General features: G+C 51.5%; 4 protein-coding genes across 4 annotated transcripts; 3 read left to right on the top strand and 1 right to left on the bottom strand.

Annotated features, from left to right (window-relative positions):
• Window positions 1-39,729: 39,729 nt before the first annotated feature.
• On the top strand, window positions 39,730-69,116 carry Gpc1 (glypican 1). Its single transcript, XM_038339439.1, has 9 exons — window positions 39,730-40,016; window positions 61,989-62,147; window positions 63,901-64,292; window positions 64,918-65,083; window positions 65,979-66,109; window positions 66,214-66,321; window positions 66,420-66,553; window positions 66,794-66,969; window positions 67,252-69,116. Exons 1-9 carry the CDS (start codon window positions 39,851-39,853, stop codon window positions 67,482-67,484), a joined length of 1,665 nt encoding a protein of 554 aa, XP_038195367.1. The 5' UTR covers window positions 39,730-39,850; the 3' UTR covers window positions 67,485-69,116.
• A 622-nt stretch (window positions 69,117-69,738) lies between these two features.
• Window positions 69,739-114,907, bottom strand: Ankmy1 (ankyrin repeat and MYND domain containing 1). Its single transcript, XM_038340685.1, has 18 exons — window positions 114,711-114,907; window positions 114,139-114,298; window positions 111,437-111,626; window positions 109,070-109,213; window positions 100,621-101,093; window positions 98,606-98,822; window positions 98,290-98,448; window positions 97,035-97,495; window positions 95,929-96,100; window positions 93,521-93,661; window positions 92,734-92,874; window positions 91,601-91,708; window positions 90,612-90,743; window positions 89,345-89,458; window positions 88,870-89,035; window positions 82,428-82,503; window positions 81,497-81,657; window positions 69,739-70,245 (listed from the first exon to the last, which is right to left on the bottom strand). The coding sequence occupies exons 2-18, from the start codon at window positions 114,279-114,281 to the stop codon at window positions 70,100-70,102; spliced, it is 3,144 nt and encodes a 1,047-aa protein (XP_038196613.1). The 5' UTR covers window positions 114,282-114,298; window positions 114,711-114,907; the 3' UTR covers window positions 69,739-70,099.
• Window positions 114,908-120,274: 5,367 nt separating this feature from the next.
• Dusp28 (dual specificity phosphatase 28) lies at window positions 120,275-121,729 on the top strand. The gene is made up of 2 exons (XM_038340686.1): window positions 120,275-120,723; window positions 120,858-121,729. Exons 1-2 carry the CDS (start codon window positions 120,355-120,357, stop codon window positions 120,978-120,980), a joined length of 492 nt encoding a protein of 163 aa, XP_038196614.1. The 5' UTR covers window positions 120,275-120,354; the 3' UTR covers window positions 120,981-121,729.
• A 2,739-nt stretch (window positions 121,730-124,468) lies between these two features.
• On the top strand, window positions 124,469-134,205 carry Rnpepl1 (arginyl aminopeptidase like 1). Its single transcript, XM_038339734.1, has 11 exons — window positions 124,469-124,981; window positions 128,393-128,533; window positions 129,140-129,291; window positions 129,681-129,797; window positions 130,017-130,252; window positions 130,460-130,573; window positions 130,929-131,041; window positions 131,295-131,403; window positions 132,211-132,441; window positions 132,521-132,663; window positions 133,193-134,205. Exons 1-11 carry the CDS (start codon window positions 124,469-124,471, stop codon window positions 133,484-133,486), a joined length of 2,163 nt encoding a protein of 720 aa, XP_038195662.1. The 3' UTR covers window positions 133,487-134,205.
• Window positions 134,206-141,585: the final 7,380 nt, after the last annotated feature.

Here is a 141,585-nt window from a genome sequence, read left to right as displayed (position 1 = left end):
CCCCAGTGAAGACCCCAACTTGTCACTCTCAGCCTAGCAGAAGAGATGCTCAAAGGCCCCTCCTCACATGCCCCTTGTGCACAGAGCTGCCTGCCCCAAAGTCAGGGCACATATTCCTGGATCAGAGCGTACCTTCAGAAGCACACGCTCCAATCCAGAATAAGTCTGATGCACTCCTTACCATTAGGGCTTGGAAATCTGTCCAAGCAGTGAGAGGAGGAACGAACAAAGCAGTTCTTCATTTGCAGAGATCCTACACATATTTCCAGCTGTGGGAGAGAGTCAGGCCTGGACCTGCTAAGCAGCAAACCTTGCTATTCCCTGACCAACTCTCTAGGGACAATCTCGGAGCTTGTGAAGGCACAGGGTAGGAGGGTCTGGGGATAACTTTTCAGAGCCCTGGGTAACAACAACAACAACAACAACAATAATTAATAAGATAGACCTTGCCACTCATCTGAGGGCATCAGACTCTTACCCTAAGCATGAATATTATCAAAGCCATCCTGCCAGACTCTTCCTACCAACTCTTAAAAGGCCCAGTTCTGCTGTGATCCTGAGACCTACTTAGTACAAGGCCAGCTTCCTCCTGCCAGGCACTGCTTCCCACTCCCCAGCAGGACCAGCTGTGTCTATGGGGGAGAGAGAGGCCTGCAGGGGCTCTGGGGAAGGGACAGATGTGCAACAAGAGGGGCATTGTCCACACTCTGATCAGACTCCCAGGAGCTGCAGGGGTGGGAACAGCTAAGGAGGGATCTGATCTGGAGGCTCCCAAAATAGCCAGGGTGCGGCTGGTGGCCGGGCTGGGCAGCTGACTTCACGCCGCAAGCATGCTGGGCAGCCCAGCTGTCTGGGGCCGCACCTGCTTGGCCCGAGCAAAATGTTGCCCTCGGTGGGATGGGATGGACAGCAAGAGGCCTGGCCACCCACAGCCCAGCTCCTGTATAGGTCCCAGAGAGGCCCTCCAGGGACTTGGAGCATCATGCCACTCCCTGATCCTGTCCACTTGGGCCAAATTCACCCTCTTGACAAGCTTGGGTCACCCAAAGAGGTGGGCTGTTATATATAAAGATAGAGAAGCCACCTTCCTCTTGGGACACCTCTATGGGAAAGAATAACCCATCAATCCAAGACAGGGTACCATCTGTTCGCATTAAGTGGGGCAGGGGTCTATGTGACCCTGTCACTGGCTCAGGAGATCCATTAACACTACTGAAAATCACTGAATGACATTTTTGCCTCCTTCCTTGATGATGACTCCTGTGCCCTCTATAAGGGCCTCAGAGCCACTAGGAGTCACTCACCCCAAGCTGCCTCATGAGCTCCCTCCCCTATCCTGGGCTGGGGGATAGGCAAGAAAGTGCTTCGGAGGGGCAGGAAGTAGAATAGGCCTCTGAGACTCAGCTCTACTTCTCAGGGTTCCCCTTGGGGTATCCTAGAGTTACACCTATGTTCTAGAGGTTCTGCCGTGGCCTCCAAATCATTTGCCTGAGGGACAGAGCTGGGCCATCCACAGGAAGGTGATATTCATGGGCCCACCTTGCAAAATGAAGAACTCCGTATCAGGGCCTAGGATTCAGCAGCTGTATCTCACCCTGAGAGAGGACAGCTAAGGGAGGTCAAATAACGACGCAGGTGGCCAGCCTTCCCTTTGGCTTTTGTTGTCAAGCAGATCGTACACAGAGATGACAAAGTTCACGCACCATGAAGACCATCTTAAGAAATTAAATATCTGTCCTACAGCTTGAGAAATATAATCAAATATTATGCGCAAAGGAAGGGGGTTTGGCCAGATTTCTGAAGGACTTTGTACTTTGACGAAGGAAAGTACTTTGCTTCAGACAGGCTCTGGGGTCTTCCTGAGTAAAACACCGGGTTGTAGTACCTCAAACTCCTCCAAATCCACACTGCCTCACACTCACAAGGGCACACATATGCAGGCATAGTCTTCCACACCTACACAGCTTCATACAAGCTCACACTCAGACACAGACACCACTCACCTGGGCAAACTCACTCCCATACACACAGATGCCCAGTTCTGATATCAGAAGGCCAGTGACATCAGGGTCCCTAATCCCATCCCTCAGTTGTCCTTTCTTGGACCTTCTCCGCCCAGTAGGCTATTGCCCCTAGCTGCAGACCCAGTGATACTGGCCTGTCTGGACCCCAGCACCTACTCAGGAAGCCTCAGGACTGGCCTGAGTCCAGAATCTAAGCCTGCTTCCTCCATGGTCCTTTCTGTCTGTGAGGCCCAGTGTTTAGAGGAGCCTAGTGGCCCCAATGGTGCTCTGACCAGTACTGAGCCTAGCCCTCCAAACCTCTCCCACCCTGGAGCCCATCACGCCTGCGTGTGCTGTCCCTGCCTACTGCTGCCTGTCCTCCTGGCTGCATGTGTGATTCTGAGGCCTAGGGCCACCTGGTTGAGAGGCAGTGGTAACTGTTGGGACACCATCCCATAGGCCAACATCTAGAGATGGCCAGAATAAGGGTGTGTCACATGGAGTGCTCTCACAGACCTGCCACCTGCTCTGGCTGTCTTGTAAGGGCAGTCACTGTGGCCCAAAATGTACCCAGAACAACGGTCCTGGTGACCACAGAGGGATGGTACCCTTACTCGAGGGGCTTAGGGAGGCCCCAGCTAGCACACACTCTGCTGCTGCCACCTGAAGAAACCACATTCCTGAGGAGTGACGCAGTCAGTCATGTTACCACAGGCTATCGTTTGGGGAAGCTGGTGGGAAGGGACCCACTCAGGCAGCTTCCAGCCATGCTGCAAAGACTTCTCTGGTAAATTTCCCACCTCTCACATTGACCATGAATGTGAAGAACCTGGGAACACAGAATAAGCCAAGGTCTCAGGGGAGAGAGTATCGGGATCCTGGACCAAGGAAAATCTACAGTCCACGAAATCAAGATGGTGCAGATGATCTGGACCCATGCAGGCTCAGCAGCCCAAAGAGGTAGCGTCTTTGTCCCTGCCCCTGAGCACAGGGGAAGCTGGGCTCCCTGTCAGGGGCCTAGCACCGCAAGGGATACCAGCTCCACCCTAGAGAGAAGCATCCTCCACCAGCACCCAGGGTCTTTAGAGGGAAATAGCAGCTCCTCAGTGCTCCAGGCTTTATTTAAGCTGGGATGTGCTACATTCAGCCAGTTTCTGTAGAGAGCTGGTACTTGCAGAATAGATGCCGAAGCTTGCCTGGATGTAATGGACTATGGCCGTTAGGCTATGATGCTGACACCCAGACGCATCCTACGCCCTCGGCAGCTATGAGTTGATGCCTGTTCCTCCAGTGTTCTTTTTACTTAAGGTTATTGCTACCAGCTCAGCCAACTGACTCAATAGTTTCAGATCCATGAAGTCTACTAGAGCGGCTAATTGTGGCTAGCCCATAATGCCATCCATTTATAGGATGGACCAACAGCTTGGTCTTTAACTACCTGTACCATGTGCGGCTCCATCTGGTCTTGGTGTCCTTTCCAGTTGTTTGAGTTCTGGATGCTGGGACAGAGGTGAGGGCTGTTTGTGTGCTGTCTTGGTGTCCTTTCATCTGCCTGTCTTGAGGGGGAGGGGGGTTGGAATGTATGTATAGACTCAGTGAGGTTGAGCTGTGTATTGGGATCTTTAGGGCTACAAAGCTTCGTAGAACAATTTTCCGAAGTGACTTGATTGGTCTGTACTCAGTGAATGTCAGTCCCTGCCTCTAACACACCATCAGGATTTCTTTTTGCCAGTTGTGTGTCCCTGCTCTGGTAACCAACTGTAGCCTTAAGCACATCTCCCTGACACTGTGAGCCCGGCACCTGTTCTCATGTCTCTGGACAACCGGGTCTCTTCTGGAAGCGCAAGTCCCAGCGACGTGCCTGATGTTCTGTCTGGTCACCTGTTGTTTTGTAAGTGATCTGAGGTGCTCTTTACATATCCAGACTCTGAACCATGTCAGTTCTGATGCTGTGGTTCCCTTCTTATGCTCTGTGCCTTGATGCCATGTCTGCGGGCTTTTCCTCCCTCCCCCCCCCTTCCTCCCTTCCTCCTTCCCTCAGCAAATCCTCATTAAGTATATCACCCCAGTGCAATGCAGGCAGACAGAATGGACATGTGAAACAGCCCCTGCCCTCTTCAGCACCCCATAGGATGGAGGCAGCCCAAGTGTCATGGGGAAACCCAGGATCTGCCCCATGATGGATCCACAGAAGGAGTGAGAGCAGGAAGATGTCACATGGAAAAGTTGGGAGTATTTTACCACAGAACAGCTGCAGGGTGTGTTGACGGGGGACCTCAAGACTCTGTAGTTCCAGATGCCCTTGGTTCTGTGGCACGATCACTCACCCCACCCCCTCAGCTCCTCGGTGAGGGGACTCTAAACTCAGAGCACCCACTTGGCATCAGTTCTTGGAAACAAGAAACAGAGACAGCCCCACGTGTACCTCTTTTTTTGTCAGGCCTCAAAATGCCTCCTGAAGAGAAACTCAAGACTGAGGCTCCACAGCACAAGGTCGGCATGGGAATCTCTGGCCTGCCCTGCGTGCCTCATAGCCCGCCCCCAACTCCTGGACCCAGACACCAATAAGGATAAGAACCAAACATTGCATATCTGGAGGGGCAGACAGCACGTGGGAGCTGGCGTCTGGAGGACTGATACTAATTAGGAGAGAGAGCCAGCCAGGAACCTGAGGGTCTGTAAGCCAGACCTGCAAAACCCGGAACCACTCGTTCCCAGATGCTTCCCTGCCGCATGTCCCCTCGCTGGTGAGTACTCAACGGATTGACCTTGCTCCCATGCCTGGACAGTGGCCCTGACACCTCCACCCTGACAGCAGTAGCTGGGTACACAACCAGAGCCAACACCAAAGGGGTAAGGACTTCTGTGAGGGTTGCTGGGATAGCATCCTCCCAAGGGTTCCCAGGGAAGGCTCCTGGGTCAAAGCTCCTTCTGGGGCAGGCAGATGAGTACGCCAGCTCCTCTCCAACCTTGTCCAAACCTGTCTCCATCAAACTAGATAAATAAGAGGCAATGACAGGGAGGAAATTGTGAAGGGGGAGCTGGAAATGGATCTGTAATTGAGCAGTTAACAGCGTGCTTCTCTGGAGGCTGAGAGATAGGAGGTTACATCCGGGGACAGGGAGAAGGACCCTTCAGTCAGATGTACTGACTGAAGTAACTTGTCCTGGGGAGTTACTGAACTTCCAGTAAGCCTTGGAGATACGAGACTATATCCCAAGCTGGCCTCCAATTTGTTGTGTATCCAAGATTGTCTTGAACTTCTGATCTCCTTGCTTCCACTTCTAAACTTCTGTGATTGCAGACTGTGACACCATGCCTGATGTATGCGGTACTGGAGACTGAACCCAGGCCTCTGTGCCTGTTAAGGAGGTGATTGACCAAATGAGCTATATCCTCAGTCCTGAACCTCTTGCAACATAGCAAGTTCAAGGCCAGCCTGGTATACATGAGATCATCATCAATAGTTTCCATCCTTTTCCCATTCCCAGGTCTCTCCTTGTGTCCCAGAGAGTTGTGGGGGGCATAGAGAAAATTACCATCCCAACACTTCCTGGAGTTTTCCAATCCTGTGGACCTGTCTACGCCAGCCCCATGGATTGAAGGCATAGTCAGAGTCGTTAGTTGACCGAGACCCTCTTCAGAGAGGTGGCCAAGCAGATGTGAGAAAGCACCTACCCTTTACCTGGATACATGTTCAGAAATGACCCTCTGCCCACAAAGATCCCAAAGTCTTGGCTAGTGCGATCCAGTATGATTGAAAACAACACCTGCAATCACATGGCGTTCTTACACCAACATGTCTGTTTCAACTCTGTAACAGGTCCACTCTCCGTCATCGATGCCAGCAGCACCTTTTCCGCCAACACTTAAGTGCTTTTCCTGGGCCAATCCCTCAGTTAACCACAAGGAATATGTCCCCCTGGCCAGAATCCACACCACTGGATCTTTGTTTCTGCCGCCGTTCTACGGACTGAGTTATAACCCAGGCTGCTCTGGGTCTCAGGTGCCATATAGAAGACCATGGGACCTCTCAGCCTCCACAATTTCACAAGCCAAGTCCTTATTTTACACATATGTTTAATTTAATCACGCTGAATTGATTGGTGGTCTCCATAGAAACAGGGTCAATGGGAGTTGCATATTCCTGAGAGTGTGCCCTCCATGTGTGTGGGATCCACATCCATGGAGACAACAAAATGTGAAGCAAAATGTCATTTGTACTGAACTCTTACTGACTTTTTAATTCCCTAAACAGTAGAAGAGAACGGTCGTTTCCATACCTTTACCCTGTGTCAAGTGTTGAGCGTCACCCAGCAAGGATGCAAAGTCTACGGAAAGACGCCCCAGGTTCTGCCCAAATATGCCAGAGGCTTATGGAACTTCAGCATCAGAGGACCTTGGAATCAACGGGGAAATGAATCTTGACACCAGTTCCCTGTGGATACAGAGGGTTTCTGGGTCAAATAAGTTCTATTTCTCGTAACAGCCCTGACTGATATATATAGAGAGACCTGGTCAGTCATCCTCATCAGTTTAGACCATGAAACCAAATATGGACAAGTTCAAGAGAACCAGCATTGCCAGGGCATATATATATCACATATATATCCAATAAAGCATATTAGTATCTGGTGTGCATAAAGAACTGCCACAGCCAAGGAAGAAGCATCTGTCAGTAGTCCCAGCTACCCTCAGGAGCCTGAGGCAGGCAGGATGATCACAAATATCTACACAGAACTTTCAAGTCAACAAAGAACAGTACACCACCCGTGTGTGGGGGAGGGGGTGTGCGCACGCTCGTCCTCCCCTGTCACTCTCCGCCTTCCTTATTCTTTGAGTCAGTCTTTCTCTGAACCTGGAGCTCACTTATTGTCTACGCTGGCTGGTCAGCAAACTCCAGGGATCCACTGCACCCAGTTCCCATGCAGCCGCAGAGATCCAGACTGAGGGCTTCGTGCTTGCACAACAAGCGTTTTGCTCACTGAGCCATCTTCCCAGACCTGAGAACTGATTTCCTTTAATGAGCAAAGAGCTTGAAAAACCACTCACAAAGTGCCAGATGAACACAAAAGTGTTGGTCATTCCAGAAATGAGAATTTAGCCACACCACCAGTAAAATCAAAAGCTCTGATGGTTCTAGGGCTCAAGGGTTGAAGTGGATTGAGGGAGATGCACATTCCCTTAGGAGCGTAAAGTCCGTACGGTTTCTGAGTAGCTGGCTACGCCTTCTGAAGTGGAACGTTCCCATCCTCAAAGCCCCACACATGAGCCCATGTCATGAGCAAGTGTCTGTCAGCCTGAGTCCAGAGGAAAGTTTATTAACAGTGTGCTTTCACGCAACTGAACACAGCAGGAAAGAACAATAAACTTCGATCCCAATGAGCCCATGAACCTCACAAACACGATCAGAGCAAAAGAAGCCAGGATCCATGCTGCAGTTTGACCGATATGACGATGGTCAAAGCTGGGCAGTCTTATCTACAGGGTCAGAACAGTGCTGGTGGATGCCAAAACCCATCTCCTGTCTGGATGGTGGTTTTAGGAGCATGCTCACACTCATCAAGGGTTTAAATGCATCAAGCCGAACAATTAGTTTTGTGAATTCAATCTATACTTTTTTAAATCTAACAAAATGTCAATGGAGTAGAAAACACGCGCATGGTCATGCATGTGCTCTCTTCCAAGTATGGCAGCAGCATGTGCAATGCAGTTCTGAGTCCATAATGCAGACCAGAGACAGGTGACTTCCCCTGCGCTAGCTGTTACCACTCCCTCTGCTTCCGAGCCTCATGTATCTGTTTCCAATATTCATCGACTCACCACCTCAGGTTCCTGAGAGACCAGAGAACTAAAGGGCTCAAGAGAGTCTTAGCATGCCATATTTAGCTTTGGAAACACACGATTTATAGTCCCCCTGAAAAGTCAGATACCGAAAATAAACTTTGTTCCAAGGCTGACTCTGACTTTTGGCTCTCTGCTTTAGGGCATAAGAAGTTGAGTTATGCCTAAGATCAGGTCAATTTCTATGCAACAAAACCACCATCACACCATCCAGCTGCTTTCTGCAGCTCCCCCATAGGGGACTCCCAGAGCCGACAGGGGAGCCGGCCCTGGGTTAGAAGTTGAAAGGTACCAAAGTGAAGTCTCCTATGGGTCTCACCAGGTTGGGTACCTGGGCAGGTTCCATCGTGGGGTCAACCAGCTTCTGGCTCTCCCAACCATGTCCTTTCTCCACAGATCACCTTGGCAGTCCTCAAGGCTGCACTTGAGAACCATAGAAGGTCATGCCCTAGGCCAGAGGCTCGTCTTATCTTGTGCCTAGTCTCCACTGCACTCCCAACATAGAGCTCAGCCCTCTATGGGTGTTAAGGAGCCCCCTCGTCTCAGACCCAGCACCCTGCTTACAACATACCCACAGGTAAATCCTATGCTAGTAATTAAAGTCCCTGAGGTCCAGCATGGATAACGCCCTCAAATGCTGCCTCCCACCTGGGATCTGCATCCATGCACCTGGGAGGCTACCCTTACCTACTGCAGAGTGGACCAGCAAGCTTCCACTGGCTGCTCAGTGAGTGAGTTACTAGTGATGTGCTGGTGAACACCTCCCTCTCAGTGAGGGCCAGGCTGAACTTGCAGCGACTGCTAATCTCCATGGTAGGGACCATCTCTCCACAGTGGCAGATTTTAAAGCATCCTGCGGAACAGCAAGAGATATGCATCTGTACACTCTGGAGCCTGCAAAGGCTTAGTTAGCATCCACAGAGGTCACTACTGATGCTGATGATAAAAAGTCAGTAGCATGCTGCCTTCTGCAGCTGCTGCTTCTCCAGGTCCACGCTAATGCATAAGGTCTCTTCTGCTGCAAACCTTTTCGTTTCAGCCTCCTATGAGATGATGCTACTATTTAGCACATACATATCTGCATGAGCACACACTAGGGCTCCCAGAGAGAGCCATGTTGTCTCAGTGTTTCCAGCCACAACTGCACTTGGGTACCCCACTGCCATCCATCCTGGCTTCCCAGCCTTCTCTGCATAAGTCGGAACTATAAGAGTTTGGAAAGAAATAGGAGTTTTGAAACCTACCCCTGAAAACTTAGCATTGAGTATACTTAGCTGTTTTTCTAACTTAATCGGTCTTTCACATCTGTGTTCTCAGTCCCTGATCACTGAAGCACACTTTTGTACAGTTCCACACCACAAATATAAACACATGATACGTACGCACGATGGCTAGAACCATAGCATGTTACTTCCGAGAACGACACAGAAGGTTTCTAAGCTTTACCATGCTCAGAACTGTCAAATCTTGTGCAGTCACAATAGACATGTAGATGTCGTCCCTGGATTTGAGGAGACTACTTGGGTTTCAGGAATGTCTAAATGTTGACTAATAGCTCCTGAGTTATTAACCCTGCATCAGGAGAGCGCTGACTCATTCCCTTTACAGTAGCTGAGTCATGAAAGCTCCCGTGGCTACGCAGTAGATCTGAAAATGACTCATATACTGCCAAGTCATGATGTCCCCAACCCCAGAACCTCAGAGCTGGAAGTTCCAGAAGTCATAGACACTGGAGAGAGCCATCCAGGAGTCTTCAGCTTAGAGTGGCCCTATTCCTGAAACTATGGCCTTCAGGAACACTGTGGGTCTGGAAAGACTTGGGGATATCCTGGCTCCTCTCCAGCCTTCAGGGCCTGGGGCATTGTGCTTACTGTAATTGTACAAGCAGAGATTCTATCAGGTCAGAAAAGGATGGGATATTGGGAAAGACATAGCCAGAGGTCCCCGGGGGCGGCTGAGGAACATCACAGTACTCACCCAGCAGTAGCCAACTGACATATACCCTACCTGGGTTACCTGGACGCCTCCTTGAAAGCCACAGTCAGCTGACCTCTCTTTGAAGACTCCTACCCCAGCACACAGGCAGGAACTCCCCAGAGTTCTCCTCAGCCACCAGAAGACATGTGCAAAGGCAGCCATACCTGTAGACCTTCTCCAAACACCACACCCTAGCCAGGACCAACAAAGCTGATCCGGGACAACACCTAATAAGTTGAGGCTTCCTGCCTCCTCAGCAGTACGGGAGGCTAAGGCTCACAGAGGCACCCACCACCAGATGATCTCACAGGAATATCAGTTATGGAGTCAACAATTACCATTGCCTGGCCCAATTCAGAGCGAAGTGTTCATAGGGCCTGCACAGAGCCTTAGAAAAGGACACTGGGGGACTCCCCATACAATGGGAAGCAGAAAGAGAGTCAGGTACATAAGGCAGGACCCATGGTATCCAAGTGGCCACCAAGCCTCAAGTTTGAGAAAGAACTTCAGAGATCAGGCCTCCCTGACTCTGGTCACTAAAATTTCAAGGCTGCAAACAGGCTAGGACCACTTCAGGGCACACACTGGTGATCAGAGCTGGGGTATGGGCCAAGCTGGAGGTCAGACTGGGCCACTGGAGAATAGACTGGAGCTGGATAAGAAGAGGGCAATACAACCGTGACTCTTATTCAGCTTTCTGGCCCTGGCAGGTCCTGGTGGGACATATAGAGATGGCCCAGGGATAGGAGGCTTGGGATGATTCTTTAGGTGGCCCTGAGGGCTTTTAGAGTGAGACTCCGGGGACCACAAGTATGTGGAGCTGGCAAAAGAATTCCTTAGTACCAGGCTGATCCTATGGCCCTGGGACCAATGAGAGGGGCAAGGCACAGATAGAAAGAGATCCTTTAATAGTTAAGGCTACCTGGGGCCAGACTGGGCCACCTTCAGGCCATGGACAATAGAGCAGCAAAAGCCTCATAGTACTGCGTGAGTTGGCCAGGAATGGGGTTTCTCAGGTCTCTGGGAGTTCCAAGCTCCCTAACCAGACTTATCAAAGTCCCTCAGCCCAGTTTGATGCCTCCCTCAAAGGCTGGTAGATCAGGTACCCTAGATCATAGATGGGAGACAGATCAGAAGTGAACAGCTGACCCTGTGTATCCCACATTGAATGGCAAGTGATCACAAGGGACGGTGAGGCACGGCAGGTCCTGCTTTCATCTCTGATGCCCTTATCTGTGGTATCAAGCTGAGTTATGCAAGAGGACAAGCCAAGACTTGTTTTCTGGGAGAAGCTCTGGTCAGCCCCAGAGATGCTTCCCAAGTACATCCAAACCTGGTCCCGTTTCATAGTAAAGAAAGAGCCCACAATCTGGGGCCATAGCATGCCAGAGAAACTCTACCAGGAGGATGAAACCATCCTCCTCCAGTGTCCAGGACAAACCTGAACTCTGGGGGGACCTCCAGAAGCTTCATCTGGCTGCAGCAATCCCAAGAAACCTATGTAGTATCCAGACCTTTGCTCACAGCCTTTGTCTGACCAGAAGCCATGGCTGAGTTAGTCACCTTCAGACAGTGTCTATGAAATGAGAAACTGATGTGTACATAGTAGAAAGAGTACAACGTTCGATCACATGGCCTTCCAGCTTTAGGTATCAAAGGGAAGCTGGTGTCTTATACACAACACAATTGAACCTGGTATTTGGTCATGGATGGCAACAAACCTGAGTGTCTGAGAGCTACAGAGCAAGAGGCCTCCATCTCTGAATCCTAGCAGACATAAAACGTTGACTATTCCTGGGTAGACCAGTTGTCCTGTCCAAGTCAGGAGAGATTCCATCAAGGGGTAAGCTTGTAAGAACCCTGAACCACACTTACAAGACCAGACATTCTCCACTATGTAGGGTAAGACCAGCTGGACACTACCAAGATCCAGGTCCCAAGAGAGCTGAAGAACCCTGTGCTGGGTCTGGTGGCTTCATGAAGGCTCAGAGGCCACTCCCTCACCCCACAGTTGACTTCCTGTGCCTTACAGTGAACACAGGAAATGACTCTCATGGTTTTCCTTACATTAGAGCCACTTGGGTAAGTCTTTCACATATGAAAACACACCCTAAAGCCCAACTCCTGATGCCCCTGAGGAGGCATCTCAGAATGAGGGGCGCAAAGAGGCTGGGCTCTATCCCCAAGGTACCTGGGAAGGAAACTGTAAAAAATCAACATAGAGCCGCCTCATTAAGACAGAAGAAAGGCCCTTTCCAAAGACTTCCAGCTTTTGTTTGTTTGTTTCAAGACAGGGTTTCTCTGTAGCTTTGGAGCCTGTCCTGGAACTATCTCTTGTAGATAGTTCCTCGAACTCACAGAGATCCTCCTGCCTCTGCCTCCCAAGTACTGGGATTAAAGGTGTGTGCCACCACTGCCCGGCTGACTTCCAGCCTTTTCAAGCTGCTTTCCTCCTGCAATGTAGAGGTATGAACCGTGTGTGTGTGTGTGTGTGTGTGTGTGTGTGTGTGTGTGTGTGTGTCGGGGGCGTATCTACTAGCCTAGGCCCAGGGACCTCTGCCCTCTTGGGCATCTGTCTTACCCTGGGATTCAGACCTCTCAGCAGAACCACTTATATGAGGGCCACAATGCTGAGGTACAATTCGTCTCCTGCACAAAACATCCAGCTGTGCTGCCCCCAACAGCTGTGCTTTCCCACAAACTGCTTGATGGATCTGCAGAGAAGGAGCCCAGCCAAGAATAAGGTTTGTCCCAGGGAGGGGCCTCAGGCCAGGAATCAAGGACTCCTACCCCTGCTGTCCACATATGGCTTCCCTTATCCTACCTCAGTTTCCCTATCTGGGAACTGGAAGCCGTAGAAAGAAAAGAAGATTCTGAATGGGAAAAGGAACCTGGCCTTCAGGACAAGCAGGTAAGTTGGGCTGGACCCCGCAACTGCCCTCAGGACAGTCAGGTGCCCTTGTCGCTGCCCTCAGGGACCCACAGCTGAGAAGGTGGGGGCATGCTACCTGCCCAGACAAAGCCCAGCCTGGGAGGTTAGAGGACAAAGACATCAAAGGGGACAGGCTGGGGCTTGGCCAGCTTCTCTCTAATGTCTTCTTATGAAGCAATAAGGTGCTAGTCCAGAGGGGGAGGGATAGACCACAGACAGAAAGCAGTCTCCCAAGCAGGGTCCTAGTCAAGATCCATCTGGGCCCAGGGAAGGTTCAAAGACTACCCCCAAGAGGACCTTGGGGTCCTCTCCTAGAGGCAAGGATGCACCCGCTGCTGTCGGGGTGGGGCAGCACACATCTGTGGGGAGTAGCCAGAGGGAAACCACTGGTATGACCTGTGCTTCATCTCACTGTAGCTGAACTCAGTCTCAGGGGGTCCCATGTGTGCAGACCATACTTCCCAGTGCCAACCCTAATCTACACGTCATAGCTATAGATCCACCTATCTGCGCTTAGTTGACAGAACCCTCAGACCTAGGAGACCCCACCCGCCACTCTGAGGTTGTGGATGAGGGTCTGAGGTTGGATAAGCCCTTGGCCGTATGACCAAGTGCAGAGCCCGGCCCTGTGAGTCTAGCACCTGACTCGCTGGCTGGCAGGCAGGCGTCATGGGCTTCCTTTGCCTCCCTCAGGAGGACTGTAGAGAGACCAGTGAGAGGAAGCCTTGGATAGTGGACAGAGTAACCAGCACCTCCTCTGAGCCTTCACAGTTCCTTCCTGAGCGCCAGCAGGTGGCAGGCCTGTCAGTTAATGGGGGTCTGCTTGGAGAGCTAGACAGGGTCTCTGACGGTGATCCCAGGGCTCCACCCAGAAGCAAGAAGCCATCTGTCAGTAGCCTTCCTGGTAGCAACTGCTGTACAGACAAAACACAACCCACAACACCCACGAATGGGAAGGTCAGAGTCATAGGACAGGGACAGACAGACCGACAACAGAATGATAGAGACACAGAGGTAGCTTTAAAAGCAGGAAAGGCCAGAAAATGGAGTCTCCTAGAGCCACAAGAGAGGCCAGGTAAGATCCCCTCCACACACAAACACAGTATCTCCACGTAAAGGCTCCGCCCCTAAGAACTGTTGGAGAACAGACTTGTGTCAACTTAGGCCACTGATTTGGGGGTGCCTATTACAGCAACACTATAAACTTAAAACAGCCTAAGATCTCCCCATGTTCAGGAAGCATGGCCAGTTCTCACAAAGGAAGCCAGCATGATGGGAGCAGAGAGCTACCTCCATAGCCCACTAATCTCACGCTCCCGGGAAGAGTGAAGGACAGGCCTGCTCTTCAACAGTGGGAGACTGAGAAAATCTGAAATGCACACCATAGTCAGCTGGATGCTAACCCTGCTTGTTAGCATTTAAACTGCAAGAATCAATGAGATATTCTCTATTGTTTTAATTTTCAGTAAATTATTACGGGGAAAATGTAATACAGGATTTGAGGTCTCCTACCTCATACTAAAGGATCCCATAAAGTTCTTCCTGGACCCAGGGTGTTACCAGGAAACTGGCCAGGGTTCTCTAGGTGGAAAAACTCACAAATAAACAAAGGACAGCTTCATCAGTATAGAAGGTTCTGGGCCCTTGAGGGGCAAGAATAAGAAGGGTTTCACTAACAGCCTAACTAACTAGAAGCTTCTAGCTCTGGGCCCTGAAAAATACAGGCACATGGCTTCTGACACGAAAGGCCAGAGACTTACCCATCTAGGTTCTCAGATCTATTGCTCTAGACCTTGACTGTCGGTGACCCTTCACTCAGCAGCCAGTAGTCCGTGGCTTAGAGCCGTGGCTGTAGCAGCAGGTGACGGTGACAGCCAGTGATACCAAGCCCTGAGACACCCAGCTCTTGACAGCATCCGGTACAGTAGTACTCGGGTATTGGGTGCTAGACTCCCTGCCCCTTAGGATGTAGCAGTCCCCTGTCTCTCTTCCAGTGACCAGGGCCAACAGTTTCTCAACTTGATTCTTTCTCGTTCCTTCTGGCACCGTCTTTCCTCATCTCCTCTTTGTTGCCTCAGGAATTTCTGAAGCTACTTTTTGCTGCCACCGTTACGGCATCACTACCAATAATAGAGCTGCTATGTGCAAGAGTGGCCATCGTCCCAATCTGCTCTCCCCATGACAAAAGTGACCTTCAGGCAAGAAAAGCCACTTACTGGTAGTCTTTAATTGGGCTCAATGTTACAACATCTGGGCACAGTAGGGGAGGGTATCTCCAAACATACTTGAAAAGTAAGCCAAACAGCCTACTTCTAAAGCCAAAAGGGGACGTGGCATGGGTATGACACGCCAGTGAGGCACCAAAATGCGCCAGCAGTCATGGTACAGCACCCAGTTCTACAAACCACAAGCCTCACATCAGGACCCATCAAAGATCCCCACATACACTATACACAAGCTTTCTACTGAACCCCATAGGGTAAGTGTTCCCCACCCTTGGCCTGAGTGAGATAGTCGCAGGGTCACCTAGAGTCCCTCAAGGCTTGTATTGGAGTGATGTCTTCAGAGACAGGTGAGGTTGTCCAGAGCCAGGGGGACTAGAGCAAGGCCTTCTGAATGTGTTCCGTATTGGCAGAGGGGCCATGAGTGTCTGCAGCTGCTGTAATTCCAGGTGGGTTCTCAGAATGCCCAAAGTGGGCTGCCGTGAAGACAGTCCAGCCAAATTTGAGGAAATTAGCATATGGGAAGGTCTGTCATTCAAGGGATCAGAAACCCACCGCTGAGTGGTACTCTCTCCTTCACACCATGGAAGGGTGTTTGCGATGGGGGTGTAACAAAAGCTTAACCCCAAACTAACATTCTCAGCGCCACTTGCCAGCACTTAACCCTCATCAAACGCCCTTAGGAAGAGTGCGGCTGCTCTGATCTGCCTCAAAGGCACTCCCCAGATGACTCAGGCTCGCCAGCCTGTGGGTTTATGTCCTGCGTGTTAAGAAGACCAGCAGTATGTGCTGAGCTGTGTTTACTTTTGCCCAATTTTGAAAGGCTTTGTGGAAATATCATTTACATACCATGGCGTTCTCACGCTTACCGCATCCCACCTAATGATTTTAGCATATTTACCGAGTTGCACAACCACAACCCTAATCTTGACTTTAAAACACCTTCGTCATCAAAGGAAATCCTTCTTCCGTTGGCAGTCACCTCCTTCCCACCTGATCCTAGATGCCCCTTGATCAACTGCCTCCAGCCATGTTCCAGGCATTCCATACAAGTCGAGACCTGTACAACATGGTCTCTGTTGGGTGGCTGGTTTGGTTAGAACCATCACAATGCCCCATGTATGGGTCCCTCATTGCAGAGTATCGCCAGTTCACACTGCAGCGCATGGGTAGATTCTGATTGTTCAGGGACCAGCAGGTGATGGACACCGAGTTGCTTTTATGTTGGCTTTTGTAAACAATGTTGCGTTTGTAGACACGGCTTTGAGCGGCTCTGAGCTTCTGTAGCTCTGAGGCACACCCCTGCAGGAGTGCTGAGACACTGTTTGCTGTGCTTGGCTTTGAGAGATCTGTCAGGGCATTTTCCAGCCCAGAAACACGAGTTCACATGCCCCAGGCAGTATTTCTGGACGTCACAGGTATCTGCCTTTAAGCAGATGTGGAGTCAGGGTTATCTCACTGGCCCCTGAAGTCTCTGCAAGAGGAAGTGCCTACAGGAGCTGGTGTAAAGTCAGAAACAGCCACGGGGAAATCACCAACAGAAATCTAAGGACCAGGAGCACTTGCGGTACTACGGGGCCAGGCGCCGAGACAAATCAAACCTCAGGTAACCCTAACCCTCACAGCCCTTGCACAAGGCCGTCGTCCAGCACTCCTCATCCACCTACACACACTCAGCTGTGGGAAACAGGAAAGCAAATAAAGAACTTACCTGGGGCCACTCCGCAAGCAGGCTCATCAGTGCCTGACTGTGGGCCAAGGCGGCAGAGAGCATCAAAGGTTGCTCTTATACACGGGAAGATGGTGCCTACAACAATAGAATCCAGGGAAGAGGGGAGAGAGGGGGATGCTCAGGACCAGGTACAGCAAGGTGGAGGAAAGTACCAAACTAACAGGGAACTTGACTTACAGGAAGTGCATACTGGATCCTGGACACTAGAGTCCAGTCGACATAGATATGTATCCTCGCCAATGACTGTAATTCACAGACGGTCAGAATCTAGTGGCGACCTAGCCCGTCCTCAGCACCCTGCTCCCCAAAAGTCATGTTCCCAGTAAAGGAAACAGTATCACCCATAAACACCTTTTCTTTTGACATTAGAAATCAGCCCCAGGTCCTCACGCATGCTAGGCAAGCAGTCTCACTGAACTACATCCCCCAGCCCAGCCTCAGATTTCTTCTTAATATATTCTGTGTTAGAGGACAAACAAAATTCAAATCCTAAGCACTACACATGCTTAACCACTCAAGAACTTAAACACAGTTTCCAAACCATTCATACTGATAAAACTACTAGGAGATAAACTTCAATGAAAGCAAGACATTAGAAGAAAAACCACCACGGCCACGGCAAGAGTGACGGGCGAGGCACATTCAACCCAGGAGTGAAACTGACAGAGATGTGGCCAGCGTTGTGGTACCCAGGATGTCAGATAGGCCCACGTCTAGAAGCCGTGTGAGTAGTAAGAGTTGGGGAAAGGTGAGAATGGCTAGATATGCTGATTTCATCTTCTCTGTAGTGAGGATATTATTTCAAAATTCCTAAGTTGAGTAAAGAAGAGATAATATTTAGTAGCCACAAAATGCTCAGTAAGAATTCTAATACTGGGCTGGGGATGTAGCTAAGTTAGCTAAGGGCTTGTTGAGAGTGGAGGAAGTCCTGGCTTCTAGCCCCAGCACTTCTACACTGGATGTGATGGCACAGGCCTGTAATTCCAGCACTCAAGAGGTAGAGGCAGAAGGACCAGAAATTCCAAGTCATTCTCACATATATAGTAAGATCAAAGCCAGATGGGGATATCCGAGGTCCTGTCTCAGAAAGAGAAAGAAAGAAAGAAAGAAAGAAAGAAAGAAAGAAAGAAAGAAAGAAAGAAAGAAAGGAAGGAACAAACAAACAAAAACAAACAAACAAAAAACCCTATAAGGCCGTAGAGATGGTTCAGTGGTTAAGAGACTGATCTCCCTAAAGGACACAGGTTTGAATCCCAGCACCAACTTGGCAACTCACAACCATCTGTAACTCTAACCCCAGGGATCTAATTCCCACTTCTGGACTCAGTAGGCACCAAGGAATGGGGCATGCACATGCTGAATAAAAATAAGCAAGCAGAACACCCATACACCCAAAATTTAAATTTAAATTTAAAGAGAACTGTGGTGATAATTATAGCTGCATAGTAGAAGAGAAAGGAAGGAGGAAGAAGAAAAGGTAAAATGGTCTATTTTCACCATTGCTACTAGTAGCAAATCTGTAGATAGTTGGGGCAGATTCTGACATGATGGGCACCTGTCAAGAAAGGCTTGATGGAATGAGGCATTCCTTCTCACTGAAAGATAGAAGGTTATGGAAACCTTACCCATGGCATAAAGATGCCACAGCCCAACCCAATGTGCAGCGCTATGCTTCACAGGAAATCCTAACTTCAAGTCCCTCAAAACAAAAGTTAAACCTGGCTAGAAACGCAAGAGAAAGCAAAAAGAAAAACTACAAAAATAAGGCCCGCGTACTTGAAGCCAGGGCTCTGCTCAAGTTTAGCCACTTGGTGCCACACACAGTGTGACAACACACAGTGAGATGTCATCTCTTCAGAAAATAAGAGAAGTCAGATTTGCTGGTGCACATGGTTAATCCCAGCACTCTGGAGGCAGAGGCAGATGGATCTCCGTGAGTTCAAGGCCAGCCTGGTCTACAGAGCGAGTTCCACCACAGCTAGAGCTACACAGAGAAACCTTGCTTCAAAGGCTGGGAGTGGGGGTGGGGGTGGGGAGGCTCTTTTATCTATTGAGGAGTTGGCAGGTGCGGTGAATAGGAAAAAGAGACATTAAAACTGAAAATGAAGAAACAGTATCAGCACCATTTTCAGACCACACGACTGCAGCTGGGGAATGCCGTGGGCCAGAGCAGAACGTGTGTGGTGACCGGATACGGAAAGAGCATAACGGAAATCTGCACCTTGCTTAAGGACAGGCGGGAGTGAGTTGCAGGAGATAAGAGGAAGCCACGTCTCTATTTGAAACAGCAGTAAAACTGTAAAGTCCCAAGGAATAAAAGTGAACAAGAAATGTAAAATCACAGCATGAAGGGAATTGTAAAATACCTCTGCAAGACAGATTATTTTGAACTAATTGAAAAGGCAAGCTAGGCTTGACTGTCTTTGCCTGTAATCCCAGCACTTGGGAGCTCGAGGCAGGAGGATCTTGAATTCAAGGTTACCCCTGGCTACATAGCCTTTACAAAGCCAGCCTGTGCTGCCTGAGACCTTCTTGAAGGGGTTGGGGAGTGGGAGATTAGTCCCTAATTGACAGCTATTAGACCCCTCCCCGATTATCAACCAAGACTGCCCTCACCCCAGCCTCACTGCACTGAAAACCCCATGATCTTCTTGAGGAAGCTGCATCAAGACTACAGCTGCTTGCTGCCAAAGTGATACTTGAAACGGCTTACCCTGGTAAAATCTACATGACTCTGTAGCTAGCTTTACCCAGGGAAGAAGGTAGCATTTCTCCCAGAGGCCCAACGAAAATCTGTGACCGTGTAAACACAGCCCCTTGTTTGCACGAAGTTCTGTAGAGATCAACACAAACACCATTACCATAGCCCTATTCTGACTACACGCACAGGCTGGCCTCACCTTGAGAAATAGCCTAGAGACACACCCAGACCACCCCATTCTAGACCTCTCAAGTGGTCTGTTAGTTCTCACTTTCGGTCTTCACCAATAGTAGAGTGGACAGGGCTGGTAACAGGAAGAGGAGCTACATCAGAACGGTCACAGAGGAGACAGCAGCAGTCGCCACAAGCCTCAGAGAACGGCACAGTCAGAAACACAGGAAGTCGGAGCAGTGGGGCCAGTGGTGGCTGCGGATGAAAGACTGTGGACCGTGGTGCCTGTGTTTGTCCTAGGGAACTTGTTTGATCGAAGGACCAAGGGTCTAAGATAACCAACTCCTAAAAGTTATGCCACTGTGCGGTGTTTAGTCTCCATTGTCAGTTTGACACAACATAAAAAAACCTGGAAAGAGAATCTCCCCCAAGGCACCGTCTAGATCAGGTTGACCTGTGGGCATGTCTGTGGGGGATTGTCTTGATGGCCTTAATTGATGTGGGAAAACCAAGCCTAAAAGTGGACAGAACCATTCCTGGGTTTTGGACTCTGAACTGTCTGAGTAAAATTAGTTAGCTGAGGGCATGCAGGTGTCTTAGGGTTTCTATTGCTGTGAAGAGACACCGTTACCATGGAAACGCTTATAAAAGAAAACATTTAACCTAGGTGGTAGCTTACAGTTTCAGATGTTGAGCCCATTATCATCATGGCAGGGAGCATGACAGCCTGTAGGCAGACATGGTACTGGCTACATCAGAAAGAGGACTGAGACACTAAGTGGTGTCTTGAGCATAGGAGACCCCAAAACCTGTCTCCTCAGTGACACACTTCTTCTAAGAGGCACACCTACTCCCACAAGGCCACACCGCCTAATAGTGCTGCTCCCTCTGGGGGCCTTTTTCTTTCCAACTACCACAGCCGGTGTGCAAGCATTGCTCTCTGATTTTGGCTGTGTACAGGACTCACTGCTTCAAGCTCCTGTTGCTTCAATTTCCCCACAACAATGGACCTCAACCTGGAACGGAGCCCAGATAAACCCTTTCTCCCTTAAGTTGCTCTCTGTCAGGGTGTTTTATTGTGGCAACAGAAATGGGGGTAGAACGCTTGTCACTACAGGCCTGGCCAACACTTGCAGGCTCTGCCTGCTGCCCTGCCGCTCTGCGGAATTCCACTCCCTGCTGACAGACACTCAAGATTATGATAGCTGATGGTTATCCCTCAGCAACAAGCCTCCAGCCTGTTGCCTGGAGCCCTATGTCTCTGGATTCTAAAGCCTGAAGCAATAGAGCTCTACCATTCAAGGTTTGGAGTTCAAAGTCTCTGGGTTTGCTATTCCAGTACCTAAATTAAGACTTGGTCACAAGGTGCAGGACTGCCAGCCCTGGGACAGCCTCTCCTCCCCTCCTCGTGATTTCTATCTGAGTGGGACAAAAGCATCCAGGCCAACTGAGTGGAAACAAAATCCCACACATAGTCAAAGAACCACCAGCATGCTTGTATGCCTGGATCCTGGAGTGAGACAATTCCATATGGGATCACACCTGGAACCATAGCCACGTGGCCCAAATCCCCAGCTCAGTGGGACCTTTGCCACTGTCGGAGTGGAAAAAGGCATAGGAGAAAATAACCCCCAACAGGGAGAACAAGCTTTTAGAACTGATAGTGCACCTAGGGCTTGGGGGAGATTTAGCTTAGTTAGTCAGAACTCAAAGGTGACAGGGAAGACAGAAGACACGGGATCCCCTTTGGCAAAGCTGCAAGGCAAGAACATGGAATGCTTCTAGTTTACCAAACTTGTAAGGACTGGGATGAATTGGAACAGATGGCAGGGATGTCAGCCTTCCCATGGTCAAAGCTCACCCATGGTCATAAACCCCCATAGTCACAGCAGCCCCATGGTCACAGCCCCCATAGTCACAAACCCCGTGGTCACAGCCACCCATGATCACGAGCCCAAGGGCAGCCTTACTCAGGGCACGTGAGTGTTAGATCCCCTCTCCATGGAGATCCATGCCTGAGAGAAGATAGTAGGGCCCTGAGACTGTACCAAGGCTGCTGCTAGAGACTTTACTACATAATGCTGGGTCCTGGACACCATGAGATGCAGTCTCATGTCTTTGACTTCTGGGCTCATGAAGACCTAGCCCTAGGACAGCCCTAATCATCAGCATGAGAAATCTGCCCTTGTTTGAATGAAAATGACCCCATAGGCTCACAGGGAGTGGTACTATTAGGAGGTGTGGCCTTGCTGGAGGAAGTGTGTCCCTGGGGGTGGGATTTGAGGTTGGTTTCAAATGATCAAGACAGGCCCAGTGTCTCTCTCTTCCTGCTGTCTGCCAATCCAGATGTAGAACAATCAGCTACCTCTCCAACACCATGAATGGCAACTCCATGCCACCATGCTTGCCACCATGACAATAGTGGAGTAAACCTCAGATCTGTAAACCAGCTCCAAGGAAATGTTTATCTTTGTAAGAGTCACCACGGTCTCAGCATCTTTTCGCAGCAACAGAAAACCTGAGACAGCCCTCGAATGTCACGACATCCGTTGTGCTGTCTGCAGGCCCACAACCAACACTATCGTCATATGTCTGATACACCTCCAAGCTGGCTACTCCATTTTGAGGTCCATGCCTCCCTAGGGTCTCCACTGCACCTCGACAGCAAGCCCTGGGGAAGCTCATGGGGCTTGGTGGGTCCTTCTCAGCCCTTGCTCAGCTCAATTGCTACCCTAGCCCTTGCCTTTCCTAGGACTGAAAGTCGTCCTGACTAGGAAATCATATATGCAGAGGCTGCTTAGTCCTGCCCCAGTCTCAGGCAACCAGGAGGAACAGTGTATGAGGCTTTACCCCCAGACAGCACCCCCAGAATCATTCTGAACAGACCCTACATAAAACAATGTCCTAACTATATATATAGGCACTTCAAGGGGATCCCTGCCCTTCTCATCCTTATCCTGCTCGGATTATGGCTCTGGACACCAGGCAGAGGCAGGCCAGCTGCCTGCCTGCTCTGGTGCACACACGGTCATCCCCTCCCACTAGGTCTCAGGCTAGGGCGGGGACAAGGAGCAGGTGGAAAAGGACAAGGCAGGGGCTCTTTGGGGGCTCTGCAGCTGCTCTCCGTTTCTAAACAGTACAGTCGACTCCACGGGGCTCAGGAATCCAGGCCAGTGCAGGGCTGGGCAGTTTTACAAGCAACTTCAGAAGAACTTGTCCCACACCCTCGAGGCCCACGCCTCGCAGACACTGGCTATGCCTGCCCGAGCCTTCAGATCTGAAGGAAGTAGCATAGGGTGAGGAATAGCCAGGCCTGCAGCATGGTCAGGGTGGAAAAGAAACACTGATCCACATGGACCTCTCCCAGGCCATGCCTGTGTCCTCAAGATGCTGCCACGGCCTCAGATCCACCACAAGGAGTCTGACCCTCCTTGTGCCCCAGCGTCTTAGAGAGCCCCAGACATTTAACCGCTGAAGGCCCGGCCTTGATCTCAACACAGCTGCACTCATGGAGAGGGTTTTATGAACATCTAAATGTCCTCAGGCAAGAAATGCTACAGAGAGGAGGGTAGCAAGAAAGTCCTGGTGTTCTGCCCAGGGCCACAGTGTGTTAACGCCAGGGCCCAGGCCTGGACTCTCCCTCCCAAAGCTAAGCCTGTCTTCAGGGCTGTCAGCACCCACCTCAGATTTCGGGCAGAATCAGAAATCCCTTTAGAGTTTAGGAAAAAAAAAATCTTAGGGCTTTTTTTTTTTTTTCAAATAGTTTGGGCTTGGCAAGTCTTGAGTTGTACTTTGCCAAGCCCTCCGCCCTCCTATAATTTAAAGGAGGAAAAAGCAAAAGAGACAAAACCACTCTGCATTCCGAGGGAGCCGCGGTCTGCTGTTGCTACTGCCACAGTCCTCAGACTTATCCAAGCAGAGAGGCCTCTCCCCAACTCTGTGTAGTTACAGTTTAGGTTAGGTTAGGTAGCTTAGTTTAGTTATGATGTGTTAGTTTAGTTTAGTTGTTTACTCTATACCCGTCAATGAAGTGGTCTCTAACGGGAGTTCGAGCCCTCCCAGCTCAGGCCACTGTGGCCAGGTGAGGCCTGAAGACTTCCTGACTGTCAGGCCACGAAGTCAGCATGTGGGGACCATTGGGAACAGGGGTAGAGAAACGGCTATAGCAGTTCTTGAAAGGAGGCCCAAGCTCTAAGACCTGTCATCCACCTTGTTCAGTCATTAGCACACCTTCTCCTGGACCCCTCAGCATCCCCCTGGAGGGAGGGGACACGTAAGCAGATGCCGCCCTGGGGCCCACAGGAAGGGGCTGGGAACAGAGCAGACCTTGGGGCATGGAGAATATATGGCCTGAGACTGGATGTGTCAGGGAAAGGCAGTCAGGAAACCAGGAGGGCAGGAAGAAGAAGGGTAACTTCTCCCGAGATGATGACCAGAGTCTTGAGCACATCTTGACAGCAGGAATCCAGGAGGGCAGAGACCGGGCTAGGCTTTGGGGACCAGCAGAGTCCTGGGGTCACTTCCTGCTCCCCAACCCACCTGGGGCTGGGCATGCTCTGGTGTGACTGCAGTGGGGGATGGTCAAGACCCTGGGCCATCTGCAGATGGGCACCACGCCCTGTGCTGCCGCTGAGCCACAGGCCCATGTGTAATGACAAGGCCGGCTGGCTTGTCCCTAGGGCTCAGAGCCAAGCATCAACAATTCTGAGCAGAGGTTTTGCTCTTTCTGAAAGTCCTGGGGATGGGAGTCTCCTCTCCGCTCTGCTCCCAGTACGCATTCAGTTTCCCAGATCGACCAAGAAGCTATGCACAGGAGCATGCAGAGCTCAGAGCCAGTGTACAGAAGCACACCGGGCCATGGGGAATTAAAGCCTGCACCCAACCTTCACCCGGGTCTCTGTTCCCAGCCCTCAGGCAGCCCTTATGCCGACATCTCTGAGTACAGAGTGCCAAGGTTTAAAAAGATATGGTTAGGGCTAAGGAGACGACTCGGGAAAGTGTTTGCCATGCAACCATGAAGACTTGAGTTCAACACCCAGGACCCAAGAAAATTAAGGGGCACAAAGGCATGGATCTGTAAACACTGGAGAGGCATGGAGCAGGATCCTTGGTGCTTGCGGGTTAGCCAGCCTTTTTCAAAACTACTATTCCTATATTTCTTGACTTGGTTCTTATTTGTTTTCTTTTTTGTCATTGTGAAAGATGCCTGGAACAACTTAGAGGAAGAACTATGTATTTGGGCTCACAGGTTTGGGCTTCAAGTATCTGATTGCTTGGCTCTGCTGTTTCTGGGCGGGGTGAGACAGAGCAACAGGGCACGGGGGCATGGAGAAGCAGAGCTTCTCACACCATGGTGGGCAGGAAGCAGAGGTCAGGCAAGGGAGGGTTTGAGGTGCATCTTCCCAGGGCAAGCTCCTGGTGACCTATTTCTCCAAGTAAGTCCTGCAGTGGGGGATGGTCTCAGCTTCCCACCATCTCCCAATAAGGTCATCACATTGGGAACATATCCATTGGTGAGGTCAGAGCCCTCATGGTCCAGCCATGTCCCAAAGCTTAGTTCTGAGCACGGCTACCCTGGGAACCGGGTTTCAACAAGGGAGCCATTCAGAAAACACTTCCTATCCAAACCACAAGAGTAGTAACGAGTACAATCAAGGTAATCACTCTGTGTGTATATGTGTGCATGTGTACACGTGTGTATGTGTGTGTGCGTGTGTTCTTGTGTGAGGTATACATGTCTGTGTGTGTGTGTGTTTGTGGAAATCAGAGGACACCTCCGCTGTCATTCCTCAGGAATGCCATCCACCTATTCTGAGACACTTCTCTTTGGTTTAGAGCTCATTCATTAGACCAGTTGTGCACCAAAGAACTGCCTGTCTCTGCTTCCCCACTGTTGGGATTACAAACATGTCTTACCATGCCCTGCTTTTTTATCGTAAGTTCTGGAGGTTGCAAAGCAAGCACTTTCCCGACTGACCCACCTTCCCATCCTGAAATAGTATAATTTCATAAAAATGAAAAAGCATAAGTATTTTTAAATTAAAAGCGCACTACAGTAGCTAGGACAAATACACAGGATCAAGACAGTTAAAATCCCAGTGTGGACAGGGGCGGGACTCATGTCCCACCCTGTCTGAGGAGCTCTTGACCCTGGATGGCTGCTGGAGGACGGGGAGTTACTTTTGTTTAGGAAGGCTGCCGGGTCCAGTAGATGGTCCGACACACCCATGCACACTCAGACAGCACTACAAGGACTCAGTGGGTTTTAGGGGGAAAAAAAAGGATTACTTGAAGTTGTGATCGAAAGTGGCGTGGAGGTCTGGTGAGAGTAACCAAAGAGTGGGGGTGGATTTGATTAAAATGCGTGTTTGCATCTGAGTATATGCATGTATGGAAGTCTCAAATAATAATTTAAAAATGATTTAAAAAATAAAAAAAAATATTTTTGAAGTTCAAGGTAGCATCAGCGTAGATGTTATGTTACCTAGAAACAGGAAAGTACAGCTGAAAAAAAAAATGATTGGCCTGTTCAGTGACGCTGTGAGGCGCAAGGCCCGTTCAGCAGTCAGCAGCTGCCACACCCAGCAACGCCGCTCTTAAAAGACGGGGCGCAGGATGCCATTCCGTTCACAAGTTCACGATTGTTTATGACAGTTAACTTCTTAAAAGCGACAACCAAGAAAAATGTTAGCAGATCTATATAATTAAAACTGTGAGACCCTGTTTAAGAAGCAATCCAATAAACAAACCAAAGGGAAAAAGTTGACATGCACAGTAAATTCTGGGATGCAGACTCTATTTCAGTTCTCCCAGCAACAATCTATAAATTCAGGGAGATTTCCGTCTGTGTTTATGAAATCGACAGGCTGAGTTCAAGCTTCATGTGGAAAACATTTGAAAGAAAAGCCAAGGCATTTGCGAAGTATGAAATACATATCCTGTAAAACGCGTTAATAAAAAAAAAGTGTAGCCTTGGCCCCCATACACGCACAAGATCCAAACACGGCATCTAGCCGTGGAACACAGTGTCACAGTGTGCGAATGGTGAACCGAACACCTACTAGCCTTTCACAGGAGTGCAGTCACCAAGGGACGAGACCATCCATCAGGGCAAATTCTCATGGTCTGATCCTGGAGATGCCCCCACAGAACTCCGAGGTCACCTCTGCTAACTCTCCGCCCAGCCAGCCAACAATAGAGCTGGAGCACCACACAGGTCCTGAGTTCACCATCTCCATCACACAGCTCCTGAGTTCACCATCTCCACCACACGGCTCCTGAGTTCACCATCTCCACCACACAGGTCCCGAGTACACCATCTCCACCACACGGCTCCTGATTTCACCATATCCACCACACAGGTCCTGGGTTCACCACCTCCACCACACAGTTCTTGAGGGCCAGCCATTTCCCCATTGTTTTTGGAGAGTTTTAGTCACATGGTGTGATTTTTTTTTTTTTTTGGTTTTTCGAGACAGGGTTTCCCTGTAGTTTCTAGAGCCTGTCCTGGAACAAGCTCTTGTAGACCAGGCTGGCCTCGAACTCAGAGATCCACCTGCCTCTGCCTCCCAAGTGCTAGGATTAAAGGCATGCGCCACCACCGCCCGACACATGGTGTGATTTTGAAGTTACTAGAAATCTGAACTTGGCCAGAGTCATTTTCATAATAAATATCTTGTTATTTTGTATTAGGGCGGCTTTCCAAATCTTTCGGGGGGAGGAGAATTTGGGTTGTGTGTGGCATACCATATGTTAACAATAATTCTATTTATGACTGATAGTATCATAAAAGATAAACCAGATTTCTCAGATTGTCATGTGATCTATGCATTTTACCACATCCAAGAAGTCCATCTGATTTAACATCTTTTAAATTGCTATTATTATTATTAATGTCTCTGTGTGTGTGTGTGCGTGTGTGTGTCCATAGCCTCAGTGCCATCCATGGTGGGTTTGTGGAGGTTAGAGGACAATAATTTGGGGAGCCAGTCATTTCCTTCCACCTTGCTTTCTAGAGATTAAACCCTGGTCAGCAGACGAAGTTGAGCTATCTTGCTAGCCCAACATTTCTATTTTTATGGTCAGAAAGTATACTCTTTGGAGATGTTCCAGGAACCCAGAGTTAGCACAAGGATAAAAGGACTTAATTTAGAATTTGGTCTGGGGAAGCTATCAAAAACGTACAAGTGTTGAAAACACTTCGCTAAGGCCCCAGGCCACTGCCAGGCAAACCAGCATGGCAGCATGCAACGTTACATGGTGCTTGTGGAGCAGCTGCAAAGAGCTTACAGCTTTTATACTTTCCTTAACTAAGCCAAGGACAAATAGAACAGCAAAGGACAACATAAACCACGAAAACTGATAAAATATAAAATCTTCGTTGCCTAGGCCAATGGCTTAAAAGATAAAACAAACAAAAAATGAACACCCTCCTATTCAAGATTAAACTAAAACTCCAAAAGCCTTTGTCCTCTTAGCAGTGAAAACGCCACTCCAACTTTCGATCAGCCCATCATTGAATTATATTTTTAATCATAAATAAATGCTGTCCATCTCTGTATAGTGACCACAAATACAATTCCTCCTCCGTATACCTTCAATTTGCTCTGCACAGGGTGTTTGTTCGCTTGCTTAGTTTTGAGTCAGTCTCACTGTAGTCCCAGCTATCCTCCTGCCTCAGCCCAAAAACACTGGGATTACAACTCTGCATCACCACCATTCCCAATTTTATTCAATCATGTATGATTTTCTTGTCTTTTTTCTTTTGTGTCTTATAATAAATTGATTTAAGACAAAAGTACTTTCTTTTTCTATTAAAACAGGTCTTATAGCCTTTTCCTTATTAAAATCCCATCCTTTCTTTTATATGAAACATATTTTATATTAAACATATGTTTTATTAAACATGCAGTCATACCGCCTCCATCCATGGTTTTGCTTTCCCTTTTTTTCAACTACTGAGAGACAACCACGACCAAAAAATATTAAACTATACAACAACAAATATATATGTAAGCAATCATAGTCTTAAATTTCATAATGTTTTGAATAACAGGAAGAAATCGGAGGCCATCTCCTTGTGTCCACCCAGAATGGAAGTCTTTTCTGGTCCTGTGTTTCCACGCAGTATATACCACTCCCCTGCCAGTCACACAGCGACCTTCTCAGCTGATGCTCCACTGTGGCAGCGTGGAGAGAGACCATACCCACAAAACTTTCACTACAGTGTATTCTTACACCTTTTCCACTTTGCTGATAGTGATTGTTAATCTCTTGCCATGCCTGATTTGTAAACCAATCGCAGGTTTGTCAGTATAGGGAAGCTAGCACACACAAGGACTGGGGCTTCTGTGGAGGCCGGCACCGGGAGCCCTTCGAGTGTTTCCCCAGGTGATGAGGGGGACAACTGTGACCATTCTTCTCGTCCCTGTTATTTCGTTTGTTCTACCTCCATATATTAATAAGAATTTTAAACCAACAGTAGCCTTAATTTTTAGTCAAAATTGAGAAGAAGATTGACCTCTGGGCATGCTTTTGGGGGCATCTTAACTGTGTTAACTGAGGTGGGGAGATGGGCCCACTGTGGGTGGGAGTCCCCAGCTGGGATTTAGGTTGTATGAGTGGAGAAAGGGCGCAGAGAGAGAGTTTGTGTTCATCTCTCTCTCTTCTCACTCTCTCTCCTCTCTCTCTCCCTCTCAATCTCTCTTCTCTCCCCTCTCACCTCTCCTCTTCTCTCTCCTCTCTCTCTCCCTCTCAATCTCTCTCCTCTCTCTCCTTTCTCACCTCTCTTCTCTCTTCTCTCCTATCTCTCTCTCCTCTCTCTCCTCTCTTCTCTCCTATCTCTCTCTCCTCTCTCTTCTCTCTTCTCTCCTATCTCTCTATCTCTCTCCCCTCTCACCTCTCTCCTCTCTCTCCCCTCGCCCTCCTCTTCTCTCCCTCTCCCCCTCCCCATCCCCCTTCCCTTCCCTCCCTCCCTCCATCCCTCCCTCCCCCCCCTCTCTCTCTCGTTCTCTCCCCCTCCATCCCCACCCCCACCCCAATGGTGGATGTGATCAGACTACTGCCTCTGGCTCCACCTTCCTTGACTCCCCCCACCACAATGGACTGTACCTTGAACAGGAAACCAAAATAAACCTTTTCTAACATAAGTTGCTTTTGTAAGAGTGTATTACCAAAGCAATAGGAAAAGATGCTAAGACAGTGTGGAGCCCAAATATCACTAGTTTCTATTTAGCAAGAAGCTGAGAAGTCAAAATTTAAAGTCATCAAACATTCGGACAGATACTTTACCACAGAGGACAAACCATCTTGCATAACACCTAAGTTTCATGGCTTCTGAACAAGCCCAAATTCAATTATTCTGTTTTATGTATTGTATGTGTTTGGCTGTTTTTCCTGGACGTGTATCTGTGCGCCACATGCTTGTAGTGTTCATTGCAGTGTCCATGGGGTATGGAACTAGCTCTTGTAGACCAGGCTGGCCTCAACTCACAAAGAGCCTCTGCCTCCCGGGTGCTGGGATTCAGGGTGTGCGTCACCACCACCCAGCAAAGCTGTATCTTCTAACAACAGCAGCCAGTGCTCTTAACCACTGAGCCATCTCTCCAGCCCTTCTTTGAACCAGCTGAAGTTGTATTTAGCTTGTATTTGCAAGTCAAGCAAGGGTGGACTCTTGGAGGCCTGGCTGCCCAATGATTCCCTCCAGGCTCCTATCCAGTGTGCGTTGTGACCTGATATGGCCACAATGTATGATCTAAGTCACTAGTGCAGGCCTAACACAATGCCACACACTGGGTAATCTATAAAGTACAGAAGCATTTCTCAATCCAGGAAGCCCAAGATTAAGAGGCCCCAGCCTTCCATGATAGCACCTCGAACACTGTGTCATCTAGTGAGACACCTACTATATCCTCACACCGCTGAGAAAGACAGCAGCTCCACTCCCACAAGACATTTACATAATGGCACTAATGCCACCACTAAGCCCCAGTCCCAACACTGCTGCCCTGGAGACTGAGTTTCCACATGAGTTTGGAGAGGGATTTAAACCACAAGGTCTCTATGGCAACACGGCAGTGCTTTGGGTGTATGGAAGGTCAACCGAGCAGTAGTGGGCTGCAGATTGGAAACTGAGCCAGTGCCTGTCCCCGTCCAGAAGCTTGGCAAGTTTCACCTGAGCTCAGTGGTTCTCTGTCCCTCTCTCTCCCAGTGAACATCCTAAAAGGACCCTCGGTGCCTCACACACACAGTGTGAAACCCAAGGCTTCTGAGGGTTGAGGAAGGAGGGTGGCCCTAGACAAGCACTGGTACCAATAAAGCCAATGCAGACCGAGGTTAAACTGAGGCCAGCTGCCAATGGTGCCTGTCATGGAGAGAGCTGGTTTCCCAGCATGATGAGGACTGATGCTCTGTCCCAGTATTCACAAAAAGGAAGAGGATTGCTCTCTAACGGTGCAGACAATCCCAGCACTCTGGAGAATGGGGCAGAAGGGTTGCAAGTTCAAGGCTGCCTCAAAACAAAACGGGAGAAGGGGCTGTGAATACATGGCTCACTGATGGAGCTCTTGATAAACCCTAGCATGTAAAAAGCCCTGAATTCAGCCTTCAGACAAAGGAGTTTTGTTGCAGATTGATTGACAAGACTCTTGCTGTCCCCCTCTTCCTTTCCATAGTGAAGAAGCTAGTTGGTTGTAACCAGGTCTTGGTGGACTAGTCAGAGACAGGGCATTGGTGGTTGACTCCAGTCTGTCCTGCAGCTATCGAAAACACCCCTTGTTTTAATTGAGGTTCCAGAGGCCTGTTCTGCCCCTCAGATTCTGCCCAGGAGAGATTTGTGGCACTGAAGGACTTTGGGGGGGGGGGGACATTTGAGGTCAGGTCTTCAGGCTCTCCACTTTCATGCTAAAAAACAGCTCACCTCAGTTTCTAGTAACAAGGAAGTCAAAGTCACCAGGGCATAGCTCTGGTCCTCCAACCCCTAGCATATTCTAACTCTGGCATCCCAGGCTGGAGTCACTTTAGAAAGATGACAGTGTCAACCCTGCACGGAGCTGGCTCCACACCAGGCTGCCTGAGGCTATACTCCACCAACTTACCCCCTCAGGAACACCCTGTTCTCTTGGGCTTTACTGAACTCAGAGACACATAACAAAACCACCATAGAACCATTTATATCATTGTGGGAAAAAAAATACCTTTCCAGTTCCTCTGTCCTTTCTACAGTTGACTTTTCACCTTTGGTTATAAAGACTCTTTATGTTTTCTAAAAAGCTACATCCCTTGCAGGGGTGACTTACAGGACTTTCCCACATCTCTCGGCTGCCCTTCTGCTTTCCTGATAATATTTCCTTGGTGCACAGTTTTTCATTTCGATGAAGTCAGATTTATCTGCTTTTTAAATCTTGTTGCCTGCCAAACAGCCAGGAATCCTCCTCTAAATCCAAAACCACAAAGGTTTTTCATCTAGGATTTTCTTCTAAGAGTTTTATAATTTTAGCTTATTGAGGCTTTTGATCCATTTCGAGTTCATCTTTGTCTGAGGTGGGATGGAAGAGTCTAAACTCCAGGTATCTGGACTCATTTGCTAAAGACACTCGTCTTCCTCCCCCTAACAGTCTTGGTATTCTTGTCTATGGCAACTGACCACAGAAGGGCAGGCTTTCCGTCTGAGCCCTCAGTCCCATTGGCTTGTTTGTCTGTTTTGATTACCAAAGCTTGGCAGTGAGTTTTTAACGTGAGTCTCCAGCTTTAATCCGATTCAGAGAACAGCCTACGCCTAGCCTGATGACATAACAGGCCAGCATTTCCACCAACCTCTCCGGCCTCCAGTCCATCTTAAGAAGAAAAGTGCTTAGGTATGAGGCCCTTGGAAAGAGTGAGGCTGTCACACCTGCTTCTACAGAGACACTTTGGCAGACAATCCCTAAAGGGCAGGGGTTAAGGGCCAGGCCAGCTAGCAATGCCACCAGCCACCTCTAAGAAGGGCACCCCACTTCCTGGCCCACCCTCTCCTCCACAAGGGTGGTTTGATTCAAGGCTAGGGCGTGCAACTGGATGTGGCTAGCTGGCTAGCTAACTCTTCATCGTGTCAAGGTCAGAGGCTGTGGATACCAGCTTCTTGAACTGTAATCATTGGTTGGGGTTTCTTTCAGTATTATTCCCCTCTCCTTCTCCTGAATTGACCAGGGGCTATACACAGCACCAGGGCTGAAATCCTCTTCTACATCCAGTTGCACCTGGTTAGGTAAGACCATCTCTCTGTCCCATCTGGGGACCTGGAATAGACCTGTATCCCTTCCTCCACTGAGCATCACAGCCTGGCTTCCCTCAGTTAGGCACACATCCCTGTTCGGGGACTCCCAGAGAGGTGCAGATCCTGCTGTTTCCCCTCTCAGGATCGTGAAGCTGTACACCCAACTCGTGCAGGTCCACTGCCCTTGGCTCTTGCCCTCCAGAGACCATCTGGCAAAATTACCTTTATAGAGGGGAACGCATATGGCATACGGGGTTGCAGTTTGCCCACTGAGCTTGTGCAACTTGCAATGCTTCCCCATAACGAGACTCTTCCTCGGGAGCCCCTCTTGTGCCCACAGTATAGACCTCAGTCTTACCCAATACAAACCTGGGTCCTTTGTTGAGGAATATTAGTTGAAGACGTGTTACATTTGTTTATGCCATGGAATATTTGTATAATGATACAAAGATGTGTGACATTCTCTTTCTCTTAGGTTGCATTTGTTTGACTCTGTGAATTTGTGTTGCTTTGCCTGTCTAAAACACCTAATTGGTCCAGTAAACAACTGAACGGCCAATAGTGAGGCAGGAGAAATGATAGGCAGGGTTGGCAGGCAGAGAGAATAAATAGAAGGAGAAATCCAGGAAGAGAGGATTAAGGAGGGAAAAAAAGGAAGATTTCAGGGGCCAGCCACCTAGCCAGTCAGGGAGTAAGAAGAAGAGAAATGTAAAAGCCCAGAGGCAAAAAGTAGATTGGATAATTTAAGTTAAGAAAAGCTGGCAAGAAACAAACCAAACTAAGACAGGGCATTTATAAGTAAGAATAAGCTTCCATGTATTTATTTGGGAGCTGTGTGGTGGGCCCCCAAAGAGCCCTAAGAGTTAAAATAAAAACTACCGTCCTCCTCAGCCAAGTGTCCAGCTGCCTCTCTCGCCTGCTGCTGCCATCAAGGCCACACGGGTGACCTCTTAGCCCCAGGTGGAGGTGGACGGTACCCTGCCAAGTCACTGCCCCTTGTCCAGCTCAGCTCTGAGGAGCTCACCCTCGCAATAATCCTGAGAACAACAGCTGGGAGCCTTCTAGTAGCCTCACCAGGGGCAGCAACGTCCGGAACAACCATGAAGAAGGCAGGGTCCTCCTCCACACTGCACAGAGTGTTTGCGTCTCTGCAGAGCTGCCACATATAGCAACTACCTTAGCGTCCTGCCTCTGAGTTGGGTCATATCTGTGGATGTATACCAAAGCCAGATAGTGACTTGTCCAAATGATGCCACAGGGAAGTTTCTATTAGACCCATGTTGGTAAATGGCCTTGCCCAGAGTAGGCTGGGAGTGCATGTGAATGCCAACAGGACCTTCGAGACACTGGCCCTGACCTGCATACCCTGAACCAATACGGCCAGACTTGCTAAGCTGCACTTCAAACAACAATGGAACTCCCAAATAGTTAGGAAGTAGGTATTCCATATGATAGTGGGCTTCTTCCTAAAACATGTGGAAGTTCACCGTGGTGGGTGTGGGTGGTCGTGCCAGGCCTAGCCCACCAGGCAGCACTCATCGACACAGCTACTAACCAGGTATGTTCAATTGCACACCTTTAATCCCAGCACTAAGGATGTAGAGACAGGTGAATCTCTGAGTTCTAGGCCATCCTGGTCTACAGAGATAGTCCCTACGACTACACAGAGAAACCCTGCCTCAAAACAAAACAAATATTGGCCTTACTCTGTAAGCGGCTGTTTGGAGAACTGAATAAGCCCTGCGTCTAGGTCGGCTTAAGAGCCATGCTCTTCACACAAGGGGATGGAGTCTAGAGACAAGAAGGCCTCTGTGCCTCTTGAGGTTTCAGGAGCTGTATCTTCATGGTTACAAAACCCTTTGCTTCCAAACCTCTGGAGCTGGAAGCACCTAAGAAGCCTATCCCGGGGGAGAAGATGGGATCTGAGAGTGACAGGTGGAACATTTGGCTCAGTTAAAAATGCCCTTCCAGAGACGTGAACAAGGCTCATGTGGCTGCTGTCACATGCACTCGGGGCTCTGAGCTCTGCAGGCAGAATCCCCGCAGGCTTCTGATTGAAGTTGGCTTTACAAAAAGAACAACCAGGCTGCATGGAATGCAGAACAGACCAGAAGCTGGTAGCTGTCTAAGTAGAAGAGTTTCCGGGCAGGCAGGCAGATGTCACGCAAAAGCCAAAGGGGAGCAGGTGAGTCCCGGAGGAGAGCCCAGCTCCTGTTGTCCAGAGCCTTGAGATTATCAGCACACCGGTCTCTCTGCCCCTATCAGTCATGTGGAGAGTTTTGCCCAAACACATCAGACCTGGCTGAGTGCTCATGCCCAAGTTTCCTCTCTCCTCAGTGACCTGTCCCAGAGTCAGGACAGCAAAGCAGGAAAACAGCTCCAAGGAAGGCAAGGGCAGTGGAGCCCAGAGTTGAGTATCTGGGCTTATCTCCTGCTAGGGCACTCAGACAGAGACAAAAACGGGCTTCTGCAGGGGCATAGCTGCAGCCCGTATGGGTGGCCCAACCTCGTCTGAGCAGGCCTCCTTTCAGCTGGCCTGAGTACGGAGACATGCCCAGACTTCCGGCTGATCAAAGGGACCTGGGATTCAGCAGAGCCGAACGGCTGCCAACGTGCTGCCTTGATGTGGGGTGCCCGCAGGCAGGGGTTTGGGGCAGGCAGGGGGTGAGCACAGGTAGGACCACCCTTGAGCAGACTGCGCCAGTGCTGTCTCCAACCAGCACCCTATGCCCACTCCTGCAGCCCCCAAGTACTAGTAGCAAGAGCAGCTCTGGAACTCAGACTTGAGGTTCAGCACCTCTGTACCAGCCACGTGATCCAGGAGTAGGAAAACTTTGAAGGGACTTATTTAGGGTCTGAATAAAGGGGAAACAGCACCCTACTTCCTAGAACCCCCACAGGGGTGATCTCTCTTGATCTGAGCCCTGTGTGAAACCCCAGATGTCATCCCGACCTAGTGCAGTAACTTCCCCCAGACAGGGAGAGGAGAAACAGGAGCACTGCAGTGCTCTGGACAGCAAAAGGTGAGGGGGTGACATCTCTCCTGGCTCTGCAGATCCACTCAGGGTCCTGCTTCCTTCTGGCAGGGACTCTGATGCCAATGGCCAAAATATGCCTGGATCCCCTGAGCTGCACCATGCTGCCAGTCGCTCCTGGAGGCCACAATTCTCTCACCAGACCCCTGACTGTGTCTGTTTCTTTCCTCACCCTGCTGCCCAGGGTGGGGTCCTTACAGAGAAGTGGGCCCCCTAGGTTTTCCATATTCCCCAGGTACCGTGCCACCTCCTAAAAGGTCAAAGTGCCATCACCTGTCACCTGCCCCCAGTCCATGCCTCTGACCCCTGCTGCCTGCTGGCGCCACTTTGCACCTGTTAACAGATGGGGGCTTGGACTGCCGTCTCTTTGGAAGCTGCTTTTGGAGCCGCTGAAAGATGAACACAAAGCACTGCGGGAGGCAGTGCTAAATCACAGGGAAAATGTGGAGGCCAGCAGGCCTCCTAGGAACCAGCAGGCCTCCAATTAGACCCCATGTCCCTCTGAGAAGTCAGGGCTCAATGCTCCCACCCCCAGATCCCTTCAGGACTCTCAAGGAAGCCGGGATCTTGGGGACAAGCACTCTGTTGCCCCTCTCTCCTCAGCTCCACGCTCTGTGACAACGGAAATACAGGTCCTGGCTTCATCCGGCTTGGAGGAATGCAGTTTCCCCCTTTTAATTGGCTTTCCACCCTTTCATTTCTGTTTTCTGTCTCACATCCATACCCTACTTTGGGCAGGCAAGGACCCAAGGCATCCCTGAGTGCTCTGTCTACAGTGGCCTCGGCACCCAACCTTCCAAAATCTCACTGTAGCCCCATTCCCAACCGCCACAGGAGGAAGCTCCAACCAAGCGAAAGCCTGTATTTGGCATCCAATGCCCTAGGGGTACTTGTGCCAAGCTATGCCATGACCTACCTAAGGGACAGCTAAGTTGCTGCCTGTGTCGTGGTATATGTAGCTACATCTCTGCAGCCAGGAACCCAGGGGCAAGTAAGGCAGGGTCTGGTGGGTGCAGCTCTCATCTCAGGGATAATGAGGTTCCAGGGGGCACTGCTTTAGGATGCAAGAGCTTTCTCAGCAATCATTACTCTAAATTGTAACCACTCCTCCTCGGAAGGTTGCGGGGCATCAAGGAAGGAGGCTGCATGGGTGAGGACAGCTGAACAGAAGAGGCACTGGGCAGGGCAGAGTGGGGGCAGGCAGCATCTTCTGTGTTCCTCCAGAGGCCTTGTCACCTTGATGGCAGCTGGGCAGCTTCAGCAGAGCTCCCTCTGCCATGAAGTCCCCTTAGCTCCTGGACAACCACTCCCTCCTCGGCCTCGGGGTTTTTTTTCTTTCTTTCTTTTTTCTTATCACCAAGGCTCTGACAGGTCCTGACTACCTAAAGCTGAGAGGGCTAGATTGCCTGTGTCCCTCCCTGTCCCTTGGCTTAAACTCCGTCCTGGAAATGGGCTGAGAAGCTAACAGACCCTCCCAGAATTTCCCAGAAAGGATGGACGACCTCTGTGAACTCTGAAGACAGCACCCAGCAATGGGGCAGCTTGCTTCCTGCACATTCCGTATACCCCAAATATCACGGTAAGAACTTCTGCCACCCCCAGAGAAGGATGCTATGCTGTGGGTGGGGTCTACTAAAGCAGCTGGTAAGTGGTGGGTCCCATTGGGTACCAGGCCCGTTTCCTTTTATCCAAGGCTGAGGCAAGTGAGTTAGCTCAGACACCACCTAAGTAGGTAGCTTCCTGCCACGCTTTAGTCAAGTGTCCTGATCAGCAAAAGTAGGAACAGAAACTTAACTTTGGTGTGGCATACACATCCAAGGGCCCCTCCCTGGGAGCAACAAGGCCACTGCCATTCCAGGTACCCTACCCTGCAAGGGAGGGAGGCTGCTGGGGACCTGGCAGCCCTTACATGCTGCCCTCTGGCTTCCTCAGGGAGGAGCATCCCTCTGGAGGAAGGCCTTGGCTGCCAGTACTGCAAGCTGAGGGAAGGTGCTATGCTACACTTTTGCAGGTAGAATGATAAGGATGTCCCTAGAAGAGGGGGCCACCCTATACGGGGTACCAGCTGAGTCGGGATCACATGCAATGGTGACCAGCGACAGGTCACACAGGGGCCTGTATTGAGCCTCAGTCAGGTTTAATGCTGAGCCAATTCCCAGGCCACCAAGGAGGCTACCCCTTCATCCGCAGGCTTGTGGTGGAAGGCCAGACCACATGGAAACCACATAAAGCAAGCAAGAGCCTGGGTCAGGTACAAGTGCCCTATTAAAGGTGGTAGGGGACCCAAGCTGGCCTTGGCATGCAGTGTGCAGGGGTGGGTGAGACAGGAAAGGTGTTCCAGTGCAGGGCTGGGACAAGATCTGCTCTCTTGGACTAGGTCTCCATTGCTGCTCTCAAGCAATGACTATATACATGGATGATGGGGTAACTTCACTAGGAGTTAGGGCAGAAAACCCAGTCTCCTGAAATCGACAGACCAACAGTTTAGGAACCTTGATGGAAGGGCCATCCTGAGGTGATTAGGGGTGTTGTCACAAAACCCATAGGGCGCAGGTGAATCCAAGCACCCCACACTCTTTTTTCCCATAGGGGTTATCTTACAACTCTTAACCAAGTGAGCCACTTCGTTTGCTTTCTTCCCATTTTCAGATTAGGTCTCTGGATTCATAGTCTGAGCTCAGTTATGACGTCCTCTGAGCCCTTTACCCACAGGGTAGAAGGGAGAAAGGGAGGGACAGTGCCACCAGCAGCAGCCAAGCAAAAAACTCTGAACCCAGCACCAGCAGCCCCCAGGTGGGATGCCAGGCACCCTCCCATCCTCCCCCATCATCCCTGAAGCTCTACTCAGCAGCTCACAGTCCACCACAACATGTCTGGGGTTGAGTTGCCCTACATAGTCTCCTCACTCCACTCCTCATTCCAGAGGTCACCTGCCACCCTGCATCCAAGTCCACAGACCTGCCTCTGCCCCGTTGCTTTTGTCGCCCGAGCACCCAAGGAGTCACGAAGAGCAGACCGAAACACCCGCTGACAATCTGCAGCAATTAAGTCATCTGAGCTGGTGAAGGCTAGTTTTTTTGGGCCAGTTTCCCGCGCTCAGCCCCCTCACCCTCCTCCAAAACACATCAGATGAGAACTGGAGCCGTGCCGGAGCGGCCAGAAAGGGCGTAGGGAGGTAGGAGCTGTTGTGGGGGTGCAGGTAGGCAAGGAAGCAAGGGACCAAAACAGAGAGGGGGAAGCGATGAGAGAGAAAGCCACGGACAGTGAAGGATGGAGAGGAGCAAAGGGGTGCTGAATTCGGCAAGGGGCGGGGAAGCCCCTGATTGGCCGTGGGAGGACGTGATGTCACGTCCGGCGAGGGAAGCCCTGCCTCAGCGATCCCCCCCCCGCCCCGCCCCCGCCCCCACAGGTGGTGCCTCCGCCCTTAGTGCTGGGCTTGGGGGGGCACCTTTGGGGACCCCGGACTCAGCTTCGCGTTACCGGCAACCCCTAGTCCCCGTTCCCACCAAGCAACCGAACGCATCGCATGGACTGGAAGGGCCTGCATGCCTCCCCCTCCCTAGACCGAAGGAGCGCCCGGTGCGCCCAGATCGTGCCCCCAGCCGCGCCCCGCCCCGCCCCGCCCCGCCCGGGCGCTCCCCTCTTCCCGCCCGCGCTCCCCGCCCCTCCCTGCCCCTCTCCGCGGCCGCCGTGGGGCCGGGCGGGCGGCGGGGGAGGCGCCGAGCCGGGGTTGCGCGTTCGCTCGCCGCGCTCTGGGCGGCCCGACTGAGCGACTGGACCTCGCGCCTCGCGCCCCGCGCCGCAGTCGCAGCCGGCTTTTGTTGTCTCCGCCTCCTCGGCAGTCGCCGCCGCCGCCTCTGGACCACGAGCCGCCGCGCGCGCCGGGACCTTGGCTCTGCCCTTCGCAGACTGGGCTGAGCGGAGCCGGCCGGGAGCAAGGGAGGCGCGCGCGGGCGGCCAGGGAGTCCCGGGCCCCCCGCCATGGAGCTCCGGGCCCGAGGCTGGTGGCTGCTGTGCGCGACCGCCGCGCTGGTCGCCTGCGCCCGCGGGGACCCCGCCAGCAAGAGCCGGAGCTGCAGCGAAGTCCGCCAGATCTACGGGGCCAAAGGCTTTAGCTTGAGCGACGTGCCCCAGGCAGAGATCTCGGGTGAGTAAGGGCGCGGCGGCGTCTGGGGGCTCCGGACCCCAACACTCAAGAGGAGATCTGCTCTGGGTCCCTGGACCCGTGCGCTGCAGCTGGCCCCGGGCGCCAGAACCCGCCACCTAGACTTGGAGTGGCCTCCTGCGCCTCTGCTGCTCCAAACCCCACGGCCCTCGCCTCTTGAGCTCCGATCCGCTCTGTTGCTTCCCAGTTCCCAGTCGCTACGCGCTGGAGTCCCTTTCCCGTAGCGCTGTTCCGACCCGGCTAGGGCCGAGTGGACCCCAGCGCGGTGCACTCTCTTCGGGTCAGGGTTGGAGCTGGGCGTCTTTAGCCCCTGGCTTGGCCCAGTGTGCCGGCGGGGCGACAATCCCAGCTCCGGGGGCAGCGTGCCTGCCGCCCTTGTGGCGGAGCAAGCGGTAGCTGTGGGGCGGTCTGTCGGGGCACAGCTCCCGGTGGTAGCCGGCTAGGAACTTCTCTATGCGGACATCTCCCAGAGGCGTCCAGGTTCTACTTAGGAATTCTCGCGGGTCCACGGCAGGAGCAGCCTAAGTGGAATTTCTGGGAGAAGATCCTATCTTTCAAGCCTGAATTGCAAGGAAATGTGAGCCCACTGGCGACCCCAGAGCTCGCGGGGATTCCTACCCAGGAACTTGTGCCCGCCAGCGCCCCGGCCCTAGCGCACTCGTGGTCGGGCCGGGTACTTGGGGCCGCCTGGAGCTGGGAGCCCAGCTGCAGGTGGTCGGCGTCTTGGATCCCGCCCAGGGGCCTTGTCATCTCTTTGTAAGAAGAGCGGCCCTCCTGGCGGCGGCCTCGGCCCTGCAGCTGCTGAGAGCAGCTCTTCCCCTCCCTTCCCTTCCCTTCCCTGCTGCCTTAGGAGCTCTGGGAACCGAATCTTTATGAGCTTGGAGCGCCCTATGCAGTGTCCTAAGGACCTCCCCAGCCCCAGGCTTCACCCTGAAATGTGTGTGGAGCTTCCCGGGATGGGCGCAACATCGGGGCTTTGATGAGCAGGGAAATCCTGCTGTAGGGTTCTTCTGAAACTGAAGGGGCTTAAAGGCTAGCGGCCAAACTCAAGTAGTACCATAGGCATTCTGAATGAGGAAAATCGGAGTGTCAACCAGAGAGCATGGCCTGTGGCCTTACCTTGCTTGAGAGTGGTAGTAACTTACAGCCAGGCCCTGGGGGGAGACAGAACCCACCGATACCTTGCTTGGCCCGAGTCTCTTGGCTAGCTCCCACTCAAACACCCTCAGTGCAGGCCTTTCTACGCCTCTCTCTGCAGACAGCCCTGCCATTTCAAGGCCACACCTCCTGCACTTCTCTGGGCACTGGGTGCCTGGCAGCAAAAGGTGCTAGTATAATTTAGTTGACGGCCAGCTCACTTTCTCCCCTCCTCCAAACACACATAAATAGGAACTTTTACCAGGGCATCCTTGCCTGTCTCTGATCCCTGCCAGCCTCCAGCTCCTCACACACAGCAGTCTGACACGTTCCAGCCTACAGCTCCCCATGGCATGGCCAGGCCCACCAATCTTAATGCTTTCTTGGGGGAACCTTCTTGAACATGTACCCAACCCCAGCTTCTGTGCCCATGTAGACAGGAACTGGCAGTATGGGCAGTGACAAGGGCACTGAGAGGACAAAATAAAGAGGCAGAGGTATGGCCCTTCCAGGGAGTCTGGGTCTTACTATCCTGGGGTTGGTGAATGTGGGGATTAGGAACTCAAAAAACAAGCAAAATGTGTTGATGTCTGTCTCGGCTGTGGGTGCTGGCCATCCAACTGGCGTATACAATTACCCTGCAGAATTACAACAGTTGTACCAGTTGGGGCCCGGTGTTTGTTGAGGTTCACCCCACTTATTGGCATGCAAGGCTGGGGACTGTGTTCTTCCACCGTCCCTTAGAACTGGTGCCGCGCTCCCCTGGAACCCCTTGGGCTGTACCTCACAGCCCGCAGAATGGGAGAGGGAGTACCCACAAGTCCCAGGGCCCTGGAGTGAGTATTAGCACATGGACTGAGAGAAGCGGGGTGGCCTCCAGGATAGCGGGAACCCAAGGGGCAGCCAAGCTCAGGGTACTGTCTGGCTCTGTACCACCAGACCTGGACGCCAGGGACCAGGCGCCCTCTTGTGGCCCCTGGTGGCACAGTCCTCCCCAGAGCTCTAAATCCTCTTTGAGCCCTTTCCTGCAGTCCCCAGTCTAGACTTCCAAAGAGCATGCTCCTCTAAGGAGCATGGGGATCCCCCCAGGAGATAGATACCTGCTGAGGTTCTACTGGGGTCAGTGGGTAATTGGGAGAAGAGAGGAAGATTAGTCCCTGGGCACAGGGGTGTCCTTTCGTACCCCTGTCTTCGGGACCAGAAATAGCAGTGGATAACAGGAGATTTCACTCTTATCAAACAGCACCCTATCAGAGGGAATGGTCCCCACTTAAGGAACTGTTTAGTTTTCTGGGTGGCCTGGCCAGGGAGCAGTGATGACAGCTGTCCCATTCCATAGATGAGATGCAGCCAGGGGAGACAGCCACTATGGTGATGTCCTCCCTCTATGCCGGGGCCCTGCAGGGGAGCGAGGTCTGGGTGAAGTTGCCAGGAGCCCATTGCCGAGTCACAGCCGTGGTCAAGCAAGCCTCTCTTGGCTGGCAGGACTGTTCCGGGACATGAGTATTACCAAGTGTGCCCCGTATGGTTAGTATTATACCAGGGTATCCACTTTGGCCTCTAGGGTCAGGGACCACCCCTACCTGGTCTCCGTTGTCTCCACAAAGCCCATCCAGGCCACTGGCCCCAAGTAGATTCTCAGTGAACAACCGCAGAGGGACAAATGCTTCTCCATGCTGCACTGGACAGAGAAGGCCTCAGCAGAGCACACGCAGCCCTCCTTAAGGTCTCCAGCCTGGGCAGAAGTGGGGATGGGGCATCAGAAGAACTGACAAGCTTCTCCTGTGCCCCAAAGTCACACTGTGCCTGCTTGCCTGCCTGCCAGCAGGAGTGGGCACCTCACACCCGATACACACTGAGCATCCTCTAAACCCCCAACAGCACTTAGTTCTCTTAGGGCTCTGGCTTTCTGTACAGCAGCAAGTTGAGCATCCGAGGTCCTGTATCTGCTGACCCTTTCCACCTCTTGGAAAGAGTTGTCTGACTTGCTCCAGAACCCAACAGAATATCTCCCTTACTTGAGGTCTATGACTCTAAGAAGTCACTGGTGCACCCCCACTCTGGACCAGAAGTTTCTGTGTGCACTATTCTGCCCAGTACTTTGTGGCCCAGTATGAACCCCAAGGTGGTCCACATCCCCTGATGTGCTGCTAGGAGCTTGGCTTTCATCATCCCCAGCACCACGGCCGGGCTTCTGTGTGCCCAAGGGAGCCATGATCCAGCAGGGCCGCATGCGTGATGCAATGGCCTGGGTCCTTGCTGTAGTGCCGAGGCTCCCGTGCTGGACAGGCCGTCCTGCTTCTCCATGGAAACACCTTCTCCCTGTCTCCAGAGTCTCTCTGTAGAGTCAGCACACACTGCGCAGGTGATGGCGCCCATCAGCTGAGAGTGCTCATTGTGAGATAGGCTCTGAAGATGTATTTTCACGACCATTCCATGAACACTTCATGAGTGGGCCCATGTGAACCACTGGAAAGAACAGGGCATCCAAGCCAGAGAAGCCACATTCCTTTCTTACGGTGCTGCCTGGCTAATCCCGAAGTCTGCTGGAAGCTATACCTCAGTAAAGCCAGAGCAGACCTCCTTTGCCTAGGCTCTGTGTTCTGGGAGTCCCATGCTCTCTCAGCTTAGAGACCTGGAGTAGAATTTTGCAATGCAAGCCTGGTGGACCTTACAGCTGCTTTCTGTACTCGGATTCTCTGCCTTTAACTCCTGGACACAGGGTAAATCAAGGAGTATGGCAAGTGAGTCTACCAATGATAGTGGCCCCAGGCTACTGCTAGTGCAAGCTTCTAATGACAGGCCTGCCCTGACCCTGGAAGCCCCCAGCCCACCCTCAAAGCATTAAGGATATACTGGCATGCATGAAAGCGGCAGGAATGAGCTTTAGAAACAAGTAGGTTTAGTCACTGTATGAACACAGCTTTTCTTACACCAATGTTTCCAGTAACATAGCTGTCATCTGGGGAGTAAGAGATGGGCAAGGAAAGATGGAGTCTTCCTTCAGCCAGACTGTCCTTTTCAGGCTGGATCCAGGGTTATTTGGGTGTCTTTCCTATGTCAAAAGCTAGGCTGAGCCTCCCCTCCCCCCAAGTTAGAGTCTCTCTCCAGTCCTGACCTAACCTGGCTATGGGCCCAGTCATCTGGTGTAGGATGTTCTTTATCTTTAGTGACTCGCAAGTTGGTGCCTCTACCCAAAGCCCAAGCCCCTCGCTGACATCCTGCAGGTAGCCTTCCCTGGTGGTATTTGAGAGAAGGCCTGGGCAGGCACCTGTGCTACTTGAAGTCTCCTGCGTGGGAGTGTTGAGGCACTGTCCCCTAGGTTGGGTTGATAAGCCCTTGGGCTTAGCCCCACCTATGCCCTGATCCTGCAAAGAGGCTGTTGTTGCAGGTGAGAGCGCAGGGCGGCCAGGGGTGAGCTGAGGGTGCCTGGACCTCTTAGATGTTCTCCATCATCACCTAAGTCAGGGAAACTCTGGAGTGTGAAAGGAGCCTGATGACCCCCGCTTAGGGACCAACCAGCCTTACCACCTCCTCTGCTTATGCCTTCAGCGTTATCACCCGCTGCCTGCTCATTCCCCTGGCATATGACCACTACCCCCTAGGCCAGTCCCTCCTGTGCCCACCTAGGGGCACTTCTGCCACTGTTGTCTGCAGGGACGTACGTTCCTGCTTGAAATCTCGCCCAAGCGGGTCGTAGGTCCATTTGTGTGGTGGATACCTCTACGTTCTCCCTGAGTGCCGAGCCAACAACCAGCCCTGGAAATTGTCAGCATTTCCATTTCCCAGAGCCGCAGTCCCAAAGCACAACAAACAGATGAACCTGCAGACAGTTTACTGCCTCATGGTTGGGGATACTGGGAGCCTGAGACTCAGGCACCAGGTAGGGTCTTAGCTTTCTGCATCTGTGGGAAAATAGGAGCCCAGCCTCTCCCAGCATCCTGGCATATAATGGTGCCCCTGGCTTACAAACCATACCTTCTTCTTAACATAGCTTCTCCCATGTGTCTATCTCTAAACTCCTTCATATAAGAACGCCAGTCGTCTTGAGTTAGGGCACAGCACCCTCATATGCTTAGTCGTTAATATCTGCAGTGACCTCATACCCAAATAAAATTCCCTTCTTGAGTTTGGGTGGGGGAGTCATACTTCCCACATCCAGGTTTGGGGGACTCAGTTCAGCAAGGAATGATACCATGGTACCTGTGTCTCATTCTCAGCACTTGGGCATTCCTGGGCTCTGTCTCAGAGCCATGGCTCTCCTCAGCTCCTCGTCCTGCCTACCTAGAACCTTCTCAACAGAGCTTCCTCTCCCCCTGGCTGCCCCTGCCTTCCTGAAGGGCCTGCCTTCCATGTCACGTGCCAGGCCGGGGTTCTCTGATATTCTAGGTCTGACAATGCTCTCTCAATGGCCAGAACTATAACTGCTAACCCAGTGGCGTGTCTCTGTGGAATGTCGCAGACCCTGGGTGGGTGGGTAATGAAGTTGTGGCCTGAAGACCCTAGCTGGCTGGCAATCCGTGTACCTCAGACAGTCCACCTGTGAGCAGAAAACTCAAGTCACGTGGGAGATGCAACCCTTGAGCATCTTCTCAGAGGACCACAGAGGAGCACGGGGCAGGACAGGCTGGCTTTGGTGGAGAGACCCGCAGCATGCCAAGCGGGCCGCCTCCCCTGGGGCGAGGGCCAGCCAAACAGGCTGCTGCTCATTTGTGCAGAAGTCTCCCTAGATTCTGAGGACTTGGCCAGGTGACAGGGCAGCCCCTGGGGGCTCCGTCAATCTTGCTTCCTGGCCATCTGCCCAGCCTCCACCCCCACACACACCCTGGGAAGCCAGGGCCATGACAGAGAGGAAAAGAGAGACAGAGCCCAAGCCCTCTGTGGACTGAACCTAGCAGCCAATGCCAGAAGGTCATCCCTGTTGTGTCTTCTTGCGGGCACTCCAGGTGGATGAAGCAAACTCAGTTGGCTCCTGGCCAATGCAAGGGCCTGTGTTTAGGTGGCTCAGAAAGGAGCCCCTGCAAGATGCCCAAGGGATAAAAGCTCCCAAGCTCCTGGTGGACTGAGCCTTGATTAGCATGCACATGGGAAACTGAGTCCCAGAGATGGAGCACAGGGCAGAGCCTCACTGGAGGTTTGCTGCATTAACCAGCTCCCATTCTGAGTGTCACTGTCCCAGCCCAGACTTGACAAGTGCCTCTCTCTCTCTCTCTCTCTCTCTCTCTCTCTCTCTCTCTGTGTGTGTGTGTGTGTGTGTGTGTGTGTATGTGTGTACACACCAGCTGATGGTGCTAACCTGGGCACTTAACTGTGAATGAAAGACCTTCAAGCGGGCCCATCTCAGAGGTGCTAAAGGTAGTACCCAAGCTGCAAGGGTGAGATTATATGGTGGGGATCTGGTTCTCAAACCTAAGACTCCCTGGTAGTGCCCAAGCTGTAAGGGTGAGATTATATGGCGGGGATCTGGTTCTCAAGCCTAAGACTCCCTCAGGTACAAGGTACAAGAGGACTACAGCATCCTAAGCCAGCACTGGGAGGATCAGGTTCCAAGGGTGTGGGTCCTCAGGAGCCATGTGAGGACACATCTTCTTGGCTAGCTGCCTGAGAGGACAGATGCACAAGCTGGGCCCATCCTCAGCTGGCCACACCCAAGTAGATCTCTTAAGGTCAGAGCTGGCCCTTCACTGGTCACAGATGCCTGAGCCAAGCCAGCCTGCCTCCTACGGAGGGACAGTGGAAAGCTGGCCAGGCTGGAAGGCACGAGGCTATTTTCCCTTCAGTCCCTGACTCAACATGTTTAAGTTCTGGTGAGAAATTTAGCTGGGGCTTCCAGGGCCTGTCAAATCCAGTGATGGCCAGACTACAGCATTGTGGACCTGAACTTCAGCCACACCCACCGGCCTGTAGTGAGGACGGTGTGTTTGAGTTGCAACACCAATAAATGTGAGACCAGAGGTAGCTGATTAGGCCTTGACTAGCTGGCCCACCTCCCCATGAGCTGCCCTGGCTCACGATAGCCTCGGAAACACCTTCAGAAGTATCTCTAACCACCAAGGACAGCTGTGGATCACACCCCGGGCTATGATTTGTGAGTGGCCATCCTTCCTGGTGTCTGGGGCGTCTTCATTGTCTGTGGCTCTCTCTGGTGCTCTGAGACCATCCGCATGGTGAACTGTCATGGCATCTGAGTGTTTCCTCAAGCATGTTGGTCACAAGTGTCCACCAGAGGCTCTGGGGGCTTCAGGGAATACATCCCACCCACCTGTGACCATCTGCCAGTCTCTGGGGAAAAAGCTGATGCCACTTGCTGCCAGAGTTGGCTCAGGCGCTTACACGTCTGCGGTTGTCATGGAGCTCGGGACACACTGGACCACACAGACATCTAAAAGGATGAAGCTCTTAGTAATTCACTGTATATCTCACTGAGTCACCAAAACTCCTAGTAGTGTGCCATTTCTAACCTCTGCCTCTCCCCTACTCTAGTTGGATTGGTACCCAGGACTCTTTGCACATCCTGGTATCTTAGGACTCCGGGTTGGCACATCTCATCCGGTATGTTTGCACAAAGGGCTCCAAGCCAGTGGCCATAAGTTACATCCTCTGGGCACACTATGCCGTGAGTGAGGTGGTTACTCCTAACCAGATCCACTGCATGGAACTTTGGCAGTGCACCGTCCCTAGCAGTTAGTGGGTGCCGTTTTTAGCGGGTTCCCCCAGGAGTTCGCGTCTTCCGTAAACATCAGCCGCCCTGGGAGAAGCACTTGAGTGGGAGCTATAGGCCCGCCACAGTCAGGGGAACTTTGCATGGAAAGAGGAAATGGAGCTGAATCCGGAAGGGTGACAAATAGGCAGGGCAGAGTAGTGCGAGCCAGGGGTCCTTACAGGAACACCAATGGAACTCAGAGCTCAGGTAGGTGGGTAAGGAGACTGCCCCCCAACCAGGCTGCAGCATGTCCTTCTTAGGAACAGTAGGACCTGGGGCCTGGCCAGTGTAGAAACTACCAGTATTGTCTTTTCCATTTACTTTCATAGCAGATTACTGGGAACATGGCACCACCATAAGTGGAAACTCCAGGGGGCATTAAACCAGCCACCAAGTCTCACAACACAGTGTATTCATGGGAAACAATGTACCACTGCATTCTGTAATGTTCTGATAAATGCTCATTGAGTCTTGTCAGAAATAGAGGCTGACTCCTCGGGTCAGAGAAAAGCTCCAAATGGCCTCCGTAGCTCTCTCATTTTATGCTTCAAAACTAAACTCAGAGCCGGGCCGTGGTGGCGCACGCCTTTAATCCCAGCACTCGGGAGGCAGAGGCAGGCGGATCTCTGAGTTCGAGGCCAGCCTGGTCTACAAGAGCTAGATCCAGGACAGGCTCTAGAAACTACAGGGAAACCCTGTCTTGAAAAACAAAAAACAAAAAAACTAAACTCAGTCCCGAAGAGTTGACAGCCTCCGCCAGGTGGCACTGGGTCCAGAATGGAGCCCAAGTCCAGCTAGGTGGCAAGCCTGGTGAGGCAGGTCTAATCTGTGACCAGGAGAGCCTGCCACTTCAAGAGCTGGGCTGGGAAGTGAGTATGATAACGAGTCTGGACAGTGATGAGGTTTGGGGGGGGGTTCACAAGGCCTTCTGAAATGGCAGGGTCGCTGCTGGAGCACCTACTGTGGGCTGGATGCTGTTCTTGGTACTGAATCGTGGCGGCAGACTAGCATCCTCAGGCTGTGCAGCTGATAGGGTCAGCAAAGGCAAGCAGATGTCCATTTGCCCCCCCCCCTCTAAGCGTAGCCTTGCTTGAGCCATGACCAACTGTTGCTCAGCTCATTTAAAAGTATGAAAGTGCCTGTCTGTGGGGTGCAGGGAGACCACCGTGATGGCTCAGCAGGCAACAGCATTTTCTGCACAAACCTTAAGACCTGGCTGATCCCCAGAACCCATGTCAAAGTGAAAGGAGAAGACTGGCTGCACAGAGTCATCCTCTGACCTCCGCATGGAGCATCATGACACACACCCCACACATATACGTTACATGGGCACATAATACACACACAACAGTAATAAGTCCAGGGAGGACTACAGGTGTGGCTCGGTGATGGAACTCTCTGGTTTAGCACATGCAAGGCCCTGAGTTCTGTCGCCTGTACCAGGGTGGAGGGGGTGCTGGGAAATGAGGAGGGCATCAGAATATCATTGCCATGGCTGACAGCCACACACCTGCCTGAGTGACCCAACCCTAGGATGCACAGGACAGGCCCAGGGCTCCCAGACCACTGTTCTCTATGCAGCTTCTGGGCTTTTCCTGACAGATCATCAAAGTAGCTTGAGACTCTCTGGCCACTTTTATCCAGTCAGAGTATAGCAGTCCCAGCCTTCTGTGTCAGTTGGGGGAACTCTTGCCTTTGGCTGGGCACTTAGAGCTTTGCATTTCCCTGAAGAGCCAGCCTCTGTTTGCCCCCAAAAGTTACCAGGATTTATAGCCAAGATCATCGGAATAGCAAAGTCTAGCCTGCTATTGGGAGAACCAGAGAAAAGTCGAAGGGACTGGAAGAAGCTAAGTACCCAGGCCTTCAACAGGGTGAGAGGTGAGGATGGGGATCATTCATTGTTACAGCACGGCTGAAACTCTTGGCAAGAGCCTGCCACTGGTGACCATTCCAGTTTTCCTGGATGTGGAGCCACAGAGAAAGGTCTAGTCACAGGGCTAGGACTGGATAAAGTGAGAGGCCTATATTAGTTACTTTGTTGCTGCTGCAGCAAAATGCCTAACAAGCCAATTTAAGGAAAGAAAGAGTGTATTTTGGCTTACAGTTCAGGGTTGTAGCCCATCAGGACTGGGACAATGACAGTGGGGGGAGCTTGAGACAGCTGCTCACAGTATCCACAGTCAAGAAGCAGATCGTAAATTCTAGTACTCGGCTTGTTTTCTCCCTTTGTTGGTGTTGTTGTTGTTTTCTTGTAACACCGGTAATCTGTCTTAGGTTGTTGCTGTGATTAAACACTGTGACCATAAACAGGCTGGGAAGGAGAAAGTTTGTTCCTGCTTACAAGCCACCGATCATACTCTTGCAGAGACAAGTCAGGACTAGAACTCAAACAGGGCAGGAACCTGGAGGCAGAAGCTGATGCAGAGGTCATGGAGGGGTGCTGCTTACTGGCTTGCTCCTCAGGACTTGCTCGGCCTGCTTTCTTACAGCTCAGAGATGGCACCACCTCCAATGATCCAGATTCTCCTCATCAATCACTTATTGAATAAGAATGAGTGAACCAGGCGGTGGTGGCACACACCTTTAATCCCAGCACTCGGGAGGCAGAGACAGGCAGATCTCTTCAACTGAGGTCCACCTTTCCCAAATGACTCTTATCTTGTGCCATACTGGCATAAAACCATCCAGGACGGGATTGGGCCGACAGCTCATGTACGCTCGCTAAGGGCTCTAACCACTGAATCACATCCCCAACCCTTTTTCCCCTTTTTATTCAGTCTAAGACCACGGCCCAAGAGACGGTACTGCCCATATGTCGAGTGGGTCTTCTTCCACTTCAACACAATCTAGACATACCCAGAAGTTTATCTTCTAGATAATTCTAAGTCCTGTCAAATTGATACACTAACCAACACAGGGTGGTGGTTATAGCAGTGGCGGAGAGTGTAGTACCTCTCTCTAAAGCAGGACAAGACTGGAAGTCAGCTCTGTGAACCCAGTGTGGGATGCCTTAGCCTGGACTTCATCACTGGAGTAGAACTCCCTGAGCTGCCCCGGAAGACACCATCCATTCTGGGTGTCGGGATGCACCCAAGTTCTGTACCCAGACCTCCAGAGCTTCTGTTTGGCAGAGTGGCCAGTCTGGGGTCAGTGTAGTGGCATCTGAGCCATGCAGAATGGAGAGAGGAAGGCGTGTGGGTGGATGCTCTTGGGCTGTTTCTGTTGTGTGAATGGCACAGTGACACTGGGCTCCGAAGGAATGTTTGGCTGGCCTGTTGGAGAAAACCACACCCTCAGCTGAGAACCACCTCTTAAGGACAGTGACCTCTTCCGTGGCTATTATCAACGCACTGTGACACACCCACAAAGAACTCAGTCCTGGTCCATTGGATCTAGCTAGTCTACCCTGCTCAAGAACTATCTCTGTGCTCCCTTGGCTGTGTGACTTTGGGCTGACTGTTGTACCTCTGTGTGTGTTCTGTGCCCCTCCTGGAGAACAGGGAGGCCCATTCCTCTCCAGTACTGTTTGTTTTCTCCGGACAGGCTATGAGTGAGGGAACCTCAATAGAGAGAGTGGGCCAGCATCTAGGGAGGCTAAGGAGCCTTGGGGCAGGGAGGTCCTGGATACAGGGGAGAGATCCTAGCCAGCATCCCACAGTGCTCCTTCCTGAAACCATGTAAGCCACTCAGCTGCTTCTCACTGGTCCTGTCATGGGAATCCAGAAATTACAAAGAGAGCAGTGTCCCCAGAATACAGCAGCAGAGGGGACAGGGCTGCGTGAATGGCAGGCCAGCAAGTAGAAGCTGACTTTTAGGAAGGAAGCCAAGGAGGGGCCCCTGGGAACATCGGTCTCAGGAAAGGCAGGAGGGAACAGGAGAGTGACAAGGGACCAGCCTCTTGTCAGGCCTGTGCAGGTAGCAGCCAGCAGGGAGGACCTCTCTGTAGCTGATCCCATGGCCCTGACACAGCTCTGATGTTCCCTTGGGGAAGTGCTGACTCCTTCCTTCAACTATCTACCTCCAGGGAGCCAAGCTGCCTGTCCTGAGCTCCACCCCTACAGGGCAGTGTCACTGGGGCCCTATGTCCCTCTGCCTGCCAGCAGTCACTGACAAGAGCCTGGGCATAGGCAACATGGGGCCAAGACACCAGCCCAAAAGACAGTTGTGTGAGCATCACTGAGAAGTGAGTTGAGGAGGCAGAGTGATCCCATGATGCCACTTGCTTCTCGAGCCCAGAGGGAGTCTGACCTTTGGAGAGTAGGGACTGTGCAAATGGCAAAGACAAGACTTTGCTGCGGAGGGGTTCCAGAAGAGATTGGTGGGTCTGGGAGGGACTTTTCTGGAGTGACTTGAGAGATTGTCACCAGTGGCAGGATAGGTAGCCCTCCCTTATATCCTGAGACCTCAGAAAGATTGGTCAGGACCAGACAGGAGCTGTGCCAAACAGTGCACTGGCCACATCTGGCTCCAGGCAAGGCCCATTGTGCCCTGGTTTTGCAGGTAAGGGTTCATCTGTATCCCCTAGAACTGTGCTAGGCTGCATGAGGACCCATAGGTCTCTCTTACCAGCCAAGCCTGGGCCAGGGGAAAGCACAGCATTATGCCCTGGGGTCTGCTGTGGGTAAGGTCACCTCACTGCTGGGGACCTCAGTCATCCCCTCTGGTTGGATGTCCACCAGGGACAGTGGACTTCAGTTAGGCCACACCTCGTGTTCTAGGGTTTCTGTTGCTGCAGTGAAACACCATGACCAAAAAGCAACTTGGAGAGGAAAGGGTTTATTCTGCTGACACTTTTATATCCCTCTTCATCATCTGAAGTCAGGAACTCAAACAGGGCAGGAACCTGGAGGCAGGAGCTGATGCAGAGGTCATGAAGGGATGCCGCTTCCTGGCTTGCACCCCAGTGGCTTGCCCAGCCTACTTTCTTATAATACCCAGAACCAGCAGCCTGGGAGTGGCTCTACCCACAATGGGCCCTCCCGCATTGATCACTGATTAAGAAAATGTTTTACAGCTAAATCTTTTTCTCAATTGAGGCATCCTCTTCTCTGATGACTCTAGCTTGTGTCAAGTTGACAAAAAAACTAACCAATACACCCCACAAAGGACTGCAAGGCACAGCAGTGAAAAGGCAGACTACTTCACTGGGTGGATAGTGCCTGGCTTCCCATCATTACCGACCGACTGAACCTCTGTCCCCATTAAACACTAATCCCCCGTTCTAGTTTTATTTCATCGCTATGGTAAAAAAAAAAAAAAAAAAAAACACCTTGGCAAAAGCAACTTGGGGAAGGAGAGGAAGGAGAGGGTTTGTCTGACAACATTTCCAGGATATAATCCATGATTCTGAAGTAATCAGACATCTGGACACGTCACATCTGCAGTAAAGAGCAGAGAGCAGCAAATGCATCTATGCTGACAGCATGTTTGCTGCCAACTAGCTTACTGCACTCTTACTAAGGTCAGGACCCAGCCTAGGGGATGATGCTGCCCACGGTGGACTGGATCCCATAGACATGCCCACAGGAGAGCATGATCTAAATAATACCTCACTAAGGCCCTCTTCCCAGATGATTCTAGATTGTGTTAAGTTGAAAGTCACGCACTTTCCACTCCTCTCCTTGCTTCTGACATACAGTTTCACTCTGTCTCTAGTGATTTTGACAGCCCTGGGGACCTCACTCGGCTCCTTTCATTGAGCATGGTATCCATCTTATAGTATGTCAGAATTCCCTTCTTGAAACAGAACAGTATTCCATTTTATAGTTGGTTTCTCCACTCAGACATGCTTTTACCTTTTGGCTCTGTGACTGCTGTATCTGTTTGACACAGACACACCACACACACACAAAAAAAAAACCTGAATTCTTCTGAGTCAATTTTTATATGAAAAATGAATGCATTATGTATTGGGATTCCTGTATAACTGGTGGGTGGGTGAGATGGCTCAGAAGTAAAGGGTGCTTGCTGCCAAGCCCGATGACTTGAGCTTGATCCACAGAACCCACATAGTGGAAGGAGGGAACCAGTTCCTGCAAGTTGTCCTCTGACCACACATGGCACCTGTTCACACACACACACACACACGTGCACACACACACACACATGCAAAAATAAAAAAATAAATAAATAAATAAATAAAACTTAACTGACATCCTAGTTCCCTTTACCCCACTCTGATTGTGCTTGCAGAGCAGGGAGGGACCACAACTGGAAGCCACATTCATGCCCTTGTTGAACAAACTGGTGCTGTGTGGGCAGCACAGCCTAGGGAAGCTGCCTCTTCACAGAGCACATTGACTCCTATTGCAGTCTTTGCCTTCCACCCAGGAAATCCCCTGGGATGGGAATCCAGGGAGGCCAACACTGCATTCAACACCGCTCACATGGCCATTCCCAGTCACTGACCTTGGGTGTGTTGATTTGGCTATCTGTATGCCACCACACCAGTGGTAGACAAGTTGTGTAGATAAAAGTGATTCTAACTCTGACCCCTTGTTTGTGTGATACTGATCAGGTGCTAGGAATAAGAGCCTTTATGGATGGAAATTCCTCCTTGTGGTGGTTTGAAACAAAATAGCCCCCAAAAAGAGGGGCACTATTAGGAGGTGTGACTTTGCTGGAAGAAGTGTATCACTGTGGAGACACGCCTTGAGGTCTCATATACTCAAGTCACGCCTAGTTTCTCAGACCACTTCCTGTTACCTGCAAGATGTAGGACTCTCCGCTCCTTTTCTAGCACCATGTCTGCCTACATACTACCATGTCCCACCATGATGAGAATGGACTGGATTTCTAAAACCGTAAGCGAGCCACCCCAGTGAAGTGTTTTCCTTTAGAAGAGTTGCTGCAGTCATGGTGTGTCTGCACAGCAATAGAAGCCCTGACTAAGACATTGCCCTTACAGTGCAAGCTGCTGGCCGACCTGCCTCTTGTACCTTCTTGGAAGAAGTTCTGAGTTGGTTATAGTGGTAGCCTCAGTCCAGAAATGCCCACGCTGGGTAAAGGTGCCCCTACCCCTTGTATTTATAAGTTTTTTAGCATGAGAGCTGATATGCCTGCTCGGTAGAGGTGAAAAAAGGGAAGAGGATGGGAGCAACCTTTGCAGGAAAGCAGGGGATAGGCTTAGGAAGGTGGCTACCAGGCCCATAGGAACAGCTAAGGTGGCTGCCAGTGGTCCCGGGCTCTTGCCCTGGGCTCCATCCTAGCTGGATTGTGGCATGTCTTTGTCACCTCTACCAGTCTGGTATTTACAGCCCTGAGGAGGAGCCTGCTTTCCATCCCTTTATTCCATGTAGACACATCTGAAGCAGGGCCAGTCTGTCTTGTAGGCCTCCTCAGTTGTCCTGTGGCCCGGAAGAGGACTGGTGGGTCAGCTAGATGAGAAAACATTGTAGAGTCCAGGACCACAGGCATGACCTGTCCTTTTCACATGTCTGCTGCCTGAATCCCCACTCTCGACCGCATGGGGATTGACTGTGAACCGGAACAAGGGGCTGAGGTTTGGTGACTTGGTGAAGCATCACCTCGAGCTCTGAGTGGGCTCCGCCCTGCAGCCAGGTCACAAGATTATGGTCTTGGTAGACATAAACACAGGGTCTTCTTCATCTCCGGTGTGTTCCAAGAGAATAACATAAGCCAAGAATACTGAGGCAGGATATTTGGCCCCTGTGGAATCTTTGGCCCTGCTGAGACATCTCCTACCTGGCATTCACTGGTTGGGTGGCCCTAGCAGGGAGTAGGTAGCTTAGGGGGCAGCCATTAGGGTTTCAGGATAGAACCCTTTCTATGCCCTTGATCAAACAGCTGCACCCCCATCAGATTCCTGCATCCCCAGCAGATTCCTGAGACTAGGAAGATTGGCGGGATCTATACATTTCAGGGTGAAAGCGTGAGTAGGTGGCTTTCCCCAACTGGAATGGAAAGCTGGAAAGGGGAGATGATCAACAGAGTGAGAGAGCTGCCCTTGTCCCAGGAGGGCCAGGGCCATAGACAGAGTGGCCTGGGGAGTAATTTGGGGCTAAGTTGGCTGGTTAGAGTGAGAGAAGTCTCCAGGAACTGGGGACAGGGCCAATTGGGGATGGGTCCTCACTGCAGGGGAGATTAGGGAGGACTGGGAGATTTGACCTTTGAGTTCAGACAGCAGAGGAGATGTGGCCTTCTGCTAGAGAGGGACCTCCTCAATGCAGCCAGCTATCACATTCCAGGGGAGAAATCTGACCATCCCTGGACCTCCCTTGCTAACTAGCCCTAGTTTTCCATGAGTATCTGCCCTGCTGGGGCCAATGAGTCAGAGCACCCGCTGCTGCATCCCACCCTCACCCCCGGCCTGGGGCTAGCGGAAGAGGCCTGATCCGTGAGTCCTCGGAAATGCGGGGCATCACCGCAAGCAGGAGGGGGGACCGCAAACGCCTACTGTTTCCAGGGAGACAGGGGCGGCGCTGATGTGCCAGTTGAAGGCTGCGGGAGGAGGCGCGTCCCAGGGAGCCGCCTTCAGCTGTGTGCGCCAGTGAAAACTGCCACTGCTCTGGTGCTCTGGGCTGCAGAGTCCACCGCGCAGGCAGGTGCCCCTAGCCTCATCCTGGCTTTTCCTGCTGAGTCCTGCTGCTCTGGTTGCGGGGCCCCTGCACTGGCGCTCGGAATCGCTCTTGCCATCCGGAGTGCGTCCATAGCTGGAAACACCACTGGAGCGGCCAACCAGGAAGGGGTCTTAAGGCCAGGAGGGTACTTGCTAAATTGGTGCCAGGCTGAGTCTGCTAGCCGCCATCTCAGTCACCATCCCCATTTGCCTCTTCCTCCCGCACGCTTTCACCTCTCATCTTCAGTTCCACTACAGCCTTTCTATGTCTCATCTCCTTCCCATCAAGATCTCTGTCACCAGCCCCAATTTCCATTCATGTCTCTCCAACTCCTCACCTTCGTCCCATCCCCATCTCCCTGAAGTTGTCCTGCACCGTCCTGGCTACCCCTCCCTAGCCCATCCCTCGCTCTGCACCCCCACGGGGCTGCCGCAGCCCCCTTCCTGCAGCAAACCCCCCCTTCCTCTGCTGAACCCATCCCCCTGCAGCCTTAGCACACCCCTTCCTCCTCCCATATCTGCCTCGCCCACTGCGGCAAGCCCCTTCCCCGCCAATCACATCGCCCTCTCTCCCCTCCCTCCATCTCCTGCTTGCCGCAGCCCTCCTCCAAGTGCCCCCTCTGCCTGCCGCAGCGCTCAGCACTACCCGCGCACTAGCCGCACCCACTGCAGCAGCGCCCCCTCCTCACTGCGGCCGCCAGCACCAGCGCTGTCTGCAGAACCTGCTTGCCAGCTCCAGCTGCGCAGAACCATCTCCATTATGGAGGAGGCAGAGGTGGGAGCTGCAGGTGTCGCCTTGCCCAGGCTTTGTTCGCCTGGGCATCGCCTGATGCTGGAGAGACAGCTGGCAGGAGCCCTTGCCTGCCCGGAGATGACCCCTCCCACCGAGCCTATAGAAGTACCAGCAGCCGATGCCCCCTCAGTTAGGGGGACCCTTGCGTGATGGAGAATCTTCTTGGTGATGTTGTGATCTGGGTGAAATTGAGGCAGGGGTGTGGGGGTCCTAGTGGCATCCAGGAGGGTGGGAGTATTGGAAGTGAAAGCAAAGGGTTGTACTTGATGCTTTTCCAACTTCAGAGATGGGGTTGAAATGCCCTCCTTCAGGTGTGACCCTCAGGGGCTAGCCAGGTCCAGGTTTGTTGAGGAACAGAAGCAACAGTGAAGGCCCCCTGGATCCTGGGGGGGGGCGGGTAGTCCCTCAGGAAACTGAGCCATTTGCTCCTGGTTGCTTCTCTGCCACCAGAGAGAGACCCTCAGCCTCCGGAGCTGGAAAGAACCCAGGAAGGAGCACAGGGGTCTGGTTTACTTTTCCTGCCCTATCAGTCAACAGAAAAGCTTGTTCTAGGAGCCAGCACTGGGTAGGGGAGGGTAGCCTGTGCGTCTGTCTTTCTTGGCTGTGGCAGCTGTGGTGTTGAGAGCTATCTGTCCTCTTGTGTGTTCCTACACTGCCCCAAGCCATGCAGGCTGGTTGTTCACATTGAAATGAGAGTATTTCAGAGGTGATAAGGGAAACAGGTTTTCCATTTCTTCAGCATCCTGTGAACAAGGGAAGCTTCTGGAGGGATGGGCTTGAGGAGGTGGCCTGACTCCAGTCTCTTGAGAAGGGTGGAGGGTTTCAGGGCGTTGGGTCCCCCGAGATGTCAGGAGAGGTCAGGTCAGAGAGGTCTGTGGACAGCATCTGACATGCCCTCAGGCTGCTAAGCCCTAGGGTGACTACTGATGACCAAGAAGGGTTCTGTGTCTGTCGGGGAGGAGCAGGAGCTGCAGCTGTCAGCAGGTGGCAGGAGGGTGTGACCCTCCCCCCCAAAGGTAGGAAGCCACAGGCTGTTGTCTGCTCTGGAGAAGAGTGGGGGTGGGGGATACGCAAGCAGCCAGAATCCGGGAGGAGGAAGATAAGAGGTTGTTGCCTATGGGATTGAGGCAATGGGGTGCCATGCTGGGTGTCACTAGAAGCCAAAGGCCCTGGAATGGGGGAGGGAGCTTTGGTTTGGGGGGGTAAGGTTTAGAAAGGAGATTAGGGTGAGGAAAACCTGCTATGAACAAACACCACCCTCCCCCAAATAAAACCTGGGGGCACCAGAGGAGGGGAATGTCCTAAAAACCAAGGAGGGAAGATTCTGGTTGATAGAGATGGGGTGGCAATATTGCTGTCCCCACCCACTTTCCGGACTGGGAAGGAGGGAGCTGCTGGTGGGCTTATCCCTTAAAGTGGAAAAATACCCTTCCCCAGGGATTGAACTGAGAGAAGATCAAGTGCCAGTGCTTTTCTGGAGGTGTGGACAGCTTTGCAGACCCTGCCCTTGCTGTTCCGATACTGAGTGTCTGTCACCTGTGGCCCCAGTCTCAGGGGCTAGGGCTCAGCAGGCAGCCAGAAAGCCTCCTGTCTTTTACCCCCAGCAAGCAGCTCTGCCTTGCACGGGCTTCTGGGCAGCCTGGCCCAGCCTGCCTGGGGCCCTCAGGCCGGTGCCCGGGCTCTGGCTCCGTGTCTTCACTCCCGTGTTTGTCCAAGGAGGGAGGGAGGGACGGGGGCGGTGCTGGGGCAACTGGAACAGCGCTGGTCACCGGGCTGGCTGGGCCAGGTGGCCAGGCAGAGCCGGGGGGCTGCAAGGGGAGGCGATTGAATGGGGAATGTTCATAGTGGCTGGCCAAGAATCTCATGCATCCCACCCACCCAGATCCTGCAATGGATTGGGGCCAGTGCCTGTTTCTTGAGTGTGTGCCTTTATTTCCCTTCTTCCGGTCCCGGCCTAATTCTCCCGTATACATGGTGAGGGGTGGCAGCTGGGTCCACCAAGATGGTGGAGGATGTCAGGAGAGAGGGAACAGTAGGAGGGGCTCACCTCTGTCCTGCTGGTGCTCTCCTGTGCAGCCTTGAATTTTTCGCCTGAAATCTTGGGCCCGAAACATGCCTTTGCCCTTAATGCCCCTGTCACAGCTGACCCAGGATGTCCCCTGCACCCCATACTGACACCTGCAACCTCCACCCCCAGGGAATGTTCCCCATCTCATTACTGGAGTCATGGGTGGATCCTCAGGTAGAAGTGACCACAGCATGTAGCCTTAAAGCCCTACTCAGGGAGAGAAAGAGAGATGTGGGCTATCCCACCTCAGCCAAGCAGGCCATGGCCTGGAGGAGAGCAAGCAGTAGGTCCTGCTCTCAGTCCCGCCCCTTGTAGGGCAGGCAGCATGCTCACTGATGGATAACCTTCTGCCAAGCCCTCCCTACTCTAGAAGAGCAGGAGACCCATGGGGAGGTCCCCATCTCTGCCAGGCTTGTAGCTCCCAGCTCTATGGGCCCCACGCCAGCCCTCTCTTGAGGTTGGTGCTTGGTAACATGTTGCTTCCAGGACCTTCAGCCCCTGTAAGGGGCAGGTACGCTGGGCAGGAGGAGGAAGCAGAGTGGTTGGAGCAGGGGAGCACAGGTAGGGGAATGATGAGAGGGCCAGAGGTGTGTGCCTCCCATCCCTGACTCCCTTCTTTCTTGACTCCCCCAAGAACTCTTGATTCGGAATACAAGTCTGTCTGTTCTTCTACCAGCTGTCAGCCACTGCCCTGCTCTGTGGGCCTTTGGGGACTCTGAGACCAGATGGGACTCCTCAGCTTGTGAGGCAGAAGTCCCCAGAGGGTTCTGGGATGAGGCCCAGCTCCCATACCTCAGTGAGCAGGAGGCGGGACCTCTACGCTAAGATCTCAACCTGAAGCTGAGAGAGCCGAGCTAGATAGAGTTGGACTGCCAGGGCTGAGGGGTAGAAAAGGGGTGGGAGAGCCCTCACCCATCCTGGCTCTTCTTCTGGCCCTCTAGTATCCCCCCCCCCGCAACACCTTCCCCTAGTCCCTCACTTCAAGCTAGCCTTGGAATCTGGGGGTAGGTCTCTTCCATGTCAGATTAAAGTCACAGAGGCCACACAAAGATCCACCCCGCAGCACCGCCGCCACCACCACCCCACCCCCCGTTCAGCACACACAACTGCTTGTACTTATTGAGTACTATAGACAAAGGTGAAATCATTACGGACTCCTTAGAGTGACTTCAACCTCCAAAGCATTCCTGGGGTCTCCACTCCCAGCTGGCTTCAGGTGGGTGAGGGGTCGTAGACAACCCCCAGCACACAATGATCTCCTCCTGAGGTAGCAGGTTCCTGCCCACACACGCTCTTGCTGTCCACTTCCTTCCGGCTCTCCTCGGAGTCCTCCACCTCACCCCCACAGCGTCCAGCAATGTTACATCTTGGCATCGTCAGCATCTCACCGTCCCCACTCCTCTCCCACTTTCCCACCAATCCATCAACAAGGAAAAGGCAAGACAAGCTTTGGCACCCAATGGCCAGCCTTGGCACCTGCTCCAGACTCCGGAGGCTCTGCATCTTACCAGCTTTCTGGTTTCAGCCCTACAGCTGAAATACATCATGCCTGGCTGAGGGAAGCTTCTGCAATCCCTGCTGGCCCCTCCCTCTTCCCAGATTCTCCACTTCAGCTAGGGCAGCAACCTCCACCTCTCCTCTGTCCGACTCAGCCAGTCTCGCGGGGCGTGGGGGGGGGAGGGCTTTCTCAAGCTCAGAGACCTCTAAGGAGGGAGTGGGACAGACTGGGGTCCGTCAGGCCTAATGGGTCTTGAACAACTCAGAGACCCCCCACACACACATGGGGACAAAACCTAATCTCCAAGCCTTGGATTCCCTGTGAAAGGTGTCACTGTAACTTTAACCAGAGGGGTTAACACATCTCGCTGAGGATTTCTTCTGATGCCAGGAGACTCTCTTGTGTATGAAGCTGCCTAGCACATGCTGTAAGGGCTCCGTGGTGGACACTTCACGGCTGACTGTGGGCCCAAAGCAACCCTCTGTCTGCAAGTGGGAATCAGTATTGTCTTGAATGGTGCCACTGCAGTGCCACCAGGAGCTGGCACCTCAGCACAGCAGCCCTGGATAGCTAGTGGTGTTGGGGAGCTCCAGCCAGAACTCTGGGAACTGGGAATGTATCCAGCTGGGTGGGAGCCTTAGGCCAGAACTGGGTGGCCTCTGGGACCCAGTGCCTGCACAGAGAGAGCATGCTTTTCTTCAGCCCAGATTGGTAGCCAGGGTCTGGCAGGATGCTGCCATTGGCCCTGTAGAACCTTCGTCACCGGACACTTCACTGTCTGTCCATCACGTGTGGAACTAGGTAGCCTCTGAGACTGGGAGGGCCAAGAAGAAGCTGGCTTTCTCCCCTCTGCCCCCCGGGCCGAGGCTTCTGACAGGCTTGAAAGCCTCTGCCAGATTTCCAACCGAGGTCAGGCAGACTCTCCCTCTCTGCGCAAGGTCCATGCTGGCTCTTTGTTTGCGAGCCCTAAAATGGCTGTCCTTGTGCACCTGACTTGCTGGGATGTGCCACACAATACACCCCTCTGATGACTCTAGAACGCCTGTGGTACCCCATCCCCGAGTCTTAATGGGTTCCTGGGAGGTCAGGGCCACAGGAGCCCAGCCTTTCCCTACCCTGTCCCTGTCTCTGCCTTGGGCTGCTTCTCCCCGTCACACCATCCTTTCCCTTCCCACAGGTGAACACCTGCGAATCTGCCCCCAGGGCTACACCTGCTGCACCAGTGAGATGGAGGAGAACCTAGCCAACCATAGCCGAATGGAGCTAGAGACTGCCCTCCATGACAGCAGCCGTGCCCTGCAGGCCACGCTGGCCACCCAGCTGCGTGGCATCGACGGTGAGTAGGGGCTGGAGGGTAGGGACTTGTGGGTGCTGGGCAGGACTCCAAGGCCAGGATTTGGATGGCTCATATCAGCAAAAGGACTTCCCTCTTCCTGCAGGGCTTGAATGGAACAGGGAACCCAAGTTGTTGGCAGAGCCCTGGGGAGAATGGGCCTGCCCTTCCGAGGGGAACTGCTGCTCTTGGGGTGTCACTTTGCCCCAAGCGGAGTTCCCTTGAGGACCTACAGAGGGCTGGTCTGCGTCTCACCTGCACTTTTCGGGGTCCCTGTGATAGGCCTCTATCCCAGCTACCATCCCCTAGCCAGGGAGCTCAGACTGGGGGTGTAAAGAGTGCAGGGCCTGCCCTGAGGTGACTGCCTCTTAGCCAGAGTCAAAAGGCTCCTACGTGCTTCAAGAGGCCAGATTGGCTACTGTTTAGCATCATTTATTGATGAACCCCTCATGTGGCCTTGCTGTATATGGGCAAAGAACAGTATCCTAACAGTGATGGCATGCTCAACAGGAACTGTATGGTGCCCTGGGGTCAGAGGAGTCCCCTAAAATGTTAACCTGTAAGCAATGAGGTTTGCTGTCTTCAGAAGGGATACAGGGCCTATGCAAAGCTGTGGATTGCAGACCTCCAGACCCTGAATTTCCAGTAAACAACTTGTTTCCCTCTGCTCTGAGCAGCCTGCAGACCCTGGTGGCAGGGGAGTGGGTTCTGATGAGTCTGCAACTGAAAGATCCCGAGTGCTGGGGCGTGGCCAGAGCCCTCTCTAAGCTGCCCCTGAGCACAATAAAGAGGGCATTCTTGGTACTCTTGTATCAAGGATGTCCCGTGGCCCCATCTGTCTGTCTCTGTCTGTTTCTGTGTTTTTAAATTTTCAGCCTAGTTCCCACAGTGTGTAGCCAGTAGAGCGCAGAACGGAACCAGTGGAGTTTTACAGAGTGGGGCTGGGAAGCAGGAACTATGAAGCTGTAGAGAGAAAGCAGGGACCCTGAGTCTAACCACAGCTGGGGCATAGCTTCGAGGGGTTGGAAATTCCAGCAAATATCCCGGAAACTATCAGAGAGCCCCTAACCGTACTCTGACACTTGTTGCTGGGCCGCCCCTTGTTGCTCGGTATGGAAGGGAGGGGCTTAGCAGTCACAGACCTTAAGTCTCACTTCCAGAGGAGATGCCACTGCCAAGTGGATGCCAGGGTACCACCGCGGACATTTCTCTGAACCTTAGAATCTGGTGCTCATGTTCACGCCTCCCCAGAAAGCATCTGTCTGTGGTGCTGGCTTACTGGAGGGTCTGAGGACTGGGGCTCCTGAAACCTGAGAAGCTGGGGGGGGGCAGGGATTACTGGAGAAGCCCAAGAAGGAGGAGGGCTGCCTAGGGCAACTGGAAGCCTTGGGGGGAGGGGGAAGAGACAGGGCAGCTGGCAGGTAAGCTAGGGTCACTCTGGTTCCCCGACACACCCCTACTATAGCTCCTCCCAGAATCACTGAATCTCAGCATCCGTTGGTTTCTAAGACCCAACTCAAAAATGACCTCTGGAGTCCCAGCTAGAGGCCTATGTCCCTAGAGAGCACAGCCCTGACTTCTGCACCGCTAGTGAGGAGAGAGGTCTCCAAGAAGCTGCAGAACCCTCTGCAGTATGGTGCCCAGCTTTTATAAGCAGGTTCTGGAAAGCAGGGGGTGTTCTGCCAAGCCCGCTAGCAGATTGGCGGCAGAGAAGCGCAGCCGGCCTCAAGGGGTCATGCCTCTCCTCTGTGCACAGACCACTTCCAGCGCCTGCTGAATGACTCTGAGCGTACGCTGCAGGATGCCTTCCCAGGGGCCTTTGGGGACCTGTACACGCAGAACACGCGGGCCTTCCGGGACCTGTATGCCGAGCTGCGCCTCTACTACCGCGGCGCCAACCTGCACCTGGAGGAGACCCTGGCCGAGTTCTGGGCCCGGCTGCTGGAGCGCCTCTTCAAGCAGCTGCACCCGCAGCTGCTGCTGCCAGATGACTACCTGGACTGCCTGGGCAAGCAGGCAGAGGCCCTACGGCCTTTTGGGGATGCCCCGCGGGAATTGCGCCTGCGGGCCACCCGTGCGTTCGTGGCAGCACGCTCCTTCGTGCAGGGCCTGGGTGTGGCCAGTGATGTAGTCCGGAAGGTGGCCCAGGTACACATACTGCCCAAGGGACCCTTGGGAATCCCTCACGCTGCACCCAGGCGCTCGGTGTCCTACACTGCCGGTGCTTTTCCTCTGAGCCTCCGGGCCCTCGGCCTCACAGCTGCAACCTCTTCTCAGTTGCTCACATAGCAGGTCTTCAGATGGGAGTCCACTGTCCATCTGCCGGCCAGTCCTGTGTCCTTAGCCAAATGGTGACGTTGGGCTGCTGGGCTCAGGAAACAGGAAATGAGAAAATGTAGCTGGGCCTTGAGCAAGCTGAAGCCCCGCAGGCCAGCACGGTATCTCATAGAATGGGGCATCGCACAGCAGACCCGTAAGGGGAAGGCACCACTTTAAGCTGCACTGCCCCCATCTCTGCTTGGTCCATCAAGTCGCCTCCCTACCTCTGGGCCTTGGTTTTCTTGTCTGCCGTGAAGCCTAGTGGCAGCAGTGTGCCATCGTGTCCCTTGGACTGTGGACCTGAGATGGCCTAGGCGAAGTCCCATAGCCAGTTAGAGCAGCCCCAGATGTTCTAACTTGTATCTAAGCCCTTTATATTGGTACTTCTTTAGGGGTAGCTGGAGACCAGGTGCACAAGGACTACAGGGAGGCTCAGGGTGCCTTTGTTCTCCAGGTACCTCTAGCCCCAGAATGTTCTCGGGCCGTCATGAAGTTGGTGTACTGTGCTCACTGCCGGGGAGTCCCTGGTGCCCGGCCCTGCCCCGACTATTGCCGAAATGTGCTCAAAGGCTGCCTTGCCAACCAGGCCGACCTGGATGCTGAATGGAGGAACCTCCTGGGTGAGCCCTACCCCCAGGCTGCCTGTCCTGTCCTGTCCTTAGGGCACTTATACAGGGGTCCCTGGGATACAGTAGCCCCTGGTTTAGGCCAAATGAAAGGCATAAGGGCCTAATATGATTGGGGCTGTGGGATTAAGGGACAGGTTCTTTTATTGTCCCAAGGGGTGTGGCTGAATGACTTCCTCAACATGCATATACACCAACACATAGGTGAAATGTGTCAAGCCTATACGTGCATGTACGTACACTGACATGTGCAAGCTTGCATGCATGTGTGCTTCACACAGTAGGCGTTTGTGTGGTGTACACAGGGTCTCCCTGCCAGTCACAGGTGTGCCTACATGTACTGGCATTAAGGTGAGTTGACATACACACATGCCGATACGGTATGAATCGCTGTTGCTGTGAGGCGCATTAGCATGCATACATGTTGGGACCGGTACATAGCTGGCATGAGCTGGTTAGTATGCCGGTCATCATCCATCTGACATGTTACATCTGTGCTGTATGAAAGCATGCACGTGCAGATCCACAGTTCACATGTACGGGAGCTGGTTATGAGGCACATCTACATGCATACATATCAGCTTATGTGGACACACAGTAGGCCGAAAGCTATTCGTGCATGTTCAATACCTGCATGAGCTAACATGGCCATATATGGACATGAACTAGGCCAGCAAGATTACCAGATGTCCTGTGTGTTTGTGGAAACCTATGCACTGTATGTGGGTAGCCACTGTTAATACTCTGAGCTTCACGAGGGTGAGCTGTTCCCAGTCTGAGTGTGAGCTCCTGTGAATCTGCTGATCAGTACCTCTGACTGGTGCTGTCAAGACTGTGTTATTAACGTGCATATGTGATGTGTGTGCATATGCATTAACACCCCTGCCAGACTCCATGGTGCTCATCACTGACAAGTTCTGGGGCCCATCGGGTGCAGAGAATGTCATTGGCAGTGTACACATGTGGCTGGCGGATGCCATCAACGCTCTCCAGGACAACAAGGACACCCTCACAGCCAAGGTGTGTGAGGGCTGGAGGGGGCACTGTGAGCATTGGAGGGTCTGTCCAGATCTGAGCCTGAGAAACCCTGCTGTCCCTCCAGACCGCTTTTGGTATCTCCCCAGGTCATCCAGGGCTGTGGAAACCCCAAGGTCACTGGGTCTGAGGAGAAGCGTCGCCGTGGCAAACTAGCACTGCAAGAGAAGACCCCCACAGGTACTCTGGAAAAGCTGGTAAGTTCCACCATTTCAGTGGCTAGAGCCCTGTATGTGGGAGGGGACATGGGCAATCTGCCCCCTGGCTCTTCACTGGTCTGACTGCCATCCAACAGGTCTCTGAGGCCAAGGCCCAGCTCCGAGACATTCAGGACTTCTGGATCAGCCTCCCAGGGACACTGTGCAGTGAGAAAATGGCCATGAGCCCTGCCAGCGATGACCGCTGCTGGAACGGAATATCCAAGGGCCGGTAGGTATCCACCATTGGCCACGTCCTCACAGACACCCAGAGCATGGGAAGCTGGGCTAGAGGATTACACACCTTCACCAGCTCCCAGCATGAGCACATACCCGCTACCGTGGGGCCTGCATGGGTTCCCACTATGTTGGAGGTTCATTGGCTCTAAGGGTGTGATACACGATACACCATGGTTCAGCTCCTTGGCAAAAGCTAATGTAATGAACTGTGGCCCTGACTTCCCTGCTCTAGGTACCTACCTGAGGTGATGGGGGATGGACTGGCCAACCAGATCAACAACCCTGAAGTGGAAGTGGACATCACCAAGCCTGACATGACCATCCGGCAGCAGATCATGCAGCTCAAGATCATGACCAACCGTCTACGTGGCGCCTACGGTGGCAATGACGTGGACTTCCAGGATGCTAGTAAGGCCCGCCAGGGGTAGGGTGGGTTGGGGCGGGAATCTGCCCTGCTCATAAGAGGAAGGGTACAGTCCTCTCCAGACTCGTCTGCCAGGGACCCTCACAGCCTCTCATCCTCATGAATGCTGTAAGGGTCCCACGTCCCTGTAGCACAACTGAAGTCCAGCCAGGATGTCCATCTGATTGTAATGGTACAGGTGGGAACAGCAGGGGGCAGACCTAGGGACTGAGTCTTCAGGTGCAGCAGGGTAGGAAGAGCCTGCTGCAGCCTCCTATCCTCCCCAGGTGATGATGGCAGTGGCTCAGGCAGTGGTGGCGGCTGCCCAGATGACACCTGTGGCCGGAGGGTCAGCAAGAAGAGCTCCAGCTCCCGGACCCCCTTGACCCATGCTCTCCCCGGCCTGTCAGAACAGGAAGGACAGAAGACCTCAGCCGCCAGCTGCCCAGAGCCCCACAGCTTCTTCCTGCTCTTCCTTGTCACCTTGGTCCTTGCAGCAGCCAGACCCAGGTGGCGGTAACTATCCCCTAGCCCCAAGGACTGTCTTGGCCAAAACATGCAACAGACAATATTTAATTTCCTTGGCCGTCGAGGCCCAGGGCAGGATGAGGAGACAGTAGCTCTGAGTACTGGGGGCAGGGTGCATGGGGTGCTGGCCTCCTGGGTCTGACCGCACCTGTCACCCTAGCTTTTAATTTCGTATCAGGTCAGCTGCAAGCCATTGTCCCCAAAAGCCATGTATTTCAGGGACCTCAGGGGCACCTCTGGCTGCACACTCCTCCCTTACCCTTCTGCACCACCCTGGAAGCTCATGAGGCCAACCAGAAGGGTGGCTGTTAGCTGCAACCCATCGGGGACCTCAAGTGAGCCTGTGCCTTCCTTTCCCTCCTCTTCCCACTGGGGACGCCCCACCAGACCCCAAGGGCCACAGATGTCAGAAATTGAGGCCCATCCCGCAGCTCCCCAGGAAGCCTGCAAGGGCTGCCAGTATGTTGCTGTCCAGGCTCCGGCAGGGCCTTCAAGTTTATGCATGATACCCTCTGCTCAGAAGAAACTCTGCAGCCAGGATTCCCATACACACCAGGCCTGGACCCTGTGCCACTGTGGAGCCCAGTGAATGTGGTCCTCAGAGAAGACCCACTGTGGGTGTCCTTGAGTGTGGTATAGGTGAGGTGGCAGCTGGCATGGCTACACTAGACTCAACTCTGCCACACTGCTTGAGGGTGTATTCTGTTCCCTCACATGGGCTCACAAAGTTTGGCCTTGGGGGGGTGGTCCATGAGGAACCTCACTTCAGGGGAATAGCAAGCCACGTCTAGCCTCCAATCCCACTTATAAAGGTCCCCTGGCCACAGGGATGCTGGGTGGCTGGTGAAACTTCAGCTCAGGGTCAGTGGAACCTGGTACTGCAGGTTGGGAAGATGCCTGGGCCCCTTCCTGACCGAGGCAGCTCTGCAGAAGCTGGGGGAGCATTGACAGTCAAGGGCTTTTACAGACATGCACATTCAGACCCTCGGTGTCCTTGTCCACTGAGCGCTACATCTCAGTCTTCCTTGACGGCACTGGAGAGGCTCAAGGCACCATTTGCATCCTGGTCTCCTCCTGTGGCCTTGAGACCTGGGGGGCACCTAGCTTACTGAGGCTGTCACAGCTCCTTCTTCCCTTCCAGGGCCTTGGGGGTGCTGAGCTGCTATAACCTGGAAGACCTTGGTCCTGACATGCAGAAGGCCTGGAAAAGGCTGCTTGCTTACCACCTTTTTTTTTTTCCTTTTTGTCACTGGGTTAGGGAGGCTACTGCCAGCACCAAGGTCTGCCCGGTAGTCAGGTCCCCTGGCCCAGGATGACAGGATGGGTATTCTCTGCAGTTGGTCCATGGATTTGTTGGTCCTTGCCCCGAGTGTACCCATCCTGCCACAGCTCTGCTACTGCCGCTCGGGCAGGGGTGGCAGGAGCCAGAGCTGGGGCTCCAGGATGCGAGTGCCTACGTGTCAGGACAGCAGCACCCAGGAGGGACAGGACAGCCAGGATGGTGGCCAAGCTACTGTGTCCTTCCTCCACGAGGCTCCGTGTCACTCAGTGCCAGTGGGTAACATGTGTTCTTTGAGTCCTTGTATGAATTAAAGGCTGGAGACCTACAGTGGACAAGACTTCATGTAACTGGTGAGACTGCATTTGTGTCTGTGTGAACGTGGCGTGCACACGGCAGGGCTTGTTGGAAGGGGTTTGAGCACGGGTTACACCTGTAGCGAGGCCCTAGGGTTTCTGTGTGATGGGTGACCACTGAACCTCTCTGAGTCCTGCCTGGGAGGATGCCCACCTGTGCCAACTGAACATGCCAAAGTTCATGGGAGGAAGGGGCTAGGATATCAGCCTGTGCTGGCCCCACCTACCTCCCACGTTAGCCAACGCCCCTCAATGCACGTGTGCCTTACCCATAGAAAAAGGTTCTCATTCCTGCCAGGGTGCCTCTGAGTTACCCAGGAGAACAGGGTAGGAACCAGAAATGTCCTCCCACTCCAGTCTGTTCTAAGCTGTCCTACATCTGCAGACAGACCCTGGATAGCCTAAGGCACCCAGGCCCGTTCACCCTCACTTCAAGGACCCTGTGTGAGCACACAGAGCCAGCCTCCATGGCGAGGAAGCTCACTCAGTAGCGAGACTCCGAAGCCCTGCTCAGCCAGATGTGGCATGTGTACTTTATCTGGAGCTGTGGCCCATGCTGCTGTACAAGTACATTTACAGTGTCACCATTCAATGGGGACATGAAGGAACAGAGCAGAGCCCTAACCCACAAACGCTGCTCGACCACACATCACAAGGAGACACAAACATCTCCCAAAAGGAAGGGTCCTCGGTGAAGCTCCTGTTGCGTATTAGACCCTACCCAAGGGTCCCTGCAGTGTCCAGGCCCAGAGTGGCAGCTGCGTCTTCACTTTCTGCCTCTTTGCAAGTCCTGGGAAGCTCTGATGCCAAGTGGCCCAGATTCTTCCCTGGGAGTGGGAAGGAGTACAATCAGTCCTCTCTCCTCAAGTGGTCAGGATAGACAGCCATGGATTGAGGGCGAGGCTCGGTAGAGCCCTGTGGGGAGAGCTGAATAAGCGGGTGCTCGCTGGTGCCTGCCGATGGAGCACTGTGTCAAACACTCCAGCAGGTTCTCCACTTTGTGGACACTTTGTTCTGCTTGGAATCCTCGAACCAGACACACTTTTTCTTTTTGAGCTGGACATGGGTGGGCACATACACATGCCTTTCGTTCAGTGGGGGCAGGAAGCCCTTCCTCCCTATCAAGAAAAGGAGGACATGTCTGAGATGGGTACACAACACAGGAGTCAGCAGCCAGGCCTGTGCCAGGTCTAGCACCAGATAAATGCCAGGTCAGCACCTTGTACCTAAGTCCTTCCACAGGGCTGCCAAAGAGGCTAGCTAGAGAGTAGTCCCTTCCCTGCCATCATGAGTTCTCAGAGCCTTCCTCATGAGAACTCAGGAAGGCACCAGCATCCTGACTGGCCTAGTGACCGCGGCCAGTTCTCCCACACACCTGCAGGCAATCCTGCAAACCAGCACGGTGCTTTTAGCCCACACATGCGCTCACCCGTACTCGTCCATGCACATGCCCATACATCCCAAGCCATTAGAAGGCAGAGGTTAGAGAGCCAACGCGGTGACCCTGGGTGGGTGAGGGACTAGGACTCCTAGGGCACAGTTGTAGTTGGCCAGCTGCTTCGCCGAAAACCAAGGCTGCCTGGTGAGGAACAGGAGCAGCTGTTGCCCAGCAGGGCTTTCCCTCTGCAAGGAAGCCCGCCTAGATGAAAACTACCCCATGTCCACACAACTCAGGGACAAGTGGATTGCCCTGAAAGTAAGACCTTAGTAACTGAACACTTCCCTTGTACACGTCCCGAAGGGATGAGTGGGAGCACTTATTTCCAGCACAGACCCGCCTCCAAGTGCAGTCTGAAGTAGCACTGGAGCGAGCCAGCCAAGATGGCAGCCCTCGGAATGTGAAGAGCTGATCTAAGCCACCCGCCCAACGGCCCTATCGTGGATTCTGAAGCCAGCATAGGGAACGCAGCAAGACCTATGAAGATGGGACAGAGGGATCCAGCTGTCCATTATATATGAAATTCACCATTGTGGTGGCTTGAATCAGAATGGCACCTACAGACTCATCTGTTGAATGTTTAGTCCCTAGCCAGTGGAGCTGTTTGGGAAGGATTAGGAGGTATAGCCTTGTTAGCAGAGGGTGTGTCACTGGGGACCTCTGAGGTTTGACTCTTTGCTTACTGCTTGTGGATCAGATGTAAGCTCTCAATCACTGCTCCAGCACCATGCCTGCCTGCCTGCCACCATGATCCCTGCCATGATGGTCATGGACTCACACTCTGAAACTCTGAGTCCCCATAAATATTTTTTTCTACAGGTTCCTTTGATCACGGTGTTTTTTCATAACAATAGAAAGGTTACTAAGTCAGCCATTGGGCTGAATGAGAAGGGATTTAAAAATATATCCTATGTGAACAGTAACTAAGATGCCATGGAAGTGTCTCTATCAACCAGACAAAAACAGACTGCCAGTCCGAATCACAAGGTCACCATGTGATCATAAAGAAGGCAGTTCATTCATTGATCAGATATAGCAATTGTAAGTAAATGTGTGCCTAACACTAGTGCACTGAACAAACAAAGCCAACGCTGGCACATCTGAAGGAAATGTAAACAGTAACTTCAGCATCCCATAATATTTGGTGATGAGTATATAATACAGACAGAAAATAACAAGGGAGCAACAAACTTGGAAAAATACTAAAGATAGAGTGGGCTAGCATACACACAGATAATTCCATCCACCACAGAGTGCCTGTGTGTCTCAGGAACATAGGCATCTCCAGGGCAGATCACATGATCAAAATCTTATCAGTATCTTTCCTAACCACAGTGTTATGAAACTAGATAATCAACAATCTGAGGAACTTAGACAAATTCCCACAGGTATGTGGGAATAAATAACATACTCTTCCATAACCAGAAAGTCAAAAAAGAAATTCGAAAGGAAGTTAAAAGCTATCTTGAGGCAAATGGAAATGTGAAAGCACATCAAGACTCATGGAGTGTACCAAAAGCAGTTCTTTTAGAAGTGTCTGCAGTGGCAAACATCCATAGTAGAAAAAGGAACCCAGCCAGCCTAACTTCACTCGAGGGACAAAAAAGGACAAGCTATATATAAAGCAAATAAAATAATCACGATCCAAGCAGAAATCAATGAAATAGAAACTAGAAAAAAGTGATAAAACTGTCAAATCTTTAGCTAAACTAAAAATAATCTCCAAATTATTCATGAAGAGGAGTCATTACAACATGCTATAGGAATAGAAACAATCATAAAAGATTAATAATTTTATACCTACACATTAGAAAACCTGGAAGAAATGGAGAATGTCCTAGAAATATACAACTTATGTAGGCCAAATTGTAAAGAAACAGAGTTTGAACAAACATAACAAACATGAAGATACTAAATCAGCAATAACAGGCAAACCCCACATGAAAGCCCAGGACAAGGGGACTTTGTGGGTGAATTCTACAAAGCATTTAAAGGAGGATTAAATCTCACAGAAAACGGAACAGGAGGTGGTAGGGAGTCTTATAGACTCACTTTACAGGGCAGTGATCTCCCTCACACCAAATTCAGAAAGGGAACAATAAGAAAAACCATATTCCCTGTGAACTTGTCACAATCCGTGTCACCAGTACATTGAAGGAATCATGGAATGTGACCCAGGGCCACCTCCCTGGGCTGCAGAGAGATTCAGCATATACAAATCGATGTGATGCATTAAATAGTCACAGAATAAAGAATAAAAACCACCCAGTAATCACATAGATGTTAAAAAAATAACTTCTGACAAAATTTAACATATTTTTATGGTTAAAGAATAAAATTAGGCTATTATGAGAGACTGTATTTTGGTATGTGATAGAGTATTTTCCTTAATTTGCCAAATATAAATGAACTAAATATTGCAACTATAATTCTTGCTTGATAACTGTTTTGTTGTATGTAATCTTGCTATGTCAAAGTTAAAACCTTCCTTTTTATTTAGACAGAAAAGGGAGGTGATGTGGGATTCCCCTCTGTATGCTGTAAATATGTTTTATTACCATTGATTAATAAAGAAGTTTCTTTGGGCCTATGGCAGGGAAGACTAGAGCAAGGCAGGAATTCCAAGCAGAGATAGAGGAAAAAAGAAGGCAGAGTCAGACGCCATGTAGCCGCTAAAGGAAAAAGACGCCAGCCCTCCAAAACCTTACTGGTAAACCACGACACTCATGGTAAAATATAAAATAATAGAAATGGGTTAATTTAAGATGTAAGAGTTAACAAAAAACCTGAGCTAATAGGCCAAGCAATGTTGCAATTAATATAGTTTTTGTGTCATTATTTCAGGTCTGGGTGGCCAGGAAATGAACAAGTAGCTTCTGTCAACAAGTGTGTGTGTGTGTGTGTGTGTGTGTGTGTGTGTGTCCACACCTAACAGCATACTTGATGAACAAAAAACAAATAAATAAAAATACCTAAAATCTCTTTATCTAAGATGAAGAACAAGGTGAGGATCCCATTTCACCATTTTCACTCAGCTTATTGCCTAGAAGTCCTAGATAGCAAAAGACAAGAAAAAGGATATAAAGGGCCGCGGTTCTGAAATCACATTATCTTCACTGGCAGACAACAACATGTGTATTTCTCTGCAGAATTACGCCGAACTCCGAGAGCTAACAAGAAGTCTCAGCCCAGTACCAAGATGTCGAACTGACATAAAGTCCATGTGTAAAAACAATGAGTCATCTGAAAAGAAACTAAGGGGCCGGGGGTGGTGGTGCATACCTTCAATCCCAGCACTCGGAAGGCTGAGGCAGGAGGATAGAGTTCAAGGTCAGACTAGGCTACATAGCAACACTTTGTCTAGGGATATAGAACAGAAGTAGAGCGCTGGTCTTGCGTATGCAAAGCTCTGTGTTTGCTTCTCAGAGCCAAGAAGAAAAATAGGGTGAATGGGACAGGGAAGGCACGGGAGAAGAAAGGGAGGAGCTAAGGGTACAATCTCATCTGTAATAACATGAAAATTAAAATACATAGAAATAAATATATCTGAGGAGGTAAAAAAACTATAAGCTAGAAATCAGAAAACATTGGCAAATGAGTTTAAAAAGACATAAGTAAATAAAATATACCATGATCTGGACTGAGAAAATTAATACTGCTGGAATGCTTGATACCATCCAAAACAATCTACAGACCAAAAGCCCAATAATATCTTTCATAGGGCGATCCTAAAATTCATAAAAGACCCTGAGAACCAAAGCTATGTCTGAGGAAGAACCAAGACTATGGGGGTGTGGAGGTGTCCCGTTTTCTATTTAAAACTGCCAACAAAACTAATGGAAACAGTAGCAGGAGCTAGGTAAGAACGGACATGGGTAAGAATACAGGAAGCCCAGGAATTAGTGAAAGCACACACATCCAGCTACTCAACAAGACCAGGAGAATACAGTGGAGAAATGATACTCTCCCAAGCAGTGTAGTCTGAAGAGGCTTCCTGGCTTCAGTCGGGAGGAGCCAGGACCTGGGGGAGAACAGGGAAATGGATGTCCTTCCCAGACTTCAAGGGAACAAACTATCAAGGGAAGCCACAGCCCTGGCCTTGGCTACACTGCCTGTAGCACAGACCCTTCTTCTGGCTACCTGTTTCTCCCTCTCCAGAGAACACAGAGGTTCCCAAACTTCTGCACAGAACCCTGGCACCCATGTTCTAGCCTTCCATCTCCATGACGACCCAAGCTACTCTTCGCTGTTGCCATCTGAGACCCTCTCGGGGCCATCCACAGCTCTTTTGCCTTTCCTCCCAAGCCCTGGATGGTCACCTGGCCCTGGACCCTGGCAGCAGTCCACTCTCCCAAAAGGCCAGATGTCGGAAGGAGTTGAGAAGAGGTGCCCATTCTTGCTGGTCTGCAGCCAAACTCTAACTCCATGCCCCAGACTCTGCCCTCTCTTGCTGCCCCCTATTGACTTCCTAGTCTGTATGGAGCCAAACTCCATCTGTGTCCATAGCCTGCCATGTCTTGCCTCCTTCAGAGACCCCTGGGCACATCTTGCCCCTATCCTGCTTACTGGCCAGGTCCATCCCATCCATTACTTCCTGACTCTCCCCCTACAACTCTGTCCTCGTTTCCTGCACTGAGTCTGTGCTCTCTAGAGGTACGATCTGATCACTTGCCATGCCCCACATCTAACCGGGGGCTTGCCTCCTTGCTTTGGCACCGTTCCCTGTGGGCCTTTGAGAGCTCAGGCGGATAGCAAGGTACCTACCCATTCACCCAGACAGAAAGGACAAGGCAGCTGAGTTTAGCCCAAAAGAAAAACCCAGAATTCCAGGTGAGCAATGAGAAGGGGATTCTGGGGGGAACAGAGATGGAGATACTGGGCCCCATAGACATTGGCACCTCGAGGATGGCCTAAGAACCCCCCTGGGAGGCAGCCTCCAGAGAAAGGGCTTCTCTTCCCTCCCAAGGTGCCTGGGCCTCAACAACTCTCATCAGTCTCTGCCCTTTGTCCTCCTCATCCCACCAGCTGATCCCGCATGCTTCGGGAACAGGAGCACACGAGCTGCAGCAGAGTGGCAACCACTTTGGACGTTCGCTATGTTCTTTCCACATTCAAGTTCCCGGCAGCACCTGGCAACCATCGGGACAGCTCAGAGGCAGAGATTCAGCTCTGCTCTGCTAGTGGAATCCTCAACAGCTTCCCTGACTTTGGGGCACCTGATGGAGGCACATGTCCTCTGTACGCAGGCTGGACTCTAAACTGAATCCTGATCCCCTGCTGCTTTGGCCCACTGGGGTCCCCCAGGGAGTGCAGGTCCAGGGCAGCCCTGATTTCCTGAGGGCTGCCTGCATGAGGGGGGTACTTTGGGGAGGTGCCAACGCTAGAACAAGAGAAGGAGCGCATCTCCCAATAGGGACGGAAGTTAGCTTCAAGGTGGAGGCTTGGCAGCTGAGCACCAGCGCATAGGTAAGTAGAGAGTGTCAGAGAGAAAACAGAGCAGCTGTTGGGGTTTGCAGCCTCTCCTTCCCCTACTGTCTCACCCCTACCATAGGACAGCATAGAAGGCTCACCCAGTGGTCTCAATACTATGCAGGAGGCCCCTGAGATAGAAAAGGTGCTGGTAGCAGGAGCCACAGGATGGATTCTGAGATGCTGGGACAAGTGCTTGGGCTATCCCCTAGAGAGGGCTGGGTTAAGGTTCCGGTAGGCAGCAGGTGTATGGTAGAGGAGGCCCCGCCCTCCATCTGGCCATGTGCGGACCTCTCCTACTTCTTCCCTCCATGTTCCAAGTGACCCTGCAGCTCTTACCGCACACCACCTGCCCCAGAATACCCACAATAGCCACAAACAGCACTAGGGCCAGCAGCCCTACTGAGGGTGAGGAGGAAAGAGATTCTGCTTTGAATACCAGCTTTGAGTATCACCTCTCTTCCCTGCAGGCAGAAGCATCAGTGGCATGGGGCATGACCACTTTAGAATTTCTTCCCTTTTCCTCCGTTCCCTGGCCTGAGAGTTCAGGCCTCTGAGTGCTCTGGAGTACAAGCCAGCTGGCTTCATGAGAAAGTTAACTGCTCCCCAGGACTTGCCAAGGCTCTAAGAAGACGGGGAGGGGCTGCTCCTCGAAAGAGCATAGATACAATTCCCTCCTGGATTTCCAGCCCCAGCCCTCCCATAGTATCTCACTTCTTCTGCTTAGAAACAAAGTTCCCTGCTAAGAGGGGCTTTTCTCGAGTTCCAGGACAGCCAGGACTGTTTCACAGAGTAACTCTCTCTAGACCATATGCCCAGGGCCACAAGGCCCCTCCTTGCTTTAATGAGCAACCCCATCCATGTATGCATTGCCCCACCTACCCCCTCTCACTCTCAATCCTTCTTTCCACCAATACACAGCAAGTGTAGCTGGAATGCGGGTTCCTGAGGCAGAGGGACCAGGCCACCATGTCCCATGACCTAAAAGGTGCCGGCTAACAACAGAGTTGATCCAGAAGAGACAATACATCTCTGAGCCTGTGACTAGCAGGAAAGGCTCAGACAAGGACCCAGCGAAAGCCACCCAGTGAAGGTGGACACAGCAGGGAGCCACAAGGGGCAAGCAAGTCTGGGTGGGGCTAAAGACAGGCATTGCTGCAGTGGCAGGGAGACCCCAGGAGGGATTGTTCCAGGAGGGGACAGAGAAACCAGGAACACCGTGCAGGATAATCAGGACAGGAGGGACGGGGCTCCACTGGGCTTTGCTTTTGAGGGCAGGGATAAGCTGACTTCTACAGGTAAGATGTGATGTGAAAGCCGGAGAGGAGCCATCAACGAATCCCATGCAAAGAAAACGACGGAAGTACAGCCTCACATCGAACCTGGAGGTCTCAGTACTTCCAGGTTCCCCACTGTCTTTCACGAAACCAGCCAACTGCAAACTCCCCGCAAGATAATTGAGCTCGATGACTAAATCCACAATCGTATCTGAAAGGGCTTCAGGGAGATGTGAGTGGGATTGTCCGGCAGACAAGAAAAGGTGTCACAGCCCTGCAGGTTGAGGCCACAGGCTTTGGAGTCACCTGCAGTTCAGATGAAAGATATGACTGCCGGTCACCACAGGCCGTCTTAGGGACGACCCAGGACCTTTCAGTTCCAGGCAGAAAGTGAAACCATGGGTCGATGGGTGACATACTAAAATAGCTATGATCAGCAGAAATAAGTCACCCCTATCTACAGCCTCATCAGCCAACAGCTCCCTCAGCCTCAGGGATGGATAGATCTAACCGCTTTCATGTGGTACAGCTCAGGCTGCAAGAAGCCACTTTACAGGGGAGACAGAAAAAGGAGTCGCGATGCCACCAAGTTCCCCACACAAAAGGTGTGAGAAAGAAGATGAAAGGACATAAATTTCACACCAACACGGACAGGTGTCACACACGGTCACTCTGAGGCACCCACCTCTCTTAGACCGACATAACCTCTGAGAGCACACTTCACACCAACACGGACAGATGTTACACACGGTCACTCTGAGGCAATGACCTCTCTTAGACTGACATAACCTCTGAGAGCACACTTCACATCAACACGAACAGGTGTCCACACATGGTCACACTGTGGCGCCCACCTCTCTCAGACTGACATAGCCTCTGAGAGCAGACTTCAGAACACAGGGAAGGCTTCCTGGAAACCAATGGAAGGGATAAAACCCCAATGAGTGTGTGCATGTGTGTGTGACCCTTTGTAGACTGAAGGACAAAATGGCCTGAGTTATAATCTGGCACTCCAACCAGCCTCCACGACTAATTGAGAAATTGTGGAACAAGCGCATTAGAAAGTAAGCTTTAGGCCACTGTCATACTGTTCAAGGCAGAACTCAGCAGAGAGGTGTGTGTGCATGGCATCTTGGAGGGCTGTGTGCAGCCACAGATTAAAATCTAAATATATTCCCCAGGTGTTCAGAATGGACCCTAAGATTAATATGGTTGTCACTATTATCTCCTTTAAAACAATTAGGGGTGGCTGGAAAATTAGCTCAGCAGTTTAAGAGCCAACTTTCTGCTTTTCCAGAGGACTCAGGTTCAACACCCAGCAGCCACAAGGTAGCCCACAACCATCTGCAACTCCAATTCCAGGAGATGGGGTGCCCTCTTCTGGCCTCTTCAGTCATCAGCCAAGCATTTCTATACATAAATTCATTCAGGCAAAGCATTCATATAAGATAAAATGAAAACAATTAGCACATATTTTAGTAAAACATGGTAGGGCTTTCACTTGGAGAAAATGTTGTAGAAAAAAGTACAAATAAAAGGTGTCCATGGCCTTGTTTGGAACAGAGAAATGCCCTTATCTTAGGTATGCATGTGTGTATGTGTCCCTGGCTAGTCCCTGCATCCCTGCACGTCTGGAGACCCTTGCTGGTATCAGGGTAACTGTCATTTGCATTTGCTTGCTCTTGCTTTCCATAAGAAACGTGGAAGCTCCTTCTTTGCTAATGGACTGGAGGGGGATGCTCGTGCACACCGGCTGCTGACATGGGCACCAGCACCCCAACCGGGAAGGCCCACTCTAGAACAAGGAGCTGGGTCACCCATAGTAACAACCCATCGGTGCTAGGGGACAAAGCTCCAGTCCTTGCCTGTCAGGAGTCCCTCTTGGAAAGCTATCTGTGGCTGAGTTCCACAAGGAACAGCTTGTCGTCCTCACCTACATATGTAAGCCTTACCTGCCACCCCTATGAACCTCCCCCTTAGAGTAGAATTCAAAACCCACCCACCAGTATTGCTGTGCAGCTGCCAGGAGACAGGCTGCCCAGCTGGTGTCTTCCCCAATCCTCTCAAGCTCTGTAGCTCCCTTTCCACTTCTCCAGTCCTGTGCTCTCTGCCCCACTTCCTCCCCAGGCACCCCTAGGCCTGTCTACCTTCAGGCAAGTGGCTACAGTCCTCCCTGCCTGCCCTCTTTGTCACCCTGAAAGTGGAACTGGTTCTCCAGGGCAGACTTGCCAGCCTTGGCCACACTGCCTTGCTCTAGTCCTGTCCCTTTACCCTCATCAGTCCCTGTGACTTCCACTGTGGCCGCAGGACAAGCTGAGCGCACATGGCAGACGTGCAACTAATGTACCATGAGAGTACCCTGGACCCCATAGGGAGTGGGAGTCCCTGGAAGGGACCTAGATAGCAGAGAACGGCTCTTCTCTTTGGGACCGGGAGATGCCTCCAACTGGGAGAACCCGTGCCAGCATGAGCCAGGAGCTGTGACTGCCCTGCAGTCAGCTCTCTAGCAGAGTCCCTTACCCCTGATCTGCCAGCCTACCAGCCCTTTGCCTTTCCTGGCGTACTGGGCAAGGCATAGCACAGGCCTTATGAGAGACTGTCAGGGTAGTCATCACCAGCATGGACAGGGATTCTGAGACTTGGTCCAGGACACAGACTTGAGAACACACCATAGGTTACTTTATTGCCAGGTCAGAAAGACAAAGACTGTTGTGACATGCAGCCGCAGTAGCACACTCACTTCTTGAATGAGGCCAGAACAGGGCGCAACCCTGGGCTCCTCCCCAGGCTCAGCACCAAGCGCTGTTCCCTCACTGGGATTCTGCTGCTTTCCACACCGAGTTATCCGCATGGGGCACTGAATGGATAAGAGGAGGCACAGGGAGGGATATGGAGGGCCAACTGCTGGGCCTGAGCAAGAGACTTAAGGGGTAGATGAATCTGGAGTGTCCCTAAGGAGACCAAGCCCAGGTGCAGTGACCACTACACCTTGCTTCCTAGACCAAAATGTTTCTCTCCCTGAGTGGCCCCCACTCTACGGGTTGCCCGTGAGAGAGCCCCCACCTCACTCAGCTACAGTCTGCAATCAACTTCTCTATGCTTTGCCCAGAACTTGTAAGTGCTGCCTGCAACAATAGGAAGGGCTGGCTATGGTCACCTTTCAAAGACACCTCCCTGCAAGATCTGCAAGGCAAAAGCTATTACCAAATTCTGGGTAAATCCCACTGAGGGTACCTGTTACAGGAAATCCTGGTTTTATAGAGGAGTAGCCCAGCCACTTGGCAGGTGCCAAGTCCAGGGCAGTGGATAATGCCCCCTAAAATGCCAGTATTAGAATACAGCCAGACCCCTGTGCCATTCACCACTTTAGTAGAGTCGGGGCGGGGGGAGATTGGAGGGGAAAGGCATAGAGTCAGGGGGGAGGAGGATGGAGGAAAAAAGCATAGAGTCAGGGTGAAGGAGGATGGATGGGGAGGGCATAGATCCAGGGAGTAGGAGGATGGAGGGGAGAACAGAGCCGGGGGGAGGAGCATGGAGGGGAAGGGCATAGATCCAGGGAGTAGGAGGATGGAGGGGAGGACAGAGCCGGGGGGAGGAGCATGGAGGGGAAGGGCATAGAGTCAGGGGGAGGAGGATGGAGGGGAAGGGCATAGATCCAGGGAGGAGGAGGATGGAGGGGAGGACAGAGCCGGGGGGAGGATCAAGGATGCCATTCATAGAAGCAGACACTTGGAACCCATATTGCTACAAATTTTAAGGGTGGGGGGCTGCTATGTGGACACTTTAGAAGCAGCCCCCTATGGTAAGCACCATCTTGTGTTGCATGTGACTAGCAGATGCCCGGTGACAGCAAATCGCCTGGCACCCATCTCTCAGCTCTGCAAGGAAGTTACATGGCCACTTTCCAGGTAGTTGCCATGCACAGAGACATCACCACAGGTGAAGAGCCAGGATGGCTCCCTGCTCTATCCTCCCTTTTCCACCCCTCAAGACACATACACACACACACACACAAAACTACCCATTCAGTCCTGGATGTAAATTCCAGGAAAACATCATGAAAGAGCTTCCAAAGGAAATGGCGATTCTCTTCCTCCACCCACTCCCCAGGCCTACATCTTTGTCCTGGGAGGCAGTAGAAGGCCCCTCCCTCGCCAGCCCATCCCAACATGGCACCCAACTTACTCAAGATCATGACGTCATTGCAGTCCTTTTTATGGAAGTCAGCCCAGGCCTTGGTCTTGCAATACTTGCTGCAGGTCAGGATCCCATAGCAGCGGGGACAGGGTGTGAGGCGGACCCCAATGGAGCGACCACACTGGTAGCAAAACTTGTAAAAGGCAAGGCTGTGACAGAATCCCAGGGTCAGGTCTGTGCCTACACCTGAGCTCCTAAGGTCTACAGTCATGTCCACACATCCCACCAGGCAGAGCAGCTACCACATATAAACAGAAGCCCTGATGTCCCCACCCACAGTAGTCTCCACACGGTTATTCTCAACAGTTAATACACACGGAGCCTTTGGGCCCACCACAGGTTCTGCGATAAAAGCTGTTCAGGCAAAGTCTGTGTATCCAACATGGAGGCTGGAGGCAGCTTACCGGCACAGAATAAAACGGGTTGTAAGTAGTATGGCTGCTATGAATCAGCTACTCAAGGGCAGACCTCAGAGCTCGTGTGTGGGGTAAGACTCAACACCAACCTCCATTTCCAGAGGAGATGCCCCCCACCGCCCTCTCTATCCCTGCCCTGTCCCTCCGGATTGATGGTGCAGATGTTCCCACGAATATGTGCCCCAGAGGGCACACAGCACAGGTGACTACAGAGTCCGTCACACAAACACAAACACCCTGCAAGAGGATGATGGGACTCCTGGAAAAACAGTGCTTGAGCTGGGTTGTGCTCTGCCCCGGGGGGGTGGCCATCCCCGCCCCGAAGATGCAGAGCTTGTGTGTCATCCCCCCCACCCCCCGACAACCAAGTTCACTGAGTGTGCCCTGAGACTTCATCTGTTAGCCTCATTCCGGCTGGAGCCTGTGCCTCTGTGCCGGGCTGCCTGGCCAAGGCTCTGCTACTCAGGACAGAGAGAGAAGGCGGCCCCCAGGGACCCACTCACTGCTGCTTTTCTGTGGCTGGGGTTTTAGGCACGCTGGAGCTCCTCTTCTTCATCCTGTGACTGGTAGACAGCTCCGCTGTGGAGACAGCTGAGTTAGCACCCCGTGGGCAGGGGAGCACGGCAGCTGGGGGAGGGGTCCTCACCCGTGGCCACCACCTGTGCCTCGGAGGGCTTACCTACCTGCAGCCCCTGCCTAGGTCCTACAGTTGCCTTCCACCTCCATTCAAGATCTGCCTTGCTACACCACTAAAGGCTACCAGGCAGCCTTGCCCAGTTCGCAGACTCTGAAGGAGTCACCCTGATGACCTCCCATCTGTCTCTGAAGTCCTGGTTATTTTTCCCTGCTCGTTCTCAGAGGCCAGTTGTTACTTGCTCAGAAACCTGAATTGGTAAGAGTCCACAGTGGTGGCTAATCTTATCAGTTTGTTGATTTAAAATCTCCTAGGAGACAAACCTCTGAGCATGTCGGGGAGGGCATTTTCAGACAGGCTCAACTGACATGGCTCGACCAATCCTGAATATAAGTGGCACCATCCCATGGGACGGGGGCCCAGACTAAATAAAAAGGAGACATGAGCCGAGACCAGCGTTCGTCTCTGCGGCTGGACTGAGGACATAAGGTGACCAGTCACTTCCTGCTTCTGTCAGCACAACTTCCCTCTTGAACTGTAAACCAAAATGAATGCTTTCTCCCTGAAGTGGCACGTGCTGGGTACTTTGCCATGGTAACAAGGAAAGTAACTAATCCAGAAAACCAGTGCCAGGGGCTGAGGCTGTTGCTGTGATGGATCTGGTCCTGTGGAGGAACTGATGTGTGGGAGGAATGTGAGAGAATCTGGAGCAGTGGGGTAGACTAGCCCTAGACTGCGGCAAACCAAGCTCAGTGGGCCTTTCTGGGGGAGTTCGGAAAACCAGAACGGCTAAAGGAATAAAGAACCACAGGCAGTGGGGGCTCAGCTCATGAAGTTTCTGAGAAGATCAGGACTCTTTTGAGACTTGGACTGGAGTTTATTCAGGTTAGACTCTGGCAAAGAATCCACCTTCATTCTACCCATGTCTTCAGAGTGTGGGGGAGGCTGAATCCCTAATGTAGAAATTTCTTTAGCAGATGACAGCATGGCACTCGAGCTGTGGCATGGTCACTGCTCACTGTTCGTATTTGGATCAACAGTGAGAGAGAGCAGCAAGTTTAGTGAGGAAAACAGAGCTAGCATGAGAGAGACAATGTGAGGCGCAGTAGAACCTGAGGTGGGGCTAGCCAAAGTTTTTGGGAGTCCATAGAGTTCTAGCACATCTCCAGATGCGCAGAAATGGAGCTGTAGGATTTGGTGTTCACCTTGTTGAGATTTGGTCTTGCTTTACTCTGGTCTTCTCTTGCTGTCTGCCTTGGTTACTTTTTATACTGCTGTGATCAGACACTGTGGCCAGGAGAAGCTACAGAAGAGTTTATTTGGGACTCAGTTTGAGAGGGCTAGAGTCCGTGCCTGTCATGGCAGAGAGCATAGCATCGGGTGGGCAGGCGTGGTAGCATCAGGCGGGCAGGCGTGGCTGCTGAAGCAGTAGCTGAGAGCTTACATCTTCATCCGCAGACCTGAGACAGAGCTAACTGGGAATGGCACGGACTTTTGAAAACCTGCAAAGCCTGCTGCAGTGCCACACCTCCTCCAGCCAGGCCACACCCACTAATCCTTCCCAAGTGATTTCACCAACTGAGGGCCAAACATTCAAACTCATGAGCCTATGGGGGCCACTGTCATCCACATCACCACACTATCTCTGGTCCTCTCTTCTAGAATGGGGAGGTTCACCCCATGCGCTATGAGATGAGAATGAGGCCATAGGAAAGCCAGTAGAACACTATGATTTCAAGGTGGTGTGTGGCCTGGAGAGAGGGCTCAACAGGCGGACAGCGCTTCCCACCATACCTGACCACCGGCGTTCAATCTCCGCTACCCATGTGGTAAAAGGAGAGGACTGGGAGGACTGATTCTTGATGCTTACATGTTGTCTTGGCCGCTATGTGTGTGCCAAAGCACACATTCACCCACCACACACACACACACACACACACACACACACACACACACACACAACCTAAAGGTAATAAAAATAAAACTAAAGGGTGATGTGCTTAGAGGCCAAGTTTGACAATGAGTGGACTAGCGATCCTTCATCTTGACAGGCAAGCAGCAGAATTTAGCCTTGCCAAAGAGACAGACAGGTTTAGCTGACACAGGAAGGCCACCCTTGATGCAGGCAGGGTCCAGCCCCTAGGCTGTGGGCCATGAATGAGTAAAGAGGAGAAAGCAACTTGGAGCGGCAACATTAACCTCTCTCTACTTCCTGACTTCAGGTGCCACGTGACCAGCTGCTTGCCAGCTCCTGCCGCCAGGCCTCCCCACCATGATGGATTATATTCCCTTCTCAAACTACGAATCAAATTAACGTCTTCCTCCTCGAAGTAGCTCGCTTCAGGATTTCATCACAGCAGTGAGGACAGTAACCGACGGATCTCTTCTCCCCTGCTCCCAGTACTATGCCGCTCCTTGGAAGGTGCAGCCTTGGGAATTCCACTGTCACCACAGGATGACGGTGGCTTGAGCAGGGCTGTTTAATTCTTTGAATTTCTGGTTGGTTGTCTCTGGCTTCCAACAGTGCTTCCTCCTGGCAGAACTTGCTCAAAAGACCGACACAGCCAATCAGGGCTGCCTGCAAGGACAGGCCCAGATCGGTGTTGGCTGCTTGCTCTTTCCAGTCTCCTCTCCCTCCCATGCTCACTGGCTCCTAGTCACAGCTGTCTACCTTGTTCCTCCAGCTGGGTTTCCACTCTTTTCACGGTTGCCCTCAAAACCTTTAGTAGCTCCAAGGACACCAACAGGAAGTCTCAGTTACAACGATGTTACATCCTTGAGAGAGATTTAGGGCGCTCTGTTAAAGGGGCTTTTCCTCTGAGTAATATGAGCTGAGGTCCTGGAGCCAATGGCACATGTGGAGACAATGGCACACATCTCTAAGAGACAGTCCTCATGTTAGGAACTGAGTACCCAGGGCAGAGTAGGAGGTCTTCACAGCTTGCGTCTCCTGGCATGGAATCCTGCCCCACCAACTGGACAAGGTGGTCAGGGTCCCAGGATCTTCATCAACACTGAAATTGAGGCTGTGCCTCTCTCTGTCCACCAAGGGAGATTCAGCGCAACAGCGGAGTCTCTCTTCCCATCACAGGAGGCATGGACTCTGTGTAGAGCCCGGCCTGTGGGGTGAGCAGTTAAAAACGGCATGAAGACTGCTGTCCTCTGTGATTTCCAGAAAGGAAAGGCCTCCTGTTAGGGATTTCTGGAGGAAAAGCTTCCGATTGGGGGTTTCTAGAAGAAAGGCCTCCTGTTGGGGCTTTCTTGGCTATGCCAGCCTGAAGTGAACTCTCTGCTTCCATGAACTGGCAGCATGAAAAGGAAAAGCAGGCCCCAGTTTAGCATTCAATATGAAGGTCTGTTTGCATGGAACTTTGTGGATTTTGTTGACTAATTGTTCCCTTATTCCTTGCACGGTCTTTGAACCACTTGCCGAAACCTTACATAGTGGGGTGTTGCATTTTTGCTTTGTATTGGGGTGTGTTTTGGTGTGTGTATGTGTGTGTCTTAGGTCTGCAGACAATGCCAGGCTACCATGGCAAAGGTGGGTACTAGATCTGTTATTGTATGAGAGCTATACCGATGAGGAAGAGGAGAAGGAGGAACTGTTCCCTTGTGTACAGCCACCATCCTTCTCTTGAAACTTCTCATACTCCATTAAGCAGGTCTGCTAACAGCTCTTGGCTTCTGTTATCTGGGAATGGTTTTGGTTTTGCCTTCTTTCTTTAAGAATAGTTTTGCTAGCTATAAAGAAAACTTCTTAATCAAGAGTAATTTCCGTGGCTCAGTGGTTAAGAGCACGGGCTGCTCTTCAGAGAGCCTGAGTTCAGTTGCCAGCACCTACATGGCAGTTCCAGATCCAAGGGAACTACCAGCACCCTCTTCTGGCCTCTCTGGGCCCTGGGCACACAAGTGGTGCACATGTATACGTGCAGACAAAACAATCACACACATAGAAAAGTTCACGATAGTTTTAAAGCAAAAGAGCAGTGCCTGATGAGAAGTCAACTACTGGTACTCCCTTGTAAGGACCAAACCATCTTTGTTCTTGATGCTCTGATGTCCTCCTGGTCTTCAGGGGTTTCAGACATTTCATTATAAGGTGTCTCTGGATTTCTTTGCACTTTCTTCTAGAATGTACTGATTAGCACTTTTAGTGGCCCTGGGATACCGTAAGCTCACACATCTTTAACTGCCTCCTGCTTCTTTCTCTTCCTCTTCTGGAATCTCAACACGTGTGCTGATGAGCTCACGGGTGCCACACTTCTGTTGAACTTGGTGCCTTTATGTTGGTACCTTCTTCTCTCCTCTTCAGACTGAACTCATCCCTTTATTGTCTTCTGGCTTGATGATTTCTTTTTTAGTTATAGCCGAGACCCTCTAAGAGAATGTTTGACTAGGGGGAGCTAGACTGGTTGTGAACACTAGAATTCCCAACTGGAATTTTTGATAATTTCCACTCTTTACTGATATTCTCTACTCTGCAAGGTGTTGCCAGGGTGCCTTCCTTTACTTCTTTACAATGTGTTTTGGGGTTTTGAACATGTTTATAATGGCGCTGCTATTAAATCTGACATCTGGACCCTCACCAGCAGTGTCTGTGGTTCATGTTAGCAAATGGGTCAGACTCCCTTTCTTTGCATGCGTCTTGTGTTGATCCTAGTGTTGTGCTGGGTCCTAATCCCACACCCAGCCCATGCTTGCTGCTGTTTGCTTGTTTGGTGGTTATCTGGGTTATGAGGTGTCCCCATCCCACACCATGAAGTGCAGCCTAGGGCATGGCCCCAGTCATCCTCTCTGTCTCTGTCCACCAGTGCTGGGCTGGTTACTCCACTGGTTTTAGAAGTGTTCTTGGAACATAAGCGACCTCTCGGAGTGAGTCAGTCACTTTGTGGCTGTTTCAGGGGAAAGTCTCCAAGGCCAGTGCCTGAGCTTATTCTAAACTCTGGATTGCTCCTCTGCCCTCATTTCTCCTGGATCTTTCTAGTGGTAAGTCATCCTGCAGTTCAGCCTGTGGTACCAGTGGACCTACTCCCTCATAGATGCATCTCACTATCGGGCCTGAACTGGTCCATGCTCTATTGAAAATGAGTCCGTTTCTCTGTCAAAGCTTACTGCTTTACAGCATGGTGCCAAGGCTCTGGAAACAGTGGGGGATGGCAAACCTCTCCATGGGTGATAGCCCTACTTTGGGATCTACTCAGGGAGGGAAAGGAGAGATTATATGGTCAGGTCTTCTCAGCCAGCTTCCTCAGCCAGTCCCCCACCTAGGAGCGGTTGTGAGAGATCAGAGGCCCAGAATTCTCAGTGGTATCCTAACAAAGGCAGAACCTGCGCCCTGCAGTAGAGACTGCATATGAATACAGGCATCACCTTCCAGTCACACCGGCCAGAACTCAGCCTCTACATTCTTCGTCTGTGTCCAAATGGGACAGCTGTTTGCGTCAGGACAAGTTGGTAGTGTGGGCAGGGATGAAGGTACAGGAATAGTTGGCGGCTGTGTATGCGTGTGTGTACGTGGACAATAATTAGGTTCTGGCCACAAATGCACTAGAAGGTTTATGGGTGGGACTGTAAGGTGTGGGGGTGGAGCTGGTTGTGTGTATAAAAGAGAGCGGTAGTTCAGTGTGTAAGTGTATAAGCTTGGGTGTATAGATGGCTGCGTGTAAGCGTGGGTGTGTAGCTGGGAACTATTTGTGGAGAACGGGGGTAGGTGGGTGTGAGCATGGGAGATGGGGAGGATGAGTGCATGTAGGGGGGGTTCAGGATATTGGGGTGTGAGTGTGCAGGTGGGTAGGTGGGCGTGTGTGGCAGATATGGTCGTGGGGTAGGAGTAGGCTACTCTGTAGGGGAAAGAGTGGATTATATTTAATTGTGGCTGAATTTGTGGCCATCAGGAAGGTGTACAGGTTGGTATAGGTATGGAGATAAGTGGACCCTACATGTTTTTGAAGCAGGCATTTGTGTGTGTGGATGCAGGGTGTATGGGGGAGGCAGTGGTTCATGTGTGGGAGTCTCATGTGGGAGGACAGGTGTGCTTTGGGGACAATGTGAGTGAAGGCATCTGTGGGCATGAAGGTTACGTGCACGGTGGGTAATCGGGGTGTTGGGAACGAGTAGCGGGCGTGTAGCCGTGTGTGAGAAAGTTGGAACAGGGAGGGCTGCAGTTTGACGTGACTGAGAGTGAAACCCTCGGGGACACCGCCAGTGGGGGAGGTGTGGAAAGGGTGTGGGTGAGCGGATAGAGGCCTGAAGAACGAGAGTGCCGGGGCAAGAACAGAGCTAGGCCGTGCACCCTGACAAGCCTCGCCTACCCCGTTTGCTCAGGTACAGCGCCTTCGTGTCCAGCTGATTCTCTTTGCAAAGGACGGCACGCCTCAACTGCACACCCATATATTCTAGCAGCCTTTTCCGGGCCATGAATATCTCCCGCTCTGCTGGCATCAGAGCATGGAAGGGACAGTGGGCGATCTTCCGGTCCTACGACAGAGCACAGGGTCACTATGGGTCCTTGGGGCTGTCACTTGCCAGCCAAGAACACTCAAGGCTCACCAAGGACTTCAGGCCACCCCCAGCCCAGACTGCAGAGTAACTGAGTGAGCAGGCCACCTCTCCATCCCCGGTAATGTGACTGAGGACACAGAGGGCCACTTGCCCACAAGTGCCCAAAGCACCTGTTTACCATCATGAGGTCGTCTTCCCCAGAAGACCACCTTGGCTGTGGACTCCTAGCTTTGCCCAAGAGAAGCCAAGTCTCAGAGGGGTTGTGCTCAGGAAATGAAGCCACACCTGGTAGAATTTGAAGTAGCCATAGTCCACAGCTGTCCCCACTGCCATCCTGTCACCTTGCACAAGCAACACAGGTTTCAGAACATCTGCCCCGTAGCTAATCAGCCGGTCAATCTGGAAAACGCAGAATCTGTTAAGCACACTGGGCTACTGGAAGGGTGACAGAAGTCACCTGTAACACTGGAGTGTGCAGGGCAATTCCACGTGTGACCATGTCATAATGTGCATGGCTCTCGGGTCACTGGGCAGCTGAAAGACAGCCAAAGGGCACCGCCCAGCCAGAGAGCACAGCTGCCCAGAAGGATCATTGTCCCCTGCTTTTTACAGGGTAGCCATGGCCCATGTGTGTGAGAAAGTCAGAGACAAATACGATAGACAAGATTGACCTAGCCTCATCCCAAGATGCCACTCCCTGGAAGAGAGCCCTCCCTGACTCCATTCATGTAACATCGTGAATGTATAGATGGAATGTGGCACGCACATACAGTGGAGCATCAGTCAGCCTTCAAAAGCTGTGTCCAGCTTACATAAGTGAGAAGCGCCCCCTGTCAGCACACCAGGGCAGGGTGGAAGGGGGGACAACATCTCTGCGTCACCTGTTTCTGAACCACTCCTTAGCCTGTGCATGTTATTATGTGCAGTGCAATGAGTGACCTGAGAGTTGTCAGAGTTCACAACCAAGACTGGAATACAGTAAAACAAGCGCTGATGGCTGCAGTTGGCTGACCAGTGGAATCGGGAGGGTGTGGATTAGGTGTGGACTAGGTATGGCTGTTATTCAATAAATTCCAGCTGGGTGTGGTGGTGGACAGCTGTAATTCCAGCCCTTAGGAGGCTGAGACAAAAGATTACAAATTTGAAACTGGGAGAGGCTACAGAACAAGGAACCCCCCCCCAACACACACACACACACACACACACACACACACACACCAAAGAACACCTAAATAAATACATCCAGGCATTGTGGAAAGATACAAACATCTACTTCCTTAGCATATTTCATTCACACAGGTCACAAACCCTGGGTTCCAGGAAGCCCACAATGCAGAAGCGGACCTGCCAGGTCCAGAGACTGTCAACAGATTAACACCATCTCATTTCCCAAGCACTGTGGGAGGGGGTGCTAGCTGCAGGATGCTGGGTCCTTTAGTCTGTTTTAGCCAAGATGTGATCTTAAGATGACACAGCCTATCCCACCCTGACCCCAGCCAGTACTCACCATCCCCCTACCTCATCCCCTGCATCCTCCCATGCTTCCCCTCACCAGGGCAATCTTGTTCTCGGTGCTCCTCAGTTGCTCATAGGCCAGGTCACATACAACGCATAGGGCAGTGCCCAAGCCTTTGGTCAGAGGCAAGTTGGGGTCAGCTCCCTGGGACAGGAGCTCCTTCACAACCTGGACACACAAACAGACTCCTCAGCGACCATAACTCTGGGTATGATCCACAGGTCCCACCCACAGGGAACATAATGGGTGGGAAGGATCATGGTGAAGCTCCTTAGGGAGAAGTTGCAGTTCTTCCCACGGCCTGGTTATGACATTATCTTGCTCCAATGCAACTGCTCTGATGGGTCCTGCTCGTGTCTCATTTTCTAGCCCAGGGAAGAGCATGGCTCTCGGGCAGGTACGTACCACTGGCCAGGAGCAGCGCATGCTGTCCGGGCCCTTTGCCTGATCCTCCCCAACTCTCCTTTTTCTTTCATAATACTCATCAATATCTAAAACTGTGCTAAATGCTGGTATAGGGCCTGATTCCTCCCCCCCCCCCCCCAGCTATGATGTGTGTCGGGGGATCCTCAAAGCAGAGGCTCTATTCCAAACCTACTGCTCATAGTGGTTCCTTCCTTCCCATTGAAGGTGCTCAGTAAGCAAAAGTTAAATGAAAGCAAGGATGGGTGAGAGGTTGTGTAGGCTGGGGGAGGGCAGGTGAACAAGTAGGTGGACGGGTAGATGGACATCTGGGTAGGTAAGGGAAAGGCTGAGTAGCTATGCGGTTAGATTGGCAGGTGGGTGGCTGGATGGGTCAGTAAGTGGGAGACTGGGGAGATGAACCAACCAGTAGACGGAAAAGTAGAAAATGACACAGCAAACCCAGTGGCTGATTGGAGGAAAGGAGTCAATGGTGGCAGAAAAAGCACAACTGCCTGGTGCACATGTACACAGGAGGTGGGTACATGAGCACCACACACACAAGACAGGCACTGGGTGTACAGGCGTGCGGGAGTCAGGCTCGTGGGTGCGGAGAGGCTCACCAGGTCATTCCCACTGGCAATGGACAGGGAGAGCGGGGAGTGGCCGCTCCACAGCATGTTTGGATTCGCTCTGTGTGAGAGAAGGAGCCGGACTATGTCCCTGGCACACTGTGGGAAGAGAGGCAGAAGCACATGAAGTCAGAGGATTCCCCTACACACCACCAATAACACTATCGCCACCTTTAAAGTCAAGCCAGTCACTCGACTGCTGGCTCCTTGCACCAGCACCACCTAAGCAAAAACTCCAAACAGGGACATGGGACAGGGGAGATGGAGGCTGCTCAGACAGGAATTCATTTACAGGAAGCAAACAGAAAAGGCACTGGGATGATGGAGGGAAGTTCCTTTACCTGGGTTCACTTGGGAGCCTCTCCCCAGTACTGTGGGTTACACAGTGGTCCCTCTATTTCCCCCACCGCAGGGGCTTCTCTCTAGCTGCCCTATACACTTTGCTGACACTATCCCCTCAGCATGTGACAAACCTTAGGAGCTGGGGACCAATCTCCTTCCCCAGCCTGTTTCCCTGCAGCCTTAGTGACTGGCCAATGACATGCCAGAAATCTGTGGAAGGGCTTTTGGGAAAGCTTCTCCATTTCAACAGATAATATGGAGGTGTAACAGCTTGATTACCGCAGCCTCGACGCCCTCCACTATGGACTCTGAACTCCACGCCCTCGCCACTGACGTTTCCACTACCCAATGATAGTGTCATGATAGTGTCTCCTACTTTCCCGGGACTTTTCATTCTGAAATACACACGAGGGGAAAATTGTTTGTTCAGGCCAATACCTCACACTGGCCAGAGCCTTGGTCAGCCTGCCTTCTTGGAATCTCCCTGCCCCTGTTCCCAGAGTTCACAGCTGCCCTCTGGGGTTCTAGAGAGAATGTGCACACACTAATACCCACATGTGTAGATACATGAACATACACACACCAACTTAGAGGTGAAAGCTTATAGACACATACATGCCATATCTGAACACGGCTCTTGCCTGGCCTAACATCCCTCACACAGCACCCCTTGGGGCTCAGGGCTCAAGGCTCAGGGCTCAGTCCCTTCCTTGTCCCCGACCATCACACTCCACACTCTGAGAAGCCAGCCAACCCCACGGCAGGGCCCCATGGCTGTTCACCTTCTTGTTGTCCTCTCGCTCACAGGCCACATGCAGAGCCGTGCGTCCACCCTCCTCCGGGACTAATGTGTGCACGGTGTAGTAGCTTTGGGGTGGGCCTGGCTCATTGTTGAGCTTCAGGCTTGAGGGCGGGAGGTCAACCTGCGGGAGATACGAGGCTTGAGAGAGATCCTGTGTGTCCAAGAGAGCCTGCTGGCAGACTGGAGGTGTGGAGTATCTTCCCACAGAGCCCTCCGCACACCCCTCCAAATCCTCCCAGAGCCACATGACTCCCACAGCGCTCAGAACACCCTCTGGAGGGTTGGACTCACAGGCATGCACCACCAAGTCTGTTTTTGTTGTGGTGGTGGTGGTGATGGTGTCTTTGTTACGTTGCTTTGTGATACCGAGGAAACAGGGCTACCAATTGAGTTCCAGCCCCAGACTCCCCGCCCCCACTTTCTGAGACAGGATCTCCCTATGAATTTACTATGTAGACTAGACTGTGCTGGAACTCACAAAGACCTGCCCACCTCTGCCTCCCGAGTACTGGGAATTAGAGGCATATGCCGCCATGCCTGGCGACATCCCCAGCCCTTTAATCAATCATTTTTGCCTGGAGTCCCCTAAGTGTGTCAAGTTTGCTTCCTCCCATGGCCACTGTTGGGTGCTGACTCACCTGACCTGCCCGCACTAGGAGGGGCCATGGTCAGGAGCACAGTGATCAGAGCATGCATACGGGTGGGTCTCTTTGTCACCCGGCCTCCCCTGTCAGCAGGCAAAGCTGCATATCCAAACAGAACCACACCTTGCCAGCTTTGTAGACGTCGTCCTCGTCAGCCGCCTTGGCATCCACGTCAGTGATGGCGTGGAGCAGCAGCTCCGTGATCTTGACGCCCTCCTCCCCAGGAAGCGAGGCTGCGATGTGGAGCGGGGTCAGAGACTGCAGCTGTGGAGGAAGTGTGGCAGGGGTGAAACCCAGTCTGCAGCCAAGCAGGTGAGGCCCTGGTTTGGGGTTTGTCAGGGTCCTTGCTGCCTGAGCGGAGGAGAGGATGCATACCTTTCTGCAACCATTTCAGATTTCCACAACACCATCTCCTCACCAGACCCATGGGCGCAGGACACAGAGACCCAGGAGGGCAGACATAGACTAATGCCCACGAACAAAGGATGAACTGAATGCTCTCAACATACCACGTAACCCGCAGGCGTCCAGGGTCACAGCTCTGAATGCTTGAAAAATCAACTGGCTTAAACCCAGTTGGTTTTAGGCCATCTCTCTGACACTATCTTCTACGAGTACCACCTCAGTGTCCCTGCCAGGCTCTGGTTCAGACACCAATATCTGACAGCCAGATAGCTCCTAACCACCCTCTCTCCATTGTCTGAAGTTAGTCCCTGACAGACTGTCTCTGAGCTCCAGCAGCTAAAGGTCATGGAGGGTGGGGACTCTGTTCTCAGACTGAATGCCAGCAACTGAGAGGACCCAGCCAGAGAAGTCAGGCTATGGTCAGGAAGACATGTTCCACTTGTCCCCAGTCCAGTTCTCCTCACTCAAATAGGAAGCTGTTCCTGAATAAAAGCGCCTGGAGAGCCTCCTGAAGGCAGGGTGTGGCTAGCCCGGAAAGCAGAAAGAGCCCACAGTGGGTGGATGTGATGAGGCAGGGGAATGTTCAAATGCTGGGAGACATTAGCTCTACATGGCACATGTCCTGTGACTCACTCCTGCAGCTGCTAACTCATGCATAAAAGCTCCAGAGCCCAAGAGCAACATTAGTTTAAGATGTGATACCTTATGTCGGGTGGTGGTGGCGCACACCTTTAATCCCAGTGCTTGGGAGGCAGAGGCAGGCGGATCTCTGTGAGTTCAAGACCTACCTGGTCTACAGAGCTCCAGGACAGGCTCCAAAGTTATAGGGAAACCCTGTGGTGACCCCACACACACACACTCCCACCCCACAAAAAAAGATGTGATAGTTTATGCTGTGGGCTATTTGCTTAATGATGCAAAGATGTGTTACATTCTTCTCTGTCCCATTTGTTTAACTCTGTAAAGCTGTGTTACCTTGCCTGCCTTAAACACCTGATTGGTCTAATAAAGAGCTGAATGGCCAATAGCTAGGTAGAAGAGAAAATAGGCAGGACTGGCATGCAGAAAGAATAAATAGGAGGAAAAATCAATAAAAGAGGATGAGGAGTAAGAAAAGGAGAAGATGAGGCTGCCAGGGCCAGCCACCCAGCCAGTCACAGAGTAAGAAGGAAAGAAAGATACATAGAATAAAGAAAGGTAAAGGCCCAAAGGCAACATGTAGTTAAAGAGAAACAGGGGAATTTAAGTTAGAAAAGCTGGCTAAACACAAGCCACACTAAGGCCGGGCATTCATAAGTAAGAATAAATCTTCGTGTGTTTATTTAGGGGGTGGGTGGTGGGCCCCCAAAGAGTAAAAAAAACCTACAGCCAGCCCTTACCCCTACAGCCAATACCCACAACCGACAGCAACCTCAGCTGTCACATGGTGACCACCGAGACGTGAGCAACGGTTAGGTTCCATCCCTGGTACACATGAGTGAATGCAGCAGTAAATACAGCAGAGAGCACAGTGTCCTGTTGCTGTGGATCCCAGGAGGAGACCACGTCCATGACAGCCAACTGAGGTTCTCAGACTTTTCAGGTGTAGCTACTGAGATGCAGCAATTGGGCAAGAAACAGAACAGACACAACCGAAGGGGAAATCAGATGGTGCCACTGTGAAAGCATCCCAAAAACAACAGGAAAAAAAAATAAAAGCAAGCACGCTGCTCCTCGCTCCCTAGTTAGCAAACAGAGGAGAGCTAGTGGTGAGCCCCAAGACAGCAAAGCAATGAAGGTGGATAAGCCATGGAACGTCGAACACCCCCAAATGGGAAGACCAGCTACAGAAGGAGCCAGGGTCTCTTACAGCAATGCATAATTGGGTCACACTTCTCACGAGATGACAGAAGTTCTGTGCTGATGTGTGCTAAGATGAGGTGCCATTAATAAAATGGTGGAGCCATGGCTCAGGGAACTACCACTAGAAGACCAATGCCTCACACACCAGTGTTTATAGGCAGGATGGATCAGCCCGACTGCTGGCCCCGAGGAGCTGTGGGCTTTTGTGAAGGACCTGCGAGTCTGTAGGGGGGGGGAACGACATCCATCATGCCTCAGAGGCCACTCTGAACCCTGACACCTACCTGTGGAGGATACTGGATATCAGTCCGGGCCCCACTCTCCAACAACAGCCTCACCCCATCCACATCCCCGGCCTTCACGGCGAGAAACAGGGCCTGCATTGGCACTTGACATAGGTTGGGATCAGCTCCTCTACGCAGCAGCAGCATGATGGTCAGCCAGCGGTTTTTACGCCTGTGGGTACCAGAAGGACAGTCTCACAGGATGGAGGGAATGTACAGGGTAGTTGCCACACCTATGATCTGAACAGGATCTTCCACACAAGACACGTGGGGTGCTGACCACATAGAAACATTGTACCCCGGTATCGAGTCTTCCTTGAAAATACCCAACGTCAGTCCTTCCGAGAGCCTGGTCCCCACTCTGGGAGATTCAGAAGTATAACATCAGACCTCCCTGTGTGGGTCACCTGAGTCGACCTCAGCTGTGGTCACACAGGGCTTCGGTCCAGCACAGGTCACTTAATCTCATGAGATGGGAACTGGACTCTGCTGGGATGGGGGCCAGACAGTGAAGCGAACACAAATATACACACATCACACACTGCCCGTGTTGAAAATGCAGCCCCACCACAGTGCCCTAAAAAGCAACTTGGAGAGCAAAGGGTTTATTTTATCTTACACTTCCAGGAAACAGTCCATCACTGAGAGAAGTAAGGACAGGAACTCAAGCAAGGCAGGAGCCTGGAGGCAGGAGCTGATGCAGAGGCCATGGAGGGGAGCTGCTTACTGGCTTGCTCCTCATAACTTGCTCAGCCCGCTTTCTTATACAATCAGGACCACCAGCTCAGGGGTGACACAGCCCACAATGACCTGGGGCCCTTTCACATCAGCCATCAATCAAAAAAAAAAAAAAAAAAAAAGCACCACAGGCTTGCCCCCTGTCCAGTCTGAAGGGACATTTTCTTAGCTGAGGTCCCCTCTTCCCAAATGACTCTAGCTTGTGTCGGGTTGATATAAAACTAGCCATCACTGAGTCCCAGACCATAGGACATGGTCTCTGGAAACAGCTCCTGGTGGTGGTACAGGGCTGTGATGGGTACCCACTGAATGCATGGCTTACCCTGGCAGCGATCCCCTGCCCCCACCACAAAGCATCAGTGACTTACTCAGCCATGGTCTGTGCCATTTTCCTCACAGTCCCTTTGTCTGAGAGGGAGGGGACGTGCAGCAGTGAACTGTAGGCCTGGGCACTCTTCTCCAGGATGTCCTTCGATACGTGGATAGAGTAGTTTCGCAGGCACATGTTGGACTCGAAGTTTGTGTCGAGGCTGTGAACAGTGCTGGCGTCATTTTCTAACGTGTCCTCCGACTCTTTCTCCAGGTCACTGCTGGCGCTCTTCATGGAGAGGGTGTCTCGCTTCTGAACCACACTGCTCCTCCAGCTGATGGAGTCCCGGGATTGTGCGGTACCCGGGATCAGGACATCATCCAGGATGCTTGAGAGGGGCGGGGATGACTTAAAATCCTCTCCGCCTGGGGTGGACATGCCCATATCGTAGAAATAATCCACATTTGACTCTCCAAACAAGAATGAAATTTTGGGGGTGACTGAGGATTTGGGATGTTCCTATGGCAAGCACCAAAAAGGTCTCATTAGAGGAAGGAACTGGCCCGGTGAGAACCCAGGTGGTGGCGCGGGGCCCCTTCTACAGTCTACATACCCTTGTGGGGGGGGGGCAGGGACCACCCTGAGCAGAACCCAGGACTAGAAGTGAGCAGCCGCCGTTCGGGGTTCCACCACCACCTGTGCCTCCTGTACATGATCTGCCTAGAATGAGCATGGCTGTGCAAGCCGAGGATGACTGCTGGGTAGATGACTCACTCTCATCCCTCACACTGAGTCCACACGGGGCTGGGCTGGTACTACGTACTGTATGCTAAGTACAACTGCATCCTGACAGTTCACTTCACTACTTTCTCGCCACTCAAAAGTTATTGTACCCTCGTGTTCCAGGTTAAACTGCGTTTCTGCCCAGTGGTGCTGCTCCCCAATCTCTCTCCTTAGGCACCTGGATTCTCAAAGAGAAGTCCCTAGTTGGGTGACTTCCGCAGCACCAGGGATGTGTTAAGAAATGCAGATTCCCTGGCTCTTCCTTTCCAGCATGTTGCTGGGGAGATCTTGGGACCCCAGGCTGCTGTGCATCTGACTCAAAGGGAGCACACACCCCTTGGTGCATGTGGCATGGCTCAGGATGTCTTCGGGAGTTCCCAGGCTCTCTCTTCTGACCTCTTCCCCGCTAGACTTATCTTTCCATTCACCCTATGTGGGCCTGGTTCTCACATTGGGGAGGTTACTGTGGATATATAGGTAAATGGGATGCACGGCAGATGATGAGGGTGTGGTGGCCGTCGGGGGCTGACCTGGGGAAGGGTCCTCTCGGCAACATTGGGCTGGAAGGATTTGCTGGGGTAGTAGTGGAGGAAGCACATGCTGAGGGCAGTGAGGCCCTCATCCGAGCACTTGTTTACGTCGGCCCCATAATCCAGAAGGAGGTTGACGATGTTACGGTGAGAATGCACCTAGAGAGCGACAGTCAGCCTTGTGAATACGGGAACTGGCCCCCAGCAGGACATGGGGAGGACCACCTGGAATCCATGCTGCCCCTCAGAAGGTTGCATCAGAGTGGACTACAAAAGGGAGCCCACAGGCCCGGGTTCCCGTTGGGAAAGGACTTACCGCGGCAGCAGCAAGCACGGTGTAGCCCTTGGAGTCAGCCACGTCAGCACAAGCGAGGTTGTCCCTCAGGATTCCAAAAATCCAGTTGTAGTCCCCTTCCTCCGCCTTCAGGATCATCTCCCTGGAAATATGCTCCTTGGGGCCACTGGGCCCAAAGGAGCTGCGCTTTCCCTCCAGGATCGCGGCTATGTTCCAGCTAGTGTGAGCACTCTTGTTCCTGGCAACACAACCAGCTTCATTGGTATCCGCCTAGAACCTGGATCACCTGATACTTTCCACAAGAAAGAGCCCAAGGGGGGCTGCCTCCCTCCACCCCTCAGGCTTCCGAGCCCTCAGAACTCCCCTTCCTTCCCCGGGCTCTCTATTCTCTCAGCATCCATCACTCCTCTATCACCCTGAGCCCTAACGGCTGCCTGTCAGTTGTAATCACGATGCCCAGTGAGGGAGACTTGCGATCTAGAGGTAAAGGACTGCAACCTTGTTCATGGCTGGCTCCTTGGACTGCCTACTGTTTTACTGGGAAATAAGCTCTCAACTGCAGGACCCTGAGTGGGCAGCAGGTGGCATATACGTGGCTCCACTGTTGGAGTCGAGCCAAGTTATCCCACCTTCTGCTCATTTGCTTTCTGTTGGAGTAGACAATATCAGTGTCCCATGGCCCAGGTCATCCGTCACACAACACTGAATCTCCCCGGGTACGCAGAATGCCATTCACAATCAACAACCCATGAATTTTATTCACTCAATAGTCGTCGATGTTTGTGAGTTCAGTTGATGGTTACACAATGGATGGGTGGCATTGGTAGATAGATGGCGGGTGGGTGGGTAGATGAATGGACGAGTGAATGGAGTAAATGTGTGTGTGTGTGTGTGTGTGTGTGTGTGTGTGTGTGTGTATGGACATAGTAAGTGGGTAGATGGAAAGGTGCATGGGCGAATACAAGGACAGAATGGGGAGGAAGATGGATATGGGGGAATAAATGGAGTGGGTAAATGGGTGGGTTGAATGAATAGAAGGGTGGGTAGACAGGTGGACAGATGTAAGGGTGGTTTCTCGGGTAAAAGGATGGATGAGTGGGTGGATGTATTAATTGATTGATGGGTCCGTGGAGTGGGGGTATAGGTGGATGAACGGAAGGAAGAATAGATGTATGGGCAGATGGATGGAAAATAGTCATGTGTGCCCGTCAAATGCATTCTAAAATGTTCACTGATATCTGAGGGCAATGTTTAAGGACGTAAGGATAGTAGAAGGTACTTGAATGTTTTAACTTTTAAGGTAAACAGTTTTCCCTGGGTGGGTGCTGACTTTTCCCGGGGTTGTGGGTAGGGAGGGTATCCTCAGAGATGGCAGAGCAATGCCACATTTCATAGCTTTCCTTACAAAGGCCAGAGGTCTAATCAGTTTGCAGATCCCATTCCATCCCCACATCCCACCCTTGGCTTTCTGCCAGACCCATCATTAACAAATGATAGTAATAGCGATCTCTTCTATTACGTTGGTGTGGAGAGTCTTGACTCACAGAGCCTCTAATGGTGAACAGGAATCTGCCCTTAAAGCGCCCAAGCCCTGGCTCACAAAAAAGGGAATGTACGCAGGTCCAAAAGCCAAGGTGTGCCCTCAGGATTCTGCTCAGAAGTTTAGATAATATCCCCTTCAGAGATATGATCCCAGCCTGGGACTACAGCAGCTGCACATGTGTGAGCCATTCCTGGCCATTCCTCTCCCAGAGCGTGTGCAAATGGAAGGCTAGAGACCTTGTTCTCCTACACAAAGATGCCTCAGCGTTCTGCCTGGCTCCCTACCCTCAGGACACCCATCTGGTCTCACAGCACAGCAGGGACTTTGTGAGTCACTGAAGCAAAGGCTGTACGCTCATGATCATCCAACAAGCATGCTGAGAGGTACTTGGGCCCTTAGCAGCGGCTCAGCAAAGGGGAACATCAGAACCCTTCCTAAAAGGGATCCCTGTTCAACGAGAGGACAAGAAGCAGAGAAAGACCAGACAGATCACCTGAACTTGTAAGTTTGCTTCTGGATTTTGACCAACAAAGGAGTCTCATTTGTTATAAGCCAGGGTTCTTCATCTTCAATGAATGGAGGGATCTCATTCAGGAAGATGCGGTCATCCAGCTCCTTGCGCAGGGAACCTGTCATGGGCAGGTGGTCGTTGTCAGTCGAATAGACATGCATCTCAGGAGGCAGCGTTAGGTCATCGTTCAGGAGAAACCGTTTATATTCATAGAAGAAGGGGTCCTGCTCCTCGGGAAGACCCTGCTCCGTCTTCTGCTCATCCGAAAGGCTGATTCTCTGCCTGGAGCTTATGAGGAAGTCTAAGAATTCTGGGTAGTTCATCAAGGAGAAGCTGCCAGGAACCTCTGTCCCCAGCTTGAGGAGGTGCTCACGGAACCACAATCCAACATCCTGGCTGCCGTCGGGGTAGGTCTCAATGCCGGGCCCGAACCGTTGGTCCTCTTTATACAGTCCCTACAAGGGAAGTCACCGGGGCCAGGAGAGACACTCAGTCCAGCTTTCCACTTAGATGCGGTTCCATAAAATCAGCAAAAAAAAAATGTACTCATTCACCACACACACACACACACACACCACACCACACACACACATATACACCACACCATACACATACATACACACCACATACATACACACACCACACCACACCACACACACATACACAACACACCATAAGCACACATACACTCCACACACCACACACACACACACACACACACACACACCACACACACACACACACACACACAAACATTCTGAGGTATGAAACGTGCTGGGCACTAGGACAGAGCAAGACCATGGTGCTCAGAATGCAGGACATGGAGAAGGTGCCATGGTCAAGTTGGAAGACAAAGGGCCAGGCTAGGAGTGGCCTCTCTCCGATGAGGACACAACAGAGGGCTGTAAGCGGAAGCTGTGATGGACAGATACAGGTGTGTTCATTCCCAAGAGACTCCTGCAGGCCTGAAGTTAGCTGCTAGACAGGCCATTTTACCTACAAACCTCTATACTTTAGAGGACAGGGAAACTGCGGCCTGTGATGTTGCGCTCAATGAACATCAAAGCTTAATTATTTATTTATCTCAGATAAGGTCCTTCAGAGAAGCTTATTAGGAACCAGCCCTATCCCATCTGTCACTCTGATTCACTCCAGAGTGGAGAAGAGGAGGAAGGAAGAGGACAGAAAGTAGAAGAGGAGAGGAATTGCTCTTTGCTTCCTACAACCCCAAGGGAGAGTGCAGTTTCTAGGCCGTTCTAAATGCTTCCATCACCACCGGCCTTGGGTATGCAGAGAAGAAAGGATCTCAGACAAGAAAACAGTGAACAGTGGTCTGGCGTAGGGCTCCAAGTCAAGTCTTAGCTTGCCACAAGAATGCCGCTTCTAAAGTCGCATTCAAAGATACCTGGAGGTCACTGGGAGGTCAAAGGTCAACCGAAGTCAATGGCCTAAAATATAGAAATGATGGTACCTGTGCCCTCATCTACCACAAAACAATCTCATCTCGGCTTCCTGGCTTCAGTCTGAGGTGAGCGATGTGAAGGTCTGTAGAGTGGATCATGAGAAAGAGGGGTGCGGTGTCTGAGGGTGGCTTCACTCTACAGGGTGATATGGGGTGACAGACACATTTCCAGAAGGCCGTGGGAAGGGCCAAATGGTGGGGTGGGAGACTCAGACAGAAGTCAGAGGAGGGGTGTGACATAGGAGGAGCCAGGTGGTCTGCGGGCCTGATGGGCCCGTCAGGGAGGCAGCACCCTTATCTGGAAAGTTCAGCTTAGGTAGCAGCTGCAAGAGCAAGCAGAAGAGACATTAGGGAGCCAGGCAAGACAAGGGCCGGAGGGAAAGAGGCATTCCAGGGGGAAAGATGCTGTCACATGCATGTGTGGAGTCCACGGAGTTCTTGATAAGGACCCAGCAGCTCCACTGATAGGAAACCACTCAAAAAAGATAGGCCAAATATCAGCAGAACCCCACGAGTCGGCTCCTCACAACAGAACAAACCTCTGTTCTCAGCTGCTGCCGTGTGAGGCGAGGGGACTGCACATCCAAGACCAAGCCCGATGGCAGAGCTAGCTCAAGGTCAGCCTGAGTGACTCGGTAAGACCCTCTCTCCAAACAAAAGCTAAAAAGGGGGCTGGGATGTAGCTCTCTGGCACAAGAGAGCTTAGTGTTCACATGTCCCAGAGCTGAATTTTAATTGCATTAAAGTGATTCCTCAAAAGACACCCCAGTGCTGAGAGCTATTTTTAAATCACATCACTGATATGATGTGATTTGCTCACATGGCAGAGTGGGCAGAAAGAGCTCTCTTAACTGTAATAACACAACAAATAACCTAATTAATATCACTAGCTAAACATAAACAGACAATTCACCACAAAAGATATACAGGTAACAAATAGGAGTGAGGAGTGATCGCCTGCCATCAAGATGCTCCAAACCCACACGACAAGGAGATGTCTCCTCGTGCCCACAAGAATACTGACGTCTAAAAGACAGACGGACGGACTGTCAAGTGCAGACAGGAACGTGGAGTCACTGACGTGTTTGCTGAGGGCGGAAATGGCATGACCACTTTGCACAGCAGTTGGGAGAGTTCTTAGAAAAATGACTGCACGCTTACCATCGAAACCAGCATTCTCACTCCCGGGTATTGTCCAGGTGAGAATAAACGCAGGCGTGTGTCTGCATGAAGACTGGGAGGCAGCCGCTCTTAGCAGCTACCTCTCAGTTCAACGTCACCAATATTTTGAAGAACTCAAGAGAGCATCTATTGGCGAATTAAAAAAGAAGCAAACAAGCAAACAAAAGCAACATCAAAACCATGAGACAGCCACACGGAGAAATACTCATCTACAATAAAACTAAGTGAACACGGAAACACATGAGTCTCAAAAGAATCATGCCCTAAATAAAAGAAAGCAGACAGGAAGTACTACATAGTATGGTTTTACTTATAAAAATGTAAAAAGTGATGTTCAAAAAAAAAAAACAACAAAAACCTAATGCGTGTGTGTGTGTGTGTGCCAGACAGTAGTGATGCACACCTTTAACCTCAGCCCTGGAGAAGCAGAGGGAGGTGGATCTCTGAGTTTAAGGTCAGCCTGATCTACGAAGAGAGCTACAGGAGAGCCAGAGCTACACAGAGAATTCTTATCTCGAAACACCAAAAACAAACAAACAACAACAAAATGCATCTCCTAATACGCTGTCCAAAAAAAAAAAAAAACCCTGGAAAATATGTGCTTTTAATATCTAAAATTAACATATAATCAAAATAGGAAAATGGAGTTGAAATAATCTAAACTCATTCTTACATTTTTCAACCAAGAACTTATCCCGTCATGTTGGGAGTAGGGGGAGTCCTAAAAGGATAAAGAGTGAAAAACTTATAAACCAATAGTCTGAAAATAAGATGATGTTTTTGGTTTTAAAAATACCCTCTCAAGCCGGGCGGTGGTGGCGCACGCCTTTAATCCCAGCACTCGGGAGGCAGAGGCAGGCGGATCTCTGTGAGTTCGAGACCAGCCTGGTCTACAAGAGCTAGCTCCAGGACAGGCTCTAAAGCCGCAGAGAAACCCTGTCTCGAAAAAACAAAACAAAACAAAATACCCTCTCAATCCAAATGAAAGTCAGAGGCGGGGGAATGCTGGACAGTGGGTCAGCATATCACACATCAGGCAACAGACTTAACCCCAAATGTGTTTCTACTAACTCTAAATTGCCTGGTCAAAGGCAGGGGAGAAACCAATAACTAGACATGTGATGTTAAATTTCCCGGTAGCAGCACTACAAAAAGTCAAAATCTGGGCAAAATTCTATTTCTTTTTCAAGACAGGGACTGATGTATCCCAGGCTGGTCTTGGGCTAAGTAGCCAGGGATGAGCTTCACCTTCTGATCCTCCTGACTCTGCCTCCTGGATCACATGCACTATGACATCTGCTTTCTGTGGTGCCGCTGGTCACACTTGGGAGTTTTGTGAGCCCTATGATACCAAACGGGCTGCATCTCCTGTACTGAGGTGGAATTTATTTTACTATAGTGTTTATATTTAGTTCAACCTTTCCAAAAATATCACTTATAAATACACCTGATGTTCAAAGCTTTTCAGATATTTTGCTTTTTTTTTCCTATTTGTGATCTGGTCTGTGGGAGCTGAGGGTGTAGCTCACATGACAAGCATGTGTAAGGCCCTGGGCTCTGCCCCAGCACTGTCAAAATAAAGAACCTGGTGTGTGTTTCACATTTATAGAACACCTTAGTTTGGAGAGCTGCATCTCAACCATTCAGCAGACACGATCGTGATGGCTTTCGGCCACTGTAGGGGACAAGGCAGATCTAATTGTCCAGTGACCAAAACTAAAGAGAAGAAATATCTAAAATTATTTAAAATTATGGTGACAGATACAACACAGTGAAAATAACGTCCCCAAATCTATATAATCTTATTAACACTAAATTCCTAAATTTGGGTCATGAAATATTGAAGAGGATTTTTGTTTGTTGGGTTTTGGTTTTCTCTCTTTTTCATTTATTTGCTTTTGAGACAGGGTCTCTCTCTCTCTCTCTCTCTCTCTCTCTCTCTCTCTCTCTCTCTCTCTCTCTCTCTCTCTCTCTCTCGCCCTGGCTGTCCTGGTGTTTGTTATATAAACCAGGCTAGCCTCCAATTCATAGATATCCACCTGCCTCTACCTGCCAAGTGCTAGGACCAAGCCTGTCCTGAAGAGATTATTTCTAAAGACGGTGTATCAGTTTATTATAATAAAAGGGTGTAAGACAAATGCCAGGGACATACAATAAATCTCCAATTTTACTCATTAAATAAATAAGACAGTCTCAAAGTATAGTAAGATGAATGTGGCGTTGTAGGAAGTAATTTTAAATTTTCAATTGTGGTGAGACAGCCTCACACTCACCATGTCTGAGAACTGGCGGAGTCAGCAGACAAAAACAAAGCAAAACAAAAAATGTATATTCAACTTAAAATAACACAAACAGCAAAAAACATGTGGCTCTAGAAACACTGTGGTCAACAGCTGCTGAAATGCATTTAGAAGTTAGCCTTGGACCAGCCGGACAGGGAAGGAACCAGCAGAGGACCAAAGTAGACCCTCTGAATGTGGGTGACAGTTGTATGGCTGGGGCAGACTGAGGGGTCACTGGCAGCGGCACCAGGATTTATCCCTACCTTTTGGAACCCATTGTCTTTGGATGGATACCTTGCTCAGCCTAGATATAGAAGGGAGGGCTTTGGACCTTTCCCAAAGCAATGTATCTTTCCCTCTCTTGAGGAGTGGATGGGGTGGGGTGAGGGGTAGGTGGAAAGTAATGGGAGGAGGGGAAAGAGTGGGAACTGGGATTGGTATGCAAAATGGAAAAAAAAGATAGTTTGTCTTCTTTTAAAAAAATAAAGTATAAAAAAAGAAGAAAACAAAACAACAATAACGAAAGTTAGCCTTGAGCTGATGAGAGGTTCAGCAGGTAGAGACTTGCTATGCAAACCTAGTGATCAGAATTCCATTCTCTGAACGCATGTAAACATGAAACCAACTCCACAACGTCTTCCTCTGACTTGCATGTGAATAAACAGATTTAAAAAACAAACTAAGTCAGCCCTGCTGGGCAGACGTGGTGATAAAGGCCTGTCATCTCAGCTGTTCAGGAAGCTGGGCAGGATGACTGCCAAGTCAGGACCTGCCTGGGTACAGAGTGAGTTCAAGGCCAGTCTCAAAAACAAGGAAAAAGAGGACTGAGACTGGGACTCGGCATTAGAGCATTTGCCTTGAGTACACAAGGTCCTAGGTTTGATCTTTAGCACTATAAAAATAAGAACAACAATAACAAGATAAAAAAGAAGACTGACCGTAGTCTAGGTCATAACACAAGTCACAGCCAATTTAAAGAACTGAAATCATACAAATTAAGCAAGCACAGAGGAAATTAGTAGCAAAAAGTCAGCAAAAGCCCAAGTCAGAGCACGAAAAACAATACTCATGACAAAGACCCATGGGTCAGAAAGCAATCAGAGCAGAAGTGAAAATGCACTTTGAATTGAATGGAAATGACAATATGAGGGAATCAAAACTGAGGGACATAGAGCCGGGGTGTACATCTGACAAGCAGGTAAGAAGAGCCTAGAAATCACTGCAGGCAGGGGTGTACGGGGAGGGCGGAGGCAGGGGTGAGCGGAGAAGGCAGAGGCAGGGGTGCACAAGGAGGGCGGAAGCAGGGGTGCACGGGAAGGGTGGAGGCAGGGATGCATGGGGAGGGCAGAGGCAGGGGTGCACGGGGAGGGCGGAGACAGGGGTGTATGGGGAGGGTGGGCAGAAAGAAACTGGTGGTAAAACAGAACCAAGTGGACAAATAAGCTGACCAAAGCTGATTCTCTGAGGGAAACAAATAACAAAATTGATAAACACCTGGCACAGGGTTGGGGGATCATATTTGCTCTTGGTTAGGAAGGAACTAGTCCCACCCATACTGAGGCTCATTGCTATTAGCAAGGATCACTAACAGCACCAAGCATTCACACAGATGCAGACCGGCATCCCATAGTCATTGGTCGGGGACAAAACATTACAGACAGGGAGCATTCAGACACATGGCCTCCAGGCTATACTTAGAAGTTTCCCCAGGAAAATGAAAACCTGAATGTAATGTTTACATGCACACACAAAAACAAACTAAACATGCGTGTACGGCAGCTTCATTCATAATTGCCCCAAACAGGAAACAGCCTAAAGGACTTTCAGTTAAGCTGTGGTTACTTCATACCATGGAGACTTCAGTAACCAAAGAAACAAGGGGAACACTGGGCCATGGGGTTGGATCTGCAATGCAGAGAGGAAGACACTGGACCCAGCTCTGCAGGGCTCCACCTTGTGGCCTTCTCTTGCAAAGGCACAATTACAGGCAGAAGTTAAAGCCATGGCTGGAACTGGAAGGAACAGGGACTACAGAGGCATGGGCAGTGATGTGGGGTAAGGGAGCCATTGGGTACCACAAGCAGACAAATCTACACTTGTTGAAACTTTCAAAACTTTCTACTAATAGAGTGCATATAATTGAGAATTATATTTAATAAATTAAGGGGTGGAAAATCATTTGAACTTTTTTCCTGGGGGAGGGGGAAAGGCAAATTTTAGATAGTACATATAAGGAGGACACATTTTATATATTAAAAATAAAAATTCATGGTATTTTAATAAAAAAGATAAATAACTTGATAACACCCTTCTCGGAAGAGATACATGCATTTTTGCTTTTTTATTTATATCTTTATTACTGATAGTATTACAGTTACTAAAATAAGAAAGCTACTTCTATTTAAGCTTTTCCAGAGCCTAAATATTTTTTTCTCAGTGGCTCTCTGAGACACAGACTACAACTGCACAGAGTAGACTAGGAGGTGAGTGACTAGCCCCCCAGCTGGACAGCCCAGTCACTAGGCCCTAGGCCCCTAGGCAAAACCCCAGAACCCTCCTCCACTCACCTCAGCTGCACTAGCTGGTGAGCGGGAAAGCCTCCTGCAGGTAGGCTGCTCCAACACCCCCCACATTGGACCCTGTAATCTACAAGTCCCACTCTGCCCCCAAACCCACCCATTCCCAGAGACCTTAGCAGCTCCTTGAGACACAGACAGCAACTACAAGGATAGAACCAAGAGGCAAAGATACTATCTGCACCAATTGGTAGAAGAGATGGGTAGGTGCCAATATAAGAATTCATTCAAAAGAGCAATATGACACCACCAGAACCTAGTGGTCCTACAACAGGAAGACATGAACCTCCTAACCCAGAAGAAGCAGAAAATGATCTACTTTATGAAGATGATAGAGACCCTTAAAGAGGAAATGAAAATTTTCTTAAAGAAATGAAGGAAAAGACAAAAAATTGGAAAAAATCAATAACTCTCTTAAAGAAAAAAAGAAAAACAAACAGGTGAAGCAAGCATCTCAAACAGATCAAGACTTGAAAATTGAAACAGAGGCAATAAAAATACACAAACCAAGGGAATTGTGGAAATGGAGGACCTGGGTAAACAAACAGGAACTACACATGCAAGCATAACCAACAGAATACAAGAGATGGAAGACAGAATCTCAATAGTGGAAGATATGGTAGATAATATGTAAGATATATGTAAGATAATAGCTGCACCCACTCCTCACCCAAACACACAAAGGCCCCACCCAACATGAACACCCAACATAAACAACATAAACAGGTAGTGTCACCTCTCACATGAACACACAGAGGCCCACTCCTCACATGTGTGTTCACAGGGTATCCTCTTCCTTCATGAACACATAGTAGCATCTCCTCATGTAAACACATAGTAGCGTCTCCTCATATAAACACATAGTAACCCTGCCCCTCACATGAACACATAGTGGTCCCGTATATCACATGATCACAGGATCTCCTCACCTGAAACAACTTTGTTTTCGTGTACATGGTGCCATAGCCTTCTCGTTGGCTGAGGTAAAACATGCCTGTGAAGCTGGAGCCATCTGGCCATGTGTAGGTGCCCACGCCATGGCAATGGTCCCGGTAAAACTGCCCACGGTAGGTCTATGGAGTGGAAAGGTGAGTGAACCTCCTTTCTGGGAGAAGCCACTTCCGTCTAGAACCCCAACCCTGGCAGGAACTACTAAGCCAGGCCACCACACCTGGTTGGCAGAGAATGAGGACCATGAGGCTGGGATGGGATTCTTGGGTACCTAGACACAAGGCTTCGTTCAGGCCAGGTAGCCAATGTGATGAATGATCTCCGGGCAGTCAGCCCTATGAGTCCACCCTCCCTGCCCTCTGCTCTGGTATCCTTGCAGGAGGGTGTCAGAATTGCCTGTAGTTGTTGCCAGGACAGCACCCACCCTAGGTTTGGCAGAGCTTCCCCCCCCCCCCCGCCCCGCTTAGGAGTCCTGGCCCCATTCTGATGAGCTCTCCATCAGGTAACAGAGGCCAGGCTGGATGGAGGATGCTGGGGGGAGGACTGGATCAGGTAACCCCAGCCTTGGGTACTTACTAAGTTAGAGAAATCCTTGCCAGAGGCAGAGCCACCCTTGGGACAAAGGAGCAGAACAGGAGCCCACGACTCCCCAGATGTCACAAGTAACACCAGACTGAAAGATTCCAGTGCCAGGGCTCTAGACTCCCTGTGGTCTATAACCTCAAAGGGAGTGGCACTCTTAGGAGGTGTGGCTTTGTTGGAGGAAGTGTGTCACTGTGGGTGCGGGCTTTTGGGGTATCTTCTGCTCCAGCTGTGCTCAGTGTAACCCTCAGGCCATTTCCCGCTGTGCCTGCAAGATGTAGGGCTCTTAGCTACTTCTCCAACACCACATCTGCCTGCACGCTGCCATGCTCCTGGCCATGATGATAATGGACTGAACCGCTGAAGCCGTTAAGTGGGCCACCTAATTAAAAGCTTGCCTTTATAAGAGTCACTGTAGTCATGGTGTCTCTTCACAGCAATAAAAACCCTAGGTAGGCTCTTTCTCCAAGTCCTCTACCTGAACACAAATGATAGGAAAACAGAACCACCAGAAGTGTTCATAGCGCGGCATCCCTGGTGACCTGGCCAGGCCTCCAGACACGCTGCATCCCCCGCTTTGCTGCACACTGAAATATTGTCCCCAACCAGTGACACAGAAAGCACAGACAAATTTGGTCAGGGGCCTCGGTTTTGGGTCCTGCCTCCATGAAGTCTTCGCTTAGGTCCTGGACATAGCCTAGCATGGGAGCCAAGGTGCATTTTCAGTTTATAGCTAAGAATATCCTTTGCCATCATTTTAATCTTAGCCAGCAAACAGTTTCAACAAGGTAAAATATGTGAGTTTTCTGCAATAATTTGAAGCTTTGAAACATTGTCCCACCTTGGGAGAGGGGAATCTACTCCTGTTGTTTTGCCAAATTGATATGCTGCCAAGCTGCCTTCTCGATGTTTATATGTATATCCATTGATTAGTGCTGCCCTGAACCTTGGTCAGAGAAGCTTCTTTTTGCAGCGGGAATCAGTCAACGCAAAGATTTGTAACTGGCCAAGGTGCTGAGAATAAGTGATTGATAAGTCCTGGGCCCTAAATGGGACGTCTGTATCTATCTCCCACCCGCGAGGCTCAGGCGACGACGTTGTAGAAGTGGGGAGAGAATGTGCCAGGGAGGAAAACTGTACAGTATTGGTTTCTGGACATGACATGGCGGCCACACCCATGAGCTCACAGCATGTGGCTGCCTGCACAAGGCCTGTGTAAGACTCCACAGTGGATGGGGGGGGCTCATGAGGCCCCACCCCTAGCTGAGGAGCTATTTACTGGCAGCTAATGACTTCTGAGGATGAGAAACCCAGTTTTCTCTGGGGGTGTGCCTGCTGGTAGGTTGCCCATGCTCCACGGGAGGGCCCCCCACCCATGCAAATGTGAGGCACACTAATTGGACTCGGTAAGCTATTTTAAAGAAAGAGAGAGAACGAGGACACTAAGATGGGAAGGGGACATGTTGGGTGGGTTGGAGGGAGTGGATAGTGGCAAGATAAACCTATACATGGGTGAAACTGTTAAAGAATAAATAAAAACATTTTAGATAATAAAACATCCACTCAGAATAAGAACTTACCTTCTTCAGCCACAACTCCCCAAATCCCATGCATGCCCCCCGGGAAACCGTGCCGTGATAGAGAAATGTGCAGAGAACATCTCTGGAATTCTCCTGCAGAAAGCCTGAACCCCATCCTATGGGCCCCTTCGAAGGTTCACGACGCCTGCCCGCAGGAGAGAGGCCTCTGTCAAAGCCGCCTACCTCGCCCGTGGGCCAAGAGAACTCGCCGTATCCAAGCTTCATGTTGAGTCCGAACTCCCCTCTGTAGACACTGCCATCCTGCCACTCCTGCACCCCTTGGACAAGCTGGATGTAGGTCCCCTTCAGGTCCTGCTCTCTCAGGGGGCCTTCAGACTCCTCGTCATCCTCCCTGGGATCCACTGAAGGGTCCCTAGAAAGACAGAGAGCTACAGAAGAGCAACCAGGGACACCCGAAGGGTGACTATGTGCAGAGCTCCGCCCCTCCATCTCCTGTCACTCTCCAGAGGAGCCCAAGGCTCCAAATTTCCCCAAAGGGAAACTGGGCCGTAGACGATGTAGTAATTATGGGGTTCCACAGGAAATGAACTGTGTGGGAAGGGTACAGACTGACAAGAGTAAATATGCCCACCCTAAGATAGGACCAGTCCATCCCTCTAGCTATTTCCAGACAGATTGCCCACAGTACAGTCCTCCCTCTTGAGCTGGCAGTACCACCCCAGTCTGGGCAAAAACCAGACGCTCAAACACACAAGTAGACCCAGGAAAGGTCTGAGAGCAGTTGGAGGGGTAGCAAACTGACAGACAGATGGACAGATGCCAGAGCACAAACTGCAGTAGGGAGAAGTGTGTCCAAGGCAGGTTTGCCCCTCTGGCAAACCTTGTGTTCTGAAGGGATGGGTTGTTACTTAGACAAGGATCCCAGTCCTAAGGCCATGATGCTCCCCCCTCAGCCTCCTCTTGGTTCTCTCGGGATGCTCTGTGCTGACGCTTCTTCTCCAGAGACCAATCCCAATGTCTGGCTGGTGGCTAGATTGGTAGCACACAACATGGGATTCCCTCAGACCCCATGATAATTAACCTCGATTGTCAACTTAACTTCATCTGGAATCAACTAAAACCTAAAGCAGTTGGGCACACCTGTGAAGGACTTTTTGGAGTGGATAATTTGAGGAGAGAGGATTCATGCTGAATCTGGGCCACACTGTCTGGTAGCAGCCAGGACATGGAAAGAGGAAGCTTCTGCTTCTGCTTGTTTTCCCTTGTTCTTGCTGGCAAGTTCATCTGTCCTGCTTGCTGAGGCATTCCTGTTATTAGAGCCTACTTTCTAGGAATTCTAACAAATACCAAAGGCCAGCTGAAACATCCAACCTTGTGGCCTCTACAACTACCATTGTTAATTCTTGGCCATTCTTTGAGGAGACAGAGATTGTTGGAATACTCAGACCACAGCCTGTAAGCCACTTTAATAATCATATGTATATAGTATATGTATGGTACTACTGTACAATATTGTACTATTATACATTACTATGGAATAATCCTTTTGTACACTGTGAAGATTCGTCACTCAGGTTTAATAAAAGCTGACTGGCCAGTAGCCAGGCCAGAACTATAGGTGGGACAATCAAATCAGGAGGATGACAGGAAGAAGAACGAAGTCAGAGGAGATGCCAGCCGCCGAGGAAGTAGGACTTGTAGAAAATGAGGTAACAAGCCATGAGCTGTGTGGCAAAGCATTAAAAAAATATGGGTTAATTTATATGTAAGAGGTAGTAACAAGCCTGAGCTATCGACTGAGCATTTATAATTTATATCAAGTGTTTGAGTGAGCTATTTGGGAAGCGGCTGCCGGTTATTTGGGAAGAGACGGTCGGGACAAGAAACTTCTACCTACAAATGGTGCCCACTGTCCTATAAAGATCCACATAAGACCTGAAAAAGCCTTATTAAGGTTCTAACCACACAAAAACAGAGCCAGATGCAGCTTCCTAGTCTCCTAGTCTCCCAGTCTCACACAGCCACAATGCAGAGACACGTCTCCCGACAGCTGCCTACTAGATGGAGTTGGCCGCCAACTGCCGTGAGCTAAGTGCAGAAGGCAGCATATTTGAGCTCATAAGGACTTACTCCCTAGAACCTTGTGGATGTGAGCTCAGATTGGCAGAGAGCGTAGAGAGAGAAAAACAGAGCTCTGGCCGGGTCCCTCTTTCTCTTGTTGTAAGAACTCTAGTCCTATCATGAGATTTCACCCTCATGACATCATCTGGATTTAACGACCTCCCCAAGTCTAGCCTACAAATATCATCACTTGGGATTAGAGTGTCAACATAGATTTTGAGGTACATGAGCATCCAACCCTAGCCCATAGTAGGGCAAGTACAATGAGTGTAGAGCAGGTGGGGGTTTATTATGGACAAGGCTCTGCCGAGGCTCCTGGCCCAAGCAGCCCCTACTATTATCCACTGAGTAGTGAAGGAGCTGTGCGGGTAACAGGCTGGAGCAGGGCTTCCTTCAGCTGCCTAGAAGCGAATGGAACTATGTGGACAGTTCCAAGAACAGGCATGGGATTCCTGCTACTACTTGCCCACCCTTTTTCCTCTCGGTTTGGTATAACTGAGAGTTTTCTCTCTTCAGAGACTAGGCTGGGGAGGGTAAAGGAACCTTTAACGATGTAGTAGGAGGGTAGTAGTAATGTTGGAGGCAGTAGCACTAACTGGCCTGAAATGCCTTATGTAGGCCAAGCTGGCCTTTAACTGACAGAGATCTGCATGTCACTGTCTCCCCGATGCTGGGATTAAAGTATGGCACTACCACATGAGCCTTCCTTTAGCGATTTTTAAGGCCTGCCCCAATACTGAATTCCAGCTGATGCATGGCCCTGTGGTGCTGATTGCACCTTCCTGCCAGCGGGTCCCCTGCACCTTCTGGTGAAGAAGGTGTAGCTCTTCACAGTCTCCTGACTCTCCGTGTCAGGAGACTGACCACTCCGTCCCTCCAGACCTCTGAAACTGAAAGTTTTCGAGCCTTGGGAGTCCAGAGTGGCAATGGAACGAACGTCGTCCATGTCTGTCCTCTTCAAACCTAGAAGCAAATCTGTGTTCACAATTCGCCCTCGTGACCGAGGACAGTGGCAGCTGGGAGACCCGCCCTCTTTGGAGTCTCCAAGTAGACACCCCTAGCTTCTGAGGGCTCACTGGCTTTCCTGGGGGGGGGGGCGGGGGTTCCCTGGCCTTCTCTTCACCGCAAAGGGCCGTCAGGACCACATGGGATCTAGCCTCGCCTGCTGACCTCTAGACGCACTTGGGAGACCCGGGCTTAGAGGGGATCAAGCACCTCAGAGCACAGCAAGCAGTGTAGACCCACTACTCGAGCGTCACGTTGCCCTGGAGACAGCCACGCCCACGGTGTTCTCCCAGCCCCAGCCAATCGGAGCCAGCCAGGTTGCACTGACCCTCCCACAACTCTTCCGCCCCAGACCCGCCCCTGAACAAACCTCGGCCAATGCACGAGCGGATTTGAGATTACCACGCCTCCTCCAGCCACCGCCAATCCCCGATCAGGCCACGTTGGTTCGGCTACCGCCAATGCTCCAGTCCTTCAGTAAACGCGGCGTGTCAACCCAACACTGCAGGTTAGCCTCAGACCAGAAGCTGCAAGCATTCCCAAGGAGAAAGCTCGGCAATGGCTTGATTAAGGCCATCTTACTGCTAAACCCAAGTGTATGCAGTAGTCGCTCGCAAAGCCCTAGACGGCAGCCTAGTTCTGGCAAAGAGAAAGACCTCCAGAAGAGGGGCTTCTAGAAATGGGTTGCAGAGAGGAAGCTCTGGAGTGCGCGTCCAGAGCCACATTGAGGGGCTGGGTACCAATGTGCCTTGAGTGATGGAAGGAGCTGCAGATGGTGAGGCTGGACCAAAACACAACGTGCTGTATAAAATTTTGTTTATATTCATAAATAAATGCATGGACACTTGGCATACAAAGATCAAAAAGCTATATTTCTATAGTTTGTCATAAACGTTCACCAGGCACAGTGGCACAAGCCCCTCATCCCAGCACTTCTGAGACTGAGGCAGGAAAATCGCTGCAAGTTAGAAGTTAGCCTGGATCACAGAGTGAGAACCTGCATCCACTCAACCTCCCATCCTTCCCAAGTTATTCAAAAATAATGTTTTCATAAAATGTCAACACTCATTAAGAAAACCTAGTTACATTAGCTTTTTAAATGTTGGTGAATTGGTAAACTTAGCAGATTCCACAGATTCGACAGTTGGAAACTGATCTCAGGCCAACTTGCTTTCAGCAAATTAGCGGCTTGCATTGCCAAAATGGGTATCTGCACATGAGGTGCCTACTGAGCCACTGCTGTTGCTATAGAATTCAGTGAATCACTGGCTGGAAATGAGGCTTTTTCTACTAAATCTGTTAAAGACTGAAAAATTAGCAAAGGAAATCACTTCAAATCACATATTAGACCCAAGTTTGATATTTGGAAGCAAAGGTGAGAAAAGTGGAATTCCAAAAGGACTCTCCTTTATTGTCTATAGCACAGTTTTAGGTTCTCACAAAACTGGAAGACAGACAGTACTGGGTCCCACTAATGATGTTTACCCATCACCTAGCCCTAGCTCAAAACTGTCTTGAATATATGGGGCATGTACTAAGTAAAAAAAAAAAAAATCCATTAAGGTGGTGTGTGTGTGTGTGTGTGTGTGTGTGTGTGTGTTCACTCATTTTAGCTCTGTGACTTTAAATAACTTAAGATTCACTAAATGATGGGTAAAATGTCAGCACATATGAAGCCAAGGCAGGCTGTCTGGGTCCACCCCAGCGTTTCTAATTCCATAGATCTTCAGCAAGCCTGGGAACCAGCACCCAGGCAGTTCCCCTATGCTGATGCAGATGCTGGAATGTGGTCCACACTCATTACTAGTGAGTTACATATGAAGGACAGGAGGGGTCTCAAAATCCAGGCTGAAGGCAGAGCAGCAGAACAGTTCTAAACGCATGCTGTTTTGTGTGCCCTCTCAGGGGCTTAAACTTTTTGCCTTCAACCTACAGTAAGAACGTTTAAGACAGCAACACACTATGCCTTTTTATACTATGGCAAAACAAAGCTCAGAAAGATTCATAAAGAGTTCACCCACTGCATGCATACACCCAGTTTTCACGTAGTCCATTCTTTTCTCTATTTTTAATGAAAAGAAAAACCATGCTGGTCATGACCTACGGAACTGATTTGTTAACTCACACTAATGGTCAATCAGCACAATGTGCCAGAGTCAGGGCTCACCTCCAGGAAAGCCCAGCTTCAGAAAGTATAGTCCAGCTACCCAGAGGAGAGAACAGCCCAGAGGTAGACAGACTTGGTAAGCAACTCATGAGCTCAGTAGAGTTGAGCATGAGATATCAGGTCAGAGGTTCTGGAGCCATACCCACCTCCAATACCCTCTAGGGAGACACATGAAGCAATCCCAGAGTAGGACTCCAAGTTTGGTTTGATTCAGTGGTTCCAAACTCCAATGACTCAGTTTCTCCCAGCCACTCTACCTTTACCCAAAGCTGTCTTCCATGCTGGCCACTGGACAGGACAGAAAAACCTTCCAACCCTTCCCCCCCATTCCCATTAGTCCAGTCCCACTCCTGAGGCCATCTGTGGTGTGTAGGCAGACCTTCTCTGTCCTGCTGCTCAGTTCTGTCCCGCCAGCCAGTTCCCCAAATAACCACACACAGACTTATGATTTATAAATGCTCGGCCAATAGCTAGAGCTCGTTACTAACTTGCACTTACAACTTAAATCAACCCATATTTCTTATCTACACTCTACCACATGGCAGTGTCTTTCTTCAGCACATCTTGTTAACCTCCTGCTTCCTCTGCATCAGACTGCCATGAAGACGTCCTCTTCATCCCAGAGCTCTCTTTTTGGTGCTTATTTTGTCTACAAGTCTTGCCTATCCTCTACCTGCCTAGCTATTGGCCATTTAGCCTTTTATTAAACCGATCAGAACGCACCTTGGCAGAGGCACATCCTCACAGCACACAAAAAGATTATTCCAGAACAGTGCTGGTTTGAATAAGAAAGTTGAATGTTTGATAGTCAGTTGACGGAACTATTTGGGAAGGATGAGGAGATGTGGCCTTGTTGGGGAGATGTCAGTGAAGATGGGATCTGCTGTTTCAAAAGCCCTCCACATCCAGTTAGGTTTTTTCCCCCACTTCTCTCTCTCTGCCTGTGATTTTTGTCTCAAAATGCAAGCTCTCGGCTACTGTTTCAGAGCCATGTCTGCCTGCCTGCTCCGTGTTCTCCTCTGTGATGGTCATGGGCTCCTCCATCTTCTGTGACCCTGAGCCCCAAATTAAATGTTTTGTTTTATAAGTTGCCTTGATCATGGTATCTGAGCACAGCAATAGAAAAGTAACTGAGACACCATCACAGAGTGTGAGGCTTTCCTGACACATGGGAGCATCCAGAGCTTGCTCCCGGACCTGGGGATAGAGAAATGTACACCTGAGTGGGTGGTTCCTATAAACTGCGGGAGTAGAGTCAGTAGAAAAAAACAAATAAAAGACGGACACTTAGCTAAAGATTACACAAGGCTGACTGGACAATTAGAACACTGAGACTGGAAAGAGCTAGAAAGATCATTCAATCCAGTTAAATGATTCTGGGCTTCTCCTAACAGCCATTCATCTTGGTCTCATAAAAGCCAGCACTCCTCTGGAACTCGTGAAGCCGGTTCCCCTCCACCAAAGAACCATTTTACTCTCAGACAAATAACGATCTGTGGTTCCTGGTAGTATACCAAGGCACATGCTGGCCTCCAGGCTCCCTCGGTACACTAGTACCTGTTACACATTTCAGAGTCCATGCTGGCATCCTGACTCTTCTCACACTTACCCCAAATTTCTCCTGCTCAGGGGTTCCCTCCCTCCAGCTTCTCATTGTCCTTATAACCCTGCTATTTCCAGCTATGCTCTGTCTTTCGCCCCTTTCTTGGTCTTCTTCTGTTTTCCTCTCTTGTTCTCTCTCTTTCTCTCCTCTCATGGCCAAGTCCAGCCAGCCATATTTTGTCTACTACTTTCTCTCTCTGTCCTGGATTCTTCCAGATGCCTCTGGCTGTATTCTCCCTCGCATCTACAATAAAACCCTTCAGCTGGGCAGTGGTGGCGCATGCCTTTAATCTCAGGCAGGCATGTAGGCGGAAGTTTCTGTCCCGCCTGGTCCAGCAGCCGTTCAGTCCCAAAGAAACTCTCAGAGGCTTATATTAATTATAAACTGTTTGGCCTATTAGCTCAGACTTATTAACTAGCTCTTACAACTTAAATTAACCCATAATTCTTGTCTATGTTTAGCCATGTGACTTGGTACCTTTTCTTAGTGCAGCATTCTCATCTTGCTTACTCTGCATCTGGGTGGTGACTACAGACTGAGCCTTTCCTCTTCCCAGAATTCTCCTAGTCTGGTCACCCTGCCTATTACTCCCTGCCTGGCTACTCTCCAATCAGCATTTTATTAAACCAATATTAAGTGACAAATTTTTACAGGGTACAAGAACATTATCCCACAACACAGGTAGATCTCTGTGAGTTCAAAGCCAACCTGGTCTACAGGGCAAATTCCAGGACAGCTAAGGTTACACAAGGAAACCCTGTCTCAAAAAAAAAAAAAAAAAAAAAAAAAAAAAAAAAAAAAAAAAAAAAAAAAAAAAAACCAGAACAAATAAATAAAAATTAAAAATTAAAACCTTCTGCTTAACCATACCTCAGAGCAGGCACGCCCTTGGTTTATACCCTAACGGTCTGTGACTATTAGGTAAAAGTGTTTGGACTGTATTAACAGACTAGCTGCTTCCAACCCAAAAGCTAAGAAGTGTCTGAAACCTATACCAAATATCCCCATTTTTCTCTACCCCACTTACCTGATGTTTCCACTAATGTATTTGAGAAATGCCTTCCTTTTGTTCTGTAGCTATAAACGCTAGTGAAACTTTCTACATTGGAACAAGCTATTTGAGTCAACTTGAGTCCTCATTGCCAGCCATGGCCGTTCATATTTAACTCATTTCCTTTGAGGTTAACACTGTTTTCTGACCACACATTGTTTTCCTGTCCCAATAAAGCCAAGTCAGCTCCTTCTTTGGGGGGGGGGGTCAAAAAGCTGAGGCAGCTGCTGGTAAGGCCTGCTCTGCACGGGCTGGCAGCGAAGCTGATCTGGCTGCAGATATTTGAGGATTTAGCACAAGAGGAGGACCAAGCTACAGTCGTGAGCTGGGAGTTACCAACACCTAGCAGGAGGGGAGAGAGTAGGCCCATCTTTTTCCTTGTTGCCAAGATCTTTGAAGAAGTATTATTACTGGGTGGTATACGGAGTAATGGAAACTGACTTCAGGGTGCACGGAAATGAAACCAAAAGTTCTCACTGCTATAACAAAATTGAAGCTGAGACGATCTGTTTATGCCTGTGAGTTGATGGTGCCTCAGGAAAAATAATGGCTCGCATAGGCACTAAGTACCTCTGTTTCTAATTTTCAAAACGATTTCGTGATTGCTTGTATATACAAGAGCACTCATGTGCAGGGCAGAGAAAAACTTGCAAGAGTCTGTTCTCTCCTTCCAACTGTGTGGGTCCCGGGAATAGAACTCAGACCAAGCTCAGCAACAGGTACCTTCACCCCCCTGTGCCATCTCCATCTCCACGGCCTCACTAAATGACTCTAAATAAGCTTTGGGAAGTCGCAGCACCTACCAAAACAATTTATGATTAAGTAAAAAAGAAAAAAATACTGGTCTATGAAGACACGAATTCATTTGTTTTACAAAGGAAAAGTTGGGGTTGCCACGGAGCAATTTACTAAAAGCATTTAGCGAAAGGAAATTAAGTTGCAACTGACAAGTAGCCTGCTGTCCTGGGCGGGGCCAGCCCCTAGCACTTACTAAACACGTTTGTCACCTGTTGTTCCCCCCCCACTTTACGTCCACGCCACCTCTTCCTGGCCCCGCCCACTGTCAATTTAGACAACGTCGAGCCGTGGCCAGGAGAGGCTCCGCCCCACGACGCGGTGAGGTCGCCTCCTAGCGGCCACAGCAAGGAGTCCGCAAGCAGCAGCCCTCGGCTGACCCTCGGGTCGCCGGGGTCATGGGCACCTCTGAGACCGCACCGCCGCCGTTCGCGCGCGTCGCCCCCGGGCTCTTCATCGGGAACGCGCGAGCCGCGAGCGCGACGGAGCTGCTGGTGCGCGCGGGCATCACTCTGTGCGTCAACGTCTCCCGCCAGCAGCCCGGTCCGCGCGCGCCCGGAGTGGCCGAGCTGCGCGTGCCCGTGTTCGACGACCCAGCGGAAGACCTGCTGACGCACCTGGAGCCCACCTGTGCCGCCATGGAGGCCGCGGTGCGCGACGGCGGCGCCTGCCTCGTGTACTGCAAGAACGGCCGCAGCCGCTCGGCCGCCGTCTGCACGGCCTATCTCATGCGCCACCGCGGCCACAGCCTGGAGCGCGCCTTCCAGGTGCGGGTCTTCCGGGGCGGCCCCCACATAGAGAGAGGTTCTTCCGGGGCGGGCCCCGCCCACCCTTCACCATGGGGCGGAGCCTCTGCGCCGGGGACTCTCCGTCTCGCTCATCGTAGCTTTCTTGATTGCAGATGGTGAAGAGCGCTCGCCCGGTAGCCGAGCCCAATATGGGTTTCTGGGCTCAGCTGCAGAAGTTTGAACAGAACCTCCAGGCCCAGGCCCTCCTGCCCCGGGAACCCGCTGATCCCGAGTAAGACGCTCCCTTCAGCGGCTGGGTGGCCAGGTGTCTTCACTGCAAGGCGTTCCTTCCCTCTTTTCAATAGGCAGTGGCCTCGGGTTTTGCCCCCTCTTGGTGGCAGTCCAGGAGTGTCTACTGAAGAGGGGGGCTTCATTTATTCATCAGGTTTGGGTCAAATACAAACCAGCGAAGTTTTAGGTAGAGAACTCGCGTTAGGGATCGATGAGTCTGGGGCGCCTACGAGAGTTGATAGGGAGTGACAGATCAGAGTCCTAGCTTGCTGCCTCCTCCCAGGGAATGCCTGGCCTTGCAGGCAGAACTTCTTCTTGCCCCCTGGACTTCTTTCTTGTCCCTTCTTAGGCAGGGGCTTAGAGTCTCCCAGCAGGAGGTCCGGGGCCCACCATCTTTAATCTTACAGCTGCTGTGCGGTGGGAGGAGGGCATCTGCCCACCTCCCCACCGCCTTACTTAACCTGTATCAATGCCTAGCATTGTCAAGCTGCCATTATACGCTGTGAACCATCCTCGCCGACTGGCAGGCAGGCCCGTCAGTTGTCACCTTGCGTTGCTTGCTCGTCTAGTTCAGACACAGCCTCTTAGACACTGTTTCCAGGGCTTAAGAGCCCTGGAAACTTAGTTACGATTTAAAGAAGTAGTGAGGGAAGAGCAAAGAAAAACCTGGGCTAGGTGTGTGAATTACAGATGTGTGGCCACTGGTAAATTTGCCAACAAATATGAATCCCTGAATAAAATCCCAGAGTTGATATTTATGGTTTCCCTTTTCTACTTCTCCCTGCTTATGGTCTCTGGGGCCCGAGTAGTCCGTTTGCATCAGCTTCTTGAAGGTCGTGGTCTGTCTCCCCGTTTTGCCCCTGAAGAGACTAAAGGGTTTGGTCATGTCTGCCTCTATGCAGTGAGACATACTTGGGTCCCCAGGTGGAGGGCTCTCCCTTAGAATGAAGACGTCTCACTTAGCTGAACCCAGGGTTGAGGAGACGTGAGACACACAGTTTATGATCAAGGCACTGGGGTACTAGTAAGCACCGCCTTCCTCACCTGCCCCCACACTTCTGATTTCTGACTGTAATAAACAAATCCTTCAGCGGTTATTGGTTCAAAGTGCTCGCTACACTTTGTAGGGAATACCTAGCCCTAAAGGTGTGATCAGCTGGCATTGTCCATCCCAGGACTGCTGCACAAGCTGGCTCATCTGACCACCGAGCTTCCTCCACCAGGTCGCTTATGTTCATCCCTTAAAGAAGCCACTGCTACTGCCCCCCCCCACTCAGCCATTGAGGTTACAGTGACTTGAAGAGAACAAGGCTCCAGGCCCAGGTCCCCCCACCCCCAGTGTGCGTAGCCAACCCCTGGTTCACAACACCTTCCGAGAGGCCCACAACCCCTGGTTCACAACACCTCCCAAGAGACCACTGCCCTCCGACCAGGGCAGGGCATACTTCCTAACCTTATGACTAGAATCAAGTCACCTAGAGGTGACAAAGATGCAAGGGAATACTGCCCAGGTCAGCTGGGTGGATATCTGTGGAGTGTATCGGGTGCTTTTTTAGTCCATCAGCCCGGTCCTGGGAGCTAGTCAACTGTAGTTTTGGCATGACCCCGCTTTCAAACCTCTGCCCCAGGGAGGACAGGACACCCCCACCCCTCCACGCCTCACCCCCTGCCAAACACTTTTCTGGGGCTTGGGGTATAACACTGACTGAAAACACAAGGGGCACTCTAGGTAGCTTATCAGTGTTAGGGGGACAGGGTCTTTGACTGGACACCATTTGAAGGCTTGGAGTTTGCAGTCTCCTGACTCCACCATGCAAAATGTTCACTTGGTCTCGAAAGAACTGCATTGGCTCCTTATGTAAATACGGGGTGGAGGCACATCCAGCCCCACTCTTAGAAATGGAATAGCTGGGTCAAGGGTGCCCCACATTATCCCTCTGTTTGCAGAATGGAGAATCAGCAGAACCAGACAGATATAACCCCAACCCCTGGGGGTCCAATTTGAGAGACTATGATGGGAGAACCCTACAATCTACATCAAGAAGGACAAAAGGAACCCAGGCCATCAGGATTGAGAATGCCGTCTTGTATAGTCTGTGGGCGGGCCACTGGACACCAGAAAGTGGCAGTAACCTTGACTCCAGGACTCTTCACTCTTTATTTTACTTCATTCTTTATTTTTTAGACAGGATGTCAGTAACCCAAGCTGGCCTCACACACTCCACATAGAGCCAAGGATGACTGTGAACATCCGATGCCTTTGTCTCCCGACTGTTGGAATGCCAAGTGCTTTCCACCGAGCCCAGTCTTTCTCCCTCTCATCCTTGCCTCTGGGTCACAGCATGAGCCTTGGAGTTCTTCCAGAGTCTGAAATGGGGGCTCCATGGATTGCGAGCTAAGAGTGCACATGAAGACATGAGGGGCTACTGCTAAAGGAAGCCACGTTTCAGTGTTTAGGCTGTACCTGTGATCTGTTCGCCACTGAGCTGTGCCTCTCACCCGTGGAAGGAGGGCAGGGCCACTTGATTTACGTCTGGGGAGACTGGACCCAGACAGCTAAGCACTCCCCAGAAGTGACAGCGCAGTCACACCATCATCAGAGCAGGAGACAGATGTGTGTCTCTCCTGAATAGTCTCCTGGGGGAAAAAAGCCCCTCTCCCTAGAATCTATGCCTGCCTCCTGCCGTAGATGGCAGGACACCTCTGTCCACCTTGGTCCTGTACTGGACGGCTCAACCTTTGAGCAGCCTTGCTGCGCTAGCCTAACAAGTTCCTGCAGCCCCCTTAGATTGGAGCTGAGACAGAACTGCGTTCAGCAGTGTTATCTCCACTACACACACACACACACACACACACACACACACACACACCTCTACAGCAATAAAGCCGACCCTAAAACATGGCCAGCGCAACTGACAGCGTTTCTTTACGCTTAATTTGGATCTAAATAGCCACACGTGCATGGGCTCTGTACTTGACAGCCTCGCGTCTTCACGAGCCGCTCTGCACCACCTGGCCACGGTACAGACCAACCGGAGGACTCACAAGGGAATCGCGTCAGCAGAACCACAAGAATCGTTCCCGGAGTAAGAGGACTGACTGCCAAGGTACCGCCGGCGGCCCTGAGAAAGCGACGGTCCCGCCTCCAAGGCTGTCCTCCGAGCCGTAACGAGCGCAGAGCGCAGAGCGCAAGCTGAGGACGCGCAGCCGCCCCGGGTGTTCCAGCCTCGCTCTCCGCACCGCCGCTCGCACCGCTCCGGCGCACAGGCCCCGGGGCCGCACACAGCGCCCCCGGCGGCTGCCGAGCCCAGCCCGAGCGGGGCGGCGCACGGCGCGGGGCCGGGCCGGGCGGCTCCCGGCGCGACTTCCTGTTGTGCCCGCGCCCCGCCGCCGCCGCCACAGCCACGGCCGCCACCGCCGCCCGGGGTACCTTGCCCACTGCCCGCGGCCTGCAGCGGCCGCCGCCCATGGATTTCACCTAGCGCCGGTGGCCATGGCGGCACAGTGCTGCTGCCGCAAGGCGCCCGGTGCCGAAGCGGCACCCGCCCGCCCGCCGCCCGAGCCGCCGCCCGCCCTGGACGTGGCCTCGGCCTCCAGCGCGCAGCTCTTCCGCCTCCGCCACCTGCAGCTCGGCCTGGAGCTGCGGCCCGAGGCGCGTGAGCTGGCCGGCTGCCTGGTGCTGGAGCTGTGCGCGCTGCGGCCCGCGCCCCGCGCGCTCGTGCTCGACGCGCACCCGGCCCTGCGCCTGCACTCGGTCTCGTTCCGCCGCGCCCCTGCCGCCTCCGAGTCGCCCTGCACTTTCGCCTTCCCTGTCCCCGAGTTGGGGCCCCCGCTGCCCGCTTTCGCTGATGCGTCTGACGCGGAGTCCGCCGGCTGCCCTCTGGCCTTCAGGTTGGACCCATTCACCGACTATGGCTCCTCGCTGACCGTCACACTGCCACCCGAACTGCAGGCGCACCAGCCCTTCCAGGTCATCCTGCGGTACACCTCCACAGACGCCCCCGCAGTGAGTCCCGCCCGGGTGGGCGTCAGGCCGGTGTGTGGTCGGCGGGGCTCTGCAGGCACCCCTCGCTTTACTGCTGGGTCAGGTGATGTTAATCTGCACCCTGCTTCTGGGACACCTGCAGGGGAGTGAGGGGCAGCCTGGCCCAGGAGTCCTCTCCAGGTGCCCAGGGTAATTCCCAGATGTTCCCTGCAAGTTCTTGGGACCTTTGAGTGGAGCCCCAGGGCCAGCCCCGGTGGACAGTGGAGCTACTCAATACTCAATAGCCTGTTTCGTGTGTGTGTGTGTGTGTGTGTGTGTGTGTGTGTGTGTGTGTGTGTGTGTGTTTGCTTGAGGGGAGGGGGACTTCCCGTCAGGGGTTACGCCCCTATCTGGGTACAAGAGCAGCTTCTGGTGGGCCCCTGCTAAGATTCCGGTATTGAGGGATCTTATGGGAGTGTCTGATACAGACGGGTCAGCCTATGACCTGGCCCTTCAGATGACTTGAGGACACCCGGCTCTGTTCTCTGCAGGTGGAATGAGAAACAGTAGGTGGCACAGAGGCCTTCCTTTGTAGCCTGTGATGCTTGGGCTTTGGGCTCCCCGAGCTGGGGACATGCTGGGGCAGGTGTGCCCCACCTCCCAGTAGACACATAGGGCTCCACTGAGGCTTTCTGTACAGGGTGCCCACCATCCCGCAGGCCCTGATGGGAAAGCAAAGGGTGTCGGGCAAGGGCCGTGGCAGCACAGTCAGTGGGTTTGCAGCCTGGAGCAGGACCTTTGACTCCAGAGGCACGATGCCTCCCTCCTGCTCCCCGGGCAGTAGAGCTCTCATGTGACATCTGCCATGGCTACATAGCACGCAGGCAGCTCTTCAGAGGGCCCTTGGAAAGCCCATCTGCCAAGAATAAACAGGCCAGTAGCCGCAAAGGAACAAGGTGACGTCTGGGCAGCAAAAGACCAGATGGGATTCACATCTGTGGGCTTCCTGCACCCTTCTCGGGAGTTTTGATTGGCACATGCCACCTCTTCCCAGAGTCCCTGCCATGTGCTGGCACCTGGTCCGCAGGGCTTTGCCCTCTATCTGCCCTGGTCGTGTGGGGCCTCTGCAGGTATTGGTACTGCTTCTTAGCATGTCCGATGAAAACCGAGGGGGCAGGCTGCTTCCTGGCTTCTACCTGTATGAATATGTACCGTGTGTGCTTTCTCTGCCCATTGACAGCAAAAAGGTGGGAGCGGAGCCCTCATTGGGCTGCAGTAGACAGGGCTAGTGGACAAGGGTGGCCTGATGTGTGGGGCTGTGGTTGCTCCAAACAGACACGCGCTGCATGGTCCTCATGGTCCCAGGGCTCCAGAGTGACAAAGCTGACCCACACCCATGGAAGCAGATTGGCCCTTAATCTCAGGCACCTACTGTTTGTTGCACCTGAGCATTGAGCTGCTCAGGGCTTACATCCCTGTCTGCCCCGTGCTTAGTGAGGATGTAGCAGAAGACCCTACTCCAGGGGCGGCAGATTGGAGGTACTGCAGATTCTAGGGCTCCTCTGCACCCCAGCCCTTCTTTCCCACCCCTACAAGAACAGCTTTTTCCCTGCCCTTCAGCATCTGAGTTGGTTGACCCATTCCTTATCCATCAATCAGCTGCTGTGCTCTGGGACCGGAGCCTTCCACCTTTGGGGCGGGGCCCAGTCCATCCCATCCCTCTGGTGTCTGGGAAAGGCAGCCTGCCCACTACATAGGATGAGAAGTAGGCAGAGCCTGGGGGTTCCGTGGAAGAGGAGCGGGTTGTACTCCCCGTGAAGTGTAGCTGGTATAAGGGGAGAAGGTAGAGACTGAAGAGCATTTGGGAGTGTGTTCTCCAAAAGTGAATCAAGAACCTACTCTCAACAGGATCCACTGCAAGGACAATCCTGCATTCAGGTCCCTGGGTCCCAGGCCTCTGGAGGCTACATTTCGGAACTAGTTCCCCAGCAGAAGAGGAAGACATATCTGGAAATTTGCTGTGGGGAGAAGACAGGGATGGGGCAGACAGAAAGACTTTGGAAGAAGTCCATAAATGCTGGCAGAGGCCTGACTACATGGCAAGCAACCTACTCTGACAGGAAGCCTCCTGGGTGTTGAGTCTGTGGGGCAGGCATCCATCTCTAGATCTGTTGGGACAGGGATCTCTCCCAGGTCTAGGATCTGTGGATTAGGCATACTCCCGGGTCTGCGGGGCAAGGCATTACTCCCCAATACTTGGGCCTTTCGGAAAGGCACATCTAGGGTCTATATGAAGACAGTACCCAGATCCTAGGGTCTGTGGCAGTTTCCACTGCCACCACCCCCAGTCTGGAGTCTGTGGGCAAGCACTTACCTTCGTCCCCAGCTCTAGAGTAGGCAGTCAAGGCCCCCGGCCTGGGGTCTGTGGGGACAGGCATTTCACTCAGCTCTGGGGTCTGAAAGCAGGCATTTCTTTCTGGGTCTGGGATGGATGACTCCCCCACACACAAGGTCTGTGGAACAAGCAGCCCCACCACCATCCCTCATCTGGGGTCTGGGAGCTGTCAGCCCCGCTGACTCTTGGCTCTGTTTCCCATAATGACAGGCAGCCTTGGCGGAATACTTGTCTATTCGTGGAGAAGTGTTGGGGGTGTTTCCTATCTGTGATTCCTGAGAGACCCACATGCCCTTGATCACCAGAACGAAAAATTCACTTTGTTTCAACATTCCTGCTGTCCTAGGAGAGGGTAGCGTGGGGCAGACACTGCTTTGTAGCTGGAACTCCTCAGTGGGGGCGGGACCTGGTCTGGACATCTGAAGATTCAGAATGTCTCAACAGGCATGGCTGGGAAGGAGGTTGGCTAGGCCAGGGACCTTGATGGTGAGAGGGCAGGCAGAGTGGGTGGCAGCAGTTACTGGGGATTGCTCTTTGCCGCAGCCCTCTCCCTGGGCACTGACCTCGGAGGCCTTTCTCTTAACGTTCCTGTCATATCAGAGCTCCATATCTAGCCTCCACGCTGGCCCCACAGGTTGGCCAGCACTGGGGCTGACCCCTCTATGCCCATGTAAGGAAGCATGTTTCCCATGTTTCCCTGTTCCTAAGATCAGATTAGCTACCATCCTGTGGGAATTTGAACCCAGGCGTTTTGACTGTTCCTCAGTTCCCCTTTGGAAGTTCAGCTAATACCATGGTGGGCATTTTCCTCTTTTCTCAGGCAGTGCTGGGAGATACCATGGGCCAGCTCCAGACATGTGGCCTCCTGTCTGGAACAAGGCTGCTTGGTGTGTCTGGCACACACAAACTGGGTTGACAGTTCCTGCCAGGGGAGGGGAGGAGGGGAGTGTGCCAGGAGGGCAGGTGAAGGCTGCAGGAGCAGCTGTGGGCCTGCAGCGAAAACAGCGAGAGCCCTGGACCAGGTGACAGCGTGTGCTTATGTTTCACCTTGCCCGCAGATCTGGTGGCTGGACCCAGAGCTGACCTATGGCAATGCCAAGCCTTTCGTCTTCACCCAGGGCCACTCTGTATGCAACCGCTCCTTCTTCCCGTGCTTCGATACGCCTGCCGTCAAGAGCACCTACTCAGCCGTTGTCAAGGTCAGAATCGCAGCTGGGGTTGTTTCTGCCTCCTGTGGGCATTGTAAGAGGCTGGCACTTACAGCAAGCCTGCAGATGAGTTCTGGCCCACCTCCTTGCACTCTTCTGCCCAGACTAGGACCCCAGCTGTTAAAGGTCATTGTCTTAGAGGGACAGTCATGCAGAGAAGCCAAAGTCAGGCCTTATGGAGGTCGAGTGCAGGGACCACGGTACAGCACCAATGAGGACATACTTGATAGCTGGGTTCCAGGACCTCTGGATCCACAGAAACCTGATGGGGTTTCTTGAGTTAGAGCCAAAACATGGCAACTTTGACCTGAGCAGATTTGGGTTCCAATGTGTAATCGTCTGAAGGGGACACAGTTCCTGTGATGCTATCTGATAAGGATTTGAGGGCTTCCTCATGGATATGGGGTTCCCCAACCTGGATTGTGGTGGTACCTTCTGGATGGAGGGCTCCCTGATGGGGCCATAAGGTTCCCTGTCACAGGCATGGGGTCCTCTGACTTGAGTTGTCTGATGAGTCATCCTTCCCAAGTGTGGTTCCCATTCCTGGGAGGTGGTTGCATCCTATAGGCTGCCAATCCTCAGCCTAGCCCATTGCAGGCCCCTCTAGGGGTACAGGTGCTGATGAGTGCCACACGGAGCGTGTACGTGGAGGAGGAAGGCGTCTACCACTTCCACATGGAGCATCCTGTACCTGCCTACCTCGTGGCTCTTGTGGCCGGAGACCTCAAGCCAGCAGACATTGGGCCCAGGTAAGGCCCCCTCTGCATCCTGCTGCACTGTCCTGGGCAGCTGGACCTCAGGAAGAGCCTAGAGCCCATGCACATGACTACCATACCTCTTTGAGAACACACTGCGTTCAGACATACAGTTAACTGATGCGTCCAGTGCCCTGCCTAGCAGTCTGCCATCACTCCCAGGGCTACCATACAACCAGCTGCACCCTCCTGTCTGTACCAGTTCCTTCAGTTCATTGACAAAAGGATCTGAGTAGACCTTGGGTTTATTATGTAGTTCCCTGACCTATTGTGGCAAGGGTTACATCCAGGGAGCAGGGCCAGACAAGGCAGAGGGAGGATCCAGTGGGGTAACTAAGGTCCAGGCTTGTCTGCCTCAGCCTACCTCCTCTGCCTTGTGACAGGAGCCGTGTGTGGGCTGAGCCATGCCTCCTGCCCACAGCCACCAGCAAGCTATCAGGTGTTGTGGAACAGTGGCTAAGTGCTGCGGAGCGACTATATGGGCCGTACATGTGGGGCAGGTATGTCCTGTCCCTTGGCTTTCCCACTGGCTTTACTCTTTCCCTCAGGGAAGTAGACTAGGAACTCCTTGTCTGACCCCGGGTTCCCTGTCCTCTGCCTCCTGGGAAGGAAGTGGTACTGCAGGGCTGGGCTGCCATCCCAGGTGGAGAGTATAGTTGTGGGCTTGGTGAGTTGTGGTCAGAGCCCTTCCTTTCCTCACCCTGCAACCATGGTCACAGATATGACATCGTTTTCCTGCCACCCTCCTTCCCCATCGTTGCCATGGAGAATCCGTGCCTCACCTTTATCATCTCCTCCATCCTTGAGAGTGATGAGTTCCTGGTGATTGATGTCATCCACGAGGTGGCCCACAGCTGGTTCGGCAATGCTGTCACCAATGCCACTTGGGAGGAGATGTGGCTGAGTGAAGGCCTGGCCACCTATGCACAGCGCCGCATCACCACAGAGACCTATGGTATTGTCTGGGGCAGCCATAGCAAGGGTGGAGTAGCCCTGGGCCCTCTTAGGTACCAATTGTAAGGGGCACAGAGCCCTGCCTAGCCTCCAGCTTGACAGGGTCTAAGGGTCTCTGGGACTGGGTGGTGGGTAGAGTGTGACAACCCTACTGTAGATGCTCCCACCTCCCTGACCTCCACCTTCTTTCTACTCTGACTTTACTCAGGGGCTGCTTTCACCTGCCTAGAGACAGCCTTCCGCCTGGACGCCCTGCATAGGCAGATGCGGCTTCTTGGGGAGGATAGTCCAGTTAGCAAGTTGCAGGTCAAGCTAGAACCAGGTACTCTCTACTCCAGGCTCACTCCTGGGAACCCATGCATGGCATCCACAGGCCCTCCTTTTTGCTGTCCACTTTCCCTGCTGGAGCTCCTCTATATCACCATACCTGAATTCCTTCCAAGGTCAGGCTGGGTGTCCTTAGCCCCAGGGAAAACCTCTCAGGTGCCCATAGGGTATGAGCACCGATTGCCATGGGGCAGAGCAAGCACCACCACTGTATACCCAGGATGCTGGTACTCATATAAGGGACCGTGGCCCTCCCCCTTGCCCACTCCTCAGCTCCACACTACCGCCCCAGCCTCACCATGAAGGACACAGGTGTCAAGTGGCATCCCAGACAAGGTGTTTCCCTGCAGGAGTGAACCCCAGCCACCTGATGAACCTGTTCACCTATGAGAAGGGCTACTGTTTCGTATACTACCTGTCCCAGCTCTGTGGAGATCCCCAGCGCTTTGATGACTTTCTCCGAGTAAGCGCATGGGCCCTACCAACTCTTGTCCTCAACTTCTTCCAGCTGGCAGACTTGCCCCTTCTCTGGGAAGAAGGGACTTGGCCTTCTGAGGCACTGTCCCCTCCTTCTCCTACCCTTTCAGCAGGGCCTGTGGGCCACCTGGACTGTGATGCACATCTTAGAAGATGTCCCAGTGTGCCAGCCCTGCTCTGCCAGAGCTAAACATCCCCAGCCTTCCATACCTGCTAAGGCCATGCCCCTCATCTCACAGGCCTATGTGGAGAAATACAAATTCACCAGCGTGGTGGCCCAGGACCTGCTGGACTCCTTCTTGAGCTTCTTTCCAGAACTGAAGGAGCAGAGCGTGGACTGCCGGGCAGGTGAGGCCACCTACCCCGCTATAGGCACACGGGCGGGGAACAAGATGGTAGCCATGACTAGAGGAAAGTTTGTCAACCCCTTCTGTACTGTGTAGGCTCTAGGTCAGGATGCCATGAGAGTAAAGACGAGTCTGTACCTCCTAATCTAAAGGACCATGGCAAGGAGATGGGGCAACAGGGGCTTCCTGGAAGAGGCGGCCCCTAGGCTAAGCAGGCCAAGCTAAGCAGCCAGCAGGAAAGGGCTATGGAAAGAGCATGCAGAGTTCCTAGAGCAGGATCAAGCAAGGTGTTGGGATTGGCTCTGGGACCCTATCTGTGCATAGTAGGGGTCTCCTGGGGGTCTGAGGACCAAAGGAGACACTGGGAGAACTGGATATCGAGAGAGAGATTAAAGTTTGCTAGAGGATTTCAAGGTCTAGGAATGGTGACCCCAAGTTTGGAAGGTATATACATGCACAGTGGGATTGGTAGGGGTCCTCCAAGTCTGTGTGCTTTTCTGAATGGTACAGAGCAGAGCAGAGCCTCCTTGGCCTCAGTGCTGGATACAGGACAGGCTTATAGCAGGTAGAGAATCCTCTGGTGACCAGCTGATGCTTCCTGACGTCCCTGTGTCCTGCATAGGAGCCCCCTACAGGCTCCAAGGGGAAAGCACAAACTTCTGGGAAACTCATATTCTTTGAGGGTTCTGGGTCCTAGAAGAGACCACCTGCCCAGGAGTACCCTCTGGGCTTGGAGTCTCCCTGGTAGGCTGCTCCAGTGGCCCCTTCCCCAGCCCAGGCAGGGACTGCAGGCCTGGTCTTCCTGCAGGGCTGGAGTTCGAGCGCTGGCTCAATGCCACAGGCCCACCACTGGCTGAGCCAGACCTGTCTCAGGGGTCCAGCCTCACCCGGCCTGTAGAGGCCCTCTTCCAGCTGTGGACTGCAGAGCCTCTGGAGCAAGCAACAGCTTCAGCCAGTGCCATTGACATCTCCAAGTGGAGGACTTTCCAGACAGCGCTCTTCCTGGACCGACTGCTAGATGGATCGCCGTTGCCCCAGGGTGGGTCCCCAAGTCAACAGGGTAGCCTGGGGAAGGGATGTGGCTCCGGCCCAGCCCTGACCTGCGCACCACCCCACAGAGGTGGTGATGAGCCTGTCCAAATGCTACTCATCCCTGCTGGACTCCATGAATGCTGAGATCCGCATCCGCTGGCTGCAGATCGTCGTCCGCAATGACTACTATCCTGATCTCCACAGGGTCCGCCGTTTTCTGGAGAACCAGGTGCAGCTACATGCCCGGGACATGACGGGGGGGAGGGGGACAGCCTCTCCTCAGGGGCCCATCTCACCCCATCAGAGTGGAGTTCAGGCCACTCAGGCAGACCAGGCATGTCCTGGAGAGGGGACTGGAAGCCAACAGACCCAAAAGTTAGAGTAGAGAGGCCACAGTACAGGTGAGATGGGACAAGAATGCAAAACTAGTTCAGAGTGGCCTGAACTCCACCACAGGGGGAAAGTTGGGTACCAGAGTCCAGGAGTCTCCAGTGGCAGCAGCCTCGAGCTAGTTGGACTTAAGGCCTGTAGGCATCACTTTCCGCGTCTGGGTACAGAGGCCATCCAGGCCTCTCAGACATCCCTATTCCTTGCCCAGTCCTTCCACCCCAAACTCTCGGACAGTCTAGAGGGAGAGGCGAGGGTGAGACTGATGAGGGCATTGGGCCAAAGTCTCCCCGAGCAGCTGGGGCACATCTGGATCTGGGTGGCGGAAGGCGCACAGGGAGCCTGCCAGTGTGACCAGATGCTTTCCACAGATGTCGCGCATGTACACCATCCCCCTGTATGAGGACCTCTGCACCGGTGCCCTCAAGTCCTTCGCACTGGAGGTCTTCTACCAGACACAGGGCCGGCTACACCCCAACTTACGCAGAACCATCCAGCAGATCCTGTCCCAGGGACTGGGCCCCAGTGCTGAGCCCAGTGCAGAGACCAGCACAGAGTTGGGCAGTGCTGAGGCAGACACGAACCCAGACTCGCCAGCCCTGCTACTCGGGGACGAGGCCCCCGGTAGCACCATCTCTCTCAGGGACGTCAATGTGTCTGCCTAGCCTTGGTGACTGACCCTCAACCTCCCAGACACCACGATTGTGCCTTCTGTGGTCCGGGCCGCCATGACTGCGCCTTGGCTCTGGCCACGAGCTCTGCCCAGGACCATAATCCCCTCCTACTGGCTCCAGGCCAGAGGCTTGGGAAAAGGATCTTGTGTCCATTGAGGCCTATGGACCAGGGCCCACCCTGTCCCTGCTCTCTTGCACTGCGGGGCCCAGGACTGGCCCATACCCACCATGCCTCCTGTCTCAACACTGACAGCCATGCCTCACCCTGGAGCCAGCATCTTCTGAACACTGCCTTGGGGACAGTGACCCCAGTAGTCCCACAGCAACAACCACAATGTGCCTTACACATGCCAGAGACCCAGGATGCATGGCCCTGGAAGTGTGCTTTCCTGCGGAGCCCTGTGTCTGGCCCCTGGGTTTGACTTGCTTGAGGGACAGTGGACAGAGGGGCAAGGACACAGGCATTCCATCAGTGCAGGGGCAGGGAACAGAAGGAGAGGATGGACCTCTCAAGCAGGTCTGCATCTCTGCATCTGGAGTCCAGGCCCCAGAGGTACAGGAAATGACCTGTCCATGTGGCTACCTGGGTACCATTGGTGCTCTCTGTGCCTGCCTGCTCGGAGAGGCACTAGGCTGTGGGCTTCAGCCTGGGACCACTGCAGCAGGAACCACGGTGACTGTTCCATTAAATCTCCACTTTGCAGACCCGACCTTCCTTCCTGTTTGTCGCTACCCTGTCTTTTGCACCTACCCGGCTGCCATGGTAGGGCCGAAAGAGATGAGAACTGGTCACAGGAGTCATGGTCATAGCCTGTCCCCATAGACAGACGTCGAGAGAGAGAGAGGTGAGAACCTACCCTAGAGATCGAAATGGGGAACAGTAGGTAGCCCCTTGTTCTCTGCTCCTCAATCAGACCTTGGCTGAACATGGCCTCTTCAGGACCCTAAAGAGGCTGTTTGTCTCCTTCATTCTGGACTCTCACCTCTGTGACTCTGACCACACCTCTGCCTTTTGGCACTGGGGCACCCAGACCTCCACAACAGAGTGCAAGGGAGGTGTGAGTGACCGGGATTGGTTGGGAATGCTGAGACTGAACTCTAGCCTGGCAAGCTATGGGGTTAGCCTTCTCTACTGCCTGAGGTTCTATCCCATTCAAGAATGAGACCCACCCCTCACAACCAGCAGAGGGCAGAGGGGACAACAGCAGTGACACCTTACAGAAGAAAGGTACTACTGTTCTCATTGCTGTAACAGTGGCAGAAACAATAATTTGCTCTGGCTGTTTTTTAGGCCTTAGTGGCAGAGAAGGATTGGCGGCGAGAGAAGCTTGGCAGTGGGGCTTGCTGGGATTCCTCAGTTCTGCACAGCAGAGACAGCAGTTCAGGCAAATATAACTCAAAGACCAGCCCCTAGGGACCTATTTTCACCAGCCAGGCCCCATCTCCTAAAGGTTCCATAGCCTTCAGAGTAGCGCCATAAACTGATTGTCTGGTGTTCCAGATCTGAGCCTGGACTGGGGGCAGGAGGCGCTTTTAGATGTAAAACATAATGGGAGGCTTGGGGGGAGGGGGCATCTGATTTTTTTAAGCACCACTAGGTGGCATAACCAAGAGTCCTGGATATTCCACTCAGCTTTGCTCTCTGGCTGAGGTGCCACCATCCAGAGGGCCAACCTGAAGATGTCCGCACAGCCCTCTTCAATGGCAGAATTGCTTTCAACTCGTTCCTGCTAAGACTGCTTTCAAGCCTGCCACCACAAACTCATCTGGGCTTCTCGTTGACAATACAAGTTGACACCTTTGTGGTCTCCCAGAGCATGGATTCCAGTTTCTGGGTGCCCCCACTGTACCCACAGTGTCCTCCAGAAACTCCTTAGATCTGTACAAAGTCAGAAATTACTCCCAGCAGTTACAGCCATGGAGGGGTGCCTACCTAGAATGCCATCCTTAATGTCGATCCACTGTGGCTCTGCATGCCATTAGAGGTACAGAGGAGCACACTTTCAACTACATCCTTGCATTTCCGGTCTTCATCTGTGTTTTCTCCAGCTGGCAAAGCTGGACTGCCTTGGATCTCTTACCTGTAATATCTTGCTAGGGCAGTCTGTAGCTGTCACAGCCAGTGTTTCCAGCTTCCTCTACTGTGCCTACCCGACTCTTCCATACTCTCTCTGCCTTGTGAGTCATCGTCCGTTGCAGGTGGGCTTCAGATGTTTTGCCCTCATGTTCTCATGGCAAACCAACATTTCAAACCCCGGTGTTTGCTGCCATCCACAGCCTACCCCAGTCAATACCACATGCCCAGTGTCCTGTTGGCCAGCATCTCTCCTCCAGGAGGTCTCTGCATTAGAGGCTAACTTATACCCAACACAGACAATGGTGAGAGCCACACAGGGATGGTGGGGGTAAGTTTCTTTTTCTCCCTCTAGGGATACCCAGGGACCTGTGCTGGTGCAGGGGATTTCAAGTATTTCCAGGCAATGTGCCAGGGAATAAAAGCTGTAGAGGGTCATGTGCCATTTTTACTCCCATACCCCCACCCCCTGGCCTGTGTCTAGGAGTATTTAGCATGTAGTACCAGTTAAGGAGAGGAGGTTGAAAGGTTGGGGATATGTGCATTTCAAAAGAGTAGGGATGAGCTTGGCATGTAGGAGCATGGATAATGAAGCTGTGGGTAAGGATTTAAAAAAAAATTAACTGGGGCCTGGAGAGATGGCTTAGTGGTTAAGAGCACAGAGTTGGTTTTCCTGAGGACCCAAATCCACCCCAACACTCAGCATAGCTACTTACAACTGTAACTCCAGTCCCAGGAGATCTGACACCCTCTTCTGACCTTTGTAGATATCAGACACACACATGGTGCACAGATGTTTATGTAAACCAAACACTCATACACGTAAAATAAATTTTAAAACATTTTAGAGGCCAGGCCCCTGATGGAAAAGAGTGAAATCCAGAGACCTGAAGCCTGCCTGAGGCGGTGCTATGAGGAGATGGTGGGTACCCAGGTCCTTAGGGCCCAGATCAAGTTTTCTGAGTCCCTTTGATCAGGCCATGTCCTGTGCCGCCTGGAATGTCCATTAGCACTCTCCTCCACAGAGACTTGGAAAGTCTTCTGGAGAAGTTCTGGCATAAGGACAAAGCACGACTGAGATCACCCACTGGTTAGTGCCAGCAATGCAATGCAAGGGACAACATGGAACAAGTCAAGCTTGCACTCGAGACAGCTGGGGAACACTGGCAGAGAACTTCAGCGCACGCGGCCCACATAAACAAGAGAGGGTGTAAAACAGACTACACAGGAAGGAATATGCCCTGTGAAAGTAACAATGGTGACACAAACGCCAGAAACCACAGACATTTCTGTAAGAGTTTATATATGAAACCCTGGGGTTCATGAGAGTGCTTCCATAGTGTATAGAATATCCTCACCTCCTCATGCCCCTCTTCTCCACTAAGCAAATTTCCTCCCGACCCCTTCCTCACTCGTTCCCTTCTTCCCTCCCTTTTTTATTCTACATACTAGAGAAAAAAGGTTTATCGTCTGTGTGTGTGAGAGTGTTTGCCTACAGGTACGTGGGCCATCTGCAAGAGTAACCAGGGTTCTTAACCACTGAACCATCTCTCCAACAACCCCTCAGCCTTTTCCTGTTAACAGGATAGTCTCCAGTTTATCACATTTCCTGCCGAGGATATAGTTTCATGCTTCTCTGTGGCTGAATAGTACTGCAGCTAGATTTAGTCACCACGTTTCCTTTATCCATTCATCTGTTGATGGACATCTAGACTAATACCACATCTGGACTGTAGTGAACACAGATGCACGGGGTTCTCTGTTGTGGGCTGAGGATATTCCTTCAGATATGAACCCAGGGGTGGCTTAGTTTCATCATCACATCGGTCATTATATTTTTTTTTAAGCTTTTAAGAACTTCCACATTGGTTTCAATTGTAGCTGCACTAGTTTACATTACCTCCAGCAATTTTTGTTTGGCTGTTGATTATATTAACTATTCTGGCTAATAGAATCTCAATGTATGGGGTGTGTGTGTGTGTGTGTGTGTGTGTGTGTGTGTGTGTGTGTTTAGATAGCTACATACGTCAATGTAATTTTAAATCTAAATTACCGTTAGCTAGGGATGTTGAGATTTTTCATGTATTTATTATTTGTATTTTTTTATTACATGTATTTATTTTTTTTTTGTCTGTGGATGCACTTGTGGCATTGGTGTGCATGTGGAGGCCAGAATAACCTGTGGGTGTAGGCTCTCTCCTACCATCTGGGTTCCACAAATTGAACTCGTCTTCAGACTTGATGGAAAGCACCTTTACCTGCCAAGCCATCTCACCTCCCCTGTATTTATTCTTCTGAGAACTTGCTCACTTAATGACTGAATTACTTGTGTGGGGTGGGGGTTTTGGTATCTATTTATTTGGATTCTTTATAGATGCTAGGTACCATGCTGACATCCTGTCAGATGTACGGTTGGTAAAGTTTTTCCCACTCTAGGCTGGCTCTTCACTTTGTTTCTTTTGCTGTGCAGGAGCTTTTGAATTTTGTGCGAGTTCATCTGTCATTCTTGTCATTTCACGGGTTATGGGAGGCTTTCAGAAAGTTTTTGCCTGTGCCTAGATCTTGAAGGGTTTTCTCTAGCAGTGTAACACTTCCAGGTTTTATATTGAAGTCTTTGATCGGTTTTGAGCTGATTCTTGTTGAAGGCATGAGAGTGATCCACTTTCATTTTCTTACATGTGGATGTCCCCTTCCCAGCACCATTTGTTGAAGAGGCTGTCTTTTCTAGTATGTGTTCTGAGCACCTTTGTCAAAAATCAGGTGTCTAAGCAGGCAAGATGACTCAGCAGGTAAAAGTGCTTTGCCATACAAACCAGGCGACCTAGGTTCAATCCCCAGAACCCTTCTACAGGTAGAAGGAGAGAACCAACTTCACAAAGTTGTCTTCTGACCTTCCTAATTGTATATCATAGCGTACACACACACACACACACACACACACACACACACACACGGGGAGGGAGGGAGGGAGGGAGGGAGGGAGGGCGGGGGGGAGGGAGGGGGGGGGGGGAGGAAGGGAGGGAGAGAGATTAATCACATGGCTAAATGGGTTAATTTTTGGACCCTCTATTGTATTCTACTTGTCTATGAGTCTGTTTTTTCCACTAACATACTGGCTTCTACTACCACTATGGCTCTGTAGTATAATTTAAAATCAGTGACACTGGTAACTTTGCTGTTTCTGCTCAGGATCTTTTATGCTATCATGTGAATTTTAGGATATATTTTCTCTATTTTGTGAAGAATATACTTGGAATTTTGATGGGAATTACAATAAATCTGTTGGCCATTTTGGCTATAGAACCACGTTAAAAGTTTTTAAACTGGAAATTTGCTGGAATACTCACAGTGATGTGACGAGACTCATGGGTGGACTAGCAAGACTAGCATTCCTCAGTGGTGTCTGCTTTGGCTCTTATTTCCAGTTTCCTTCCCTGTGCTTGAGTTCTGTCCTGAATTCTCTGTGATAGATAGTATATGGACTGGCTTTTGTCAACTTTGACACAGACCTACACATATCTGGGAAGAGGGAATCTTAATTAAGAAAAATCCCTCTGTGGGGCTGTAGAGGTGGCTCAGAAGTGAAGAGCACTAGCTGCTCTCCCAGGGGTCCTGAGCTTAATTCCCAGCAACCACATGGTGGCTCACAACCATCTATCATGAGATCTGGTGCCCTCTTCCTGCATGCAGGCATACATCCAGGCAGAACACTATATACATAATAAATCAATCTTTAAAAAAGAAAAATCCCTCCATATTATGGACCTGAAAGCAAATATGTAGTGTAATGTCTTGATTAAAGATTAATGTGGGAGGGTCCATCACACTGTGGGCAGTGCCACCCTGGGCAGAAGGTTCTAGGTTGTATAAGAAAGCAGGCTGAGCAAGCCATGGGGAGCAAGCCAGTAACCAGTACTCCTCCATTGCCTCTGCTTTAGGTCTCTAGTTTCCTGCCCTGACTTCCTTCAGTGATAAACTATGATGCGGAAGCATAAGCAAAATAAATCCTTTCTTCTCCAAGTTGCTTATGGTTATAGTGTTATGTTACAACAATAAAAACCCTAAGACCTGGGAGTGTAAGGTAAAATTAACCCTTTCCAACCAGGCAGTGGTGGTGCATGCCTTTAATCCCAGCACATGGGAGTCAGAGGCAGGTGGATTTCTCTGAGTATGAGGCCTGGTCTACAGAGCAAGTTCCAGGACAGGCTTCAAAGATACACAGAGAAGCCCTATGTCGAAAAACCAAATAATGATGATGATGATGATGATGATGATGATGTGGTCCAGAGGGGCCTGAGGGTATTGTCTCATGCTGGCAGCTGAACTGGGTAATGTGTACAGGTCACCCAAGTGATGCTGGTTTTGAAGGTATGAGGGGGTCATGGAAGGCAGCTGAGGCTTGGCACTGTGTAGCAGGGTCAGAATCCTAGAAGACAGCCCAGGAGAGACTATTGGTGAAGGTGCAGCCCAATTACAGTGGAGACCCCTGCATATTGAAGATCCTCAGATCCCCATACCATGGGATGAGCACCAGGGACAGCAGCAGCTGTAGAGCGGAGCTGGCCTGAGTCTATGAGACATGCTCTGTGTGCTATGGATGACAGAGGCAGAGAGGTGAAGCCCTCGAGTCCCAGAAGTCAGACACTGAGCTTTACACTTTGGTCTTGCTATGATTTGTGGCTGCCTGCTTCTTCCCTGTGGGAGCTAAACAAAATTTGTTTTTTGATTCTTATGGGAGCCTCCAGTCATGAGACTTTGGGTAATTTAGAAAAACTTTGAAATTTTAGAGAGACTATGAATATTTTAAAGACATTAGACTTATAAGTGATGGAAAGTTTTAAAGCCTGTGGAACTTTTAAAGTTATTTGTTTTATATGGTGTTATTAATACAAGATCTTGATTTTGGGGATGAACAAAAAAGGAAAGGTTACAGTTGAATACTAATGTGTTTGTGTACCACGTTGACAAGGGTCAATTGCCCTGGTTGTGTTTTTTCCTCAGCTTGATACAAGTTAGTCATCTGAGAAGAGGAATCTTTTTTTTTTTTTTTTTTTTTTTAGTTTTTTTAGTTTTTCGAGCCAGGGTTACTCTGTAGCTTTGGGAGCCTGTCCTGGAGCTAGCTCTTGTAGACCAGGCTGGCCTCAAACTCACAGAGATCCGCCTGCCTCTGCTTCCCGAGTGCTGGGATTAAAGGCGTGCGCCACCACCACCTGGCAGAAGAGGAATCTTAATTGAGAAAATGCCTTCATAAAATTTTCCTGTAGGAGAGTCCAGAGGGGTATTTTCTTGATCAATCAATGTTGGAGAGTCCAGCTCACTAGGCATGTGGGCTTTGGTTGTATATTTAGCAAACTAGCAAGCTAGCAAGAAGCACCCCTTTGTGGCTTCTGCATCAGTCCCTGCCGTGCCTGAGTTCCTGCCCCAACTTCCCTCAGTGAAAGAAATAGGGTAGTCAGTTTTAAGGATGCGAAGACTTGCTCAGAGAGGTGATGTCCCCTGCCTGAGCACATCAGGTATGTGACTACTTCTGACCAGTTACCTGGAAGTATAAGATGAAATAGAACCCTTCCTCAAGTTGCTTTTGGTCGTGGTGTTTATCATAACAGCAAAAGGCCTAATTAAGACAGCTTGCCTGGTTTTCTGCCTTTCCCAAAGCTGCTATGGCCTTCCTGCCCTCTATACTCCCAAGTCATTGACTGCTCTGAACTGCAGCTTCTTCATTCATAAAATGAGAATAACTACCCCTGGGGCTCATACGAATCAGAATCTCAACATGTCAACCTCGTTTGACCCTTGAAGCCCTTGGGATCTGCCCAGGTGGGCTTCTCCTCATTCTCTCCAGGGAAGGTTGCAGGAAAGACAGATAGTGTCTCTGCCCCAATATTGACCGGAAGGATCCTTCTAGCTGGAAACTGTCTGCTGAGGAAGGAGAGAAGCCCAAGCTTCCAGGACCTTAGCCCCACTGCACCTTAAGTGAGACAATTCCACAGAAGAGCAATTCATACTTGACTGCCAG

Source organism: Arvicola amphibius, chromosome 8, assembly GCF_903992535.2.
Source record: "Arvicola amphibius chromosome 8, mArvAmp1.2, whole genome shotgun sequence".
Taxonomy (NCBI): domain Eukaryota; kingdom Metazoa; phylum Chordata; class Mammalia; order Rodentia; family Cricetidae; genus Arvicola; species Arvicola amphibius.
The sequence above is the reverse complement of the archived record's forward strand: the minus strand, read 5'-3'. Positions and strand labels throughout refer to the sequence as shown.

Coding starts and splice junctions, on each gene's coding strand:
- Rnpepl1 (XM_038339734.1), top strand. CDS start 124,469: ATGGCGGCACAGTGCTGCTGCCGCAAGGCGCCCGGTGCCGAAGCGGCA. Junction 124,982..128,392: donor CCTCCACAGACGCCCCCGCA/GTGAGTCCCGCC, acceptor CCTTGCCCGCAG/ATCTGGTGGCTGGACCCAGA. Junction 131,404..132,210: donor GAGCGTGGACTGCCGGGCAG/GTGAGGCCACCT, acceptor GTCTTCCTGCAG/GGCTGGAGTTCGAGCGCTGG.
- Gpc1 (XM_038339439.1), top strand. CDS start 39,851: ATGGAGCTCCGGGCCCGAGGCTGGTGGCTGCTGTGCGCGACCGCCGCG. Junction 40,017..61,988: donor GCCCCAGGCAGAGATCTCGG/GTGAGTAAGGGC, acceptor CCCTTCCCACAG/GTGAACACCTGCGAATCTGC. Junction 66,970..67,251: donor CGTGGACTTCCAGGATGCTA/GTAAGGCCCGCC, acceptor TATCCTCCCCAG/GTGATGATGGCAGTGGCTCA.
- Dusp28 (XM_038340686.1), top strand. CDS start 120,355: ATGGGCACCTCTGAGACCGCACCGCCGCCGTTCGCGCGCGTCGCCCCC. Junction 120,724..120,857: donor GCCTGGAGCGCGCCTTCCAG/GTGCGGGTCTTC, acceptor TCTTGATTGCAG/ATGGTGAAGAGCGCTCGCCC.
- Ankmy1 (XM_038340685.1), bottom strand. CDS start 114,281: ATGGACGACGTTCGTTCCATTGCCACTCTGGACTCCCAAGGCTCGAAA. Junction 90,744..91,600: donor TTGCCAGTGGGAATGACCTG/GTGAGCCTCTCC, acceptor TTGTGTGTCCAG/GTTGTGAAGGAGCTCCTGTC. Junction 70,246..81,496: donor CAATGACGTCATGATCTTGA/GTAAGTTGGGTG, acceptor TTTTCTTGATAG/GGAGGAAGGGCTTCCTGCCC.